This window comes from Diadema antillarum, unplaced genomic scaffold (genome assembly GCF_040938485.1).
Source record: "Diadema antillarum isolate AM-2024a unplaced genomic scaffold, OU_Dant_1.0 scf00000065, whole genome shotgun sequence".
In the NCBI taxonomy this organism is placed as follows: domain Eukaryota; kingdom Metazoa; phylum Echinodermata; class Echinoidea; order Diadematoida; family Diadematidae; genus Diadema; species Diadema antillarum.
In genome coordinates this window covers 1874260-2018438 of record NW_027270954.1, presented here as the reverse complement: position 1 = coordinate 2018438, position 144179 = coordinate 1874260, and the positions used below count along the sequence as shown (strand labels likewise).

Below are 144179 nucleotides of genomic sequence, written 5' to 3'. Positions count from 1 at the left end.
AGCAGACAATATAAGGAGAGGACTTATGTTTTTTGATGAGGCTTGTATTCAAACGGGATGACATGATCACGACAGGATGATTTGGATACCATTTACATTGATATGATATGATATGATAAGATATATAATAAGATATATAAAATGTTATGACATAATGATAAAAAGATAACATATAGCATACTATATACAAATAGTACATGATCTTGAATGAACTATACTGGATTATTAGACACGACCAATGCACAATCAAAAATTGTGCATTTGGAGTACATATTTGCTAGGATAGAGCATGAGAGGGCATGTATTATACAACGCCCAATTAGATCCTTGTAATTTGATTGGAGGATTGTTGGTGACGTGATATTCAATAAGAACTCCATTCAAAGCGCCGTGCAATTTTGGTTCTATTTTTGCGTGCAACTTGGTTCGATTTTTTCGTTCTATTCCACGGTTCGAGAAATTGTACGGTACTGCATGTACTGTGTGTTGCATATTGCAGCTAGCGCGGTGAACGTGTGCGGTACATCCCATGCGCGTATGTAGGCCTACACGACGTAGTGCTAGTGTACGTGTATGAGCGCTAGGCTAAGTTGTGACCTGTTATACACTGATTGCACAAGCCAGAAAGAGAATCGCAGTGGATCCACATGTAAGTATGGCTATATTTTTCCTATTACACATTTAGACTTCTAGGCCTACCTAGACCTACCCAACAATCCTCCAACCAAATAACAGAGATCTACTTGGACGTTGTATAAAACAAATAGTGTATGGTCTTTACTCGTGCAATGGAATGAGATTTCAAGCACCTGGTATAGCTTTACCACAACATAAAATCGTACCACTGCACTCGTGACCATTCACTATTTGTATACTATTTGTTATAGTAAATGAAGTGTGCGTTAACACTTATTCTGTTAGCTCTACAACGGTCTAGGCCAGGGCCCTGTTTCATAAAGTTGTTCGTAAAGTTACGAACGACTTACGAGCGACTGGTGATCAGTTCTTGTGGTGAATTATTGAAATTCTAGCAAGTATAGCACATCGCAACTGATCACCAGTTGCTCGTAAGTTGTTCGTAACTTTACGAACAGCTTTATGAAACACCCCCCAGGACCATTAGTCCCGTAAGGTGGAGCCTTTTGCGAAGGCAGCTCGCAATGGACCAGGGATGCCAAGTTCAAAAAATTTTTATGAGTGAGATTTTCATGACTCGGCATCTAAGCGCGCGAATGTGCACGCGAGCGACGGTGGGAGGGGTTTTCTACCCCTCCCACGGTATTGAGCTTTTTCAATCATTTAGCTCTTATGGTGCGATCAGGTGCATACTTAAGTGACCTTTTTTACTTATTTTGAAAGACAAAAGGGAAATATCCCTTCAATTGCAACTATCACTTTAATCCTTTGGGCTATGCTCATTATAATAGGCCCAAGTTGCAAACTTTGCCCAGTGCGTGAGAAAATTGGATGTCATGCGTGAGATCGTTAAATGCTTGAGTCTCACTCAGAATGCGTGAGACTTGGTAGCTCTGAATGGACTCGCACATATAGCGCTACGCTCGCAGCTCACCGCTAAGGCGCTTTGGGTGTGAGTCCAATGTTCTCTGTGTTCGTGTGCTCAAATCATAGCGAGCTAGCTCTGCCTTTGCGAAAAGGCTACTAGTACGCTTTATATTCTTCACAAACATACCCTGCACTGTCCATGGAGAATCAAGCCTCTGTATATTGTTTTCTTTATTGGTATATGTTGTATTCTTTATTTGGTATGTGTGTGTGTTTTTTTTTTTTGTATGCCATTTTCTTCTTTGTTGACATGTTTGAGCATGTATGATATGCATGTACGTGTAAATGTATCTTTACATTTTTGAAACGCCGTGAGCACTGAAATGTGGACCTGTGCGCTTTACAAGTGGCCACAATTATTATTATTATTATTATTACATGCAAATACACCTGTCTAAATCTAAATAGAGTAGATCAGAAGGTTATAAACGTTCCAGACGATATAGACGCTACCACTGTATGCACGCCATGACTGAGCGCAGGAGTGCAAAATAGTTATATCGTGCACTATAAAATATATGCACGTCACGTAGTATCAATCTGGCCAATCACAAATCTTGTTTTTATAGCACTATTTACAATGATATACTATGACATAACACGATATGATATATGATATATATATATATATATATATTACATACATATATATATATCACATACAAATGTAAATTTGATATGAAGGGTACGTGGAGGGTGATAAACCGAGCGTTGAAACGTAATACTGATAATAACGTGCCTAGTTATATTCAAGAGGATGATGTTCGTATTGATGACCCCATAGATATAGCTGAAGTTTTTAATGATTTTTTTGTAAACATTGGGCCAAATCTGGCTGATAGAATTCCTGAAGCACAGCGAGAATTTCACTCTTTCCTGGGTAGTAGGAATATGGAATCTTTATTTTTTGTCCCAATTGTCGAAGATGAAATAATAAAGATTGTTGATAAGTTAAATAATAAAAAAAGTTCGGGATATGATGGAATCACAAACTTCTTGGTAAAAAATGTGATTCATGAAATAATCTCGCCTCTTACTTATATTTTCAATCAATCTTTGTCTACTGGTAAAGTTCCTCAAAAAATGAAAGTAGCCAGAGTTGTTCCCATTTTTAAAAAAGGGCGAAAAGACCGTGTCAATAATTATCGCCCCATTTCTCTTTTAACTTCTTTTTCAAAGATACTCGAAAGACTTGTGTATAAACGCACCCTTAATTTTTTTCTTCAGGCAAAAATATTTACTGAATCTCAATTTGGATTTCGGAAAAAACATAGTACAACTCACGCATTACTCAAGTTTATTGATAAGATAGCTCATGCTATAGATGATGTTTCTCACACTGTCGGTGTTTTCCTTGACTTCTCCAAGGCATTTGATACAATAGACCATGACATTTTACTTTATAAGTTAAATCATTACGGAATTCGGGGAAGGGCGCTAGAATGGTTCACTGATTATTTAACGAATAGAAAACAATTTGTAAGTATTCACGGTCACGATTCCCAACCAAAACTGATTTCTTGTGGTGTTCCACAGGGTTCCTTGTTAGGCCCACTTCTTTTTATTTTATATATTAATGATATCCAGAACTCCTCTAAGATTCTCTCCTTCGTTTGCTTTGCAGATGATACAAATTTGTTCTTCTCTCATCAAAATCCTGATGCGCTTATAAACATAATAAATAAAGAACTTGTTTCTGTCCAATCTTGGATTTTTGCGAACAAATTATCCTTAAACATTGATAAAACTCAGTATATGTTATTCAGTAATTCGCTACCTGTGTTACCTCTCTCTGTCAAGATAAACAACATTGATCTGTCACAGGTCAACAATACAAAATTTTTGGGTCTTCATATCGATAGTGATTTATCTTGGAGAACCCATGTTAATTATGTAAGCAGAATTATTGCTAGAAATACCGGGGTTCTTAACAAACTTAGCTATTATTTTCCAAGTAATATTCTACAGAGCATATATTCAACTTTGATATCTCCCTATCTCAACTATGGGATTCTGGCGTGGGGAAATGCTTCTAAAAACCTTATCGATTCGTTATTTCTTGTACAAAAACGAGCTGTTAGAATTGTTAACCACACTGGATATTTATCCCACACGAACGAACTTTTTGTAAGTAATAAAATTTTGAAAATTCCCGAGTTATTTTATTACAACGTCGGCCTGTTTATGTTTCAATTTTCAACTGGCCAATTACCAGACGTATTTTCCCAAATGTTTACAAGAAATTATACAGTTCATGATTATCCAACTCGTCAACGTTACGCATATCACCTTCCACGTACCCGAACAATTTTCGCGAAAAAAACCATTATGTTCGCTGGGCCCAAATATTGGAACGAACTCCCTATGGAACTTGTAAGTTGTACCACTGTAACCTCATTCAAACGAAAACTGAAGCAATATCTTCTTAGCAGCTACATTGTACGGCATGCATAGTGTATAGTTCTTGTTGCTCTTTACTGTTACCCCTTGTCTATCCCACCTTATATAGTCCGGCGGGATCCTAACCATGAACACTATTTTTGAACAGTCTGCCTATTGCGCTGTTCATGCACCTATTGTTCCACTCGGTTATCGAAACTCTCGCGCGTGACAGCTGTCGGTTACTATGGTCACACGGAATGCTTGGTTTTAGGACCCATGCTGGAATGTTACTCCTGAGCTTTCGGTATTGTTTACATTCACGACAAATCTCATTATCCCACCTTCTACTTATGTATTAATGACATACAGTTACGCCATTTTCTATACTCTGCAACACACCCCTTGAATCTCTGCAGTTGTTGTTCACTGCTGCAACATGTGACCTTTCAGCTTTCTGTTTTTCTGTATTTTTATTTAGTGATATATATTTAATTGGATTTTTTGTTTTGTTTGTTTTAATCGGTTCCCCAGATATAGTTGGTCTTAAAAAACATCCGTACTTTAAACTTCCCCTAATCTGATTACTCACGGGACCTGCGGCTGTACAAGCTAATGCTTTTACGCAGGCCCCATCATATTTTTTTTTCGCATTATGACCACAGTGTAATTCGCATGCATACAGACCTCGTGTTTATACCAAATCAAACTTCTGTACATTCTGATGAAGTCTCATCTGAATTATGTTTTGTATAATTTTCGTATTTATATACTTTATTGTGATATATGTGAGAAATATGAAAATAAATTGAAATGAAATGAAATATTGCGCCTATGCGTATATGAATATAGGCCTTCATGTGAATACATCATCATGAGAGTGCATGTGAATGTACTGTAATGAATTGTAATGATTAGATATTGTGATTGAACCAATGCTGGGTCATGGAATGCTTGACTAGAAACGCCCTTCCCTCCCCCATCCCCCCCCCCCCCCAGGGGACAGCAACAAACTAACTGAACAAACTAAAATTACAAATATAAATGCATAAAAATGATGCCCGTGGGTGTGACTCTCCCTGTCTGTATCAAATTACTGGAGTGCATTTTTGTGGTAATATTGAAATGAAATATAAATGTGCAAATAGGGAGGTTTGATTCCCCACGCAAATTATGGACAGAAATGAAGGGAAATATGAAGAAAATGACTTCCACGAAGGTCAACCTGATCATGGAACTAAAGGTCAAATAGTTTAAGACATTTGATAGACAACTGATGATTTAACAAGAGACAGTTTTGATGTGTTGTGGGAGTGATTATCACGCCCTGATAGTCATTTCATATGGGTCCATTTTCTGATACGGTCATTTTGAAATCATCGTTATTGTCCCATTGATACAAGACTAAAACAAATGTGTAATGTCAACGTGCAGTGAAACATTCTGCAACTGTTTTCAGGTGTATCGAATAGGGTAAAAGAATTCATGGACGAACAAATCCTGCTATGCCATGCTGGAACGCTCCGGCATATCATCTTACCGCGCTGGTTTTAGCAGTCACACGTTGGAAAATTAGAAGTGTCTGGATTTCAATCCACGTCAGCTAAAAGTTCCCTGACGTTATCTTTCTTATAGGGCTTGCAGGGAAATCGAGTGCCGAATGCTTATTTTTCTCAGACTGTCAAGCCAACATTAAGCCTGTCAAGAGGGCTGAAATCTCTCCGATTCGTGCAATTATGCGACCAACTTCCCTTCCGCACGCTAGCAACAACCTTTGAGTGGCTGTCAAGGCAAGTTTTTGAGACGGATAGGGTGCGAGGAAATAAATCGGGTTGCACTCAGCTGTTTATACAGGAGCCCAACCAAAGGGGTTTCAGCTTCGACGGGGACCTTCGGATTAAAAAAAGCGAAAAGTTGTATGGCAACGAAATAATTTCTCCAGATTTCTTTTCCCCCATCCTAGGCTAAGAAGGCTCTCAAACAGCTTTGCTTCGTTGTTGTTGTTGTTTTCAATTGATAACAGTGGCTCCTTGAGCTTTCATTTTTTTAAATAGAAGTATTGACTAAACATTTTAAACTTTATGATTTACAGATACGATCACACACACATACACACGTAGTGAATAGTGAATGATCATTTAGCGTTAATACATTTACAAAGAGGACCACTCTCATGAATTCTGTAAGATTCAAATATTCCTTACAACACAGGGACGAGAAAGGTTTACCCCCCCCCCCCCCCCGCTCCCCCGCAAGAAATTGCTCCCCTTCTGGGGTGAAATGTTTTTCATAATGCCTATGCAGGATATTAAACGAATATGTCTACATCACTTTGGAATGGGGTGAACAGAGAAAGCGAGAATGGCGATTGTGTTGAGTGCGAACACTGCTTAGGATGCCATCGCAAGCTCGCTGAAGAGGGTGCAAAAGGCAATAACCTAACCATGAATGTCGCTATACATTACTGAGTTGATTGCTTATACAATGAAAATCCGGGAAAGCAATCGAGGGATGTATTAGTTCAACTCGTTTGCGATACAAGTCCATTACTTTTTTTCTCTCTCTTACAGAATAGATGTAGATAAATGACTGTTGAGCAGTGACTGAGATTACTGTGCCACAATTTATTACACCAATTTTGTCAATAGGGATATATCATTTCGTTGTGGCTTGCTATAAGACATACACAGACAGAGACACAATTCACATGATTAAAATGCGCGTAAATGTGTTATGCATCGATTCAAATGGTGAACTGTGATATAGATAATACAATAAATGTTTGATTAAAGATACCATTACATAAAGTGTTGACACCTATGATTTGTACAGTTTGTTTGAATTGAATTGAAGAGCCTCCTCGCTGAACAATCATCTTTCTTTATCTATGTTAGATAGTAAAGTTGTGTGTACAAGAGCGTTTGCAGGCAAGTTGTCAAGTCCTTGGTTTTAAAGAAGCACTTATACCCATTGCAACTTTCTGTTAAAGTTTCTTTCTTTTCTGACTTGTTAGAGTAATATAGACCTTATAAGCTGTGTCATGAGCACAAGCTTTTTTTTTTATCTTCGAGGATTTAAAATCAAGTGGGATGGAGGATGAAGATGAAAGGGGGGGGGGTTCAAATGGAGCCCCAAGGGATCTTTCAATATTTTCCCCAGGGGTTGCGCCTTCTTTTAAATCGAATATACGCTCGGCTTTTCCTGATAGTGACTGCTTTGAGGAACATGAAGTACAGTAACACGGTGCACTTGCTGCGTTTGCAAAGTTCACATTATTTACTATGCTCGAATCGTCTCGTATTTTCTTCTCTATGCCATTAACCATTAGGCAAACGTGTGCAGTGAGTTTTTGATGAAGAAACTAACATAATGGTCTGGTTTTGTTGTTATCGTCTTTTGCAAACGTTTCTATACCATACAAACATTATTTTGATACTCGATGAAAAAGAAGCAGCACTTTAAATTCCAAAAGCGGGTGCGATACTAAAATATTTCGTAAAGGAAATACATACTAGTAATGTATATGTAGAGAGAGGGATAGAGAGAGATAGGGTGTGCGTGTGTGTGTGTGTGTGTGTGTGTGTGTGTGTGTGTGTGTGTGTATGTGTGTGAGTGTGTGCGCGCGCGTGTGCGTGTATGTTTTGGAAACCAAACCTGGGGAGCAGGATTGTTTGACTCAATAATATCACAATATGATTTGGAGAAATGAACATTTTTTTTTCTAGAAGTTTGGCGTCCATTACTTTGATGACATGATGATATCGAAACATGATTTTTGCACTCTCACTTATTTAATAACGGGCATTTATCCTCGAGGAACTTTCATATCAACCAGTAAAATCGGTCAAACAGTGAAAAGCAGACAATTGTCATGTTTTTCGAGAAATCTTTAAAAATTCTTTTTGAGAGTAATTGAGATCTTGAAGAAGGGAAAAAAAGAAAAATAGAAAACAGAACTGGCGCGTTAGGTTGTTCTTTTATCATTCACCTCCAAGTAATGCTCAAACATCCATGCAAGCAGCGACAAACACCTTGCTGAGAAACCGTACTTAACGTGATGAAAAATCTCAAATTATCATCACAAAATGCGTCGGAGAGCATGAAGGAATGGCGCGAAATCACGAAAGGCGCCTAACATATCATGCAATTTAGAGGGCTGCGCGGGTCTCGCTTCGGAAAATATTTGTCGAAGGAGGATCGCCGCTAGTCGGGAAACCAAATGCAGCGGGCGTGACTAGGCAAACGCCTTGGCAATCATCCGGGCTAACTGCAAAAGCAATTATGGGCACAGATAACACGCCGTCGACAGCCGAGTCATGTTTTCCAAGATTCCGCGATACTGAGTTCACATCTATACCAAGAGTTGAGAACAGATGCAAGACGGAAAGTGCAGCGAATATTCAGAGAAATATAAAGAGAGGGAGAGAGAGAAAAGGATGAGAGAGAGAAGGATAAGAGAGAGAGAAGGAGAAAGAGAACAGAAGAAAAAAGTTCTTCAACTTGTACTTTTGTTGGATCAACATGTTGTGTTCGACGAATACTTGACGTACGGTTTATATATTTGCACTTTTTGCTTTATAGTAGAAATCATCACTCATCACTGACCACGTCTTCCAGTACAACGAATGCAATAACCGACCTGCATATTGAAACTCTTCTACGTCGGCAGTATCAAAAGAGTTTGATAAACTCCAAACTTCATAGATTTTCTTACAGATTCATACGACATATAAGCTCTATCTGCAAATAAACCCATGACTTGGAGATGGAATAATTGCAAACGTATACACACGAACGCATCTATCTGTATGTATGCCATTATCTTCGGTGCAGTGGGGCTTAGGCTTGATTCAGATATGCGAAAGACTTTTACTCTACCCTATTAGGGGACTATAAGTGACCACAGTCTACTTGAAATCTTCTGCCTCCAGAAATAGAAACCCTTGAAGGCGACGAATTTCCATATTTCAAGTTGCGGCTTCTACCGTACATCTTCGCCGTGCCCACCTTCTCATGTAGCGACTTAATTGATTTCCAAGCACGCGCCGCGCCCCCTAATTTGTTTGCGTTACCCTTGTTCATGCCGCTGGTAGTTTTCTGAATCACTGACTGGGTGCCTGGGAACCCCCATCATTCTAGATGGTAATTGCAACCCTATGGGAGAAGTACGTGTCGTAATCGCGTTTTTCCTTCCTGCTTCTTGCACCCATGTTGTCTGCTCATAATGATAAGCCGATGGACCCCGGCACAATCAATTAGATAATCATTAGACCGTTTTTTCTGAAAATTGTTCAACTGCATGGAAGTAAAAATCGTATCTTACATTGCGTACGACGTAACTCTGGAAATTGCGACAATCGTTTTGTTTTTAATACACATTTGACTTTTCATCAGTCTTAATTGAATCAAGAGTATTACGATAGACTAAATCTTTCTTCCGTTATACAATTAAAGTAACTGTGAATCGCCTTAATTCATAGCATGTACGGCGACATATTACACTTATAGAACAACTTCAATCAGATGTCAGTAAAATCCCCACAAAAGCGATTTTAATATTATTGGCAAATCCATGTGTACATTGGTGAAAGCGAAACTCATCTTCTCTATTTCAGACATCTGCAGAAATTTTGCTTGATAATGAAAAGTTTGGTTTTGGTCTGTAAACCAATGATTCAAAGGAAGAAAAAGATAAATCTAATAATTTTTAATGGTAATCTCGACAATAATCTAAACAGATAATACTAATAAAAGTTTTTCCCTTTCTTGTGGATTTATCTGTTTTCTTATACAGTTATAATAATGATAATAATAATAATAATAATAATAATAATAATAATAATAATAATAATAATAATAATAAGGTCTTATTTACCCAGGGTAGCCTCTTCAGTGTTGCCACTGCTCTACCAGAGGGCCCTGCTATTATTATTACCCTAGCGTTGCCGGGTACCCATTTATACACCTGGGTTGACAGGGACAAAGTGGGTAAAAACATCTTGTCCAAGGATGTAAGCACTGGGCGGGATTCGAACTCGCGGTCCTCCGTTCGGGAGTCGGGAGTCTTATCCACCATGCCGCAGCGCCCCCACGTTAAACAATATGATTTTAATTGCTTACTTAGTTCTCTTATCGAAATATGAAGACAAACTTAGTCTGATTGTATTATGTATTTTTGAAATGTGTGTGATTTGAAATATTTTTTTTCATGTAAGCATCATGTATATTACCTAGTTACGTTATCTGGAAATGAAATCATCTACATTGAATTGAATTAATGTTACGTCTATCATGCACTTATATACCGTCCCGGACGTTATTTTAGACAGTCATTGTTTTAATTCGTAAGCATGATATTATTGAGATTCATGACGTTTTGCGGAAATTTAAGCATGTAACCAAGAGCATCTTCTTTGTTCAACATGGTGTCTTTGTCCATTCTTTTCCTACCGAGCTAATGACTTGGAAATGAATTCCAAGGAGGGGACAGTGATAAATCTGACTCGACAGAATGCAATGACGTGAACCACGGGCTTGTTTTTGTTCGCGTCAGTCACGATTGATTCTCACCAAAAGGCGATGGTTTGGGAGAGGCATCCGTGGTTTGGCTGGAAGATCGGAAGGAAAACATCACAACGGGCAAAATTGGGAAGTGGATGTTTGGACGCTGCCTGTCTGTCGAGTTGGCGCGTTTTTCGATGAAACCAAGCGCAAAATGGTAATCAAATCACGCCAACCCGCTAGGATCGAAGCCTGCACAGGTCCTACAATTAAACCTCACTATGTATATTCTCTCTTTTGAAGCAAGGCTGTTCAGGTGAACAAAAAATCATTAGTACCTAAAGGAATTTCTCTGATTTAACTCCGCAACCGGAGGTCAAAGGAAGAAAAAAGTCAGACTATTGATAAAAAAAGCATTTCCTGTCTGTGTGAGTAGAAATTATATTCATGTACCCCTAACAGATCGAGATCGATAATATTTCGATTTCATTTCCCTGACAGAGAAAGATACCAAATAGTTTATCATTCGCCTCATGAAAGTATGCATCTCAACCCCATGTCATATTACGTTAGCTATATTTGATAGCCATATATTTACCGATTTTATGGATGAACTGATTATTATTTGATCAATTGATTCATTGATGGATTGATTGATTTTCTATGGTAAGAGTAAATAGAAGATTCCTGTAGTGATTTAATTTCTTATGACATCGTGAAAGCGCTTGCCCGAGCTCCTCAAGATGGCACAAGGAGGACATTTATCCTAAATTTGCTTTTTAACGGATTATGTTTGAATTTGTTCTTATCAGAAATGAATATTTGTAAAGTCTTTCTGACTTTTTTTGTTTCGTTTTGTAGTAATTACTGTTCTGCTATTGTGATGTCATTAAGTGTTGTAGCGCTTCCATGAAGAAGGGATCGAAGCTTATGGAATTAATGAACATAGTAAACCAAATACATAATATTTCTAGACAGATTGTCTATTTCTCCTAAAACATCTAGACTTATGAGTCTAACTAAAACTGCTTTCAATGTTAAGAAAAGCGTCTCCTTTGAGTATACATCAAGATAGTTACATATATATGTATAAATGCCTGATAGTGCAATTGCCAAACTAGGTCAAAGTTTCACTATTGAGTTAAAATTAAAGTTAAAGTTTCATTTATTACCTAATGACAGCTGTATTTTTTTTAATTCTCATGATTATTGAGTTGGTACAGACAGCCTAGTATGAGTAGAATTGGCATGCTGGTGCGACAATGCTACCCTATCAAGTATGTCTGAAATCCCTGTTTTGCGATGAATGTATCACTTTAAACATCGTGTCACCGTGTTAAATGATTCCACTGTATGGCTATACACGTATATCAAACTCGCCAAAATAATGTTTGGTTTGTTTTTACACTCAAAATGAAATGTGGCGAACATGATGTCCTCTACATCACAAAGTAATGATCAATCAAATCAGTTGTCACTGAAAATACATAGGTTTATGAAACGTGCCCTGGACTTCTTTAGATATCACCTGAGAAACAAAGAGTGCAGTTGGAGTAACTATAAGATGCCTGTTAAACCTGATACTTTTTCCCTTACTTTGTTTAACAAGGTATACATCGGATTGAATTCAAACAGGATAGGCTAACGTCATGAATGAGTGAGGTTTTGTTCCCACACACTTGACGGCTCAGCCACTTCCGAACACTCATGCGCATTCTCGATTGGAGAGAATGTTACAGTCCCGTTCAAATTCCCCTCGGTAGAAAGTCATCGAACACATCTCATGGGCAACCAGACTGAGGCATGAAGCAATTAAGACCGGACCCAGTCCCCCTAGGGACGCTCTCACAGCCTCGTTAGACGGAGTCGTCGCAAGCGGAAACTGACAATAACCCTCGGCTATACAGGACTTGCAAAAAACGAGGAATTGAAGTAACGGTGGGATACAAAAGTCTTCACTTAAAAAGACATTTCAATTTAAACCCGGTTAAACCATTGTATTTTACATATCAGACAGATGGCACTTTATTAACAGTCTCAACAAACATTGATATCTCTCTGACGACATAAAAGAATGCTTGATCAGCTCAAATCAAAATACACCAAGATAATTATGATAATATTGTAGCTACGGCGGTCTAAAGGTAAGACTTTATAAATAACAAATCACTCATGTCAGATCAGTCATCGCGGTACTTACAAAAGTTAATGTTCCAATGATATGATAAATACGTGTTATTGTCCAGTCAAATGCTTGGTATATCAGTCACAGTGCGTTAATACAAAGGTTCGTTAATCCAAAGAATCGAAAATGAAGTAAGGTTCGTTATTCCCACGGTTCGATAATTCGAAAATAGGGGGGGGGGGTAGTTAATAGGAAGGTTCGTTAATCCGAAAACGAAATAAGGTTTGTACTTCAGAAGCCTCGCTAGTGCGCACCTTCTTTTCATTTTCGGATTAACGAACCTTGCTTCATTTCGGATTTATGCACCTTCGAAATACAAAAGCTTATTTTCTTTTGTGATTAACGACCCTTCGGAATGATAAACCTCGTTTCATTTTCAGATTAACGAACCTTTGGAAAAAAAGTCACAAATGCTGGAATTAACGAACCCTATTTCATTTTCAGATGAAGAATATCTGGGTTTAGAGAATGTGTGTGTTTTGGGATAACAAATCATCGGAATAAACGCCAGGTATGGTTGGTATACCACGTCAAGAACTCAAGCTAGAGCGCCAAGTGTTGGTCTGTGACGACATTCTTTTGTCCCATGTTTCGCTTGCGCTGTATGGTGTCGATTGCTTCTCCCGTTAAAACGCAATCACTCAGCCCTTATTCAATTACTTTAAGAGCATGCCCGTTCAACGTGTTTAAGGCTATAAAAACAATATTGTCACGAATACATCGAACACAGGCGACCTCCAGAAATCTATACTTTAAACGTCACACCCATGGACTAACTCGATTTGCCTTTTATTTCCCTGCGAAATAGTTATCTCTGGACTGCAGTAAGTGAAATAAAAAACAAAAACAAAAACAAACAAAACTATGTTGTCTTCAGTTGACTAGAGCAATGCTTTGTTAGAAAACCGAAGAGAGGAATCAAGTTAAACATCTCAGTAAATGTGGTATCTTTATTTTTGCCATATTTTCTGTCCCCTACGTTATATCATATCATCGATCGAGCGCAACCGAGACTATCGTGTATCGCTTATAGGGGTTTGATTTCCCACGCTAGCTCTGTCAGGGTGCCTTGCGGCGTTTTCGGAATAGCAACATCGACCGCATTCACCCATCGAGCTTCGCCAACCCATACACGCTCGGTTGCACCTCCACGAATTGATGCACGACTTATCAAAAGCATCGATCGTAGACAGCATTATAGTCTAGTATATGTGAGGCTTGATAAAACTCTCTCTACGTCTTTTCACCTCTTTCTCTTTATTCCTCTCTCCTTTACTCTGTCTGCATCACCCTCTCTCTATTTGTCTGTATATAATTATATCTATCTATCTATCTATCTATCTATCTATCTATCTATCTATCTATCTATCTATTTATGTATATCCAAAACAGAGGAGAACTCAAGAAACGTATCATGCTGTCAACACGAACTGTTTGTATCGAGAACATGCACCCTGTCCTTTGTGAAATTATTTAGTTCAATGATTTTGACAAAATCGTAATTCTGCATTTTCTTGGGTTTCTTGAATGCAATATAATCATATGTAATAACATATATATGTATATCTGTCTTTTGTTCACATTCCTCTAATCTACCACTACTATTTCATGTCAGTTGACATTGGTTTCTTTGATTTTGTGTCATATATTTGTTTGTAGTTTCATGAAGCCATTATTTGCTTTTTATGTATTTCTGAGGGTCCCATATCGTACAAGCTTGGCTTTTTAGTGGGACCCTCCATTTCCATTCCCATCCGTTAATATGCATATGTATATACCTTATAAATGCAATTTGTCGTAACTCATCATCACATGTATCTTGTTGATGTACGTTCGAAATTACTACAAATTTGTTTTCCTCCTGTTTATTTAATGGAAATGAAAATAAAGTTGAACTTGAACTTGAACTACTTACTCGTTAGTTCACTCTGGACGGCTACTTTTACCTTTATTTATCATGATTTCGTTAATCTTCTTTTGGTTTCTTGTTTTCCTCTTTGTCACTTGGTATTCAAGCTGCTTCTTACTATTACATCGAAAATTGCACTTTGCATTCATTAGGCTTTTTCTTCGTTGTTGCCAAAATTGACAGCGAGTGCATTATTGAAGCAGCTAGAGCTATATCAGCAACAAAGACGAAGCCGTCGCCTCTCTTTGATCAAACGTGTTAAGGTTGATGGCGTCCTACTTACATCAGAGCCTTCAAAATCCCAAAATATAATCTTTGATGAGAGCGCTCAGCAGAACAGATGCTCAAGTCAGATATGGGATCACATGATGAAGTTAGCCTCTCTCTAAACCAGCATAAGTTATATGATGTATATAATATTGTCGTAGTGGATTGGAACTCCTTTTTGTTTATTTGTTTGTGTGTTTAATGTTGTTCATTATTTACACATCTCGTGCTCTACCATTTCTGAGTACTTTTCGAGTCCTTTACAAATTTTTGATCAGTACTTTTGAATATGTAATACAAATGTATATCATTTTGTCTTTCGTGTCTAACGCAGGAGGCATTGAAAGCAAACCTGTCAATTGCGACTTTTGAAACGTGTTTTGGATTTCTCTGATAGTGTCATACATTTTAAAGAAAAAGGAGAGTCCTTTGCTTTTGTCATAACTTTCGATGACCTGGTACCGTCGTCAACGTTATTTTGTCCTCATCTTGTGTTCTTAGATTTAACGTGATTACTACAATCATGATGAGTGAACGAATGGCTTGAGATTACTTGAGTTTCTAATTGGATGGTCTTTTGTAAGAGGAGAATACAGGCAAGGTCTATTGGAGACTCGCTGTCGCAAGCTGAAAATATATGATATATAAGAACGTTGTTACTAATAATGCTTTGAAAAAAAAGAAAATGAGAGATAGTGACTAAAATGGGGAAATTGAAGATCACTCCATCTGTATCTAAAAATATTCTGTTTCAATCGTGACAAGGTGAGGGAGAGAGAATATTTATAAAAGGCCAGTAAAACAACAGAACGATAACTACAGAAAGACACACTCAGAACCAAATATTATGAATTGTCTTAATATGGGCACATTTAATCTTATGGGCACATTTAATTTTATTCATTTCATATCTAACAAAGATCATAAACACATAATACCATTAGTATTACATATACATAGTTATGCGAAATCAATGCGGTTCATTTCACATCATTAAGAGAATGAAATACAATCATAAAGCGTGATTTAACTGTATCAAAGATTACACAAACATGTCTACTATTGTTACTTGTAATAATTGCATTTCTACACCAATACTTAAATGGTTACGTCGATTAATCATTTGGAGCCTGCTGCTACATAGCGATTGCAATAAATGCACGTTACTACATTACAATAGATTTCAGCTTCTCTGTCAAAATGCTTGTAGGGAGACGTTTAACATGATGGCGAAGTATTTTTCTCTTCCTCGGGGGTTTCTTCCAATTCTTAATCTGCTCCATCAACAGCGTGAGATCTTCTAAGGGACAGCACGCACTTAGCTGGCGAAATAGTTTAGGAGAGAGAGAGAGTGGTCCAGGTTGATAACTTGGTAGATAGGGAAAAGTGTGTATGTGTGTGTGTGTGTGTGTGTGTGTGTGTGTGTGTGTGTGTGTGTGTGTGATAGAGAGAGATAGAGAGAGAAAGAGAAAGGGAGGCTCTCTGAAATGAATAGGTTTTAATGGCGTTGCTAATTCAACGATTACATTTTATCATATGATGTACATCACATATTGACGTTACTGCGTATATTATGCTGCCCTCGAGGTTTGCAGCTTGTAACTTATCTCTCACATCAACAGTATAAAATCTGGCGGGGAAAATACAAGCACTTTGTTGAAATGAGATGAAAGAGAGGGAGAGATAGGAGATTAGATAAAAAGAGAAAGAGAAGAGAGAGAGAGAGAGAGATAGAAGAGAGGGAGAGAGATACACGAGAGAGAGAGAGAGAGAGAGAGAGATAGAAGAGAGGGAGAGAGATACACGAGAGAGAGGGGGAGAGAGAGAAGGAGACACGGAAGCAGAGGAGATATGATTGGAGAGTGCGGCAGAAAGTGTAGAGCACTCCCAATAGCAAGTGCTATGCTGTCATCGCCTGGCAATATCGATGTTCTCTCACAGTCTGTAGTCCATCTCATACTAATCCCTCTTAAACAGTAGATTACTAGTTATCCCAGTGATGTAAAACGAAGGTTTGAAGAAATAAAGCACACGTTGACCTTAAATTTATGCATTCGAGTGAAGTTACGGGTGTAAATCTTTAACTTTGTAAATGAGGTAGAAATTGTCGCTCTTGTCAAAAAATTAGATATAGTAGGTCATATGCATACCCTGGCTGTTGCTTTGGGTTTTTTTTTTTTTTAGAAAGTACAATAACAGCAGTCAAACATAATGGAAAATACGAAAAGTCTATCCAAATTTGAAACAGAAGATAAGGAAATTGGCAGTACGATGAACCTTAGTTGAGGGCCGATTAACAATTCAAAATTTGACAGTATAATGCCTTTGTAAATAATGTTCAAGTGCAGAAACATTTGTTTGGGAAACACCAGACAATCCTGAATTACAATGGAAACACCCAGGGCACAGCACTGATCACGTCCTCTTAAATTCTTCTGTTCCTCTTACTCGTACCATTTTCTAAGTTAGATGCCTTTCCCCAGAAACTTTAACGCCGGAAACGGTCGTTTGCCGTTTGTCTGTAGCTCTTCTAAAAATGAATTCACTTCCGCGTCAAATCTGGGATCCTTGTTATGACATGCTGTAGCACAGGAGTCAGTCAATCTACTCTCGTAAACTTCACCATGTGTCTTATAAACTAATCGACTCTTTAATCAAAAGAGTCAACATTTGGTCCTTGGTTTGATGACCTGTAGTTTCCGTCGTCAGATTATTATTAAAGTCCGGAATAGAGTGAAGAAAGCGCACACGATGTCCCTATATATCATCAAGCTTGTATCGCAGATGGAAAGAAAGTAAATTTGGGTGTACACTATGGCGTCAAGTGCATAGCAATCAGCATGATTGTGTATTTTCGACTGCACGTATGTGTGTGTGTGTGTGTGTGTGCGCGCGCGTGTGCGTGTGTGCGGTGTGTGTGTGCGTACGTGTGTGTGTGTGTGTGTGTGTGTGTGCGTGCGTGTGTGTGTGCGTGTTCTGGCCAAACAGATTCTGATCTCTTTGGTATCTGTCTGTCTGCGAGGGATGCATTTTGAATGGTTGGAAGTATAGGTATAACAGACATAAGCTGTGATTGCAAATCGACGGCGAAAGAAAAGTACATGGCGAAGTCCCGCGCCTTTCCATCTCATCGCAAATGTGCCATGACGTGTTGATGTACAGGCGAGATTACGTTCAATTGTGAACCATTTGTTGACGCGGATTTGACACAAATCTCAGTGTTTCCAGACCTGATTAGTGACCCAGCCCGCGGGGAGATAGGCTTTCCTCAGAATACATCTGGTCTCCTCTCCTACATAATTCCCTTTCAATCCACTTCTCTCTGTCTTCTTCCAAGTGTGCATGAGCTCGTGAGTTTGTGGAGTGCATTATGTTTGTGTCTGTCTGTCTGTCTGTCTGTGTGTGTGTCCGTGAATGTGTGCTTTAAGTTCAATTCGAGACACCGTCTTATTTTTTTTTCACAGGGATGCATTGAATAGGAGAGTTTTGACAGAAGCTGAAAATGGGATACATAGAAAACAACACCTAGGAGCATTACATTACAAGGCACGAAGTTGATAGGTAATGAGGCGTTTGCATCGCTCAAAAATATCTTAATGTCCCTTCGTCCGCTAGCGGAATATCTACCTTTGTTTCCCTATCCCGCGAGATGCTAGTTCTGTCGCCGTCGATGTCATATCGAGGCGATGACATGATAATGCTGATTAGAACATTTTTGTAAAAACAACGGTACCGATGCATTAGCAGCAAAAACCCCAAGGAACAACCCGAGTGGAATTTTAAGCCCTTAAATAAGACACACTGAGACACATGTACATTCGTCCTGCCTTTGTGGCACAGCTGTAGGTCTAACATGGAGCCACTTGTAGAGCACTCGTCGATTTCTCCTGATTATAACACAGAATGTGGTCAAGAAGACTCTGTAAATATGCATGTACCTCCCAATGTTCATTCCAGGATGGAAAGAAGGAAACAAAATGTAACCCAGCGATGAATTCATCCACGTCCCCTACTGCTTCTAGAAAGAATCTCTGGGCGGAATCTTTGGAAAGTCATGGGAGTTGTTGTTTATTTTCAATCGTTATATTCTTTTTAAAGAAAAAAATACTTTCGACTTTTTTCTGATTTTTTTCTCACTCGTCGTAAAGCTCCGTAAATGTGGGGAAGCTGCGCAGCCCCCTATGCTTTCTCGATACGTTGATACGCAATGCGCGTGTGTATCTGTGGGTGTTCATGATTGCCTGCGTGCACGTAAAGGTAAAGAATACCCATCCATGGGCCGAGTTTCAGATGGAGTCTTTTGGGCGGTGGCGGGGAGAGGGGAATACAGTCTGAGGATCAGACTATATAGGTCGCGTACTTCCAGTTTGTCTAAAAATGACAAAAATTAAAAACGCTTAACACAGACAAAATGAGAGTATCTTATTCCTGCGTTAGGCTGTAATCCATAATCATGCAAGAGACTAATTATCGACAAACAGCAAAACCGTTACATGAAGGATTGCGTCTTCGTGGACCTTTACTATAGAGTTACGCTCATAAAAGATGTCCCGACGCTCTAAAGGGTTGGAGTGGAAACATGTACAGGCCTTGTTTCTACTCAATGCCGTATATGGTGTTAGCAGGGGTCATTGGATATGTTTACTTACAAGTGTTTGTTTGGGAGGACGGGGACGGGGGGGGGGGGGGGGGGTGGGTTGACCTATCGCATTCTTGATCTTGATTCTCCAGTAATGTTACCACACCTTCTTCAACTTACAACTTGAGTAACTGGTTTTTGAGTGAGTGATTCCATTTTATATCTCCATTGGTTTTTTTTTGTTTTTTTGTTTTTTGTTTGTTTTGTTTTGTTTGTTTGTTTGTTTGTTTGTTTGTTTGTTTGTTTGTTTTTTTTTTTTGGGGGGGGGGTCGTAGGCCTAAAAGAATATAACACAAAGTACAAGCGAACAAACCTATGCGAAATATTCAAATATGAATGGGGAAATACTTGGAAACAGGTTAATGACTGACTTTAAAAGCACGGCATTATTTTTCTTGATATTTAAAAATGAAGACCAGCAGGTGTCACTTTAATGCATGTTAAAAGTTTTAGATTTCACGTAATTGTGATTCAAGAGACAACTTAAGCAAATCTGAGTGTACTAGAAACTATTATCATAAACAGATGCTTGACGAGGAGAATGACCTTAGAAATACACATTAGGAACAGCACTAACACTACTGTAAAATATATGAATAATCCAGACACCTCTTGACGAGTGGAGGGAGAAATGCCTAGTGGTACATTGTGCAAGAGCGTGGAGAATATATTGTAATTCCACGGCAAATTTGAATCAGTAGTGATCCCACCTAAAAAAAAAGTAAATTTCTTTTCGACAGTCGGATGTCCATCAACACAAATACTATAATAAGTACAATTAACATTTAAAGAATGATAAGATATAAATTCTATACATCTTATCATGAAATTATGCAGTGGTTATTTCTCACAAACTTACCACTGAGATAACTTAAATTTATCTCAGTTTTGTGTGGTTGTAACAAACCTTTACTGGAATTAAAAAAAAAAATGTCTGTATCGTCTGCAAAATGTATAGATAACTAAGAAGTGGAAATGAACACAATAATATCCTTAAAAGACAAATGTATGAAAAAGAAGGGGTCCCAATTTGGACCCTTGAGGGAAAACCGCTTGTAATATTCGGATTCAGAGGATTCTAATGAGCGGAATACTAAATACTATTTTTCATTAGATAGATAATCAACGATCAAAGACAAAGCATTATTCCGAAAACCACGTTTTTGCTACTTCATATGAACAAGATGATCGGTGGTTATCAGATGCCTGTGATGAAACCATGAAAATTCTTATCAGGTGTTCTTTGCTCGCAAAACATTATGTCACCTTATCAATGAATAATAATATCATAACGTTTTCTTTTCTAAAGGCCAATTGATTGGAAACAAGCGAATCATCGATGTTTAGGAAAACATAATAACAACGAGCTAATAAATATAATTCTCCAGGGTCTCAGAAAAACTAGTAATGTCGATATCGATAGGTAATTTGTAAGGGAACAAGCAAACGCGGGTGGACGAAAGAACAAATTGTAAAAAGCAGAAGAAAAAGAAAGAAAACAAAAGAAATGTGTTGCAGTTTTCGCAACTCTGTTTTTCGCTCCTCGCTGCTTAAATTTGCATTCATCATCCCAAAAGATTGAAAAATGAGGTCATTTCATTCAATGATAATGGCTCATTCCACAGAATTGACTACTCAAAGCGAGAAACCGCCCCATTGGTACTGTCCTCATTCCACGTAGATGACCCGCGGATAAAACTGTACTATTTCTTGTGGTACAATAACCGCTGGTTTGGAGCAGACTAGATGCGTTCTGCCCCTACTTGGCTCCCCGTTGGCGGTCGACTAAACGCTCGAGACCTTACTTTAGCGCAACGAGGTTACTCCGGGTAATTCTTTCCTCGTGGATTTACAATTGTGACACAAATAGATAAAACCCAGCGGGACAGATTATGGTTGACACGTAAGCACCCAGGGAAAAAGGGGGAAAGAAATTACCCTTTTTCCGGAGTGCTTTTGCGTCAGTCCCTTTCATCTCTTCTCAACTCTCCTGTCGTGACTATAATGTGAGTGTGTCAGCCTTTTCTTAAGACGCGATGCACAAGAAAGATTAGTAGTATGCGGCTGTCTCTTATGGGCTACATTTGCGTCAACTTCATGGAGATGTATAATTCAGATAAGGAACAAGAACATTAATATCAGGAAACAACAAAAACAACAACAACAGTGTCTCTGACTGAATGCTACTGTCATACAATATTACAATAGATCTGTTCTTTGCATATCAAACTAGCTGCAGATGTATATGGTTTTCACCATTTATAACAAAACATAATGACATTATATTCCCATTTCATCCTCCTTTTATCGAAGTCCCTAAGTTCACATTCAATTCAGACCAAGGCAGTACTGCTGACTGGTTGTACTGGTTAATATTGCATGATTATGTTAAACTTTAACCACTGATATCCCCGAATCCCATTTCAATTGCCTGAAGTCCTGGACTTCAATAATTTCTTCGTATAAACCAGTCCTGCCAATGTCACATCAGTCACGCACGTGGGAGGTTGATGAGTTCGCGGGAGTGTTATAAAATGGGTTCAAGAATGTAGCCAATTGGAAGCGCTGAAATGAGTCACGTGTGCGTGCATTAATTTTTACTATCATGCACGGCCTTGCAAAAAAGCGTAAAGTCACTGACGTCACAATGTTTACACTAGCAGTGCGCACTTAATCAGTTGTTACAAGTGCGTCGCGCGTTACCATACGCGCTGTCAATCCTGTAAACAACTTCTCGTTCGGGCTGCCAGCCGGCCTTTCTTGTGCACAACAATCATGTGGCGTACGTATACGTTTATACGTACAGTACTTACATGTGCGGGATTTCCGAGTGCGACGTGCGTAAATGTTTGGGACGAACATCCTCGGACGTCTTGACCCACAAAGGTACGTGAAAAAACGCTGACAAATGCTGTTAGTTTTCGAATTTTCGACCCATTTTATAAAACAAATGATGCACAGGATTATTTCGTGGCGTTAGTGGAGGCGTAGCTCACTCGAGGGTATTTACAATTGTGAAACATGCACGAGGCGAATATACGCCTACACTAACGCACTCTATCCTGTGCATCATTTGTATATTATTGTACATGTACAGGAAATTTCCGAAAATTCTTACCCATGCACACACAAAGATATACATATCGTATGCGGTGAATCGTGCTTATGACTGACTCCTCCTCCTCTCCCTCCTTTGAGTATTTAAGCCAAGAGTATCCGAAGAAATTCATCATCATTGTGTCATCGGGATGCCATGAAAATGTTTGAACAGGAGTCCTGAAAGGATACAACCATTCTATGAGGGAAAAAAATATCAACAACTAAACACAGAAACTTTGATTGTGGAAAACGAGAAACAAGATGCCGTCTCATGTATCTCAAGATTTACTTGATCTCTTTTCTCCAAAAACCCCACACATACAAAGCCATAATAAAGAAAGGGGATTACCCTGATATATCCTCATTCCTCCATCTTCCCCCACTGTCGAAATAAAAACACCTGTCCTGTCTTTTTGTCGTATCCTAACCGGATGTCAGACCTTCCTTTGCGACATTACAACGTGTACATTCATCCGCAGTGACGATGTTATTGAGCAAGATTTTTTTTTTCCGCGGTTGTCGGATTGCTTGATCGGTGTGCGTGTGTCTGTTTGTTTGTTTGTTCGTTTGTTTGTGTAAATGTGTGTTAGTTTGTGTCTGTGTCTGTGTCTGTATCTGTATCTGTGACTGTATCTGTGTCAACGTGTAGATAAAAACAAATATGGAAACGTATCCGCTAGAATAATCGTATCTTTTCTGACACAGGTGAACAAGAACGTAAGATGTCCATACTATTAGCCGCACATGATAAAACAAACAAAAATTAGGTAGGCCCTACTAATGTTGCAGAATTTGACTGTACTCAATGAAAGAAAAAAAAAATGTTGATTGGGTTCATATCACTTAAGCAATGTTAAGGGTTGTCCAGTGCTGCAAAAGTTTTCTTGAGTTAAAGACATTTGTATACCTTGTTTTGTTTTCGTAATGTATTATACAAAACAACAAAGAAGAAAAAAACGAGTGGTGGCACTGACTCTCCGCTTGTTTTGTTTTTCTTATCTATATAATTATACAGATAATATATTTTCAAAATCTCTCTCCCTTCTGTTTCAAATTTACAGTCCGTCTGATCACGCTCTTCTCAGCGTACAATGTTGTACCGACGTCAGCTACATGGGAAAGTGAGCAAACGGCATCCCCTACAATGCCAGATGAAATCAACGATATCCGCACTGACCAAGGCCTAATTATGAACTACGACGGTGCATCAATACGAGAGAGACCGGTCGCGTTTGTGGGTACTCTTAGTTGCCTGAGTTGTGGCGCCTATGAAAATAATGAGGACACGGATTACGAGTCCGCCCTCTACAATTGCATGTACAGGGGCCCAGGAAACGGCGACCCCGGTGGAATGCCCAACGTCGATAGAAAATATGACAGTAATACCATATTGTTACGTAAGTTTTACCTTTATTTTACTTCTATGAATGTGACAATGCCCTGGTGAACATTTCATTCGTATTTCATGATACTATTGTGTAATGATACACAAATTTCTCATATCTCCCTTCCATTACACTGCGATGACCAGATCTATCTCCCGACCTCCATCCAGTCATTGAGTATACCAACCAGAGTGTTGGAATGATCCAATGGAACCCACACTGTATTAGACAGCATCCATACCCCCACTTCCCATCTTAATGTAGGCCCAAGTACAATCAACCATGCGCTTCTAAACCAGAAAATCTTATGCTTAGAAGAATATGGCTCACATAATTTCATCTATGGATAGCTGTCAAACCGATTAAGTATGACGAATCAACTTGATCGCAAGGACAAGCCGGCATGTGATTTACGCCACCACGAAAACATTATATATTAGTATGCCTGTTTGTGAAAGTGTGTGTGTCTATAATGTTATACATTCCAGTACAGTAAAATCACTTATGATATGATATGACATGATATGATATGATATGATACAATTATGCACGACAGATGCAGAATCAGCTCAAGTGCTCTTCTGACTTTTCATTTGCCAAGTGTAGAAAATTCAAGCGGTCATACATCACGGTTGAACGATTCACTGCAAATTTCACCTCTGTCACATTGGCACTAGACTTCAATCCTCCCTCCCTCCTCAAAAGGAAAAAAAATGGAAGTCCCCAAACTGACAATCATTCTGCCCCCGGCTATAGATACAACCTCACACAAGATTTGTTACTTCAATAGACCCGAAGCGCATCATACATTATTTTTGGATCAAAGACAGTAGTAGATATTCGTGAATGACACAGTAGAGAGCAAGGCACATTAGAAGGCGGGAAATCTTAAACAAATCTCGGCAGAAAACAAACCCTGCAGGGCAGGTTTACTCTGAAAATTACTCCCCATGCGTATGTCATCATGCCTGCCTGCGTGTTTGATTTGGTCGCAGTAGCCTGTGTTCCCGGCCTGTTATTGGACTCTCGTTCAAAGGTTAGGTAAACCTCGAGTAGACGTCAGTGAGGGATTGCAATATTCTTTCTGCCTCCTCCGCGCTCTGTCAGGTTTTGCAGACATCCTTTCAATGACAAGAGTAACTGAAGAAGAAGATGAGTGATACATTTACATTCAGGTCATCCAAATTTCCTTTCACATGTATAAAGACACATCGTGAATGCTTTCTGCAAAATGATCCATTCGATCAAAGACTACACATTTTACATGATTTGATTCATGTATTTTCTTCACATCTGGAACTGTCAATATCGTCTTGTGAAGATCGGGGGGGGGGGGGGAGGGATGCGTCGTCATGCCATCTCACACATGTTCTCCGAGTGCTTTGTTACATTATAGAACCACATTCAATCTAAGTTTGGAAACTCTCGCTTGGATTTCTTCTCAGCATTGTCATTGTTACGCCTGCAAACTATCCGTAGTTATGGGGGAAACCAATGCACTCGTAACAGTGGCCATTAAGAAGAGTCAGTTTGATGGTTCGTCTTCTTTTTGCTTCTGCATCGCACACGGGTGTGCAGTGTTTTGTATATGTTTCGAATTAGGCACCGATCCAACCATTCATGCGATTTGTTCATGTGTATAAGTAACCATCTGAACATGCAAACCTTTGTTCAGAAAAGGAAATTGATCTACCTTGGTAAAAAAGAATGGAACTTCGTACACGAGGGTTGCCTTTCTTTCAGATTATAACTTGTCAATTGCCTCTCTTATTAATGTGTGTTTTTTCCTAGGTTATTAAGAAAGAGACATAATCTTGAAGATTACGTAGCACATCCATAGCAACTGTGTACAATGGATAGATATTACTTGAAATACTTCAAAAATATTTATATTATTTTCCACGTGTTGACACATAAGAAGGCAGATGTGAAAATATCTCTGGGGCATTTATACAACACACAACCAATTTAGTGAAAGGAAGACTACGGGTAGAACGGTGGAACTTGAAATGACATGACATGCCAGCTTGCTTTGACAAAATGAAAGGAATATATTTGTCTTTTATTCGTCTTACCAGGTTAACAAAATGACTGCGGCCGGCCATATCACCAGCTTCTCTCGGGGATGTTTGGTGTACTATCCGTGTCGTCCCCTTAACGAATGTGAGACCCAAGTCAACCGAACTGGCGCCTGTCAGACGTGTTGTCAGGAAGACTTCTGTAACCGCGCTGGCCGGCGAGTGCCTACCGGGTGTCCACGCCCCCGCGAGTCATTCTCATTGCTCTTCTTGGCTTCTTCATCTTCGTTAGATAGCAAAATGTCGAATGATTTTGGAAACGCGTGGTTGAAGTTAGACCGTCTTTAAACATACAGACCTATGCAGATCTATGAGTGATTTGTTGATGACGAAAGGGTGAAGGCATTGGAAAGTTCTGGAACAAGCCAGTACTCCAGGATATCAAACACAACGAAGCCAAGGATGAAGGAAAACGTTAACACTATGAGACGATAAGTTGAGGCTTACTGCGCATCAGGCTTTAAGCAATGTTTGCACTGTCGTAAAGTGTTTTATAGCGATGTACACGCTAGTCGCATCAAGGTTTCAGGGAAGTGCTTTGTTTGAAGACAAACTGTGAGACACTCATTGTATGATAGGCGCAAACCGTTTTCTGAAACCTTTCCTCAAGAACAAAACTTTTGATGGAATGTTTGTGCAACTGTTGTTGATGAATATGTTGTATATAAATCTAGACAAGATAATCATTTTCTTTTGTTTAATGGAATCATGGTGATCTGTTTCTCCAAAAGAAAAGAAAAAAAGTTGACTGTGATATCAGAAAATAAAAGTGAACTGAATCATTCGAAACCAGAGGATAATATTGAATGACCTTATAGATGAAAAGGGATGCAATGATAACGATCGAGCTGATACAGGGATCGGCTGTACTTAAAAACAAGTTTGACACCTCAAATTTATGTAAAGGCAAAAAAGGTAAAATCTTTGCAGACAGAGGGTTGTGCCAATTTCACTCCTTTAATTACTGTGAGTGAATTGAGACTCAGGTATTTCAAATTATTCAGAACGTGAGAAAACGCGCGGGGGTATATTATTTTGTTTTCAACATCGAGGTTTAGCGAAAGTGAGTTAGATGCTTTAGACAACAGTAATGTTTACAACAAGGCGAGATGTCACAAATAATTGTTGTTTACAACGTCAGTCATATTTTCACGTACCTCGATGTCTTGACATTTAGAGATCGTTTTACCTGATCATCCTGAGGGGAGGTGTTATTAGGGGAGCAGAAAACTCAAACAGTACACAGCATAAAATGCTGCAAAGCCGAGCTTTTGATTCAGTGATATTTCTCCCTTTGAGCTACGGATGTGTTCGTTCCAGGTTTCTGTGACAGCCTAGGGGAAGAAGATCTACAGGATCATAAAAACAACAAATATAACTGTTTAAAGAAATATCTGTATCAGCACAAACAACAAGAATAACAACAACAATAAGGGACGGATCACTCTAAAAGGGTGCTTCTCCATCAAGACAAAGTACTAACCTTTTGCTTCGACTTACTTTTTTTTGTTGTTTTGGTGGAACGCGGCACAAAACTTCATCGCCGATGTTCGTTAAACTGGATTAAATGCAGACAGACAAAAGCTGTGCTCATTGGAGGGGGAAGCAAGTCGTGAGGGCATAAGGGGGATGCGGAAGGATCTTATGCGGGAAGGAGAAGAAGCGTATCCCCCAGACAGACTCTTTTTCTCCGAAGACGTATGCGAGGCGTCGAGGCAAGACCGACGGCGACAAGAGTCAAAGGTTGCACCGCGATTTGCCAACAAAACGCCGTTAGCCTCAATGTCATGTGGAGCCTACATAGGGACAAAATAAAAAAAAAAGGTAAGTCATGTTTTACATCTTTCATACATTATTTCATCTTCTAAAAGGCGATAACTTCCTTTTGCATGCACCCCACCCTCTGTACGTTTTATCACAACTTCCCCTGCGCATGACAGCAGGAACAAGGCCCAAAGTTGCTTCATATTGTATGCATGTCTTTAACAACAAGCTCTTTTTTTTTTGTAGGTAAAGTTGAAAATGATAACCAGGACTTTTTTTTTTGCTTGTGTCACTTGTTTTTGTTTTGACTAAGTGGTGCAAATATCATCTGCTTAGGGTTTTTTTTAAAACATTTTGTACCTTGGGCGTCATAGATTTTTCTGTTTATTTATCATATCTGTAATTTCTCGAAGTGTGCAAGTCGAGCTATGTATGGTTGGCTGAGGGGGAGGATCTCAGGATGTCTGGAGTAGTAGAAAGATGGCGAATGATATCATATATTAGGACTCTCTTTTGAACGAGTTCGATGCAAATTGCATGTTCTCAGATATTTTGTGAAAGTGGGAGACCAAATATCAAAAATTGCACGGCCTCCGGCAGGTTTTACTGATGGGCTACGAGAAGTATTTCCTTATGCACTAATTTGGTCTTCCCTAGTACATGTATACCTTGTTAAAGACTTTACCCGTCAGAGCGAGTCAGTTCCTGTTAAGATTTTTTTTTCTTTGAAGTAAGATTTCCTGTTTATCTGTTTTGTTCACGTGTTTGCCTTCGACTTCTTTGTTTCGGTCTCAGTGGGACTAATGGATATTGTTTTTCTTATGTTTGCCATGTCTATACATTATGTTGCATGACCTATATTCTATGGAACTTTACGGTGCTTCTCATAACAAAACACTCTCATTTGTTTTGCCCTATATAAAAATTCAGGATATGTATTTAAAGGTTACCTACCGCGTATGTGATAATAATTGAAATTGAATCGAACGTAGAGTAGTCTTTATAGAAAGAGGAGGGAGAAAGAGAGAGAGAGAGCAGAGAGAGAGAAAGGGAGAGAGAGAGAGAGAGAGAGAGAGACGTATTGACAGAGACCTAGATAGGCCTACCATAAAACTAGAAATGTTCGCTGCATTTTTATTCTAAACCTCTTGAAGCGAATATTTCTTGCTTTTACAGTATTGGGAAAAAGCTAGCAAAAGAGCTTGAAGAGTGGGAAAGGAGTGAAGATAGAAGAGGGAGACAGAAACACAAGGGCCCGAATTCACGAAGGAGGTACAAATGAAACCATGGTTTAAACCATGGACAAAACCATGGAGCGCCAAGTGTCGCACGGGATATTTCATTACGAAAATGGTAATGCGAAAATGACCGTTTCGTTAACGAAATCATCATTTCGTGGACGAAATGTTCATTTAGTAACGAAATGTTGTCATTTCGTAAAAAAATAATCATTTCATCAACGATATGAATGATTTCGCAACGAAATATTCCATCCGACACTTGGCGCCTCCCTATTTTTGTCCATGGTTTAAACCATGGTTTCATTTGTACCACCTTCGTGAATTCGGGCCATGGAAAAGACAAGGGAGGGAGAGAAAGGAAGAAAGACAGAGAGAGAGGAGAGAGACACGGAGAGAGGGAGGGAGAGGGGAGAAGGAAGAGAGGAAGGAAGAGTCAGAAAGACCTTTAATGACCGCCGGTTGCTTCGCCTTGTGACGTCAAGGGTTGTTGACCATTTTGAACTCTGTTGCTTTCGTGGCAGACAATTGTCATGGTTTTCTGTGACAGCACCTTCATACTGTCGTCAGCTAAACTCGTCATACCATGCACCATGAGATGTGTGTGTGTGTGTGTGTGTGTGTGTGTGTGTGTGTCGAGGCTGCGTATGGATTCATATCTGTGTGGTTGAGTTTAATGCATACATTGAATCGCATATAAATTTACTTTAAAGCATTAAAGAGGAATTCCAGTTATAAGTTAGTCTGATAAGAAAGAGTAAAATCTTACGAGTACTACAGTGAAAATTTGACCAAAATTTGATAAAAACTATATAGGGAAGTTATGAAATAGTGAAGTTACGTTAATTTTTGCAGAGCAGTTCTCGTGCACTTGATATGAATATGCAAATGAGTGAGCTGATCATGTTGTCACCTCACAATTTTCGACTGATTGAATATGTATGAAAAGAAATGACGAAAATTCAATTCCTTGTTATTAAAGTGTAAAACATAATGCTGTTCCCAGATGAATAAATTCAGAATAATGAGCAGTTAGATATATCAGAATATGAGACTGGAGCGTAATTGTGTTTAAACGAAAAACTGGAAATTCTATTAAAATTTCATGTACAAACTAAGTGACAAGTTGTGAGGGCATGACATCACCACTTCACAATTTGCATATTCATAATATCGACTGTTAAAGAACAGTTTCCTGAAAACTTAGCAAAATATCGAAATGTCATAAGTTTTCGTCCGATTTCGATCAAACTTTTCATGGTTGTGCTGAGAAAAGTTTACTCCTTCTTTTCTGACTAACTTTCAACTGCACTGGAATTTCCCTTTAATACTATCTACCCCAAATGTATAAATTCATTGATCGTTGCATATCCAGCGGGGCCTGCGCATACCAGCATCTTGAATGAACGTAACACGAAAACTGTTGCTCATCTAACCCATCAATCATGTGTAGCTGCAACACAAACACGCCGTCCCCATGCGACCACTTTCGCGTTGTCGCCTTAAGGACAGATGCAGTCGAACGAGAAACGCTTTGCAGATTTTGAGCTCATAAATAATATCAAAGATCTGATGTCCTCTTTCTTTTTATTTTTCTTTTTTTTTCATTTCAACCAGCCATTGCAGGCTTAACATGCCATAGCTTGCCTCCTGATATGCTTATAACCATAATCCATTACTTACGGGTCCAGATCGCGAGATGTTACAATCTCTACACGGCATATTTGGAAGGAAACAGAATAAAGTGATGCGGGTTTGGTACTTCGCGTGTCTTCAGTCGCGTCAGTAGATGGAGGAGCAAGAGAAACTAATTTGTATTCTCGGACGAAGACCGATGAATCAGAGAGATAAGCAGGTCATACTTGATTATTTGAGATCATAAATCGATCTCTCACTGTCTTGAAAGATCGATGAGGAACCATCCAGGGATGACAGATGCCTTGTATCCATTACGCTAGGCAATAAGCAGCAGAGGTAGTGTTTTACTATTGTTTTCTGTTTGGTGGTACCTTGATACGATGACCATTGCCGCACGTTATATATATCGCACACGACCTGTCATGTGTGCTATCCTCATTGAAGCTGCTGTAAATCCAGTTCAGCGAAACTTAAGTTTGAAGAGACGGATGTATATAGTCCCATTTCTTGTGGTGGGGGGGGGGGGGGGATACTTAGGCTAATCTGTAAAATATTTCGTTGGTACCCAGAGTAAGTAAAAACAAACCAACAAACCGACGGCCAAATCATCCTTGATTAAAGCACCCGAATATATACTGAAACAACTTTTTAGTGAGTAAAGTTCATAGGATCTAATGGTACTACAGTTTATGAAACGCATTCTACATCCAAAACACGGACACAGACTAAACAATCAATCCCGTCCAAATCACGCTTAGGCAGTTAAAGTAAGCATTGGATAAAATAAAACAGATACAAACCAAAAAGCACCCTCCCCCCTCCCCCCCACCCTCAAAAAAGGAGAAAAAATTATAAAAATTGATGAGTTGCAATGAACAGTGTCCGGGATTTTCCTCTCGTGGCAACAGGTACCTTGGTAGGTGTTGGATCTCATAAGGAAGCTGAATTTCCGGTGTCGTGTAGGCCTATTACCCGTGCCTATTACCCGCCCGTCTTGTCTCACAACTTCTTTCCGAACCCTTAAATCGTGTCTGGACAGCCATAGACCGTTATAGCTTCCCGTGATTAATGGGAGCAATAAGGGAGCGAATCGGAAAAGCAAAAGATGAGAAAACACGCGGCCGCAACATAAATCTTCTATCCCATGTTTTTCCCGTGGACGGGGATTGTTTACGAGAAACAAGGATTCGATCAGTTATCATCTCCTCTCATTGTGAGGGTAAAAATACCTGGTCCCACTGTGGGTATCGGAGAACGCGCAGACCCTGCTTTAAAGGATGTCAAATGCGTTTCACAGTAAAAGACCATACGCCTTAAAAAGAAATGCCAACCTCTTGTCAGCATGAGCAAATGACGATGCAGGCCTTCTAAAGTGTGAAGAGAGAGAAAGAGAGGGGGGGGGGGGGGAGAGGGGCGGGGGGAGGGACTGAGAAGGAGAGATCCCGAGGGATAGAGTGAGAGAGAAGCAAAGAGTGAAGAGTAAGTAAAGGAATTTGCAATGAACGGTTAAAAGGAATTAACTTGCAGTGAAATACTGTTCATTTTATGTGGTTTGATGTATAGTGGTGTTTACGAAGTTTCATAACAGCCGATATTTTCAAGACCCTGGGACGTTTTTAAAAGAAAAGAAAATAATTATATAAGCTTAAAAGAAGTCCACACCCTTCGACAATATTGAAAAGTAACAAAAATTATATTTTTGTCTTTTTTCGTATATCATAAGAAAAAAAGACAATTTAGAAATGAAGATGATACAAGGATTCATGCCGAGGAGAAAGGTAGTTGCTCTGAATACGACTGACAAGTATACTGTATAGACGTATACACGCACCCATTACTGTAAAACGAGGAGTTTCCGCGTGCATTTTAATTTCGCGTATTTCGCGAGCGCCAAGATTTGCGAAATTAAAATGCACGCGAAAGTTCTTGTCTACACTATATGCATTGAATGCCAGTGGCAGTTCGCGAAAATGTCGTGCGGTAAAAAGGCCCTCGGCTCCAATTCGCAAAAAATTCATGCCGCGAATATATCATGTTTTACCACACACTATGCACGCACACATGAGCAATATGGACATTTATTATAAGAGGACTGTGAAAAAACAACCTCATACAAGGTGCTCAAGGGCGTAGATTTAAGACCTATACTTTGTTGTCGGGTTTGTATGAAAGAATACGCTCCAGTAGAATGAACACTGATCCTTTGAAATCTTTTGTGTGCCCTCCTCACGTTTAGATCACAGAGGTGTCTCCTACCCAGTGGAACTGATTTTTACATTTTCGTCTCGATCATCTCATACATTATTCCGCGTCAAACCCTGACAGAGACGCTATAGTGTCCACACATGCCGGTGGATCATTGCCAATGTCACGTACGGGCCAGGGTGATAGAGGAGGGAGAGGTTGATGGAATTTTTCCCCCAACCCTCCATCTTCCAGCTAGGGCTCTTGCCTCCGTAGTAATCAATCGAAACATTGTCCCTCCAGTGTGTCCACACCGTGGGCTCGGAGCTCAAACGGCTCATACTTGAGATGTTGCTCAAACACCCGCTGCGAGCAGTGTCAACATGGCGGTGCAAACACTCTCCCTCTCTCCGGAACTCCTATATATTCACCAATCCAAATTAGTTTCCCTCTCTCAGCCCTTCCTGTGAGGCTATACTTTAATCCGTTGTTCGTGGACCCCACATCATTATCGCGTTAAAGACCTAAACGCAATACGTTCAGAACAAAACAAAACAAAACAAAACAAAACAAAAATCAAATGAATGCAAATCAGCTCTCACAACCCCTAACCAGCAAACATGTACCATGAAGAAAAAAATTGTAATCATGCCCTCAAGCGCATAACATATTTTAATGCATCAATCATGAACTAGATGCGTTTTGGGCCAAAGAAGATCTACAGTCTTGAGAGGAATGAATATGATAATCCCAGCAATGGTGCGTAGCAAAGGTTTAGGTATGTTTTGCAGAATCAACTTCGAATAACATTGAATAGGGTATTTGCCAAGCAGTAAGCATATTACGAGGGATAGTGAAAGATGACATTATTTCATTGTCATTATTTATGTAAAGTCAATAACAAACAAAACTAAACGCGGTATAATATCTATCATATATTCCAGCAAGAGAGAATTGTGTGTTAATTACATCATCGCCTTATGGTTTTGAATACGGGATTGCCACTGGCGTCATTAGACTGTAAGCCTATAACGTAAAATGATATCAAATTTTACAACTGTCATCCACTTTCCATGAAAAGTCTACCATTCTGTTCCTCTGAGATGGTTTCACTGTTTTTATTAAAGGAACTATGCACTGCGAACTACGCACTGCAAGTGCATGTTGACCTGTGTTGATGGATAGATAGTACAGAATGTTGATCATCACCTTATGAGGCCAAAAGAACATCCAATTAAGTGTCATATGTTTTATAATTATCTTTCTAATTTTTCTTCAGATTACTTTTATACGGGCCTCCAAAAAACCCCACAAAAACAACAACAACTACAAAAACCAAACCTCCAAACCAAGATTCTGTCTGTGACATCATCTGTCATTCACTGGCGAAGTACTGATGTATTGAACAAAAGATATTGGAAGGTGCATTCCAATGTCTTTTGTTAATCAAATTATTGTTACTATTCAGATTATTGATAGACAGAATATGTCACTGGCAGAAATTTGGTTTGAAAGCTGTTTTCGTTTGTGGGTGTATCAGAGCAATCTGAAGAAAAATAGTAGAACAATTGTTATAAAACATATAGCACATACTTTGGGCCACATGGTGGTCAGGGTATCATGAACCAAAACAAGTTTACATGCATTTGCATTGCATGATCCCTCTAAGGTCAAATTGACTATGTTGGGGAACGGCACTTCAAGCGTCTGTCAAGTTTGCTTATGTTTTTATCTCAGACGGGATTGAGCGAATATTGTTATCTACGCAAACCTTTCGGACTCCAAATATGCATACTTGTATGGACAAATGACCAAGGTACTACTTCTTGTCAGACAAAATTGCGAGCTTGTGATCAGGTAGCAATCTCATTTCGTGTATTCAAAGATACGCCGAGACTGCCAGCACAGTTCTGACGAATGCGGTGATGAGAAGTTATATTTTACTATAGTCCAACGCGACACAATGCATAAACTGGAAGTCCATTATCAATGAACTCTTCCCGTCCGAATCTAAAAACCAGTCTGTTTGTTTGTAAGGATGTGGCAAAAGAAGAGACAAACAAGGCTGGAAGGAAACGAAAAAAAAGGAAGAATGAGACCACTTTTCAAAGTAGGCAAGGGTCTGTATCCCGAGGCTAATTTCTAACGATCTCAGTCTCGACATGGAGTGGTGTGTGGACAGAACTCACTCCTCTCCTCCTCGCTGCAGTTGATCTGAAATGGTATCCGTGATCATGGCGATGCTGAGACGATGCCCGTGCGCCAGTTTGTCGAACCCATTGATGGGTATGAGAGGAGGTGGAGAAAGGTGAATTCGTCACGTTTCAACTGCGACACGGTACTGGAGGGTAATTTTATCAGCGTTTCGATAGACAGAATGAAGTGAGCGAAAATAATAAAAAATGAATGGCTTTGTCCGGCCACTTCACGTGACGCGGCAAGGTCTCGATGAATGGAAATTGCTTGTGTGTTTATTGGGAAGAAAGAGAATGCAAGGAATCTGCTTATAAGTTTCAGTTTAACGTTACGTACATTTGCCAAAAGGATTTTCCGCATACAGTCAAACCAGGGAGATGGTATCCACCTCCCTCGTCCAACGAGGAAAAGGCAATGAATATTACCCTTTCTTTTTCGCATCCAACCTGTGTGTGTGTGTGTGTGTGTGTGTGTGTGTGTGTGTGTGTGTGTGTGTGTGTGTGTGTGCGTGTGTGTGTGTGTGTGTGTGCGTCATAAGTTCGATAGCGAGTCTGAGTTTCGGGAGGGCTGACTATTCATTGAGGCTCTCGACCACGTCTATACGGTTTCATTCCCAAGAGAGCTTTCTTTTCATTCGTTTTGTGGCAATCAACAGTCATGGACATTTTAATCTCTTACATGTACGTGTGAACGCATCGTTATTTTTCTTCTCAGAAATGATTCTTTAACAGTAGGAAGTACGTTTGCATCTTTTGCTTCGCCCAACACTCGTATCGACATTTAAGGCTGTCCCACTACCACTACAACTACTACTAGAAAAGGCCTAAAGTCATCCATGATACACTAATGATACACAGTGAAAATGATGAACAATAATGTTCGTGATCTTTATGGCTCTGAAAGTAACCGTCGAGCGAGTACAATGTGACGCCTGGCGGGTAGGAGCAATCAAGACGCAATCACATCCCATTTTCTTGTCTGACGCGAAAACGTGACCGTCGCAAAATTGTTTTGTATCCATGGCGAGCTACGATAATGTGAATAATGTATACTCTCCTGCAGATGATCGCGGGTAGACTCGTTCGTGGGGTGCATTAGATTTAATCATTAACACTCCGTGCGAGAAACGATGGATGAATAAGTTGTTGATTTTGTCACATCTGAATATCAAAATTCCGATATTTCTAGGCGTACTTCCAGAGCGGAAAAAACACGCAGAAACACCCCCTCCCCCTAAAAAAATGCTTCAAGATTGATTAAAGCTGGTCTATCATTGACTTCAGAAAGTGAGATTATAGGTCTGACTGGCATCGACACGGATCTCGCCTTATAATGCTCAATGTTTACAAAGCTAACCCGTTCTTTGCAAGCTACTAAAAATCCCCCCAAATTTCGAACAGCTCGCACCGCATTCCCGCAGGAAACTGGTTAATATGGCACCGATCTAGGTTGGTGCATCGATTCCTAGTCCCATTCTCATTACAGAGAGCAAACACGTTCAGGTGTGGACGTTTCGGGTTTCAACGTACGACACGGGGCCTACATCACGAGTACGCCAAGTGCAGCGAAAGATTGGCCACGCGATAACAGCTTCGGGGAGAAAAAAAGGTGTTTTTCAAAGAGCGTCGAACCCCATACCCTCGTTTTCTTTCCAGAAATGGAACACTTAGTTTTCGATGAAACCGGCCAAGATTATGCTAATAATTATGTATTGGGAATTTCCCCAATTCTGTTTATGACTGCACGAATTGGTGTAGCAGCTGCACGTCGTAAACACCCTGTCTGTACTATACGAAAATAGATGAAGAAAAAGTTAAGAATTACATCTACAGGTTTCATTGTGTAAGTCGTGGAGTAACGGACGAACAATTTTCTTGTTTGCTTGTTTGTTTGTTTATTTATTTACCGTAAAATCACAAAAGTAACAATAATACAATACAACTGGGATAAATAACAGAAGGAAAACGGATGGAGTGCCCTGCTCAGCTCGGCCTTCATGGCCGTGCTGGTCTTCCGAGGGGTCCAACTTGACATGAAAAAGTACAATAGTTGAAACTCCATACAATAAAACTACTCATACATACACTTATTTTCATAATATGATACGAACAAAAAATTGATACATCAGTACAAAATCAACTAAAATAACATTACAAACAAAAGTTTATGAAAAAAACACCAACTACCAATATACCCTCTCCCACCCACAGCCCTCCCCATATAACATAATCATTCAGAATTAGCATAAATACAGAAATCCGTTCTCATTATCGTAACATCCGGTGTAAAACATATTATTCATTGCTTTTTCAAAGGAATTACATGATGATGAAGATATTATATCCAAGGGAACAGTATTGTACATGGATGCCCCACGGTACGCGAACATGCGTCTACAAGATTCTGTTCTGGGCTTTAACAGCGTTAATCTTCCAGAAGATCGTAAAGAATATTGATGAGATACAAAATCAAACCGATCCAATAAATAAGGAGCGCTAAAATCATTTAAAGTTTTAAATACCATTAAGAAAGTATGCTTTAAACGGCGTGTTATTGTTGTTACCTAATTGTTGTTATCTAAATGTTGCTTTCTCTTCATTATTGGAGGAAGTAGGAAAATACGTTTCCTAGCTTCACGAAGGTTAATACACATGTCATTCCATTGGTCACATTGTTTGATATGTTTTCCTTGCTGTTGGGTCAAACCACTGCACTCGAAATTTTAGACTACCGACTAGACCGAACCCATTAACAACGTTCGGGGTAACGAGATTAACAACCGACCTTCTTCTTTATCCTTGCAAAAGGAAGCTAATGTCAATTTAAAGGAATCTGTTATGATAAGGACACTGGAGAAATGTCGTAAACATGCCATAATGAGTCCATTAATATTTACGGGGAGGGGGTAGGGGGTATGTACGGAAACTCTCTCTTGTTTGAAGAAGAAAAAAATCTAGAGCCGGATACATTTCAACTCAAACCGACGCAAACAAACAAAAGTAAATGAAGTTAAGAAATAGAAACTGACATGGTGAAGAAGAAAGAGAAACAAAGCACCCGATCTGACTGGTAGTCATACGAGTTAACATTCTCTCTCCTAATGAATACAGATAAAGAAAACTGTGCTTCACACAACTTTGCCTTACAGAAAAAGACATCCTGTTAGCGCATTTCTGGACGACACATGATATTCTGTATCAAATCTTCACGTCGAAGCTTAAAAGCAAGCCCCATTTTACCGTCAGCGAAAAATCTTCCGTTTTTGTCTTTCGGCTAAAACTGACATTTAGTACTAAAATGAAACTTACTTTGAGCTATATTTTTCATCCCAGAGTAATTAATTAAAAATTTCACTCTCTCTCTCATGAATATAGAAAAGATAACCGTGCTCCATACGTCTTTGCCTGATAGACAAAGACATCCTGTTAACGCATTTTGGGAGGACAGATGTATTCTGTGTTATATTTTCACTTTGAAGCTTAAAAGCAACCCTCTTTTGCTGCCAGCAAAACTCTTCCGTTACTGTCTGTCGGGTAAAAGTGACATTTAGTATCAAACGTCGCGTATTCTACGCTACATTCTCGTCTTTCAATATTTTGCACTACTTTCTCATAAGAACAATTTAATGACAAATACCCCCCCCCTCCGAAAAGTCAACTTCCAGGTATGTCATTTCTGTGACTTCGTTAGGCTTCATCCTGTCTAGTAAACTTGATATTTCATTGTTGAACTAAAATAATTTAATGAGTATCTATCTAAACTATATTCTTTAAACAGCAGTGACATTAATATATTAAAAGATATCAACCTGCAACGCGCTTGACTTGTTTTCAATTTCAAATTTGTACTGGGGACTAGGAGGTGCTGTACAAATCTTGAAACACTGCAAGCACCAAATTTGGAGAGATGACCCCTCAGGACCTACCCATTGATATTTGATTAGGAGCCCTCTGTAAAATTTCTATTTTTTTTTTGGTATAAATGCTGAATTTCATTTTGCAGAAAATTTCGCGAGGTAATATTCGCGAAAGCAAAATGCGCGCGATTCTAAATAATGCATTGAATGCCAGTGGCAATTCGGGGAAGTTTCATGCTGAGAAAAAGACCGTCGGCTCAAAGTCACGAAAGCTTTATGTAGCGAAAACAACACCGTATTTATGTATCTGAGGGAGTAAAGTAACAAAAAAGAGGTTCACATTTGTTGTACTTTTTCACTTTTAATAAAACTGGAAAACATGAACCAAATCTTGAATTCCATGATCAACAAAGCATTTGAAACATCGAAGTTGTTGAATTAATTACCGATTTATGAAGAGAAAATGCTATTGAGGTACCACAGTGTGATGTAGCTCCCTACTATTCCCAGTTTAGCTACGTATATAACATCACAGGGGCTTGGAATGTTTTCTAATGTCACGGTTGGGGGGGGGGGGGGAGAGATCACGGACCCTTGATCACCCCCTCAATGGTTCGCAGCCCCCCTCCCCCCAAATTAGAAAACGTTCTGCAGCCCCTTTAATATCGGGGTCTATGTTTCATGTACATATATACATAACTCTGAACTGGCAATAGTACATCACACTGTGACACCTCAACAGCACTTTCTATTCATAAATCGGTAATTAATTCAACCATCTCCATGTTTTAAATGCTTTGTTGATCACGGAATTCAATATTGGGTCAGTGTGTTATAGTTCCATGAAAAATGGAAAAAAATACAACAAATCTAAACCTATTTTTTGTTAATTTACTTCCTCAGATACATAAATACAGTATAATTTTCGCGACATGAAATTTTTTGCGAATTGGAGCAGACGGTCTTCTTCGCAGCATGAAACTTCAGCGAACTGCCACTGGCATTAAATGCATTGTTTAGAATCGCGCTCATTTTGCTTTTGCGAATATTGGCTTCTCGCGACATTTGCGAAAGTTTCATGCTCGCGAAATTTTCTGCAAAATGAAATTCAGCATTTATGCAATGAAAATAAAATTCTTACATAGGGTTCCTACTCAAATATCAATGAGTAGGTCCTGAGGGGTCATCTCTCCAAATTTGGTGCTTTTAATCCGCAGTGTACTAGTAACGGTAATCTAAAAATTTGACGTTAAGCGACTTGACTATAATGGGATCTGCGTGTGTTGCGTTCCAAGAGCAAGGGTGTTGAACATCAAATCATCATTACGAGCAGGTAACTATCTGGGAGTTCTCATTTATTGACTCGGAAATGGCTTTCTGCATGAGCGAATTCACACAAAAGCAATCTCTATTCCGGTTACGAGTTTTACGGCTTTCGAGTTTATAGCCAAAAATTGCCAGCGCCCCGTCGTACGCAATAACGTTTGACCGCATGCCGATGGAAGTACAGAAATCAGGATACCCAACATGCCCAAGGGACCATCTATGGACACCAATCTGTCAGTGACCTTCAGCCAAAGGGCCATTCAATGTCCATGAATATTAAAGCTAGTTTCAACACCTCTTTACTTTGCAAAACACAGTCTTTCCCATGCACAAAGTTACTAGTAACCAGCGCGACAAGAGTAGTCAGGAACACTACGACAAGACTCACTGGGCAAATTATGGTAAAATTTTAAGTCTAATTTTAATGTTTGTTTCTGTTTTTGTTTCTCAATTTTACTCCTTTATAATGATAAGATATCATCTTAGATATTATCTAATATTGATATTTTCATCACTCTTTCATGAATGCAGAAAGATGAGAGTGCTCCATTCATCTTCGCCCGACACACAAAGACCTCCTATAAAGACTGACAAATTCTTGGACACAAAAGTGTTCTGCATTATATTTTCATGTTAAAGCTTAAAACCAGTCCTAATTAGGGCAGCAAAAAAAAAAAATAATAAATGATTAATGTGACACTAACAAAAATCAGTTTTTGTCTAGCGGCTGAAGCTAAATTTACCATTAAAATGATACGTACTGTAAGCTAAATTTTGACCTATTCTATCTTTGTCTTTCTGGTTTATCAAAAAGACCGTGAGGGCGTAATTATGTCACATGACGTTATTGTGTAAGGTTATCTACACCGTCAACTTAGATGACGTTGGTGAAATCACATCCATATAACTCTTAAATGGCGGAAAGGCAAGTGCACAACACCTTTACTCGAGATAGAGCTGGCCAGTCAATATAAACTTGATTTGATTTGATCGAATAACGTCGTCAGCATCTAATTTGGAGAAAAACGATCTTCTCGCTGCGGAGGCAAGCATGCGGCGAGTCCGTTGACATATTCTTCAATTACGCGGTAAACAATAGCTGCAGGAGCGGAAGTCACGTACAAGTTAACGGCGAGAGACACCGGTGGCAGTGAGTCTCGGCTTGCAAGCCGTAATGCATGGTACGATGGCAGAAGGAATAGGCGATAAATGACCTCCAGCTTTTGCGATCTATGGCAAGCCGGTCTGCAAGAGAACATTAAGTCTGTCTCTAATAAGCATTGTAGATCATTACCCGGGATCATTACACGACTTTTAGAACGTGATCTGACTTAGATATGAAACGACTGAACATGATAACCGTAGGACCTACTCATCTTTTATATACAATATGTACAACTAAAAAGATACTGCTGCAGTGAAAATGAAAATACAACAAAGAAAAAACAACAACAAATGCCACATGTGACACGAACGGCTTTGTGTTAATGCCGTCTTATCTGTCTCATATCGCATTTCTCACCAAAAGCCTCTGCTGCATACCGAGACATTTCACCGAACGATCCGACCTAAGCAGAGTGTTATAAATAACCGCAAATCCGTATCCCGTGCTCGTATTACCGTTTCATTTATCTCCTTTCCCCGCACCATGTTTTATTCATGAGCGGAGTTGCCTTCAGCTATGTTGAGCATGACATTGATTCATTAGATGGAATACCGTTTATTTTGTTTGGGCACTTACACCCCCATCCTTCCTGCATCTGCTATAGTGACAGAGAAACTGGGTCTCTCTTTTCTCCCCTTTCCTCTTTTTTTTTTGTTTAATAAACATCTCTCCGACTTTCCCTTTTAAGCAGCGTTGATACTAAAAAAAAAGACGTTATGTTACCATGTGTGTTACGGGATTTTATTATTTTTATTTTTTTATTTCAACATATTTTGACAGGATAACAAGATCAGCAAGTGAATGCTGTTTTACATCAAGGTCCTGTACAATCCAACTATATGAAAACAAAAATCATGTTACATAAATATAAGCATAAAAACCACTACAATTAAACAAGCAATCAGAGCTGAAAGGAGCAATACGTTAAATTGAAATCAGTAGTAACCAGTCTAAGTATAATATAATGAAACAATATGATGCAAAAGAATATATTAAAACAGTGAATAAAATGATGCAAGATTATATACACAATCATACCATTTGGTGTACAAAAGGAATGTAAAAACTCTGCCAGAAAGGACTTGAATCAACAAGCCCACGATCATAAAAAGCAGATAGAAATTCTATGTAAAAATCTACACTAATAAATAAATTACATGCAATCTGGCAGTCATGCCCGTTTAACCTAATCAGTCGAATGCATGTATACCCATAACACACATTCATGGATTCATGCACACATAATTTGCACCAGGCAAGTGTGGGTAACACAGTGTGACAAAAAATAATATGGTACATATTATGTAAAAACAGGGCGTTTGATAAAATCAGTGAAAATACATTTTCTTATATAACAACTTAAAAGCTGACAATGACTTTGATTTCTTTAAAACATTTGGTAGTGAGTTCCATATCTTTCCTCCTGCATATCTAAAACAGCTTTTAAAACACTCTACATTCGGTTTAGGTGGTACCACATTCAAAGAATCAGCTGCTCTTGTGTTAAACCCATGCCTGTCAAAAATCATCTCAATATTATTGCACATTCGTGTGGGGGCAAGTCCATGGATGCATTTATACATGAGCGTTGACAAAAAATAATTCCTTCTATTTTCAAATGCTTGCAAATTCAAAACCTTGATTATGTCATTCCCATTTGCAGTTTCGTAATCAAAATTTGATGTGATAATTCGTGCTGCCCTCTTTTGTAATCGATATAGAATATTTTTATTTTTAGCAGAGCAATTTCCCCAAACGGAGCATGAATAATCAATACACGGTTGAACAACTGCAGTATACAAAAGTTTAAGTGAATCTTTATCCAAAAATTTATTCATTTTTCGTAACATAAATAATTTCATAGAAATAGATTTGGCTAAATTTTGTACGTGTGCATCCCAATGAAGATGGTCGTCTATTATAACACCCAAATACCTAAAATCATGAACCTGTTCAATCCTTTTTCCATCAAGAAAAATGTTCAAACTTTTGGAGCACCGTGGACTTAATAACATTACCTTAGTCTTATCTAAATTAATACTTAATCTGTTTCTCTTGTACCATCTATATATCGAGTTCAGATCATTTTGCAACATTGATGTAACTCTATCAGTATCTTTGTGCGAACAATAAATTACTACATCATCTGCGAATACATTACAGGAACATGAATATACAGATTCGGAAATATCATTAATAAATATGAGGAAAAGTATAGGCCCAAGTACACTCCCTTGTGGTACCCCTGTCGTGATACTTTCAGATGTTGAGAGATGACCATGACAAAAAACATTTTGACTCCTACCAGTTAAATAATCAGAAAACCATTTCAATTGTTTGCCCTTGATGCCATAACATTCCAACTTATGCAATAATAACGTATGATCAATTGAATCGAAACACTTAGAAATATCAAGAAAACATGCTGCAACTACTTCACGATCGTTAAAAGACTCCAACCAATCATCAACAGCTCGATGGAGACAAGTGTTAGTTGAGTGATGGGGCAAGAATGCAGCTTGATCTATGTTAATCAAATCATTTTGCTGAAGATATGCCAATAACTGATCTTTAATCTGCTTTTCAAAAATTTTTGATACATGACAAGCGACAGAAATTGGTCTATAATTTGAAGGATCATTTTTACTTCCTTTGCCCTTGTATATAGGCGTCGTTTTAGCCCTTTTCCATTCAGTGGGAACAATTCCATCAGTCAAACTCTTATTATATATAATACAAAGTGTTTCAGAAATGACAGGAGCAGCTATACATAACAACTTAGAATCAAAACTCAGAATGTCAAGGTTGCTATCTTTACCAAGATTTATGAGAGAATTACGAATGCTATCGACAGAGACACAATCAAAAATAAACTCATAAATACATTCAGAATGATTCCATTGAAAAGTACTTTTACCACCTTCTACTATTTGTTTACCGACATTAACAAAATATTCATTCAATTTATCGGCAGTCAATTCCATCGGAACGTTATCTTCTTTACGTTTTCTACCCGTGACTCTATTCAGTTCTCTCCACACTCTCTTACTGTCATTTTTACATTTATCTAACATAACATTCATATACTTCTTTTTACTACTGCGTCTAAGTTTTGTAATACTGTTTCTGACTCTTTGATATTCCTTCTTAAAAAGAGGTTGGGATTCACATTTTTTCTTTAAATAGTCTCTTTTATAAATCAGCTTTACAATATCTTTTGTGATCCATGGACAACATCTCTGTTTAACTCTTACCCTTTTTAAAGGGGCGTGCATATCACATACTTGTAAAAATATAGTTTTCCATTTTACCCATTTTTCATTAACTCCTTCTGCCTCATCCGTGAAATCATTCATTGAAAAAACTCTCTTAAGATCATCCAAGAACCTAAACTCATCAAACGCATTAAAATCACGGAAAACAATTTCTTTATGTTTCCTATCAGTACTTATCCTCATGTCAACACATGTATATATGAGATAGTGATCGCTGATTGAAATCTTAGCTACATTACAGACAGTATGTTTATGAGGGAAACTGGTAAGTATATGATCTAAACACTTTGATGATTTATCTGTTACCCTCGTCGGCTTGTGAACGATTTGTGTTAACAAAAACAAATTTTCAATCAAATTGATAGGATTATTACACAAATTTTCATCAAACTTATAATCATAATTCAAATCTCCCAAAATCACATTCTCTTTATTTTCATCTGTTATTTTCTCAAGAATATCCAAAAAACAATCAAAATACAACCTATCTGCATTAGGTGGTCTATATACACAACCAACGATTAAATTTTCCATCCTAGTTTGTAACAATTCAATCCATACAGCTTCCAGAGAGTCTGAAAAAAGGTCCTGTCTTATAATAAAAGATAGCGTTTTATGAATGTATATACAAACTCCTCCACCACGTCTTTTTTCTACTCTATCTTTGCGTACAAGTACATAATCATCAATTGATATCAAATCATCACTAATCAATTCGTGAAGCCATGTTTCAGATAAGCATAATAAATCAAAGTGAATCCTGTTCAGTAATAATCGAATTTCATCAATCTTATCAATAAGGCTCCTGACATTAAGATGAGCGATTTTTAAACCTTTAACACGTGATAATATAGAAGAACATTTCGAATACTCATTTCTTGGCAAAACATTAGCAGGAGGGTTTACTGAGCTTACTTCTGTGTCTTTGGCACACTCTTCGTGGCCAGCTACCTAATAGGGGCAAACTTTTGCTTTGTGACCGTATTGAGAGCAACGTCTGCACTGAAGTTGGATACCATGACGGCATGATCGCGCCCGATGATTAGGCTCACCACACAGTTCGCAGACGTTGGGATAGGGGGACGAGGGGGATGAGGATCGATCGAACAAAACAGATAAATTGCAACAAAACTATAGCTACATCCACTCCGTGGATATGATGAATATTCTAACTGGCATCATGACCAATGCCTTGCAGGTCTTTGGTTGTTTCCTCACTGGTGTCCCGTACAGGTAAATAGTGAATAGGCCTAAGCCATGAAATGCCTAGGTATCTCGGACGGGAAAGTTTAAGCACATTCAGATTGGATGAGATTCCAGTCACATCGAGTTTCCTTTGGTGTAACTCGTTTATTACGGTCAATAAAATGGAGTACACAGAAGCCGTCTGCATGGTTAAAACAGTGACCTTCAGAATCAGATATGTGAGAAGTTTTAAGGCTCGTATATACGATTTTTAACTTACACCCAGGCTTACACCAAGTCTTGCACGACTTAACATATCTTTTCTTCTAGCAGGAATCGTTGAGCATAGCTATAGAACAGACCGTAACAAAAACCGGCCTGTTAAGAGAAACTTGATACGCTGACAAATATCACGCAGAAATTACTGGAAGGGCTGCGAGAAGTGTTACAGGCCTCTTTGAAAAGCGAGAATGGTGTCGAAGGTAAGAGCCATCAATAAAAGACGCAGCTACGTTAGAGGGTAGAAGCAAATAAGTGCACGAATTTATCACCTTCCCGATGGGGAATGGTGCGTGGGTAAATATTCATGTTAGGAGTTTTGTCGCAGAAAGATTAAGGGCGGCTGAATAAGAATTTTGCTATTCACCAATGTGAATTGCCTTATACTGTTTAGGATTGAGTGAAGATCTAGAGCTTAATTTCAGACATGACAGACAGACTCACTCCTCAAAAGCTTGTCCATATTTATGCCCCTTTTCCACATAGGCCTATATTGTGATAAACATTTTACACAGCATACGAGGTAGACACGTGACCGCTTGGACCATCACAAAATAAAGACTCTAATGCTATTCACGGTGACTGATTTAGATAATAGAACATTTTGGACCATGACAGTACAAATTTAGCTTGTACGCAACGCTGTGGCAACAGTTTTGACATTATGTATCGCTGAAAGTAATTCCTATAGCTTTGGTTTCAGGGACAGGGGACCTAAGAGGTCGATGCTGTTCAATGACATTTCGAAATCGTTTGAAATTGGACCTGCCAAAACGCAAACACTTCGTGTTTTGTTTCTAACTGGGATAAATGCAATATGAAAATAATACATATAGTAGAATATAAAAACAAGTGAAATGAACATTAACTAGATGGAATCATATCTTGACGTACCTAGACTGAAATACTTGAATTACAAATCAACGATCATATTTACACACCCTATTATTGACAACGGCCCTGGGTGCTTCTATCAACATCTGACGACGTTCTGAATTGCTGTGCGTTACCCCCCCCCCCCCCTACGTACAGCTTACCTATTAACACTGAATGACTGTCATGTTATCAATACTTGTAGATAGTTTTATTCCAGTTTTCCAAAAATGACGCTATTTGAAATCTTTGGAAAAATACATTGATATTCAAAATGCCAACACTGTTTTTTTTAGATGTATAAGGATGATAAATTGTACCAAATAATGAATTGGAACTTATAGTTGCCTTGGGTTTCTCAAAAACAAATATCTTAACAATCACATGTTTAAGTACATTAACAACAAAGAAAGACAAGGAGAATCTCTTTGGGAAACATGGCTTGTAATGAAGGTCTCTCTCTCTCTCTCTCCAAAACAAACAAACAAACAAACAACAACAACAACATACGAGCAAGAAATATCTACTCACTTTAATTACTGCACGAATACCTAACACACAGATCTAAAGGCGAGGTATTAAGTAAGACAGAGGTATGAAGTCATCGAACTTTTTCAGACCGTCCCGGTTTCCCAGCCTTGCCGAAGAAAGGAGAGCTTCCCGCCACTGTACCTATAGAGCGCTATACTCCCAGGAGAAATTTGACTTTGCCTTCAAACATCGTCACAATGAACCGTCTACATGCAAAGACTAAAATGCAGCCTGATGGGCGGTTTGTGATGTATAAGGTGACGTAGGACCCTTTTTTTTTTCTCGGATAGGTGGACGCAGAATGCATTGCCCTGTGAAGGAGGAAATGTGCGACTGAACATGCAAGTGGCAGAAAGTGGTTGAGATGCGCCACTTCCCGTGACGAGGCCCGCCACCGGAAGGAGAGGAGCTTTCAGTAGGCCCTCTTGGGTAGCCTACTTATATTTTTTTTAATGTTTCTGATCTCCAACAAAAACAACAAATAAACGACTTAGTAGTGACGTTCGACCGTATTATTGTATAGTTCTCCCAAAACATGAAACATTTTAATAATACTTTTGCCTGGAGGGGGGGGGGGGGGGGGGTTACACAGCAATGTTTTTACAGGGCAGTGGTTGTAAGGAGATAAGGAAAATGTAGTTTATGAAGTGTGTAATAAAGAGTGAGTATTCTCTGCTTCATGAAAGTTTGTATGTGGCCGGCCAATGACTGCATTTATGGCAGTGAAAGTAAAGCTTGCCGCAATATAGGAAATAGTTATGCATAGTATGTATACGTGACGTATTATTACATATGTATTCAAATGTGTATGTGTCTACGGGTCTATGTATGTGTGTGTGTGTGTGTGTGTGTGTGTACGTGCGTATGTGTAATGTGTTCATGATGATGGATAATAAAATAACTTTTATGCTTTGTTTTGGCTTTCATTGCTTTGAACTAATCGTCTGATAACACATACATACATGTATGTATACATACATGCTATACATACATACATGTACATGCATACGTGAACATGCATTTACACAACCATATATTATATAAATATAAATGATATGTGATTATATATACATAAAATTATATATATGTATATATTATAATGCGTGTTTATGTGTATGTGTGTGTATGTGTGTGTGTGCGTGTGATGGTGTTTGTCCATACGTACGGGATGTATGTCATTTTCACCGTTTTTAGGTTGGAGATGATTAACCAAATGCATTGCGTTTAGTACAAGGAGAGTTCTTTAGAAACGGGTTATCACGAAAACAATTCTCCGAGCTTTGGCAGAATTTTGAGGGGTTTTCCCGGAGCATTCTTTTTCTATCATTTTTTCTTCCTCATTTTGAAATCACCAGAAATAAGTGCGAAAATCAAAGTCAGAGAGCAAAATTTCGCAGAAAGATGTCTATGAGAAGAAATGAGATGTTCTTGATTTATATTCACCTTTGATATTTCACAGAAATGCATAAGGCCGGTTACTGAAAACAGTTCAACATTTTGAACCAAGGAACAGAACATTGGATTTTACAGACATAATTTCATGTGATGTCGGTATACTTTTATGTATGTCATTTTCACCGTTTTTAGGTTGGAGATGATTAACCAAATGCATTGCGTTTAGTACAAGGAGAGTTCTTTAGAAACGGGTTATCACGAAAACAATTCTCCGAGCTTTGGCAGAATTTTGAGGGGTTTTCCCGGAGCATTCTTTTTCTATCATTTTTTCTTCCTCATTTTGATATCACCAGAAATAAGTGCGAAAATCAAAGTCAGAGAGCAAAATTTCGCAGAAAGATGTCTATGAGAAGAAATGAGATGTTCTTGATTTATATTCACCTTTGATATTTCACAGAAATGCATAAGGCCGGTTACTGAAAACAGTTCAAAATTTTGAACCAAGGAACAGAACATTGGATTTTACAGACATAATTTCATGTGATGTCGGTATACTTTTATGTATGTCATTTTCACCGTTTTTAGGTTGGAGATGATTAACCAAATGCATTGCGTTTAGTACAAGGAGAGTTCTTTAGAAACGGGTTATCACGAAAACAATTCTCCGAGCTTTGGCAGAATTTTGAGGGGTTTTCCCGGAGCATTCTTTTTCTATCATTTTTTCTTCCTCATTTTGATATCACCAGAAATAAGTGCGAAAATCAAAGTCAGAGAGCAAAATTTCGCAGAAAGATGTCTATGAGAAGAAATGAGATGTTCTTGATTTATATTCACCTTTGATATTTCACAGAAATGCATAAGGCCGGTTACTGAAAACAGTTCAAAATTTTGAACCAAGGAACAGAACATTGGATTTTACAGACATAATTTCATGTGATGTCGGTATACTTTTTCCTCCATAGCGTTTTTAGATAAGTTATGTATCTCCCTTTAAATATCAGCTCGAAAAAAAAAATCGCCACTGATGAGATTATAAATATTGCAAAGAGAGAAGTATGCCGGGTCTATAGAATCGCTGGGCCATTACCATGATTGTAGATAATATATGACCATAAACCGTGCAAACCATACTTTGAGTGAGATTCAGACAGTGTTAAAGGTATGTATGTGGCAGTGTTATGCATGTTGCTGAACAAAACGAAAATGAATGAAAGAATATATATTTTCCCTTCTAAAAATGATGCATTAGGCACATTTCTTTATTTGACGCATCGAAGGCAGAGCCACTCAATGTTAGTGTTTTCTCTTTTGACAGGTCATTATTGATGAGGCAATCGCCGTATTGCTTGCAAGTCTCTCGTAAATCTTGGCAAACTTTTCATTCAGAAGGGGCCAGGGCAACCTCTTGACATAAAAGGCTAAAAGAGTGAGGGCGATCTGAAAGTGGCCCAGAAACCTGAATATGTATACGTTTGCTTGTGTGAGTGCGTGTGTTTTGTGTGTGTGTGTGTGTGTGTGTGTGTGCGCGCTCGCATGTGTGTATGTGTGTCTGTATTCGTATGTGAATCTTTCAGCCTGTATATTCTTAATGAAAACAAAAAATGCCAAGAATTATCAAGATGAAAACTAGTTAAGATGTATTTTCGAGCTAAGGTGTATTTTCAGTTGATAACGTCACGACCACAAAGCCAAACTAATATATTATTCCAACCTCAAAGAAAACATTATCTGGTGACAAGCTCCAACCTGGGAGATTTTATGACCGTAAGATCAGACCATGAATATTTCGAACTAAAGGACAAGTTTGGCACACAGACCGGATTGAAAACAAAATGTTTCCTTTTTAATAACATAGAGTATTCCCTGTTTTGGGAAATACTACCTGACTACTTTGGCATACTGGGGACTTGTTGTGTCGAAATCTATATTATGTGGAAGTGTCATGATTGTGCCCTCAGGTCAGTTCAGCATATGAAAATATTGCAAAGTACGGGTTCGATGAGGATTATTCATATCAGCCTTCTTAAAGAGTTTTATTTTTGATTTAAATTGATTTGTTTTACGAAACCGCCAAGGAAGAAATAAAACCTTACCAGCAAGCAACCACAGAGACGGCGGCTTTTTACTCCCTTGAGAAGGACTAGGCAATGGTATAATGTGCCTTGCCTAGAGGCACAACCGCTGTACCGCCAGAGAGACTCGTGATTAGTAGCATTATTCACCCGGTCTCTTCGGCTCCTCAAATTGTCAATTTTAGTCAGAAGGGCTTAAATCCACAAGATATTATAAACGATATGATTTTCGCAGCTTTCAAATTATTATTAGCGTGGAAACAACAAACATCTCTGAGACTAAATCACTATGACACTATCTTAACGCTGTAGAGCATTGCAGTTCAAGTATGCAAAATGGAATGGTGTTTTGCTTATTACAGTTCGTTTTCCGGAGATTCGTTAATCAGAAGAATGAAATAAGGATCGTTATTCCAAAGGCTCGCTGGTCCGAAATGTAAATCAGGTTTGTTAATCCGAAAATGAAATGAGGTCCGTCAGGACAGAAATGATAAAATAATGTACAAAGTTTGCTAGTCCAGAAATGACAGGTTTGTTAGTCCGAATTTGAAATAAGGTTCCTTATTCCGGAAATAGAATCAACTTCTCGAAAATGACAACATGCGTGTTGCCATTCAAACATGCTAAAGATATCACGCAAGGGTAATTTTGGTAAAATATCAGGGAGAATGATACGCGTACGTTTTAATGATGGTAATATTACAATGATAACAATAATGATAATTCCAGTTCTAATCATTGCAAATTGATATTGTTAATGATTACAAGTTCCAGTATTTCATTATCCTGATAATCATAGTGCGAGATTTAAATTGATTTCACGGAACAGTATATATATATATATATATATATATATATATATATATATGTGTGTGTGTGTGTGTGTGTGTGTGTGTGTGTGCGCGCGCGCGCGCGTGTATGTCTATGGTGTGTTGAAGCAAGTGGTTAGGATGCACGTGGAATCCTTGAAATTAGAGATAGAAAGACTCACGTTTAATCTGAACCTTAGCATCAGATTTCCTAACATTTCAAGGTAGACAAATTTACTATTGACAGGTGGATACCTAAATGCTTGTAATAGTATACCCTTTAAACAAACAAACATGCGTACACACACATCGAAACGCAGGCGCATGAATAATTTATGCACACCCACGATACACACACTTATACTCGAAGTGGAATATTTTGTATAGTAATTTGTAATTCTATTAAAGATGAAAAATAAGTGTCTTCCCTCTTCCTCAGCATCGTAGTCAGGATGAGCCATTCATGACGTAGAAATATTTGTTATAATGAGGCCCTGAATGACCACAAATAAAGAAAATATAAAGATCACATCTGCGTTTAGGTCTACTAACATTAAAACAATAAAATGCACTAACCAGCAGATTTCAGCTGTGATATCTCTCTGAACGGGTGCTGTTCGTTATTCCGAAGGTTCGTTATTCCGAAGGTTCGTTAATCCGAAACACACAAATTCTCTATACCTAGAGGTTCGTTAATCCGGAAATGAAAAAGGGTTCGTTAATCCGAACATTTGTGGCGTTATTCCGAAGGTTCGTTATTCCGAAGGTTCGTTAATCCGAAAATGAAATAGGGTTCGCTATTCCGAAGGCTCGTTTATCCGAATATGAAAAAGGGTTCGTTATTCCGAAGGTTCGTTAATCCGAAAATGAAATAGGGTTCGCTATTCCGAAGGTTTGTTGATCCGAAATGATATAGGGTCCGTAACAAACCTTCGGAAAAACGAGCTTTGTTTCATTTTCGGATTAACGAACCTTCGGAATAACGAACCTTATTTCATTTTCGGATTAATGAACCTTCGGAATAACAAACCTCATCACATTTTCGGATTAACGAACCTTCGGAATAACGAATCTTCGGAATAACGAACCTTCGGAATAACGAACCTTCGGAATAACGAGCTGTAACCCTCTGAACAGGCTTTGCAAAAAGTGGAACACATTGATATCTTATAATAATCATCACCACCCCCTTGAAAAAGTCTTGTACACACCTGGTCATGATAGATCAAGACCTTCCTTCGTTCATAACAACTCAGTAGAGACGATGCCCCCCCCCCCCCCAACCCCGCCCGTTCGGCCCTCGGGTCTCCGACAGAGATTGTGTGTGTGTGTGTGTGTGTGTGTGTGTGTGTGAGTGTGTGTGTGTGTGTGTGTGTGTGTGTGTGTGTTTGTTTGTTTGTTTTGCATTTTCGAACAAACGATCTTATTGTCATTTTCTGACTTCCAAAATACCGAACCCTATATCAGTTATGTCATTTTCGGCCTATTTCATTTTCGGATTTACGAACCTTCGAAATAACGAACCTCATTTCATTGTGGTATCAAAGAACCTTCGGGATAGCGAACCTTACTTTATTTTTCGACTAACGAACCTCTTTTTTTTCCATTTCAGGACTATCACACATAGTTGTACTTCCATTTTCTAACTTACAAATTCTTCAGAATAACAAACATTAAATCATTTTCAGGACTAACGAACCTTATTCTATTTTCTTTCTTGTTTTTTTTTTTTGGGGGGGGGGGGCGGGATTTACAAACGTTTGGAATAAAGAACCCTAATTTTAGAACCTGATTTTCATTTTTTTTTTCAGTTTAAGATCAAAGAACCTTCGGAACAAGGAACCTTCAGAATAACAGAACTTCTCCCATCTTCGGAGTAACAATCATCTAGGCACACGAAATTTGTCTGTTTTGGAATAAAGAATCTATGGAACAGCAAATTTTCTTAATAACGAACGTCGTCGGTTTTGCTTTTGAATAAAGAGTGAGAATTCTGGTTGCCTTTGAAGTTGGTATATTAAAAAGGGTTCCTGTCTTATTATGAAAATTGCGATAACAAAGGCATTCATGCACAGTCAATCAAACAATGAAGAGAGTAAGGTGCATTTAATTTGTCTGATTATTATATGCTCTAAGGGCTTATTTTCAAGATTCTTTTTTTTTATCTGAAAGCCTTAATGGGTACAGACATACTTGCAACGAGTCTCCAAGGATCCAATTAGATTAAACGTTCTATTCACTATACACGGGCTGAAATGAATTGACAATAATTCTAATGAGATATGGCGTGCTGAAAGTCTGATTACGTAATGATCGGGGGGGGGGAGGTTGAGACATTTAAAATGACCATGGCTTTATCTGCTGCAAGTTCCATCTGAAACAATTCGTTTTACTTATCAATCATGTCACATCTATTCGGGATCATTTTACGTACGCAGCGACACCATGCCATGCCATTATACAGGTGCATGGTATATATTACTCCCGGCGGGTTTTAGTCTGGTCTACACCGTACATGGTCCATCACAAACCTTTCCCGCGTTGCAACCGTGTTTAATTTTCGACTCTTAGCATAAACCGACGTGATGTTTATGTGCATAAAAGCAAGCGCACGGCAGCAGAGCAAATGACGAAGAAAGTAGATGTTGCACTGTGTTGATACATGTAGAGGGTTTACGTCGAAACGAAAAAGCGTTGCTTATCTACGTTTACATAATGACTTTCGATCTCACAACTGAACAGCGACGAAAACTATGGCTTAGACTAAAATACAAAAAAGCGAAATCATCATAGCTAAATTTGAATGTTTTTTTTTTATTTTCCCCAAAGTGAATGTTACAAAGGTAGTTAAATGGAAAATGTCTTCATTCTTCATAAGGGAAATTTCTGGATGAAAGCATTTGTGTGTGTGTGTGTGTGTGTGTGTGTGTGTGTGTGTGTGTGTGTGCTTGATATCTACTGTAAAACTTCTAGCATTTTGAATAATACAATAAATTCTTTTTTTTTCCTGTAAAAGCTTAGTGATGCCCTATCTAGAGCACATCTCCAGGTCTATAATCCTACAACAGATGTCCAATGTCTTTACACTTTCATGGGTTTTTTGTTGTTGTTGTTGTTGTTTGTTTTTTTTGGGGGGGGGATGTTAGCAGATAAACCAACGTTATTCATTATAGAGTCGCGGTTCTGATACACCTAAATTTGTTAGTTACACAGCCCTGCGGTATCATTGGGGGAAAAATACTTGTTTGTTTTTACACGGACACCAGTGTTTGGATAAACCACGCCAACCTGCTGTGTGATTTTTTTTCTGTCTATTAACAATGCAAGCTGCATAAAAGAGTTTATGAATATTTACGGCGGGATGTCAACAAATTTTGTTTATATTACGTCTGTACAATGAGATTTGGTTTTCTCCTTATGTCCCTTCATTAAATGAAGGGACGAATAATTTGATGTCCCTCGAAGTGCAGTGAACTCTGGGTGATTACACTAGTAAAGTCGTATCGCGTGGCTCCATTTTTGTTTTCAGATAGGTAGCAACATTCGTGTCAAGGTAAGAGCATACTTTGTACATCTACACCAAATCCCAAATGTCTAAACGAATTCCTCACCGCAATATCAATGAATGAATGTTATGCATTTTTCTCACGTATCGTAGGAGATATCAGTAGGGAGCACTTTGCAGGAGTGAGGCAAAATGTCAAATACTTTTATCCCTGCAAATCCTGTTTGATAATTAATGGCGAGTTTCTGACGCATGTTGTATCTTAAAGAAGAGCAAGGTGGTCGTTCCGGATTTTTTTTTTTTTTTTTTTTTGGGGGGGGGGGGGCGTTTGATGGTGTATGTTGATGAACCTCATCAATACGTAAAATGAAATCCATAAAATGTATCTGCAATTACCTACCCTTTGGTTATTCATTGATATTTTGTATTACCAAGTTCGATCAGGGATCTAATAGCCCCCAAAGCGTGTGCTGACTGGCTAATTAGGATTGAAATATAAGTTTTGTGCTCCCCAAGGACTGGTTAATCATTGAGCCAGAATGGAAATGGCTTAATCAAAGTAGGTGGTAAGATGGCCCGCTATCTCTTTTCTACCTGATGTTTTGGTGCGTTTCACCGGCTGCTCAGGGGGAATTACATGTAGGCTCGTATTCTACGGATCTCAAGGCCTCTTCAACACGATGGTATAGGGATGAAAGTGGTGACGTCGAATACACATGAGACGACGAGCTAATCACGGCCTTATGCAATTATCATAAAATGATGTGTTTTTAATCAAACCAAGAAAATATTTTAGGAAATAGATGTAATCTACTGTATGTGACGATTATGTAGTAACGTCGGATTTCATTGTTATGGCAAGACTATTCCTTCATGTGATTGATTTTTTTTAAAATTACAATATCTAGAAACAGACCATTCTATACACTCAGAGATAACGTTCATGTATATCCAGTGGATGCTCTGATAATTTGACTTAGTTGATTGCAAAAGGGAAAAAAGGATCTTCTAATCGAAAGGCTGCCCGAGTCAAAGTGGGCAATTCATCCTATGCGCCTGGTTTCCCCAGCCCATATTACGCGGTTGGTTGGGTTTATGGTGCCCCAAAACGATGCGAGAAAAGCGAGCCGGACATCCCTCATTCCCCCGGGAGCCAGAAAGTTAATGTGTGACCCGGCTGATTACCTTTTCCAATCTACTTTTCCACGTATTACTCCCCACGTGGGGAGTTTCCGATTCATCCGATGTGTTTGAACTTGCTCTTCAACGGAGCGAATCCGCCCAGTCTCCAACGAGAAACCGTTGTCATATTGTTCACTTGTAGTGAAGCATTCAACAACAGTCGCTCTATACAGGGAAAGGGTGAAAGATCCATTAAAAAAAGAAAAAAAAAAAGAAAATTGACCTCGTTCAAAGTACTCATCCACCTCGAGCATTTAGATGTGTGGTTTTTGCATTTTGTTTTCACTTTTAATAATGACTTGGTTTGGTTGCAAAATTAATTCAGGTGCCTGGGATGGTGTAGCTGCTATTCTTTCATCCCCGTTAAGAGCGTTTAACCTCTTTCAACAGTACGGATTAACGGATAAAACACACACACACACACACACACACACACACACACACACACACACACACACACATTTAAAATGAGAGTTGCCATAAAAAGTAGTGTCATTCAAAGTAAAGCTGGCTAACAATTTCTTGCAAAATCCGTAGCGATTTTCCTTTTCTGTCTGTTGACGATCTTACATGACGCTACTTTAGAAATTAAGTGGGTTTTTTTTCTCGGAGGTAGCATGACGCCACTCATTTAGCGCGACCCTCATTTAAGTGGGCAAATACTTAATTGTATGGTTTCTTTTTTTCTTTTCATGAACCATTACAGAATCTATCAATCCGATCAAGTTCTCACACCCCCACCCAAGGGATACAATGTATCAGAATATAACTAGAAGCACTTGAAGAGTACCATTAACCTCCTCCAAGCTTTAGGGTCACGACAGTTTAATAGAAGCAACGCATAGATTTTTGTTGATGTTGTTGTTGGTTGATGTTAAGTCTGGATTGGGATCATGATGCACACCAACACAAAAGATTATCCTGAAAATTCCTTTGAAATCAGCCCATAATGTGTAACCATTCAACTTTGTCAACCTATGTCATTGCAAATTGCCATGTTGCATTCTTTTGAGTTTATCTCTCATAAAACACTTATTTGGGATTTTTGTGGTCGTTTTAACGCGATGAACAATAACAAGTTCGTAACATCTGCTGATTTCATAGTCTTGATATTCATACATTCATTATTTCATTTCCAACAAAAATAGAAATTATAGTTTAACATTTCAACATATATTTATATGTCATATATATATACGAAATGAATGCAGCTCATTTCATATAGATATTGTGTAAGGAAATACGATCAGATACTGTGAACAGGAACGGCTTAAATAGATTCTATATTGGCTTAACCGGTGCTTAATGGCCGTCCATACATGCCCGGAGTGACGTATGTAGGCCTACTAGATCTTACAATGAATTAAATGTAACGTGGTTAGTTCGGGTAAAACCGTGTGCGGATGGGACCGTTTTATTCTACGAACGATTTGACCAACTCTTCTTTTTTTAAGCTTTCGGTAGGACAGCGCATTAGCGAAAAAAGGATCGCTAAGTATTTCCTATTTAGACAACCCTCATGATCTCTGCGAACAAATTGGCATCCAAGCTATTTGAGTGTTCTGTTCCTCTGTCGGTTTTGCCTTTGTCCATTACCCAGAGAGAAGAGGCATGTTAAACTTTCAGACGAATCAATCTATATTTGATAAGAGTTCAATCTCTTGAACTAAAGGATGGATGTTGGCAACTTGGAGAATGGAGCAGGGTGAAGTTGCTCATGAAAGGGAAATCTATCTACCTCAACTCAACGCTTAGAGTCCATTTGTTGACGCCAATACCTTCCCAAGCACTGGTCTAGGGTCTATGTTGATATTCTCTTTAAGAATGTATCAAAAGCGTCACATACCATGATGTTTTGATTGGCAGATTTTGCTTTTTTTTTTAAGCAAAGACGTTCATTTCAGCTGAAATACCGACCAATGGTTAACAAACAAACTTCCTCCGCAAGTTTCGATTGAGTTTTCAGTAGATTCCCATGTACATATTTTCTTCATATTTTATACCACATCTCTCTCATCTAACACTGTACATACTCCGATTGAAATTCATTTAGATATACAGTCCCATTTCAATACATATATATATATATATATATATATATATATATATATATATATGTGTGTGTGTGTGTGTGTGTGTGTGTGTGTGTGTGTGTGTGTGTACAAGATGTTTTTTTCGAGCGTCTTGCCGCCCTTTCTCAAGTGTTGTATCAACACTTGAGAAAGGGCGGCGAGACGCTCGAAAATTGGTGTGAAGAAATAAACCGTTGGTGAATACAGCATGAACTTTGTTGCAGTTTTGTTACTTATCTATATATCTATCTATCTATATATATATATATATATATATATATATATATATATATATATATATATATATATTATATATATATATATATATATATATATATATATATATATATATATATATATATATATATATATATATATATATATATTATATAAGTTACTGACAACGCCGAGGAGTCTGCTGAAAAGCAAAATTCTAAAAGTTCAACAAACTATTGCCGTACACTGACATATAGACACAATTCTTTATTCTATTCCGTGGCAAACCTTTATATTGATATCTAGATCTTTTTAAGGCAAAATGTTAGCGCTGGACCCAAAAGGAATGTTCAATATTTGTGTTGGCAAAGCCGAGACTGAGATGATATTGAATATCGCTGTGGCACAGTGGATAAGACTCCGGACTCTCGATCGGAGGACCCGAGTTTGAATCCCGCCCAGTGCTTACGTCCTTGCACAAGATGTTTTTACCCACTATGTCCCTCTCGACCCAGGTGTATGAATGGATATTTGGTATCAACGCCAGGGTAATAATAATAGCAGGGCCCTCTGGCAGAGCAGTGGCAACACTAAAGAGGCTACCCTGGGTAAATTCATTATCATTATCATTATTATTATTATTATTATTATTATTATTATTATTATTACTATTATTATTATTATCATTATTGTTATTATTGTTATCATCATTATTGTTATTATTATTATTATTATTTTTATTGTCATTATCATTATTATCAATATCAAATATCGAACTCAAGATGTTACTCTCTTTGTGATCCTTCACCACGTCATTGCACTTAGATCATATGACGTAAGCCAGTTTAGAACGTAATTTTGCTAACAATTTGATCTATGATATCATTTCAAAATTCTTAGAATTGTAAATCTGAACAACATCCTGAGCGAATTCTAAGGCAAAAACAAACAAACAAACAAAACAACAACAACAACAACAACAACAACAACACAGTTTTGAAAGTGTGCAGTCGATTGTTTCTGACGCGTTTTACTTGGAGTTCTCCTGCATGAGTGACCAGAAGTGAACTACAAAGCCTATTTTCTCAAAACCGAATTTATTCAATTTGTTTACATGAACAAATTTCGGACTTAATATCACATGACGATTTGCCTATCTTGTGCGCTATATAGTTAACTTGCCTACATAGATAACTTGCCTATATATTTTACTGTTTAACGTTTCTGTTAAAGAAGACGCGTATAATTTGATGATTTGATATCAAATTTAGCTGTATAAGATGCTATAAGTGTTGGGCAGTCTCTTAAGGGGGCTACTGAGAAATCGTAAGGCAAGAACAGTAGTTGAACAGATCTACAGTAGACGAGTGAAGAAGAACAAGAAACAAACATGTGGAGGGAGTGGGAGATCAGGAGGGGGGGGGGGTCAAATACGCGGATAATTGTCGAGAGCTAGCGGACAAGACAACTGCCAATTTACTTCTGATGGAAGAAAATACCACCGCAGGACATGGGAGGTCATTTGAAAAGTCAAAATGCAAATGTCTAAAACGCCAGGCCACTGAGCAAGTCGGCGATGAGATAGAACCTGTAATTCGAAGTGAACAATATCAAAGGACTGGGGTTATTTTGACGTGTTTTTGCTTTTATCCCTGGTGTGTGTAAGTGTGTGTGTATGTTAAACATCTAGCAATGCTAACCGACGACTATAAACATGTACCTAACCTCTTTCTGACCCTTAATGTGACGTGTTCTTTCCCCATCTCTCTCGGAGTGCCTCCTTTAAGCTTTCGGCCACCCAATAGAGTGTTTTCATAAATTCTCCACACACTCAATGTCCATACCTCCTGATATTCGTGGAATGAATTGTCTGCATGACTGATTTACATTTTTGTTTATCATCCATCTTTTTTTTTTCTGTGTTAGTTCTGTGCCTGTAATTGTGACCGTACATCACAAAACCAATAAAAAGTCGCGTACCCTGATTTTGCGTAAGTCTAAAAATTAGTTAAAGTGGGTAGACCTGGTCCATTCATTCCCATTTATTTCCATGATTTAGACAGGTTAGAAAGTCCACTAGTATTGAATTATACTGTTATAAATCATTTGAAGCTTAGAGTTTGCTCTTTTAGAATATGCCTTAATAAAACAAAATTCCAAGTCTGACGACTGTTGGTTTTGCGATGCAGGGTCACAAATGAGTTTAAATTTGGAGGGGTTAGATACCAGGCTTGCCAAACACTGCATGATACGTAGAAGTACTGAAATAAACGTGCAAACTGTCGTTTTAGCACTTTGATATTCGGCTGATTGTGTGAGTGTGTGCACATGAAATCTAAAAGCACAGTAGATTTCCTGTAAATGTTATGTAGGAGTTCGTTGTGATTGTTATCGATATCACCCGTTCACCATACTGCTTGTATGTCCGAAAGCAAGTTGTTGATTTGTGAAGTACTGCATACCAAACATGCCTCATCTGTAGAAAATTGGATGAGAATGTATAGAGAAAACAAGACCAGAAACGTAAAATGATATCAGCGGAGTGGTTTTAAAAGGTACATGATCCCATTCCTGGCTACTGCGGTACATAGGTTGGCATCAGTGTATATCTTTAACCATGCAAATGAACTTTGCACTCTGATTCTTTGTTTCTGACCTATACTTTGAATTTACAACTCCCCCCCCCTCCCCCCCCCCCCCCAAAAAAAAAAAAAAAAATGTTATGGCGACATAGGAAGCAGACACAGCGAGGTGTCTGGAAAATAAATGTATATCTGTAAAAAGTCCTGAGTATTCATAGTCAAAACTGGTGCACAAAAAACAATATGGATTTAGCCATGACTGCACTGCTGTTTAGGAATCAATTCGTATTCGTTTTGTCCCTCGTTGAAAGTATGTGATGAGCGAGTGCAGTCTTCATCTATATTCATGTATAGGTTCAGGCACTGCAGAATGTCAAAACGTGATCTGACTGACAATCTAACAAGATGTCAAATCTACGTTTTATTCGTCTCTTCTTAAAGGATAAATTGTCTTAAAGAGAACAGCACTGTGTGAAAGGACGCAGTGAATCCATATGCTGTTTAGTTTCTTTTCGCTATACCATATTAGTATAGTCGTTGGGAATCTAAACTCGTCGTAGTGAGCGGTTGACGAATAGTGATACACAAATACGAAATAATGATAGAAAAAAATGCCCATTTCAGCAGCCCTTCTGTTTTAAGAATGTACATAAAAAAGGTAATGATGTGGACAAAATGGTGCAAGCTTATAGGTTGAGAGAGAAAAAGATAATGACCCTGATTGTAACAAAATGAGAGAGAAATAAATGGAGGAAGTAAGGGAGAGGGAGAGAAGTAGAGAGTTCGGAAGGAAGATCTGTGTATCACAAAGTGACTATCACGTACAATGCAAAACTTCGGGAATCTCTCACGTTCTAAATCACCTTGCACGTCATTTCGCCTCTGCGGGACCGTTTGTCATGATCAAGAATCGATTCGATTCGCATGGCCACGAGAGGCGTGCAAGTTTTTTGATCTTCTTTGTTTCTCTTACAATTTAACATGTCATATCCTTCTCTTCCCTCTCTCATTCTCTCTCTTTGCTCATTTCTTCTCATCCATTTGTAGGACGGATTGTCATTGCGAGGTCTTCACGCGGACGACGTACTGAGAAAAAAAATGATAAGCAGGACGCATCCACCATGCTTGCAGGTCGGATGACAAGCCGAGGAGAAACTGAACTCTAAGGGCGTGCTGTCGCCGAAGTGTATCTGCCCAGTTTAGTCTCTGTCTTCATCAATTTGGTGTCATTAAGCTCCTGCCACTATGGCGAAATCATCGTAGCTATCACAGAATCCAAGAAGACAATTTCCTTTAAAAAGAAAAGAAAAGAGGAAATACCAAATCCTTTAACGTCGTCCTGTGTGATGGGAAGGAATTTTGGTAAGATTTTTTTTCTTCATATTTCTACATATGATGGAATGTCGTGATACATGAATCAGATGAATAAGTAACAGCTGTACCAGTAGCCTAATATTGAACATGTCAGTTTTTTAGCCAAGAAGAATATCATTTATGTGTCAGCCACAGCGACGGGCTGTATATGTTTTCTGCCCGTTTTATGGTATGTGTTTCACTCTTCAGGTGTCAAGCACTCATTCATCAAGCTTCCTCCAGCCTCTTCGTTTTAGATTTTAGGTGTAGTTTTAATATCATGAGATGAAGTTTAGCAGATGACGCTATGTAGAAGAGACATCATCAGTCATCTATCACTCTCATTATCATTAAATTATCATTGTCAATTTTTGCTGGTAAATAAAACGTGAGTAAACTAATTTCACCTCCTCCTCATCATCATCATTATCACTTCGCGGTAAAAGGAATGCTATTTCTTGGCAAAATACTATCTGGGGAAATCATCTTCCCTGCACGATAAGACACGAAAACACAATGCTGAAACCTGGTAATTTGTACCATTAAAAAAACAAGGAGAATCAGATTACCCCCCCCCCCCCCATACACAAACAAACCTGTACAACAACATAGAGGTTTACATTACTCGTGATCCTTTGAGTTTTACAGTTAGTTGGTGGTACAAAAGTAGAAGATCAAAATAGGGAGAACAGGCACCGTACGTGTTCCGGATTTTTTTTTTTCAAGTTGCATAATATGTGATGTAAGTTGGATATGAATCTGCGAGGAGATTTAGACGATGCTACTTTGACCTTTGGGTAATTTCTAGCACTTTGGCACTGTAATCTCTCCGAGATCTTATCCTCAGACGGATTGCCGTTAAAATAGAACGCGACTTCTTTAATTTCAGCTCAAACATTTGGCTAATACACAATCATTTCTTCTTTCTCCTGGGCATTGTTAATACATCATACACTCCGATCTACAAATTAGCTCCGTAAGGTTTTCATAGGAACTTGTGCGTCAATACAGTAATTTGAATGTTACGATACGTGCATAACAAATTTGGAGCAAATAATTTCAGAATCCATTGAGCGCGAGCTTGTTATACATTAACATCTAATAACATATCCGTCAAAAATAGGATAGAGTCCCTTTTAAACGCAGCTATTATTGGAAGATAATTTATAGATGATAAAAAAAGCGCAACGGCTATGGATGTTAATGAAAATGGTGCCAAAAGACACGACGTGAACACACAGAAACACCTTTGCAAATTCTCAGAACACAGTGCGCTCTAGGGCTGCTGACACGATTTATTTTTCAAACAACTTACTTGTATAATCATTAGCATTCATTAATGAGATACAGTGCATCAGTCATTTGAGAGCCAAAACTGTTTTTCTTCCTTCTGTAATCGATCATTGTCAGGGTTTACCTAGATACCCAGATACCATGCTTTTCCCCCCAAAGCTTTGCCACAGCAAGCGGAAGCCTTTCGCACTCCCAAACTACGCTGAACTGCGACGTCTACATAATTTGTACAGCAATGCTGACGACTGTTACCAAGGCAGTTTGTGAACGATATCATGTTTGCGCGGTAACACCACACTGCTTGGAGACAACTCGCTCTCCTGCCTCGCGCTTCATGAGACCTGACTCGGCAGCAACAGCAAAAAAAAAAAAAAAGAAGATATCCATTAACTCTTCAAAAATGATAAGGGTAGAATGATGTAACTGAAGCCTCTTCTAATGCATCGTCGGGATGTGGGCAAACAAAAACACCCCGGGGGCATCGCACCTTGTGATGGGAGGTTGAGCGAGACTTCTCGGCTGAGGTGGAACCCAACAATCGCAGCTTCACCTCTACAAATGCGGCCATCCTAACCGTTAATGGTGCAACTGATTACGGGCGATTGAGTTTGTACATTGTGCGCGCCATATTATGTAGCAGCACAATTGTCATATTTTTTTCTTTTAGAATAACTTGCAATTGTTACGAAGCATATAAGATCAATCGAGAAAAGGTTGATACTAACCACTGAATTAAAAAAAAATGGTATAACATCGAGATGAAACATGAATCTTATATCCAACAGCTTATTTACATAGTGTAGTCATCTGATAAATTCTTTACAGCCATGAGAGCCGAGTCCTTTCCACCTACTGTTTAAGACTTATTATCTTCCGTGTATTTGTCTTGATTACACAGCACGTTTACTTACATAACCGTGCAGATAATATCGCTATGTGTTAAACATCGCAGCAGACCATGTGCACGTATAGTGCCATATAAATGTAATGTGCATTAAAAGTTAACTGACGCCAATTTGAATAATGAGTTCATTCGATATTATCAAAAGGAAGTTGTATAAATTGTCGTGTGAGATGGAGCATTTGGTCGCAGAATTTCGTCGATACAATCAGGAATGTTGGTCAAGTATTGACGTTCTTTTGTTGTTGGTGCGGGCTCATTGTTAGAATTAAAAACTTCAAACTCAGACCTGAAAAGATATTTCCCAAAGTGAAATTTTCAGGTAAGACAGTACATTTTGCAGTTGATTTCACCAACTTTTAAAGTTTGTACTTTTACTGTGATTAGGAGCAGTATATACGATTATTTTGAACCATAGACTTGTAAGATCTTCTGTAAATAAAACCTGCATTTTGTCAACTACCAATCAAGATTCCTTGTATGCGATTTGTGTTGTTTGCTTGGAAATACCATGATAATCTTTTCACTTCTCCTTGAAAATATTCTACATGTACTTTGACATTATGTAAAATTGCATGTTAGATTCATAACTATGATAAGGAAGTCTTATGTGAAGAGAAGATTTAGAGAATAGGGCCCAATAATGCGAATGGAACATTAGATAGATGCTGTGTTTCTGACGAAACCCAAATTGGGAATTTGTAAAAACATTAAAATAATTAAGAAATTTAATCGTTCTTGTGAATATCAATTTTTCTAAAACCTTAGATAGGGATGAAAATAAAGAAATTGGTCTATAATTACTTATATCAAAACTGTCTCCTTTTTTAAATAAAGGAAAAACCTTAGCAATTTTCATACAATCAGGAAAAATACCATGTAATATGGATTTGTTAACGTAATAATTAATGTAATATGGATTTATTAATGTCCATGTAATATGGATTTATTAACGTCCGACAAGCGCGTCGGACGTTATAAATCACTTATTTCTCTGTTAAGAAACCACAAACAAACAAAACATGTAGTTCATGCCTTGTGCATGTGTAGGAGTGCAGTGTTTGCCGAGTGTTTGGAAGGAGCGTCTTCGGACCTGTTCGCTATTGAGCAAGTTTTACATGTGTAGTTGTCTGGTGTTCACCAATAAAAAGGTACATAAAAAGCTGTTAATTCTAGACTAAGGCATAACAAAAATAATGCACAGGTTTAACTTTATTACGTTTAAATAGTGGAGATGCAGCGTACTCGAAGGTATTTGCAATGGTGAAACATGCATAAGGTGCAACCGAGTGCATGTTGCACGACATTTTGAAAACTCGAGTGCTAATGCACTCTAACCTTTGCATTATTGTCATACGCACCATCACGATTTAATAGACTGGCATATATCAATTTCAATTTTAGTTTCAAACCATTTTCACATTTCTAAAAAAAAATCATATAAAACAATCAAATTGTACAATACAAAAATTACAAAAATTACAGAAACATTCATCTCAGTGTACAGTACCAAATGAGAATCTTTTCGAAAATATAAAGAACCTTAAACATATGTATATTCTATCTAAAGTCGTATCAACTTATGAATAACTAAATAACAGTTAAGGACAAAGCGTACAATGATCACAATTATGGCAAGATCATCATTTTGGCAAAACTATAGCAAAGCTATATAATGCCGACTGTTTGTATTAGATATCTGAAAGATTTTCACGCACACTTCAACAAACGTCATTGTTGCAAATTGGAGAAAAGCACTTCTGACCGAAAAGAAAATTTGTCTATTAAAATCGTTCTCGCTTTCAAAATTCAGATTTTAAAACAAAGTTTCCATTAGAGTCGCCTAAACTTTAATTTTCAGGAGCTCTGAAAAATCAAACACTGCTATATTTTTTAGGTCTTTTGAGATACAGGGTCACTTACACATTTATACCACATTATAGTTGCGGTAATCCAAGGCGGATATTGGCTTAAGTCATTGTAGTGAATGTGTTTCTATGAACATACACGTTTAATCAGAAGTCTTTAAAATATATAGGTACATGTATTACTTGTGCTGATATTGAATTTTGCATTAGAACATGCAAAGACAGTTAAGGACCCTAGATTAAATAAGTTTGAATTGAAATGAATTGAATTATCAACCTATCTAGCTTTTCCCCCATGTATTGAAATGGAAACGCCAACACACGAGTTGCAACCATTGGAAAATGATTGAAAATAACCCGTTGAATGTCTTCAAACTCTTATCGATCATGAGCAAAAAGAATATGCTAAATCATTTGATACACAAACCTGTGTCATTTGTTAGAACACGATGCTCTTTTTCTTCACATGTCTTCATTACAACAGTCCTTGAATATGCAGCACATGCTTAATGTGCTCTAATGATTACATTTTGATAGAATTTTACGTGATATGCATCATATCTTGGAACCGGTATTATCACGGGTTGTGTGTGTGGAATAGCTTGTTCAACAACAGGTTTTACACACGAATATTTCCCTTCCACTTCGACTGTCATCGGCGAATGGTAGCAACCCAACACACCCACGGACAAGCTCGGCCTGTAGTACATCCCCATGCAATCGATTTCGTTACCAACACTTCATTAAACATTGAAATTAATGAGCAATTTTTGAAATGAGGCGGAATCGCTTTCGATATTCGCCATGAATGACCTTGGGTCACGATGTCCCAGGTTCACGCTACACTTCATCGAGATATGCCGGGAACGGTTAGATTTATGTCCCTGTATAAGTGGTGCGTGAAACCGATTTTGCTTGGTTTTTCTTTTTCTAGTTTTACCTGTATTCGTAGATGGGCATTTGTGTGTGTGTGTGTATGCATCAGTCAACAACTTCCATTAAGAACATTACCGACAAGTAAACTTATCTTATTCGCTTGTTTGCTTCTTTGCTCTTACAACCTTTATCGTGAAGTCTAGCTGCATCTGGCTGAAACACTTCTTTGACTGTTTTCATGTTGTTGTGAGATTGAGGATACCCTAATAAACAACGATTACTTTTGTCGTGGAGGAAGCGACCTCAAGGTTGAGGTTAAATGTTGCAATGCCTCCACAGACACGTAACATACACATGCATACCAGAAGTTGAATTACAAATTTCGGACTGAAATGGTTCAACCAAGTCAATCCTTAGTTTTTCATATTTTCTGAAAGAGCTATTCTTCTTCTACGTTATTCTTAAGTGTGTGTTTCATAAAACGAATGGGAATGTGTGTTTTCAGCAGTTTTTCTACACCCCTTGATTTGATTTGATAATGGTTTTTTGAAACAAACATGTAAAGTAGCAGCCCGAAGGCTTATTATAGTACATCACATGGAAAAACATATCAATTATATCAAACAACTATACATCGTATGAGCATTTCAACAATGACAAATACGGATTACATTAACATAACAAATATAATACAGCATCATATCAAAACGATAAATAGTTCATACCAATTATTATACAAAATATATTACTTTCACATGATAACCATAGCTATCAACGTACACGTAAGCACGCATATGCACACACACACACACACACACACACACACGCACACAAACACACACACACACACGTACGCATGCACATCACATCCATACTGTATACTCATCTCATGCAGCCATTCAACTCTTGTACACATAAGTCACACATCAAACCACTTGATTGTATACGTGTCGTGTAGAGTAGTGTTATTTTGTAGTGTTATTAGATGTAGACGACCCCTTTCATTTCTTACAAATCTTTTGCACACTCTTCACTTTTAACTTTACTAACTTATGAAAAGATAACGCTACTGCTTTGAAAGTTGGCATTAATCATGGACATGTGTTAAAAGAGCATCCTCAATTTCTCAATTTCAATCTGATAATCCCTTCATTGTTGTTGATATGGTGGTACACATCCTGGGTTGGTTGTTGTTGTTTCTTTGTCCCATTCATCGCGCAACGAGCACGACTTGGTCAAGATTAAAGGGATCGTATAGTTTTGGTTGAGACCTAATTTCAGGTTTCTAACATTTTTTTGGTTAGATAATCAGAAACCTCTTATGAAATATGAAGGAGCATGTAATTCTATGAGGAATTCAACGTTTATTTGATGAAAATTGGTTTTGAAATGTCTGAGATATCAAAAAAGAGCGATTCTACTAGAGTGTGGGACCCACACTTTATCACGATCGCTTTGTTTTACTTTGTTTTTGGATTTTTCAGTCATTCCAAACCCGATTTTCATCAAATAAACTTTGAATTCCTCTTAAAATGGTATGTTCTGAACTATATAATAAGTGTTTTCTTGGTATCTCGCAAAAATTTTAAAGCCCAATTCTCATCTCCACCAATACTGTACTATCCCTTTAAGCGCTTGAATAGACCTTTTACTTCAGAGCTTCTTTTCTCAGTTCACACTTTTCCAGAGTGTGTGTTTCCTTTCCAATATTTAAATAGGTTAGAAGAGTCCATCTGAATTGAGCTATACATCATGTTAAAGCATGCTCTTTCAGAGTCATCCCTTAACTAAAAACCCCTCTCTGGCGACCTTCTTTGTTTGTTTTGTGATGCATGGTCGCAACTGCAACATGGACAAGAAGAATTCATAATGAAATGATTGGTTTTAATCGTTTTTGTTTTTGTTTTGCATCATCAGACAGCAGTGAACTGTTATCTACTTGTCAGCAAGTGAAACTTCAATCGCCGTGAACAAGTAATAGTCGAAGCATGAAACTATTTCTTTATGGTGGCTCTTGTTTTACTTTATACCGTGCTTTTAATCTGTGTGACAGTCCCATACGCCAATCACATATCATTACCCCAAGAATTTGTCGTCATACATCGTGATAGTGCCTGTTGCACTGACATAATCAATGATTCACGAAACAAATTACTGTCGACTATGCCGTCTGTTCTTATAAGTTGCTATTAAACATTGCAGATCTGTTCAGCAGATTACCGTGAAGATGAGCTCAGATTACCAATTATTACAAAGAACGACAATTATACCTACATATTGGTCTCTAGATAATTGACTTTTGCAATTTAAAATGTATACAATAGATTAACAGAAGCCTTGAACTGTCAGGTGCATTTTGTTCAGTACTTCATTCGCTTCTCTCCCTGATATTGCTCGTAATGTTCTTCTTTTTTTTCTCTCTCTCTGAGTTCCTTATTTAGTATTCCCCTCCCATACCCAAGGGTCCGGCACAGTACAAGGAGCGGAAAATGATGTTTGCATTTGAAAATCAATTTCTGCCCTGTTCGTCTTTGTCATTTTCCATCAAGTTTCTTCCGTCAAATATCTCCAGTTTCTTCCCTAAGGATTTCTTCTGAATGATCTTCCCATGCCTCCCTAATTCGTTGACCTGTTTTCCAATTCAATTGAGTCTCTACTCTCTGGAAATGAGATTCTTACGAAATTGCATAGAATCACCAATATGCCTCAACAAGATTCAAATGATCCCCGCCCCCCCCCCCCCAAAAAAAAAAAGAAGAAATACAACATAAGCATGACAAGGGGCAGATATTAAAACTACATCTGAAAACTTATCTGTGCGATTCCATGGAGAACACGTATAATGGTCTTGAGGCACCTCTTTAGTGTGAGAATAGGTTACCTAAGAAATAATCATAATTGAAAAAAAAATGACAGCGATAAATAAACACTGAATTTCAGGTGGTCACTGATATGCGTGTGGGTATTAGTACAATATAAAAAAAGCATCATACAGTTGATTTCAGTGCGCAAAATTATCGCAATTCTTATTGCACAATTTAGATTGTTGTTTTTCTTTGAATGTGCTCATTCAACCGTGAAATTACGTGAATTGTGTGTAAAAACTGTTCAACACATGAATTCAATCTCAATTGACAGAAATTATCACGAGAAACATGTGAAATCGGCCATTTGGTAATTTTCACCCCGTGTTCGCTCAACCGTGAAATTTTGTGCACAAGTCACATGGTACGATAAGAAGCACATAAATCATACGTTGCATGCCTTTTTATCCTGGAAAATTGAATTTTGTTCCGATATCACCAAATCAAAGTTGCAAAATTGGGCTTGTGAACTTCAAAAAGTGCCATTATGAATTTAAATTTGAAGTCAGGCTCACTCAAGCGTGACCAAGTGATATCCACTGAATTTCACATGAAAGGTAGCCGAGAAATACAGCTTCATGATCCCGTACTCAGATTTCCTCAAAGGTTCCTTATTCATAAATTACAGAGGTTTGTTTTAGGGGGAATTTACTTTTTGTTTAGTGTTTAGATTGTAATTTAATGATAAAACTAATGTTACTCACAACAAAAGGCAAATGTAAAATACATTTGTCTTTTACTTATCCATTCTTCACTTAACTGACCTAACTCACCCCCAGAAGAATAACAAATATAGATCTTTAGAACTGTTTATGTTATGCCTGACAGAATTCTAATTTATAAAATACAATCTTGACAATGATGAGATTTTGGAGATAAAAAAAATCGTTTTGTGTCCTTTTTTTTCAACATTACAATTTAATGTAAACAGTAATATTTGAGCTAGGCAGGTTCGTCAAAATAACATTGAGCTCTGCACTTGCGTTCGTTCTTTCGAATCTCCCTTATACCCCCTCGCATTCCCTCCATACCTCAGGTTAATAATTAGAAAGACAGTACTCCGGTTAGCCTGTCAAATTTGGTCAATTAAATGAAGGCACTGGGCGAACAGGGTTCAAAATACTCTCTCGGATCAACTAGTGAAATCAGATAATGGAAAGACGTGATAGACATGCTCAATGATGCTGATTATGAAGTGAAATGAAGAAAAATAAAGGCATAATGACTCGGATTATAGAGGCTATGAAACAGTGATGAATTAGGTCATCGTTGAAATTACAAGCTAACGGGGAGATCAGTAACAATAATTACGTAAAAGGAGAAAAATACATTTAATCAGAACGTACATAAATAAAAGGACAGGGGAGAGAAAGAGAGAGGAGGAAAGGATGGAAAAAATACAAAAAAAAAAATACATGTATCGATGTAGCAGATTTGTAACAATCATAATACCACAATGCATTGTTTAATGAATAAAAGACAAAAAAGGAGGGTTAAGATTTAGATTATTTGTTGATTTTTTTTCAAATGACAGGGCTCATTTCAGGATGTATCGATCTTCTTCAAACACTGGAACTGTTGCCCCTTACAACTGTGTTCACCAGGAGCAATAGTCGCTAAAAACCTTCAATCTATAGTGTCCCATGCTTTACTTTAACAGAAACAGGAAACGAAATAAGTAAAATGACACTAATCTTTTGATGTAATATGTTGAGACCCAAAATAAAAGCAAAAAAGTATTCATATATCGTCATAATGAATTCATATATCATTGAAGGAGTGGGAGGGACCGTCAAACATTACAAAACTTGTTCATGTATTCTTGTAGCGTACCGCTCTTTATGCGCGCTAGCGACGATCTTAGCTATAGACTGAAACAAAAATACAAGGCAGGCTCAATTTTTCTTTCATTAAATACGTCCTGTGGAATAGGTCTTAACACTTTGTGGAGCACAATCAAAGTTGGCACTGGGGTAGGCACTGAGCGACGCCTTGCGAATAGCTGAAACCAATATCATGGTTGTTCGTTCAATCGTATATGACCGGCACCTATACAGGCGCCCATCATACAGGCTTGCCATCATATTCGACACGCTTGCCCACGTTCCAACCTCCATTATTCGAGATGTGTCGTTGTACTTACGACCAAAGTGCTTAGTGCTTCCTTCTTACGACACACTTGCAAGTCGCACTTGACAGGGCGGACGACAATCTGCCTATGCGCTTTCATGTACCTTTATCAAAATTGCTGATATCTCACCCCTGTTTTTTTGTTTTGTTTTTTGTTTTGTTTTTGAGGGGGGGGGGTCCAAAATTTGAGTTTCACATGAGCGTTTGCTAGCTGCTAGTTGAGCTTATTCTAGGGCATACATGAACAGCGATGAGTTTTTCAATGTCTGACTATAATATTGCCCCTGGCAAAAGCATTTTTTTTTTACTAGTGTGTGTTTCTTTTCTCTTTTCTTTTGGCTTTTTGTCCTTCCCGGCTCACTTAATCGTTGATGGAGGTCTTTCAACTCACACGGTTTTTATCGTAATTGCTTGCTCGCTGTTTGAGGCAGGGAGAAGAGAATCGCCAATATCCCATTGTTCATTGGAGTCATCAACAACTACGTGAAGACGCAAAAAGAGAGGATAAAACAAAACATACTGGCGAGGACACAATTTTCGAACAGCCTCGTAGATTGCTTGAGGCGTTTTCAAAGTGTCAGCCCCAATAGGACAGAGACGTCTTGGGTGTATTGAAGGCATGTCTTTGGTTACACGAATGCAACCGCACAATTCACCTAGTTCTCTGTACACTGCATTTTTGACACAAAGCAGAAGCTTCTAGAACCAAACAAGTGTTTTCTTCGAGTCCAATTTCTTGTCATAATTTAGAAACGCGTTTTCATCTTGTCACGTGCAAGATGAAGGTATTAGCATATAAGTCTCGCGGGATGAAACAAAAAAAAGAAGAAAAGTTGGATTGAACGAAAACCCTCAGAAAAGAGCACTATTCCTAGAGGAAAAACCTAAAGCACCCTTCCCTTTTCCACACAAATTATTTCTTTTTCTTAGAGGTAAGTGCTTTTTTTTTTTACGGTTGCTGCCTAAAGATCAAATACTCCTTCACTTTAGATGTAGCCTACTGATTGATACCAAGGGTTATCTTTTCTCTACTTATTCTTAAAAGCAAAATATGCTGGGAGAAAAAATGTGTTCAAACACTGTGAATATTATTTTATTTCATTTCAATTCACTTTATTACATTTTATTTCATTACATATATTTTCCATTAATAATAAAAGTCACACACAATCGTAAGCACAACGTAAATGCATGAACATTTTTTTTTTTTGGTCAAATATTTACATCAGCTCGTGAATTGTCACATGATAATACAGTATATGTAAACCAAATTTGGACAAAGACATATAGAATCTATAAACGTTTTATGAAATAATCAGTCAAATAATGGTGAATTTAGTGGACTTTTGGAAATGGAGGGAATTTCTAAATAAGCACAGCTTGTATATTGAAGTCCCTTCAGAGATAGATAGATAGAGAGAGAGACACACACACATGTAAGCTGCTGATAAAGAAAAAAGAAAGTGAAAACAAAAACTGAATGTGCCGCATTCAGGAAACAGGAAACCCTCCCCCCCAAAAAAAATAAAGGGGGGAGGGGGTGAACACTTCAAAAGCATTATGAAAAAAAGGAAACACAAAGCATTACAGGAGGTGACAAAGCAGAAGTATGAGATACATTATCTTCACTGCGCAGAAATACCTAGGGCCAGCCAGGAAGAGGCAATTCATGCCTGAGTTGGAAAATGTATGCATAAATATACGAATGTCAACCGGTATCAGCAGTGATGGGCCTCGGATTAGACTTGGTAATGGTTTAAAAGAGTTTTCTTCAATTTCAATTCGAAGATATTAAAAGTGAGTGCAAATTTTGAAATTTAATGTTATTGTCCAGGGGATTACAGAACAGTAGGGCCGCTAGAGACCTCAACTGATTTTGTAATAAATATGAGTGCAAGGCAAGGGCGTCAACTCGTTTTCCTCAGGGGGTGGGGGAAACTTGGAAGATCTGTGCAAGGGAGTGGAGCGACCGAGCGGGGGAAGGGTGTGGGAGGGGGATATTCCCCTCTCCCACACGAGGGACATTCTACATTTTCATGTAAAATTCAGCGATATGATGCCAAATTTGGGTGAAATATTAAATTTGATTTTTCTTTTGTTTCTATCAAAAAAGAAAGAAAACCAAATATTCAGGGAAAATATGAGTGTCTAAATTGCCGTATCATAGCTTTTGTTTTTTCTGCGTGTGCGTCATCATAGTTAAGTGTATTTAGTTTATGGAGGAAGAGGGATAGTCTCTCCCACACGACGGAGCTGTTGCATTTATAGGTTTTCAGGTCCACACTATCGGTGGAATGTCTGGAAAATTGTCAGTAATCCCCAAAATGTAGTCAGAGTTTATGTATCCCCTTCCTAAGTGGGGAAATTTTGCGTTTTTGTCAGAATTGAAATTCAACGATCTCGTGGTGCACACTTTGAGTGAAATATCAAGCACTTGGACAATTTTTAATCAATTAAGCAGGAGAATTTTCCACATCTCTGAAATCATGGGGGGGGGGGATATCGAGGCAAAAATTTAAAAAAATACATGTTTGCCCCAAACATTTTCATGGGGGGGGGGGGGGGATTGTCCCCCTTGCCCCACGCTATGCTCACCCCTCCAGGATTGACGCCCCTGGTATAGATGTCAAAGGTAATGATATTTATTCGATTGACGTGTTGGGTATATAGGTATGGATATGTTTTCGTATTGCTGTTGTTTTTGTTTTTGTTTTTGTTTTTGTTTTCAGTGTAAAAATAATGCTTTGCCCATATCTCCATGTCATCATGAAATTGCACATTAAAACAACAACAGCAATAATCTGGATAGGAAAATATGAACAACACCCCCCCCCACCCCCCCCACCCCACACACACACACACACACACGAAGAAGGCCTACATAATACCATACCACGTGCACGTCACACCGATGACGTCGCGGAAGTTAAAACCCAGAAAGTGAAATATATGAATACAATAGGAAATCGAAATTTTAATATTTCGACCACCTGTCCATATACATAGGCACGTAATACTGTACTAGTAAAGGTTCAATCAATAATTATATAATTAAAGGGGTGCATATTGCTTTTCAATTTTGAGTCCCTCGATGCTGTACGAAAATTCTTACACAATTTCAACGTGAACTGCCGAATCTGAGAAGTTTGCTTTACTTCATTTGTTATACCCGAGTATTATAATTCTGCTTCATTTTGCTGCCGGTGTCTGAAATATTCTAATGATTGCTAACGCTCAACTACCTTCATGTCCATCCATCTTTCTGATACCCGAGCAGAGGCTTACATATCAGAACGGGTAACCCTTAAGAAGTTCATATCTGCATAGTTGCCTTTAGCCTTTTAGGGAACGCAAATAAATTGTAATACTGAATAATGCAAGGTAATGGCGGATGGTTAGAAATATACCTTAAAGGCTGTCCTGATAATGAAATGATTGAAGCCGAAATATATGCGATCACTCTGTGTGAATTCATACCTGAAGCGATGGCAAGGCACTGTAGAAGATCGGTGAACGTTTGCTCTTTGCATTCAACCCATCTTTCTTCAATTATATCTTTGTTGTTGCTGTTTTTGTGAGTAGGCATAAAGTGATAGGGCCAAGGGGGTTTTCATCACAGTTCCATCTACATCTCATAGGCTCAGCGTTTGTCGAAGGTTTTCCTCATAATTACATCCTTCCCTAAGACGTTTGAAGGACAGTGAGGTTTCTTAGGCCACTTCAGTATTAAAGGTACATGTACTGTTTACCACTGGGAGCAGTGATTTAAAAAATGTTCGAGATATCACATTTGATGCATATGTGTAAGTCAGTTGTATCACAAAACATCCTACCATATGACAATTTCGTAATAAAGGCTAAAATATAAGGAGATGTCACCATTTTTCCGACTAAACCATAACTGTAGACGGTTTAGTCTAAAAACATTCTTATTACAACTATCGTTCACATTTGTATATTTAACAATACTTACATTGATAATAGTGATTCAAATTTTTACACTATAGTTTTTCTGCCCCTAACTATTTTGAAGTACTAAAGCTGGGTTTTGTTTCATCTGCAAATGGTAAATAATGCCTTTAATTCAGACCCCCACCCAAAAAAAGACACACACACACACATACACATTTTTCCAGTAATATGAAAGCTATTGTTGGTCGAATGTACCAGATGATTCAAAATCATGATTATGCAAAGCAAACATTTATAAATTTGTGATATTGTAACTTGCAGACTCTTTCGTTGTTGTGCCTTAATGTGCCTTCACATAAGCGTTCATTCTATCCACGTGCTACAGTGAAACAATTAATGTGACCCTATTCCTTCCATCACGCTCTGTATATTACCTAGTGATTAGAAATGTAACCTTTCCATCACAAAATCGTGAAAATCACTGCGTCCAGGGCCTCTAGAGTACAGAGGTATTAATTTCATGAGACACGATGCCATGACTTCAAAGGCTTGAAAGCCGCTCCATGAAAGAAAAAAGTTTTCATCTCCTGAAATTTCAAAGACTGAAGGCGTTTCCTCCGAGCTATACGTGCGACATTCAATATGGAAATCAGATCGTGAGGCTCTTTGCTCCTAAATGTAAGCGACTTGGCATGCAGTGCGTTGACTCTCTACATCAAAGCCACACCACTCGGAATGAAAATTGAGGAATAGCATTCTGTTCCGCCAAGTTTGGTGTTGAATTAGGATGCCTTATCGCAAGGAGATACCTCCTTGGTTATCCTGTCACTGTGGCATATTGACTCTTGATGGCTTTATAAGCCTGAAATATTTTAAGTGCATGTATTTCAAAATTTTGTGTGGCAGTAAATGTACGCTGAGAGAACAATCCTCATTACCTGTGCCGGGCGGATCTGTTGACTACTATACTCACCCGGAGCAAACCACAACGGGTTGGTATTAAAGTGAAGAATCACAACATCGGCTTTGCATCCTATTGTACGGTCGAGTTACCTGTTATACGTGCGATAGTTGAGTCAGGACGATTCAATCATTGGCTTCTTACCTTGCAAACAAACTTGATATTCACATGTAAGCCCATGGTACGAAATTCGGATGCACAAGCATCCAATCATTTGTCTGCAGTTGGTAATTCGCAGTACTTTAAATGGATGTGCTTTCTATGCTCTACTTCCAGCCATGTGGGCTGGATATCCGAGACCAGTATGAGATGTTTGTTGGCTTTTGTGGGTCGTCTGATTTCTTACCCAACTCTAGTGTAAAGCAACAGCATCTTGTCATCTGTTCAAACCACAGTGTTCATGAATCCTTTATAGTCTGGTTACTGCGGTGGGGTATTATGCATGCATACGCACATATCATACATTCTTAGTATATCATTCATTTGGACCGAAGTTTTGCGGAAAAATAACATGGATTCGCGTACCCTTCCGTTCTCTTTTAATACCTAGTTAACATTAGCACACCTGTTGAGCTGCGATGGTGTGGATTCATGTCTCTTGCATTGCTAGGGTAGTTGTGTAATCGTACAGACATACATGTACGTTAAAGTCACTGACGTTCACTTTTCCGGGGGTTTGTTATAGTGTACAATGGTGTAAGTTTAAGGTGGCTGTCATGTTGCAAACAAGAGAACCCACCACCTGCATAAGTATTAAGATGAAACAATCTACAAGTTGGCAGTGGACAACAAATAATCATATCACAATCGTTCTTGGAATCCATACATCATAAGTAGTTAATACAGTGTATACATTGTTAAGTGGTCGTGTAGTGACGACGCAAAAAAAAAATATTCAAAGATAAAAACAAAAATCAGGCGCCAACTAATAGCAATAGAGCGTGACTGTCATCAAACACAACTGACACTGGAAATAAAATTCTGCAATTCTGCAAAGTCGTTTCAGTACTGATAAGAGACAAAACGGCAGGACACCTCAAGAGATCAGAGAGGACAATCTGCTTGAGGTGAAAAATATCACCTTCATCTTCCACTCAAAAAGGAGCTAACGCTTCTAATAGTGCTTTCTTTATCCACCACAGGCCTCTTTCTATCTCGTTATTTTTCTGTCAGGTTTCGGGTACAATCGTTACTGTAGAGATTAGACAGGCAGCGAATATGCTTGATTGGAAACACTTCCTTTGCACGCACACAAAGACACACAGACACAGACAGACAGACACACATACACACCTACACACAGTGACCAATGGCATCAAAGTTCATATGAGTCGAGTGGACATGGAGAAAAAGATGACCTGGAAAGGGATGGGATGGAGAAAAGGAAAAGGGAGAGAAAACCCGGCGTGGAGAAAAGGAAAAGAGAGAGAAAACCCAAAGGGAAAAAAGGAATAAATGGCTAGAGAGAGAGGGAAAAACATTGAGAAAGATAGAAAGATGGAGAGAAAAAGAAGGAGAGGGAAGAAAGAGAGAGGAGAGAGTAAATTGGGAGTTGGCCTGATACGGAGCCACCGTGGGATGGAGACGGCTGATATCTACCGGAGATTGCATTCCCCATGACATTATTTCGCCATTTGAGACGAGAACTTTGTCATTGGTAAGTCATTTCCTCTTAACGTGTTACTTAGAAACGACTACACTCCTACATTCTTATATAACATCAATTATCCACTTCGTGAGGAAAAAGTCGAGACCATGTCCCTTTCAAAGGTGAGTTTGCCCTTTTACTGTCGCTGATCATACTGTTGTTTTTCTTTGCATCTACAGTCACGTTTGTTCGATTAATGTCTAAATCATCGTAATTAGGCGCAACATTCGAGGTCGGAGCTGTTGCGACTCAATGGATTTGGTCACGGACTATCAATCACGAATGGCAGGGCCCGCTCTGGTAGAGCAGCGGCAACACTGATGAGGCTACCCTGGATAAATAAGACAGACCTTATTGTTATTATTATTATTATTATTATTATTATTATTATTATTATTATTATTATTATTTTCATTATTATTATTATTATTATCATTATTATTATTATTATTATTATTATTATTATTATTATTATTATCATCATCATCATCATCATCATCATCACGGGTGCACGTCACGAGTTCGACACCCACGAATCATACAGCCCATGAGTCATAGACCCCGCGAGTAATAAAGCCCACAAGTCATACAACCAATTAGTTAGACACTACAGGAGACAAGGCCTACTAGACCGACATTAAGCCCCACGTTGTACTGTCAAACTCGTGGTCTGTTTTTGCCTAGAGACGTTTCCGTGACCTGCAGGAGAATGGAAAAACGTCTCCAAATACAAATTGAACATGTTTGAGACCTAGTCTCGCCATAACTAGTCCCCAAACCACTGAGCGTTGACGAAAAAAAAATAGAAGTCAGTTCAAATCAAAATTAATTCAAATTTATCACTAATTTAACTGTTAGTGTGGAATCTCCAAGGATTCCCCTTCACTAAACAAAGATACAAATTACAATACCAGTAATATGTAAACTTATTGGATAGTAAAAACAGTTGTTTTTTTTTTGCATTGACATGAATTTGCTTGCATATGTTTGTATGAGAAAGAGAGAAGAGAGAGATGTGTTTGGTTCTGACATTTATTACATTTTGAACTAGTCAAGGTTCTCCCGGCTGTCACCTTTCACCGACATGTTTACATGGGTACGTGACAAGGATAAACCATTTGAAATAAATTTTGTAGAATTCTGTTATAACTTCTTTATTACTGAAAGAAAGATATTATTCAGAGGGGTGAAGGCTCAGGTTTGAGTTTCTTCAGTTTGTCTCCCTCTATTGTTCTGTACTAACGTCACGTTTAAGTCTTTTCATCCAGCAATAGCGGCACTAAAATGACCTGAAGAAAAAACATAATAATGAAAAGAATTCCAGAAAATTTTCAGTTTTTATGAAATGTACACATTCCTTTGACCTGTTATTGACATGTTATAACAATGCTAAGGGTGATGTTATTCCATCTACTTTCAGAAAGAGGTGAATCAATGGTTCCTTTTTAATGCTAAAAAGAATAGCATTTTGCAGAACAACCTTTATATTTCTGTTTTTATATCGCTCCGCTGTAAGGTTACGAACTATTTTAGTATTTTCAACAAAATTGTAAAATTCATTCCCTTTGAATGAATTGTCCAGTTTTCCTGAAATTTTCCCTAATGTGTTTCACTTTAAAATATTGCTGCATTCTCTCATCCCGTGTATACTGTGACCCTGCATTTGCTTTTGTGTGTGTGATCGGTATAACTGCACCTTTCGTGATGTTAAATCTAAAGTCTTCTATGTACCGCCGGCCCCTCCCTCTTGCGTGAAATGAAGATATTTACAACAAGGACCACTGTCATCGCATTCCATCGACAAGCGAAGATGTTCGGTAGTTACCTCGACACAGCGCACAATACCGACTGTAAGCTTTCTCGTTAAACCTGAGATGCCGAGGGATTGTGGGATTTCCACGTGGATTGCTGCAGCAGAAATTGGATTGCAACCCCTTGTGTGAAACAAAAATAAAAAGTCTGGGGAAAAAGTTGTGGGAACATGTGCAGGTCCTTCAACTCAGCTTCTACGACTTTAACGGCAGGTCTCGAAAGAAAAAAGTAAGCAAAGAAAACAAAGAAAAATCGTCCATAAAGTTATCACCCAATATTATGACCACAAAGAATCATTGACCGAATATTGTCATTTCTCATGGTAACATATTAATATAGTAGGAATTATACCCCCGTATCTTAAACGGAATTTAGACATGTTCACTTGTAGTAGACGTGAAGTTTCTGGCCTTCGTTTTTGTTCATGTAAAAAAAAAAAAGAATACACCGGTAATACTCGTGAAAAAGCCCTCCTGTATTTTGGTTTGTGCAGGGGTTTTTTTCTTTTTCTTTTTTTTTATACTAGATATACTAAAATAAAAATAAGAAAGATAGATAAAGTAAGGCATAAGTCCATACTTGGCGCAATATTTGCAATTACAGGAGCTTAAGATCAACATGTAGATCAAAACTTCGTGGACATTCTAAGTCCACACGTCTTGATTTCAGTCTTGTGAGTCTCGACGTAATAATGACATGTCATAAGGAATTACAAATCGTGCGTGACGGTTGCCACAAATTTCAGGCTTATTTGAATTGAAATTGGAAATTTATATATATATATATATATATATATATATATATATATATATATATAAAAACATTATGTATTTCTATATACTTATGAGCGATCTACACTAACTTTTAATGAATAAATGAATCGACGCGAGTCTACGTGCTCGCATTGTAGACTGTTTATTTGTATATATATATATATATATATAATATCCTGACATCGGTGAACGAGTGCTAAGCCAGTGGTAATAAATCCGCGGTATTCCCAGTGGATTAATCATGACTCCATTCGCTTTCATTTTCATGCCGCATCAAACGTTAATCTGCGCTATTACCGAGCTGAGGTTAATTCGCATCAGAATGACATTTACCCTGCCTCTGTCGCGGAAAAAAAAAACCCGCTTTGGGTGACATGTCATCCTAGGATGATGTATTTTATCTTTAGAGACATTATTTACCATTTGCAGATGAAACAAAAATCCATTTTCAGTGCTTCAAAATAGTTCTGAAATGTGAGTTTGGGATAGAAACAACCGACTGAAAGGTGTTAATAGTATAATCAATGTTAAGTATTGTAAAATATACAAAATGTGAACGATAATTATAATAACATTGTTTCTAAAATAGACCGTCTGCAGGTATGGTTTGTTTAGAAAAATATGATACACTGTATCTCCTTATATTTAAGGCTTCATTACAATTTTTTTTTTATTTGGTAGGATGTTTTGTGACACAACAGACCCACACATATGCATCAAGTGTGATAACTCGGACATTTTTTTTTCTTAAATCACTGCTCCCAATGGGTAACAATACCTTTAAAGTGTACTGATGCGCCAGTGAATCCATACCCGTGTGGCAATTAAGGCTTTTGGCCTCATTTTGATGTTTCTCTCATACTAGAATTGTTGCAGTTGCAACTGCTGTACGATTTAAATGGAACACAAGAAATTCGCTCAAACTTCTACTGCTACTTTTGATACAAGCCCTAATGTAAATCGCATATATACACTAGAGATAACTGTAGTAAATGCATTAAGTTTGAGTGTAATTCAAGAAAAAAAAAAAGACGACAACGGCCGTATGATCGTTAAGGACACATAAAGACATAGACCTACACAAATGGAGAGAGAGAGGGAGATATTGTTGGTTATGTTGCTATGTTGATGATGATCTTTTCGTAAAGACTCTGGCATAATTTTAGAATCGCCTATTTATGATAAATAATCAAGCACTGGAAAATGTTTTAATAGATCTGTCATTAGCCCAAACATGCATAAACAGTTCCATTAATCTTGGTACACAATCACACGTATTATTGTGCTCACACATATACCACTCCATTACTTCTCTCTCTCTCTGCACACATATATATATATCGTACATGAGATTAAAACCTAAAATGGCATTAAAACGCTTTATCCTGGCGAGGAAATTAAGCGCATGTTTTAGAACAAGACACCAAATATATATATATATATATATATATATATATATATATATATATATATATATATATATGTGTGTGTGTGTGTGTGCGTGTGTGTGTGTGTGTGTGTGTGTGTGTATGTATCTATCTATATATAGTGGTGTACATATTAATGCTACACAGGTTTTTTTTTTTTTGTTTTTTTTTGTTTTTTTTTTTTTTTTTTAAGACCTGAATACAAAACCACTCCTCAATCGCGATGTTTCATGATACTGAGTTACCATCAATAATGCGCACCATTTGAGATAATGGGCTTATCATCGATTTGAACTTTGCACGTACTTGGATTTCCACACTTAATGTGTCGCATCGTGCAAGTCCGCCAGATTTCAGACGGCTGCTGATTGGGAAAATGCATGCGCCAGCTGAGGAAATTCCCGAGTCGTGAATCAATTGCAGCCCAAACCACCTTACCCCGCGTCGTCTACTCGCCTGCCATCAAAGGCGTCGGTACGTTTGGGTTTCCCGCATCCTATGAGGTTACCATGGAAACGCAAACTCTACTCTTCGACGGTGTCATTAGGGCTAATTGAAGGATCGCGCAGACGGCATCGTTACTAATCACGGTCGAGTCCCTCATCATTTCTCTGTGTGCGACCCGAATTTAGTTTGCCTCTTTTCAATCACAGGGTTCGTTTACCCACTTTATTCTTTTTCCACATATTTTCTATGAACTTACAACAGTTCAAACCCCAAATCATTTTCAGTAAAGGTGTGTTCTTTTTCTTGCTAGGAGGAGAAGAGTTTAAGAGAGGGTCCCTGAAGGTCGCGGTTCGTACTTCTCATGGCAGTTATCCGTTATAACAAACCGAAACCTACCCCAAATATGTGACTTGTCGAAAACAATCACTCTTTTGGACGGCGTTGAAAGAATTCCCAGTATATTTGCCCACTACCTTCAATCTTCCATATATACTTCACGGCGATCGGGGCATGAAAAGAAAGCAAATGTGTCACAGGAGTCTGGAAAATTATCCTCAGGGGTCTAGAAGATCTCTTGGCACCATGATGGAAGACGGCATCCGTAGAGGAGCGTTACACAAGGTTATTGCCCCCAAGTTGAATGTCCATGGATATCTCATTCAGTTAATTGCCTTTTAGATTAGTAGCCCGAGGATCTGAAAGACAATTGTCTGTTTTCGTAGGTTTTATTTTGGAAGGTCACTGTGAAATGAAATTTGACTCCGAAAATCTCGTGACAGGAGCGATTGTATGCCGTGTGTACCCTGCAGTGGTTACTGGTATACGGTCTCTGTCAATACAGCCAACACATACAACTCTGTCTGGAAATATGGCTGACGCCTCAGTGGAGAATAATACCTAAGGGGTTCTGACTTTGACTATGATACCTTCCCCATCAATGTTATCTAGTTGGCTGGTGATGAGTACATGACGTAACTTTTAATTGTTGTTTGTTTCTGTTCTAACAAGAATACTTGAACAGTTGCAGTACTTTGCGTTATCTCTAAGAATGGGAAAATAAATTGCAAGCGCTTTCCAATGAACAGATTTTTTTTTTTTTGATAAATGTATGACGCCCATATAATACAATCTTTTCTTATCAATAAAACAATATGTAAGAATTATAATTGCATAATCTATATGGCGTACAATGAGTAATCTTTTGTATGATATTGGATGATGGCCGTTTCCTTGACAACACTAGACATGACGTAGTCATGGAATCGTTGCTGTTTGTGTTTTTGTCTTCCCATATTTTGGAGGTGACGCTACATTAGATATACTTACTATGTTCGACGCAATTTATCTTTATAGTTTGTGATCATCATATGTTTTGTTCTTTATTCACCTTCTTGTTTCTTGAAAATATCCTCTGATCTATGTAGCCTCTTTTCTCAAGAAATATTTTTTTCCAAAATGTGTGCCTTTTTTCTGATATTGAGCATTAGATAGGTTATTAAGATTCCATTTGTACGATTTATACATCTTTTTAAAGTTTAGAGAGTGCTCTTTTAGAATCTGCTTCTAACCAAAAATCCATACTTTGCGAGTTTTTTTTTTTTTTTTTTTTTTGGTTTTGTGATGAACGATCACATTTAAAAAGACAAGAAATAACACTAACAATCGATGAGATGTTATTAAAACAGAAAGTGTCTTGGCAGTGAGCAGCAATAAGAAACCATTTTTGCTACTTGCATGTGTGTACTTTCTAACCATCGAGTTCTAATGCTCGAAGTTTATTCGTTTCTCCTCTGTTCATCTATTTTTGTTTGTGTATTTGTGAAAACATAATGTGTATTTGGCATCTATCATATATTTTTTTTTCATCTGCGACATCAAGAGAGAAAGAGAGAGAGAGAGAAAGAGAGGGAGAAAGATTCACAATAACAGGTCAATGGCTGAGAGCATAACTTGAATAACAAAAGTTGATATAACGTTCCTTGAAATCTAGTTCAGCAATAACAGCACGCACTGGCTTTGCAATAACATACACAGATTGCATTACATAGATTAATGATAACAATTCCATTGAACCATGTCAAACCAGCTGATACCATCCTAAATGCATAACACAGTTAACGCTCTTAAGGACACTGAAAAATCGTACACATTCCTTCAGCTAACACATTGGTCAAAGTTGGTGCTTCACTGTGACGCATACAGCATAGATGCATTGCTAACGTACCACAACTTCATGCGAACTTTTCTATACTTTTGTTTTCGTACCTTGTAAAGTACGGTTGAACATTTCCCGATAACGTAAATGAGAAACTCAGGACCTATAATTCTTTCACAGGTATACATTACTCTCTTTGACAAGATAGTGACCTCAAAATCCCTATTTTCATTGGCAACAGTATCACTTCTGGCCACCCACCGATGTGTATCGAATCACGGTCCGAAGAATCCAACATGTGTTGGTCGACTATCGGGACAATGTCAGACATGTCGGGCGGTGATCCGATGGGGCAAGATGGTCCGGTGAATATCACGCGCCACACGTCTGACACTCACCTAATAGTTGACCAGCCAAGTCGGATTCATCAGACTGTAATCCGATACACTTCGATGGGTGGTCAGAAGCGATTAACTTTGCTTCCGATGAGGGACCGATGAGAGAAAGTCTCTGTGGAATGGGGGTATTATTTGGAGACAACCGAGCATCCGATAACCTCCGTTCTAGGAATCGAGCGTAATGACTAGCAATCGTGTGATGGCGCTATCTAAAATTTCCAATTGCGCACATTAAGATTTTTAATATAATGTAGCTTTCGACGAGGTACTCTATAGGGGAGGAGCAGACAAGCACCAAAAAAAAAAAAAAAAAAAAGAAAGAAAAAAGGAGGGGGGGGGGGGGCCAGATGGATCGCAGGGTGACGTCGAGGTCCAATCGAGTCCCTGAAATGATGATGGTAATAATAATAATAATAATAATATAATGATATAATAATAATAATAATAATAATAATAATAATGACAATAATGATAATAACAATAATAATAGTTTTTAGAGTAATCATAGTAACATCAACAACAAGAACAATAATAATAATGATAATTAGAACCAGCATTTAGACAAAAGAGTTAACTGTAGAGGATGATAACATATTTATGTATGTATAACATGTGTTACTTTTATCTTTCATAATTATCATATTACATAATGTCAATTCCGGAGATCCATCAAACCATGACACGTTATGCACGTTACAGGATCCTCGCAGCTGTAACAGATACCCACAAGTCATAAAGTTTTTGATTTATATTGACGGTGGTTTAGGAGTAAAAAGTGAAATAAAATCGAGGACTTTATTTCATTAAGCACCTGCAATCATGGCAATGCTGACACTATCATTTCGCATCATCAAGCCAGCTTATCCTTTTACACAATTAAGATTAAGGCGCGTGGAATCCTTTAAAACAGAATCATGGTGATATCACTTTGTATTAGAATTAGTGACTAGTTAATGCTTGTCTGAACGATAGACGTCTATTAATCCCTTTGTAGTAGTAAGATTGAAAACAATTTTCATATTTTTCACGTTCCCTTTTCATTATAGACATTACTGTTTGCACATTTTTTTTAAACCATACAATAGATTAAATGGTCATAGCAACACTTTCAAGATATGTGAGCACATGAGATCGTCATGACATGCGTTTCATCACCCATTTTGCCCAAAAGTTAAACGAGTATAATATTCACTATCTTCATCTTTGTCAGACTTACATAACCCAATTTGAGTTTCATTTTCACGTGAGGTCATTTCAGACAAATCGACGTAATGGGACACACATATGAAATTGACATTGCCGTGCGGGGCGCCTGAATTGTTTCTCTACACTGTAGTGAAAGAACTTAAAGGGACATTCCAGACGATTTGCATAATTTCACATCATGTAGTACATAAATCGACAACTCCATGTTTAGATCTGTGGAATTTATTAATGTTCTTGAGCAGGGAAACAATACTTTGAAAAACCTTGAACAAATTACACTGAACAAGGATGATGACATAGCAGGTTCACATATTTCAGAAATGTAGCAGTGTAATTTCATCACAATACTGCTTGCTTGCGTGCTTGCGAGTTCACATGTGTACAATCTATGCATGTCTTCTTCTTTTGTTCTGCTTCCTTGAGCCCCAACTCATGCATTGTTATGGTGACTCTGCCATGTCATCATCCTTTTTCATTGCAATTCGTTCTAAATTTTGAAAGTATTCTCATTATTTATCCCAGTTATCTCAAATTCTGAAACTCTGTACTCAGTATAACTAATTTACAGTTGTTCAAATGTAAAAATCTGAAAATCATCCGGAGGACACTCTTTTAATTTCCTAAACATTCGGAGAAGCTTTGTTAGCGCAAAAAAACCCAAAATAATTTTTTTTAAACATAATAGTCGCATGACTTTTACGTGATATTGTATTACACGTCACGTTGTTGTTTGCTGGTACTCTACACCATGAAGGGGATTTTCTGCACAATTCTTTCGAAGAATCACGAAAGCTGAAAGTTATGCATTCGACAAACTACTATACGGCTAGGTTACCAAAAGATCGGCATGGCTTATGAAAAAAAGGCCCTCTTCTGCGTCTGTTTGCAAGTAGGCCTCCACGTCAACCCACCTGTATGGTAAGCGATTACGTAATGATCACACAAATGTCAAACCAGAAGGCATGCACAAGGTGATACGTTGTTGTACTGGGAACCTTGTATAGGTAGTTGTGATCACGTGTAGCATTCGAGTCTTGTTTAACACACGCGTCACGTCCATAAAATGTTCTTGCTGGTATAGTGGACTAACGTCATTCTTCACATGATAAGCTGTTCCTTGATCCTGAGAGGATCATTGTCCAGTTATTTCTGTTTCAAGTTAGAGGACTGACTGACTGGAGCATGTCAACGTCAACGTATTCAGGTAACTTTTAAGATGCAGGTCGAGTGACGAGTACTGTTGAAGTACATATCGTGTTTTCCAGCGTTGAACTTAGATTGTGAATTCTTTACCCGTACAAAGCAATTTCCAACAACCTGCCGATCTAAATAATTGATTTATTCAGGTTTAATTTAGTTAAGATTTTGCTACCTTAGTTACATGTAAATGCAAATTTACTTGCAGTTGTATAAGTATTTGAATTATTCACATTCATTTATAATCATGTTCTGGTTGTGCTGTGTTGTGACTGCATGATAATGACTTTGTTGGAAATGAAAATGAATAAAATGAAGTGAAATGAAATGATTCTAACAACTTTTTTTTCCAATGTAGTGTGCGTGCGCGTGTCTGTCATGTTTCTGCATAAGAGGATTTCGATTTTCATTCCAACGCAGATCACCAAAATGATGGCACGTCTGAATTTTCAAGCGAGGTCCCCGAATGTGTCCGAAAGACGTGCTACGAATACAGAGGGGTCATCATGCCCAACTTTATGCCTACACGTTGCATGAGGAAACTAGAGCATTTCGAAACGAGACCGGACGATCTATTTGTGATTTCATACCCAAAGTCAGGTAGGCACGATGCTATTCAATGATTCCAATCATTACTGAAAGCGCAATCAATTTTAGATCCTTCTTTTTAAAGGCGGAGTACTAAGTTCTTACATTTCCTTTACCAATCACAGTAAAGAACAAACGTCACTCACGATGAAAAGGTTAAAAGTATCAGATATTGAGCTTCGGAAAGGAAACGTAGAATTGTATCCCAACCCATATCATGAAATTGCTTATATTGTGATTGTATATTCACCAGTGTTTTATAAGTATGACTTAAAAAAAAGAAGATGGAATCATCAGCCGCACGAAAATACATAATAATCATATATCATTGTACTATAATTATGACGCCTTAAGATTCGAGTGACCCTGTTTTAATAACTGAAAACAAACATACATGATTTCGATCTGACTGTTAATCAGTCCGAGCTAATTCTAGCTAATCCTTTGGACTATAAACGTGCGTGGATGTATCTGTATTATTGTGGCCACATCAACATCATTTCTAAACAGGTACCACGTGGATTCAACAGCTGGCGCTCCTCATACGTTTTGATGGTAACTTGTCCCTCCTGGCTGACCAACATATCATGACGCTGGTTCCGTTTTTAGACAGCGTGGATTTCCTCAACCTTACCAATGTAAGCCTGTATGCGCTCAAGATGCTATTGAAAAACGTTTCCCTCTTACAAATTGTGGTGTTCATTACACTCATAAGAGGCTATAATAATGCAGATTTGATGAGGCCACGATTCGTGCTCTTGCATCTCTCCTATCGGCCGAGGGTTAACAGATAAACAATCAAGATCATGAACGTCGATGATTCATCTGCTCTAACCCCCATTATCTAAAGGGATGATATAGTCTTTGTTGAGATGGGGATTCAGGTGTCCAAGTCTTTGTGTCAGATAATGAGAAACCTCTTATGAAATATGAAAGGGCATATAATTCTAAGTAAGGAAGTAAGGAATTCAAAGTTTATTGAGTGAAACTTAGTTTTGAAATGGCTGAGATATCCAATACAAAGCGATCTTAATAAACGGTGGGAGAATTAAGCTTTTAACTTTTTAAGAGATATCAAGAAACCACTTATGAAATGTTATATGGCATACAATTCTAAAAGGAATTCAGGATTTATTTGATAAAAATTGGTTTTGAAATGACTGAGATATCCATAAACAAAGTGAAGCAAAGTAATCCTAATAAACGGTGGGAGGATTGAGCTTTTAACTTTTTAAGAGATATCAAGAAATCACTTATGAAATGTTATATGGCATGTAATTCTAAAAGGAATTCAGGGCTTATTTGATGAAAATTGGTTTTGAAATGGCCGAGATATCCATAAACAAAGTGAACAAAGCGATCCTAATAAAAGTTGGGTCCCACTTTTTATTAGGATCCATTTGTTTTGGATATCTCAGCCATTTCAAAACCAATTTCATTAGATAAACTTGAATCCCTCTCAGAATTAAACGCTCTTTCATATTTCATAAGAGGTTTCTCAATATCTCACAAAAAAAGTAAGTTTGAATCCTGAAACCTCATCTCAACCAAAACTATTTGTATTAGAAAACATTCTAGCTTCCAGTCTACAATCTTTATGTGAAGCCTTGGGCTCAGCTGAACTTGCGATGCTGGTCAATTCAAGATTCTGACATCTGTCCATATCAATAACGAAAGTTATATTGACAGCTAGATACTCCCTATTCCCTCCAAAGTTTAAGATCCTCAATTTGTGACCTGACTCACCAACAACTTGAACTTTGTTATACTTTTTAGCATTTCGAACCTTTTGAGAACGTAAATACCAACGTTTACATTACTTTCTTTCCTGTTTGTATTATCACTTACCATCTATACACATAAATCAGGTGGACACTGCTGCCACGTACATAGACATGGCTGCCTCCATGCCTTCCCCGAGAATTATGAAGTCACACAGCCTGCTCAACTGGCTGCCACCTGACATCCGGTCACATGATCCGAAGGTCAAGGTCATCTATGTGGCGCGAAATCCGAAAGATGTCGCTGTCTCGTACTTTCACTTCTGTCACTATTCACCACTGTTGCCGTCCTATGATTCCTGGGATACTTTCTTCGAAGAATACATCGAGGGGCGAGGTAGGCCTGTTCAGATCCGTGATATGACATCACAGCTTTGCTTTATACACTGAAGCTTTAAAAAGAGAGAAAAAAAGACGAAAAACGAAGACAAACTGTGCTATGTAAATAATTATTCTTTTTATTGAGCATGAAAAAGAGTTCCAGGAAATTCAGAATCACATTTGAACGCCATGAACTACCAACAAAAAATATAGGCCTACAAATCAATTTGTTTTCACGTTAAAACAGATGAATAATGGACACAGCCGAATAAATGGAAAAAAAAATAAACTAAAGAAATGCGAATATCTATAATAAGTATTTGATTCGGACCGTTTCATTCATTCATGATTAAAGACTAATGTGTGATAAAGCATGTATATTCGACTGAAAACATTGATTAGTGGAGGGGTAGTAAATGGGGTGAGCAGCATCTGAAGCTATTTTTTTTTTCTCATGTACTTTTTTATGTAGTCTGAAATAAAAGACCTAGCGTTTGCTCTTGTGTAAATTTAAGTGTCTAGATGGTACCTGTATTTGGATAACTCTATCACATTCCACGGTGACAAAAAGTGAATAACTACCATTCCTCACTTCCTACGCAATAATTTTCTATTACCACACACCCGCCACCCAACCATACACACACACACAAACACACACAAGCACAACAAGAAGAAATATGTTCTGTTGTATATGAACGGCAATAGGTAATCAAGGAGATTAAATCAACCCAGCATATCCGAAAAAAGTGACAAACATGTAAAAAAGAATAAATCTATATCGACATGATATACGGACAAGTAATATCTTTTCAAACTACACACTGACACAATATGCATATCGGATGACGGGGATATTAATTATTATGTAAGTAGCATAAACACCCATGATGACTGACCACATTTCAATTTCATTTAGTTTTGTTTTTCCGATTTAATTCTAACTGACATATATTTGCAACGTGAAGTATTTCTCTACTTTATGGAAAATATACTACAGGTTGTATTAACAATCATTAATTATAACGTTCACTCTTGCAGCCCCGCAAGGGTCTTGGTTCGAAAACGTGCTCCCTTGGTGGAAGAGACGAAACCATCCCAACGTGCTTTTCCTGAAGTACGAGGACATGAAGAAGGTATTACATTAGCTAACATCTTAAATTAAGGACTGTAAGTTTGGTCATTGCTCTCTTACCCTCTTGCTCTGTCATGTTTGTCTCTGATTATTGTGATTCTGTTCGCATACTTCTACCAAAAAAAGAAAGACGATAACATTTTTTAACACAAATTTTACAGGTTATGTAGTAATGTCAAAACTCCCCAAACCCCATCTTCTTTGTTACCTTATGATTTCATATAAGAGTTGACTCTTCTTCTTGTTTTTCTCATTTTATTGGGATTTAGTTTAGGCAATCACTGCTTGGATTTTCACTGATTTTCCGCCTCGTTAACGTCCATTATGTGCTACATCAGGGATCTCATTCCATTAACACGTATACATTTGGGGTAGAATTATGCCCGTCATGCCTGTCCGACGTGTGGATACCTTCAAGTTTGGTTTGATAATTTTGATTTTCCAAGACTTTCTTCAGGTGCGGCTTAATGATATTGGATGATTGGCTGCTGAGGGTTTGTGGACTGAGATGTATGTTTGTTACTTTGCATACTTGATTGTCTGTTGTATTATGAACCTTTTAATACCCTTATCATATTCTCTGACTTTTTAAGGATCTACACACAGCCGTGGTGCAAATTATGCAATTCATGGGGAAGTCCCTACCATCTGACGTGATTGATCAAATCGTCGCCGCATCCACGTTTGACGCCATGAAGAAGAGTCCGAGCTCAAACCCGGACTTGCAGGCTGGCAGAACAATTGAACGTGGATCGTTTATGCGGAAAGGTAAATTGAGACTCTTGTCATTAGACCTACCTCCTTGAGACTTCTACACTGTACTTAAAAGCCAACAACTTTTATGCATTTTGCCTTGCCTTATGATGCTAATCCAACCATAAAATCGAAGGCAGGAAACATGGAACATGTCTTAGAAGAGGAAATTGAACGATTTGCTTTACATCATATTGAACTTATTGATTGAATTTGTTTGTAAAACTTGATTTAAGGAAAATAAGCTAACTTTATGTTTTAAAAATTGTTGTATTATAATTTTTATATTCTATTGTATTGTATTGTATTGTATTGTACTGTATTGTATTGAGGAAATAAGTTAATAATACGTAAAAATCAAAATTTAAGTCACCGAATAGAAGTTCTATAGAGTCAGGCAAACAGGAAAAAATGTTGAGATTCATATTTTTCTTTTCATTACTGCCTCGGGAAACTTTCCCTCTGTCTAGTACGTAAGATTCAAATTTATCAAACGTGTAATTTTTGTTTATGTCTCGAACCTTAATTCTATGTACTCTCTTTTCTTGTTCTTGTTACGTCGCATCCCCTCTCAACCTTGAGCTTGCCCCAATGCATAATATCTCTGTTAGATTAACTGAAATCATCTCAATAATTTATAGTCAAAATTTGGGGCTCAGACTATTTTTGATGTTCCTTTTTTACTGGTTTGTTTTATTTCTTTCTTTGTATTTAGTTTACTGGCGAAACTATAAACTACAATAATCACCTTTCCGTTCTCACTTACCAGGTGCTGTTGCAGATTGGAAAAACTACTTCAGCGACGAGCAGAGTTGCCGTTTTGATGAACTTTACAAAAAGGAACTTGCCGAATCCGGTCTCGACTTTGACTTTAGTTTATAAGCATTCCATAAGCGCCGTGAAGTCTTTATGCGTCACGATATAAACCTCCTGTGTGCCACATTATGAGGCTACATCTATAATTATACCTAAGGCATGCTTTGGGGAAAACATTCTGTCTTTCACATGCATGTAACTTTGTAAAGATGTTTGTTACGCTGGACATGCAGTTAGTAAAGTTGTACAGAAAATGCTGAGATTTGCCATGTTGTAAATTTCATTACAAATGTATAATCATTTTTCGTTCAAATGATCACTTGCTAGTATATTTTCCAGGCATGACTTTTGCGCATTAAGCAGTGACAGAAACTGAGAATGTATTCTCAAATCCAATAGGGATCACAGGTTGTTAAGAAGTTTTCATTGTACTGCGGCATTTTGCGATTTATCGATCTTTTTGGGCGGGTTTGTACGTTTCAGCAAAATATTGCGAACTTTACACTCCGTCGATTGAGTCAGGCGAGCGAACGTGGCACATAACCAGTTAATAACCTGTTGGCAACTCTTTATCTCTACTGTGAAATTCTCGCATTTGATTTTCTTCACAGAAACGGAGTGCTACATTTGCCTAGACTAGCAGGTACAATATACACATCAGTTATCCATTTTGGAACCACATCGTCATGATACCATACACATTTATTTTTCAAACCTTTGTACTTCTTATAGTATGATATTACAATAGATGTGACTTATTACAGTGTTTCAAAAGAAGGATCTGTGTATACAAAAATGAGAAAGAGAACAAGTTGTGAGTTAACGAACGCGATTTCATGTAAGTTAAAGCACATGGCCTACAATAACCAGATACTCTGTGTGATCTTACACCAGTGAGTACCAGCAGGAATTACATAAAATATGTCATTGTCCCATATCCTTTCATCGTTTCATATTATCTATAAACAATGTATTCCACTGAAGGATTATTGCAGAGCTATCATGTTTAATATTTCCCAAATTTGAACATTCGTGTCATCTGTTAAAGGGTGTGTACAGTTCTGGTCGAGGTGAGGATTTAGCTTTTAACGTTTTGCGAGATATTCAGAAACCACTCTATGAGATGTCAAAGAGCATGCAATTCTAAGGGGTATCAAAAGTTTATTTGATAAAAATCGGTCCACATAAAATCTAGCAGGCAGACACTGCGTTTAATTTCCATTTCTTTCGCAATGTGAAGCAATGATTGATTGGTACAAATCATTGCCTTTACCTGTGGAAATGTAGCGACTGCTGAGTGAAATTAACCATCCAGCTTTGTTTATAGGCCTATCCGGTTTTTATACACTATCTTATGTCGGCCATACGTGTGTTTGTGGGGGGGGGGGGGGGGGGGGGGACTTCCATTAAAAATAGAAGAAAATGGGCAGTGAGTTAGATGCATTGCTGTATCAGTGTATACTGAAAACCCGTCCCCAGTTGCGGCGGGAATAGAAATTAACAAACCGAACAGGTCTAGGCCTGTAGTCAACACGGATCAAATAGATTATGAAATGAGAGCATCTAGTACGATGTAAATAATAAGGAACGATTTGCCACGTCATTAAACACTACTGTGTCACGTCGTCAAAATGCTAATCAATGTTTTTACTCTAATGTACAGGTTTTACATTAATAATGCCTGCGTCGAGTTTCTTGTTTTTTCAGTATCAAGCTAATACTACGTTCACATTATCGACTGCTTTTTTTCCCTTTTGTCTGAACCCCTTCTGGCGTCGGTCAGGATAAAAGGAAACCAGACAGCTAATAGTGTGAGTTCAAATTTGCACGCTTTGTATACTCGGGAGTACATATATTCGTTAATGAGTTCCAAATCATCGACGTAATCAGGTATTTCATTTTGAAGGCTCCCCCACCTCTACAAGGGAAAGGCTCTAATGAAATCTTATACTCTTGTTATCAAAGACGAGGGAAAATCAATTAAACCGTGTTACACCGTACAGCTGCCAAAGTAATGCTATACGCTGTCAACAGATCCTAATCAATCTTTGGCTAGACGCGCAGGTACACTGCATGTGATTACCTACATGAATTAAAATAAACTTATAGCTATTAATCGTCAAATTTTAAGATGGACATTTCATTTTCTAACATAATTATGCACTTCTTCCATTGATCTTGGGCTACTCCATGTAGGTACTGGTGTCAGAATAATGATCAATGAGCTCTGCTTCAAGCTTGATAGCCTTTTGTTTGTGTGTGTGTAACCGTGCCTCGTTTCAGTGAGTCTTGAATACTATATAGATATTTAAGAGTAATCTCAAGAAGTATAATTTGTGTTTAATTTGTCTTACAATAATTGATTATCATTATTTCATATATTTCCTGCATGTACTAGCTCGTTCACTTTTTTTCTTTTATGTACCTGTAAGTAATTCCTATTTTGCACATTGTTGCGCCTAGAACATGTAATTATTAGATTGATTTAGCGCCTTATAAGTCCATATATTATTATTACTATTTTTATTAGCATTATCATTATTATTATTATTATAATCATTATCATTATTATTATTATTATTATTATTATTATTGTAGCTAAGGCTTCAATCTCTGGAGAGTCTGTTTCACAATGATTTAGGCCTATACATTTCTTCCTGAAACGAAATATTTGTATGTCTGATTTAATTTCAGAGTAGAATTGAGAATGATCCGTGTATGAGAAATGTTTTTTTTTTGTCATTCACTCATTTTTTCACTCCAAGAGACTGCTAATTTGTTCAACCATTATGTTCGTAACAAATTCCTATGGTTTCATATAAAAACAAAAAAAAAATCTGCCAATTACATAATCCTAAAGAAATGTGCATAAAGAAAAGAAAATCCATTATTCTCATTTTTGTCGTAACTCTCACAACTTCACTGAATGAATGAAATATGTGACAACATCTGCATAATCATGAATATGCATAACATATTCACCGACATGTTCACAGATATCCATTGTATTATTTATTTCGGTGCGTTAAGAACATCCGATTTCAATGAGTTTTACTGAGGCACAGTTCCATCAACATGTTATTATGTTCATCTCATTGTTGTACTGAATTATACGCGAACATTTCATTGTTTCCGTAATTTGTTGGAGATGAAATAAAATCACAACTCGGCATAATCAACAACTTTAATCTCTTGAAACAATTATGGGTTGATGTGGATATGTGAATTTTGCAGCATTTCTGGCGTCATTCACGACTCTAATTATGAACTTTTGAAATAGTCTAGATTGACGTGTATTCCAGTAGCACACGGCACGTCAAGTTACTGCGTTTGCCTTCCCAGAAATATGATATTGTTTGATTGATTTTTTTCTGAAATTAACAGTTGTTCTATGATTGTCTTTTGACTTTATTTACACGCATTGCACGTGTTGAATCATTGATTTCAACAAAAAATGATGTAATTGTTCCACCAAGATTAGAAAATGGAAAAAAGCGGGTGCCACCTATTAACAAGTTAGATGAAATATTGATAAGAAAAGTTAAGCCTTTATTATTGTTTAATGGTTCTTTACTTTGTACGAGTTATCCATTGTCCATGTCGTGGTTAATCATTATTAGATAGCGTGAGATTTTGAGGAAAACAGTCTTTACGTATAAAAGTGAAAACCAGAAAGGAATACCAGCATTTGCAGCAGATCTTGTTGGAAAGGAGCGCTTTCAACATGATGTTGGCAGCAGTTGTTTTCGGTTTGTTCTTTGGAACATGTGCAGCATCCTGCTCATCATGTAAGTATTCACCGAGTTTCAATATATTATGTGCCTGTTTGAAGCCAACAAAGTGTTTTTGAGAAACACAGTGTATTATTAATCTTTTCAGCAATATTAGACAGTAAAGAAATGAGCAAACGTATTACCATTTCCCCTGAAATTTCTCGATGCAATTTCTTTGGTTATTATGGCAGATGAACTGTGTAGGTAGAGAAACGATTATTCAGGTAAAACAAACTAACACAAATTGAGTCAGTTAACCCAAATGACATTACGATTACTAAGAATCCTAAGTAGTAACCTTTTGTGGGTTTTCGAGCCTGGTAGTCACATTATATTACAGTTTCTTCGAGTGAAAGTGTCATTCCTTTTTTGAGCTTATTCCCATTACTCTTATCACACTGTCACCAGTCCTATACCGAGAGTAAAAGTAGTCACATCTAAGTGCACACTCTGACATACGTGATGGAATGATAAGTAAAAATTTGGGCAAAGTGGTACAGAACTGTTAACGTACCTAAATGCATTGCTCTGTTAAATTCATTAACCGTTAACGTTCTTGCATTAATAAAATATTCTTTGAGGTTGCTCAACTTAAAATGAGCATATAAATTACATTTGACTGTGATTGGCACTCGATAGTAATTTTGATGTGCAGTATAACCCACATATCAGAATCATCAATCAACATTGTTTCCATTATTTTTCATAGTTTCATTTTATGCACCTTCATTTTGACTTACAATTGCGAAGCTAAACTTATCGAGTCTGAAGAGAAGTAATCTATTTTCATCTGAATAAGTGTACACACTTGCGAGTTATTCAAATGCAAAAAATGCTGAATGATTGAAAATAATATAGGCTCGGTCAGTGTGAACACATTTGAACCGATAATCGATAGTGCAGCTTGCGCTCACTGAACTCCAACTAATTGTGACACTAACATTCCAGACAAGCCTCCACTGCACATCGCGAAGACACGCTAAATTAATTTCGCTACCCATAAATACATCATTTCTAATTGGATACATCCGAAGCTCTGTTTTGATGTTTGAATACACACTTATTGAACCCTTAACTGTGTGCACTTTGCTGCAGGTGATTTTCAAGTTGACTGGCAGAGTGAATTCAATCGCCTAGCACCAGAACTTCAGAGTTTCACATATCCCCTGGAAGAGAATGGCAAACTCTTCCCCGGTCTCACAACGCAGGGGCTCATTACCACCGCTGGCAAAGTCTGGGGAGCGAAGAACGTCCTCGTCTCCTTCAACATGATCTGCCGCGATGTAGGCCCAAGCCTGACGCTGTTGCTGGGCCCGGATGCCGTGGGCGACTTGTGTGATCCCGTCATCGAGGCTTTGAAAAACGATGCTCCTGTAGACGGTATCGGTATCTGCAATGCTGCTTTTAGCCTGGTAACAAACGGACATGCCGCACGTATGAAGAGGCAGGCGTATTATGACTATAACCAGTATTACACGGACCCTCTTGCAGGAATCTACGCCTTGAGGCCGCTCGACCCACTTCTCCTCCTCGATCAAGTAGCACGAGACATGTTTGGTCTCACCAGTTACGACCAGGCCTCCGTGTGCAATGCGTTCAATCATATCCTGAACAGCGATGATAGAGTACCCACTATAATCGAGAAATTCGCCGAGGAGTTCCTGGTGCTGGCTTCACCTCGTGGGGCCGAAATCTGTAATAGCTGGAGTGACATTTACAATGCTCTGTTTCAGAGCGATGTTGGATACTATTCCTTCTATCGTGACTACTTCTACTTCTTCTCTGACTTGATCGATCTGATTGCTGACACGATTGGTCTATTCGATGCACATTTTCTCTGTCAAGAGCTCACGGATGCTGTGGCCAAATCTAACGATTATCAGCTTCGTGATCTTGTGAGCGCTCTCGTTGATGGCGCCCTTGACACTGCAACCACTGAGAGCAAGTGTTCGCCATTCTTCAACAACCTCGCCAAACTCTTGGTCAAGTACTTCGGCTATGACGCGAACGCAGACCTTATCAGTCCCAATGTCCAGTATATCTTCGACGTTGGGTCCATTGATGATGTCTGCCAGTTGGTAGATGATGCATTTCCACCACGCGGTATGCAACTTTCACCCAACATTCCCCTCAAACGTTTTCTATGATCGAATTAACGGAAATTGTTTGTAATCATTCCGTAGTTGTTATTATCAGTGTTCAATTGCCATCTAGAGTATCCTTATCTCGCACACTATACAGTGACAGGCAATATTATAATCCTACACAATGATGCCATTGATTGTCATGTTGAATAATGATACATCATTTTCGAAACTGTGTTGCCGTTTTCCGACTCAATTGAATTGAATTGAATTGAATTAAATTAAATTAAATTCAAATAATTCTCATGCCTTCCTTATAAGGCGTTATAATGATAAACATTCATTTCTCTCACGCAATGATTCACGCTCTGATTTACGTTCATTATTTTTTTTCATCAACAACAAATGAAAATAATTCCACTGAACCGTCGTTGCACCGCATTAGGTACCACTCAGAACTTCAATGATCTTGCCGAAAATTCAAAGGTAAGCGTATGAGATCCTTGGCACTGAAACCATAAAGTACGTTGTACATGATTACAGCCTATACAGAACCATGAAAGTTGTCGTATGTGCTAACAACTGCAGTCAGTCAGACCCAGGTCATTATGGAAACAAGAATAATCATGTAGTATAGTTATCAAAGCGGATCGTACAGAACTGACTGCTGAACTCCTAGATTGTAATGAATGGGGTAAACCTGGCTGCATACAATTGCAGAAATGATCTTGATAAGCACACTAAAGTTCATAACAAATGTAACGTTATACATGTAGGGTGACCATTAATTTGTTCGAAAATTTGGTAATTAGGTAGACTTGAAAGCTTGCTGGGACTCATCTTCTGCTGCTATGGTTTGATTTTCAATTCTAAAAACATGTCATGATATCTGCAGTAATTATTAAAAAGTTAGTTCATTTCTAGAAGTTTTTTTTTTTTTGGTATCATTAATTTGCTTTGTTTATTAAGTATTCAAAGGAGAAAAGGGAACCTGTTCGTTTGCTATTGAATTAAAGCAAATGTGACGGGTTGCGAATATAACTAGACCTATCGGTGTGTAGTGTGCCGGTATCTTCCCGAATAACTCTACTAATCCGATACACAAATGTATGCGAAGCATCCCATACGTCACGAACTTAAGGGACGTTGTCACTTAAAAAAAGTACTGCCAATGAATGTCTACCACTGGGAGCAGTGATTCAAAAAATGTTCGAGATACCACATTTGATGCATATGTGAAGGTCAGTTGTATCACAAAACATCACAGCACAATAAGATTTCGCAATAAAGCCTCCAAGAAAAGGAGATATCGCAATTTTCTCAATAAACCATAACTGTAGACGGTTTAATCTAGAAACATCTTTATGATAACTATTGTTCACATTTTGTAAATGTAACAATATTAAACATGGACTATACTGATTCAAATTCGATACCTTGGCTGTTTTTATCCTTAACTCACATTTTAGAACTATTTTGAAGCACTAAAGCTTTTTTTTTTATATTTTATCTGCAATGGCACATAATGCCTTTGCTATATCACTGTGTGATGATAGGTTTTATTTTTGATTCCTTGAAATCAGTTTTATAAATTATTTTCTGAATTTTCATTTATACATAGGCCAAACGACGCCGCCGTGCACCACGGGAAGATCAGCCACGGCTTGAGAGAAAGGGCGGCCGCCAGGTCTCCAAGGATTTTTCAGGTCGAAAGAGAAGGCAGACGCCAAGGCAGCAAAAAACTGAGAAGTGATATGTCTACATGGGTCTTTCTCTAACAAGGAACGAATGGCTAAATACAATGATAAGTTGACACTTTCCTGTCAATCTTAGTAGCAATGCATGACCTTGCTTTATTGCACAGTTCTTTCAACCGTAAATCATAATGATTCATTCGCTTGATTATCAATATAGTTTTCCATTTTTCGGTACACTTATTATCAAGTGTATAGATCGTCAACGCTAATATTATTTCGTCTTTCTACTCCTTCTGACGACTCACGTCGTGAAATATTTAACCTGACTTCTTTAACTTCTTTTTGAGTTAATAGTAACAGCACAAACTGTCGCCATATTAACTGTCTGCGGTCCTGGAAATGCCAATACCTGTCAAGTTGAATTCCTCCTTTCCATAAATTTCCGTCAAATTTACAAATGATGGCAGTCGTGCCTCATGGCAGTGTCATAAGACGAAGTGTTTTCGGATCGTGCTGCTTATATATGAATATAACTATACAAATATATGTATAAATTATTCATATAGATAATATGTTGCGGAATACTTGCAAATGACATGTACCATTATGATTTGATATTCGGATATTTCGTTTAATTGTGGTGTGTTTCACTTTCACGTCTCTAATCGAAGCAATGGTTTAGCGTCTCTCTTAACACTGATTACGAATTACACAGTGAATGAAGCAGAATAAATGTTCTATTCAACGCACTTGAATCGTATTTGAAAGGTCTTTGAAGTCATTGCAGTCATACATCTAATTTTCCTCTTCAAGGATGGGAGGACATATTTCACACAAAACGTGAAGCTGGCGATTCCAATAGTGTACAAATAATGAATGTTAATGAGTGCAATGGACAGAATATTTCATGAGGTGAAAGTTAGTAATGATCTATTCCACTCAGCTGCTCCTTGTTGAATGGATCAAACATTTCATCTTTCACCGAATGAAAATGTTCTGTCCATCGCACAAATGAAAAACATTTATTATTTGTTTTATGTAACGCCTAAAATAGATACTTGTCATTTGATGCTTTATTAATTTCGAAACAAGAGAGAATTGAGATCGTCAGAGTGCTCACTAAGCGCTTTACGCTAGCGCGCAGTCTCATACTCAATACACACATTGCAAACTCAAGCGTTTTACATGCTTAGTGTGCCGGACGGGCTGTCAGCGAGCGTGCAATGGAGCAAATCGTATGGATCCAAAATTGCACGGTAAATGGAACTACAATTGCACGGATGATGACGTCATAGTGACATGGGCCGAATGATCAATGTCGAACAACCAATCAACTGACAAGGATCTCTTCATGCGTTATATTAATTTGGATAACGTCGCGTGATGTGCCTTGCATGTACACCACATGGCAAAATATACACTGCAGAAATATACTCTTGAGTAAAAACCATAAAAGACACACTCAACTTTATAATAATGACAGGAAAGACATCATCCATTATTAAAAAAAGATGTTCACTAGTAATATATCTTATGTACTGAATGTTATTCTAAAGACCAGGAAGTCTGTTGAATTAATCTTTTCGAATCTTTCTAAAAGATTTTTCTTTTCAAAAAAAAAAGTAATGCATTATGAACATATCACTTCTTTATACAAGACCAAGCTCCACAATATATTCACAAAAGGAATGTGATGCAAACATTACCAGTTTTGTCATGTTGCAATGGATTCACAATGAAGAAAACGAATAAGACAATGACAGCTCTATGAAATTCATAACGTATAGCGACACATCAGGTATTGTCGGTAAATTTACATTTCCAAGAGGAATATTTCAATCATTACATGAGCAATACGTCTCCGGTCTTAACGTTTTCTGTATTCAAAGTTAACTTGTTTCTGTTGTTTTGTTTTTCTTACAGAGACAAGTCCACGCGTTACTTAAATAATATTTTGAACCTATAACAGAATTTGTTTAAATGAGAAATTGTGGATATTAATCCTCCGTGCTGGCTGCAATTTCATCACATCAAATTCATTTTAAAGCTTATGGAGCAATGTGTGTTTGCTGACTAATGCTAGTCAGCTGGGGCAAACCATGAGGGGTTGGCATCATTCGCCCGTTATCTTGTGTGGGTATGGGTAGGGGGATCACTTCACCGGGTTATAGCATCCTGCTCTTAGCGATGAACGAATGAAGTGGGATCTTTTACGTGCGCGAGTTGTGGCTAATTCTCACATGGGACCTCCATTCAAATGTCTTGCCCGAGGGAAAGAGTGTTTTGCCTCTTTACCAGAGGGAGCGGAATGCTTAAACACAACATCAAACCAAACATTGGCAGCTGATTGGTAACAGCGTTAGTAACATATTTATGACATTTTGAGAAGAAAAGGAATACATGCCATTGTGGGGACAAGAATTTACATCGACTTTGTCTTCTTGGCCCAAATCATTGATTCCACTGTGTTTTTTAATGTTTTGATCAGTATATAATTATCAGGGTTGTTAATATCATCATGATTATTAATTATATCTATCATAATTATTCAAACTGGAGTTCAAGTCCTGATCCTGCCATCTCCTTCGCATAAAGTTCGTCAAATCGGCGGTTCTGCTCTGCACTAAAATAGTTCTTCCAGTCGCCAATGGCTCCTAGAGAGAGAGAGAGAGAGTAAAAAAGGCTAAGGAAAATTCGAATCATTACTTTATGATGATCATAGAATCATGAAGTAAACAAAAGAAAAGAGAGAGAGAGATGCAGTGTGTGCAGTGTGGTTAGTGACGCATATTCTTGCATCTCCAAGGAAGGAAACACCTGTAATCTAACTTCTTTCCAATTCCACCATTTCACAAACGTCAGATGCTTCCACTACATATGAAATATTTGTATAACGGTAGAAAATAAGGGGCAGCTGATCCCTTTCTTGTAATATATTTCCCTCCCGCACTCGACATTAACCTACTTAATGCCCTTAACATCCACAACACTTGCCCGGCCTAACAACTGATTTAATTCAAGCCTATTATGGAACTTAACGGGAGGGAGCAAGTGGATAAGGCTTCTTTACTATAGTGAAGGAAAGAAACATCCATTTTTCTAATACATTCCAGAAACGGTCTATTACACTGAACAAGAATGTATAGTGTAGATACTTTGTGGAAGGTATGCATGTTTTCTTCTCTTGTTTTGCTTCTCTGAGCACACAATCTTGCATTCTTATGTGATGCCCTAATTCATCATCTTTGTTCGGTGGCATTTTTGTTATGAACTTTGAAATTTTTCCTGTTCCTAACATCTCAGTCACTTCAAATCTTGTAACTCTCTACCCAGTATAACCGATCTATGGATGCAAATGCAAATGAAATTGAAAAAATCTGAAAATAATTCGGAGTTCTTTAAGCTCTTTATAGGGGAGTGCATATGAGCTACGTAAGTGAGAAATTTGAGCCTTCTGAACGTGACGTGACGTGTGAAGTGCGCGACATTTCCTCAGGACAATCTCATATTTTTCGCAGTTACATTCTCCTTCCTATCGTTTTATATTGGAGACTCACATTCTAACATGACCATGGATTGATTGCTGAGTTGGAAATGTTTTAACATCTTGCATATATCGAGATATAGACGTCTTCTTATCCACGTCACGGTGTGCATTTACTGAACTCATTTTTACCTAGTCCCATACATACATTGTTCATCTGTGCGTTTAATTACCTCTTTGCATGGGACATCTATGCCTTCTGCCTTTTAATACTGGAACCGAGGATCACTGCTCTGTGACATTCACCATCAAGTTTTGCTCTGTAAGTTTACAGTGAATATACTGTGCATATATTTTGAACTTATCTATACACTTGTTTCTGTGCAAAATGGCGCAATGGTGAAATTCAAACCACTACGGACGAATAAGTGCCGGGGACAACCAGGCACCCCATCTTTCAAATTCAAATTCCCAAAAGGAATCACAACAGACAGTGTATCCTATTCTATAGATCTAATTTCGAAAGTGCATAACACTGTGCCTGAAGAACTTTCTGCCACAGACTTCTACGCAGGAGAATTGGCACAGATATACCCCGATTTAAACTCTGAGATCTGCCGCCATTTTGCCTTGCAAATAACCTCATCGGATAGTGCCAATGACTCGCTTCACTCTTCACAGAACAGTTCAATTGTGAATCACATACCATCTGACAATGAAGAACAAAACACCTGCGAAATCTGTGCTCTTAAATGTAAGGGCATGGAACGCATTTGTATGAGGTGTAAAAGCCTACACTTTCGTGTCGACCAGCTGTGTATGGATGTGAAAAGAATTCAACATGCTGTCGATGCGCTACTAGACGCTCCCTCTAATGCCAGATGCCCCACACCACCAAAGTCGAATCAAACATCTTCAAGAATGCACATACCTCCTGACAATGAACCCACACCTCCCGGTACAGCGAGAAGTCCGCGCCCAAACTCATCACCTCCTACCCAACAATCTACTCGACCCCCTCCACAACAATCTCGTCTAGCTACGCAACCACCCACATACTCCAACGCTCCACCCCCTCCTCCACAGCGACCACCTCCGCGTCATCAATACTGGCCTGTATACCGTCCTGACCCAACAAATGTGAGTCAACCTCACCTTGATACCCAACAACCCATGTCTGGTTTTGCAATGTTCAATGTACCCCCTCCCAACTTCGCAGCCCCTCCTGCACGACAACGCCCAACTTTTCAAGAACCTGCAGCAACGACCCATTCATTCAATACGCGAGTCCGCCCTCCCCGATATATCCAGTTCACTCATCCGTCACACTATGGAATACCCCCCACCATCACGCCTCAATCCATGTTACGTCCATCCTTTGCTTCAGTAGTTCGCGGAACAAATACTAGTAATGCTATGTCCCCCTATCCCAACGTCTGCGAACTGTGTGGTGAGCCTAATCATCGGGCGCGATCATGCCGTCATGGTATCCAACTTCAGTGCAGACGTTGCTCTCAATACGGTCACAAAGCAAAAGTTTGCCCCTATTAGGTAGCTGGCCACGAAGAGTGTGCCAAAGACACAGAAGTAAGCTCAGTAAACCCTCCTGCTAATGTTTTGCCAAGAAATGAGTATTCGAAATGTTCTTCTATATTATCACGTGTTAAAGGTTTAAAAATCGCTCATCTTAATGTCAGGAGCCTTATTGATAAGATTGATGAAATTCGATTATTACTGAACAGGATTCACTTTGATTTATTATGCTTATCTGAAACATGGCTTCACGAATTGATTAGTGATGATTTGATATCAATTGATGATTATGTACTTGTACGCAAAGATAGAGTAGAAAAAAGACGTGGTGGAGGAGTTTGTATATACATTCATAAAACGCTATCTTTTATTATAAGACAGGACCTTTTTTCAGACTCTCTGGAAGCTGTATGGATTGAATTGTTACAAACTAGGATGGAAAATTTAATCGTTGGTTGTGTATATAGACCACCTAATGCAGATAGGTTGTATTTTGATTGTTTTTTGGATATTCTTGAGAAAATAACAGATGAAAATAAAGAGAATGTGATTTTGGGAGATTTGAATTATGATTATAAGTTTGATGAAAATTTGTGTAATAATCCTATCAATTTGATTGAAAATTTGTTTTTATTAACACAAATCGTTCACAAGCCGACGAGGGTAACAGATAAATCATCAAAGTGTTTAGATCATATACTTACCAGTTTCCCTCATAAACATACTGTCTGTAATGTAGCTAAGATTTCAATCAGCGATCACTATCTCATATATACATGTGTTGACATGAGGATAAGTACTGATAGGAAACATAAAGAAATTGTTTTCCGTGATTTTAATGCGTTTGATGAGTTTAGGTTCTTGGATGATCTTAAGAGAGTTTTTTCAATGAATGATTTCACGGATGAGGCAGAAGGAGTTAATGACAAATGGATAAAATGGAAAACTATATTTTTACAAGTATGTGATATGCACGCCCCTTTAAAAAGGGTAAGAGTTAAACAGAGATGTTGTCCATGGATCACAAAAGATATTGTAAAGCTGATTTATAAAAGAGACTATTTAAAGAAAAAATGTGAATCCCAACCTCTTTTTAAGAAGGAATATCAAAGAGTCAGAAACAGTATTACAAAACTTAGACGCAGTAGTAAAAAGAAGTATATGAATGTTATGTTAGATAAATGTAAAAATGACAGTAAGAGAGTGTGGAGAGAACTGAATAGAGTCACGGGTAGAAAACGTAAAGAAGATAACGTTCCGATGGAATTGACTGCCGATAAATTGAATGAATATTTTGTTAATGTCGGTAAACAAATAGTAGAAGGTGGTAAAAGTACTTTTCAATGGAATCATTCTGAATGTATTTATGAGTTTATTTTTGATTGTGTCTCTGTTGATAGCATTCGTAATTCTCTCATAAATCTTGGTAAAGATAGCAACCTTGACATTCTGAGTTTTGATTCTAAGTTGTTATGTATAACTGCTCCTGTCATTTCTGAAACACTTTGTATTATATATAATAAGAGTTTGACTGATGGAATTGTTCCCACTGAATGGAAAAGGGCTAAAACGACGCCTATATACAAGGGCAAAGGAAGTAAAAATGATCCTTCAAATTATAGACCAATTTCTGTCGCTTGTCATGTATCAAAAATTTTTGAAAAGCAGATTAAAGATCAGTTATTGGCATATCTTCAGCAAAATGATTTGATTAACATAGATCAAGCTGCATTCTTGCCCCATCACTCAACTAACACTTGTCTCCATCGAGCTGTTGATGATTGGTTGGAGTCTTTTAACGATCGTGAAGTAGTTGCAGCATGTTTTCTTGATATTTCTAAGTGTTTCGATTCAATTGATCATACGTTATTATTGCATAAGTTGGAATGTTATGGCATCAAGGGCAAACAATTGAAATGGTTTTCTGATTATTTAACTGGTAGGAGTCAAAATGTTTTTTGTCATGGTCATCTCTCAACATCTGAAAGTATCACGACAGGGGTACCACAAGGGAGTGTACTTGGGCCTATACTTTTCCTCATATTTATTAATGATATTTCCGAATCTGTATATTCATGTTCCTGTAATGTATTCGCAGATGATGTAGTAATTTATTGTTCGCACAAAGATACTGATAGAGTTACATCAATGTTGCAAAATGATCTGAACTCGATATATAGATGGTACAAGAGAAACAGATTAAGTATTAATTTAGATAAGACTAAGGTAATGTTATTAAGTCTACGGTGCTCCAAAAGTTTGAACATTTTTCTTGATGGAAAAAAGATTGAACAGGTTCATGATTTTAGGTATTTGGGTGTTATAATAGACGACCATCTTCATTGGGATGCACACGTACAAAATTTAGCCAAATCTATTTCTATGAAATTATTTATGTTACGAAAAATGAACCAATTTTTGGATAAAGATTCACTTAAACTTTTGTATACTGCAGTTGTTCAACCGTGTATTGATTATTCATGCTCCGTTTGGGGAAATTGCTCTGCTAAAAATAAAAATATTCTATATCGATTACAAAAGAGGGCAGCACGAATTATCACATCAAATTTTGATTACGAAACTGCAAATGGGAATGACATAATCAAGGTTTTGAATTTGCAAGCATTTGAAAATAGAAGGAATTATTTTTTGTCAACGCTCATGTATAAATGCATCCATGGACTTGCCCCCACACGAATGTGCAATAATATTGAGATGATTTTTGACAGGCATGGGTTTAACACAAGAGCAGCTGATTCTTTGAATGTGGTACCACCTACACCGAATGTAGAGTGTTTTAAAAGCTGTTTTAGATATGCAGGAGGAAAGGTATGGAACTCACTACCAAATGTTTTAAAGAAATCAAAGTCATTGTCAACTTTTAAGTTGTTATATAAGAAAATGTATTTTCACTGATTTTATCAAACGCCCTGTTTTTACATAATATGTACCATATTATTTTTTGTCATACTGTGTTACCCACACTTGCCTGGTGCAAATTATGTGTGCATGAATCCATGAATGTGTGTTATGGGTATACATGCATTCGACTGATTAGGTTAAACGGGCATGACTGCCAGATTGCATGTAATTTATTTATTAGTGTAGATTTTTACATAGAATTTCTATCTGCTTTTTATGATCGTGGGCTTGTTGATTCAAGTCCTTTCTGGCAGAGTTTTTACATTCCTTTTGTACACCAAATGGTATGATTGTGTATATAATCTTGCATCATTTTATTCACTGTTTTAATATATTCTTTTGCATCATATTGTTTCATTATATTATACTTAGACTGGTTACTACTGATTTCAATTTAACGTATTGCTCCTTTCAGCTCTGATTGCTTGTTTAATTGTAGTGGTTTTTATGCTTATATTTATGTACCATGATTTTTGTATTCATATAGTTGGATTGTACAGGACCTTGATGTAAAACAGCATTCACTTGCTGATCTTGTTATCCTGTCAAAATATGTTGAAATAAATAAATAAAAATAAATAAATAAATAAATCTAATGTTGCCATGTCATTAAATACACATAGTAGGCCAATATTATTTACTTTTAAACGGAGGACAAGACCACGATCCTGGTTTGTTTGAAAGTATCAGACAATTAGCGGAACAAACATGATGTGTGTACACAGACATATTCATATGTTTGTGTGAGCTTGTGTGTGTGTGTGTGTGTGTGTGTGTGTCTTAACCATCTGTGACGTTGGCAAAATATAATTAAAACAAAATAAATTGTGGAGCAAAAACATGAAATCCTGCAGTTGGCTGACATATACAGTGTTTCTATGTATTATAAAATACTCTTCCGTGAAGGAGTATAGACACAGTGCCGTCACCAATTGTGTCACTTCTACCTCCCCCCCCCCCCCCCCGCCACCATTGGCGGATCGTGCTTTTTGCTAAGCAGGTGGGGGTTGACCCAGTGCAAAACAATGCAAAAAAAAAAACTAAAACAAAACACACGAAACAATACGGAAGGCCTTTACATTTTTGTTGCCACTCTTCTCTCCCAAAATCGGCTGAAAAGAAAAGAAAAGAAAAGAAAGAAAAGAAAAGAAAAGAAAAGAAAGGAAAAGAAAAGAAAAAGTCTTCAAAATATGTTGCTGCCACTTCTCTCCGTAAATCCACTGACAATCCATCCCTCCCTCCCTGCTCAAGTACAATACCTTTCCTCATGAAAGAGCCTTCCGACTTCTTCATTTCCGATTTCTTCGTTTCCTCTTTCTTCGTAACGTTCTTCACACTCGCTATGACCGAGTCTGGATTGGCACTTTTACTCTTCTTCATCGCACTAAAGGTGGAGGCCTCAACGATGCGGTCTATGACGTCATCAGAGAAGGATTTGCCCATGAACTGAGCTATCTGTTTTACTGCTGCACCCAGATCCTGCAACAGGAGTAAGTCGTCAAGGGCGGAGTTAAAGATACTATTTTTTTTTCAGCCCGATATGCACTCACAAAGTTCCCGCACAGCCTTATAGGGATTTAGCCATCATTTTATTTGTTTGTTTTGTTATGCAGTTGCTTTTCTCTGCAATGACCATTAACATTAATTGTTACGTCAGAGTGGATTAAATATCAGCCTACACAAAGATGCGCGAACATTTTCACGCTAGGAGTTTTTATAGCATGCTATATTTTATAGCATCTTTAATGGGTAAAATGTGACAATTTTCGAAATTCATTATCACATTCATCGTCTTCAGAGATGGGATAACTGACAGTGAAAAAAAAAAAGATGATTACACATAATGCAAAAAAAAAAAAGAAGGAAGAATTGTTATTGTCTACAGAATTCAAAAGCGGTCTATAAAGTCTGGTCCTAGCTGTGCTATCGCCGCAGCCTCTGTTTGAAAAGGTGATGCTATCTTCTTTTACAAGTTGTAATTCTAATGTAGAAAAGGATTTGAAACCATACTCAGTACCTTTAAAACGAGAGTAAAAGTTGATTAAGGTTAGTCATACCTTCTTCATGTCTTCATACTTGAGAAAGAGAACATTGGGATGATTACGTCTCCTCCACCATGGCAAGACGTTTTCAAACCAAGATCCCTGGGGTGCTGAAACGTATAGAAGTTGTTATCATAGTACTAAAGTATAACAGCATAATATATCCCTTCACGAGAAGGTTTCAAAACATTAAAAGAATATTGAAACAACAGAAAAAAAACCTCACCCTTTGAGGAAAGGTTTAAATCCTTATTAATTCATTAGTGGAAATGTTCGCTATTGAAGTGTATTTGTGAATCCGATCGTATTACCATAAGCCATGTGACAATTGTACGACACAACAGTATCAGTTTAGGATGGAAACAACGGAAGAAGGTACCTATGGGACACATGAATAGCGCGTGTACTGGTTCATGTGACGTGTTGCGGGCATGACCTAACGCACAACAAAGAAAACCACAAATAATATTTAAGACATAATAATTGCAACATGTCTAATGTTTCACCCTCCCCTTGCACACACGCACACACTTTGTATATAACCATGTATTGCTACATTAATACATTCAAAAAATGTATTACTCGCTCGCTCGCTGCACGGTCCACATTACAAAGGTCTGACGCAGACTATTCCCGAACGTGTTAACCCGCTGTCTCCGAGGTATATGATGATAAACCCCCTGTGGACTATCCATGACATCTCGGTACGTACGTCGTCGTACGTAATAATCAGCAGAATCTAACCTCGCCCTGCGAGAAATTCCTCGAAGAAGACATCCCACGACTCGTAGGAAGGCAGCGGCCCAATGAACTGACAGAAGTTGTAGTAGGACGCAGCGGTGTCTTTGGGATTCCGCACCACGTAGATGACTTTCACTTTGGGGTCGTCCGTTCTGATTTCTGCGGGGAGCCAGTTGGTCAGGCAGTGGCTCTTCAGAATCCGTGGAGACGGTAGCTCTTTGGCTTGATCAGCCACTAAAGGAGCCTCATCAATCTAAGTAATGATCAGGGAAGACATAGTAGTGTGAGAGGGGTTAATGAATATAAGGCTGTGCTTATAAGGATGCAGACAAATACAGTACGAATAAAAATATACTTCTTTATTAAATATTTGCTGGATACATCAAAAGTCACAACAAAGAAGGGTTTGACCATTGAAAAAAAGGTTATACGTACCTTTCAACGGCTGCGTTTTCGAAAACATAAAAAGGTGTTATTGTCATATAGTATAAAATCATTCTTTTGTTGATAGAAATCTGGAAAATTCTTTGGGGACAAAGTGGTCTATAGCGTCAGTTGTTATCATGAGGATAAAAAGAGCTCATTTAGGTCTACATGGATCTAAAAACTTTTGTCTCTCAAGAACAATCTACTGCAGTGCAAATGAAAGTGGACAAAGTTGTTAAAGACACGAATAACAATCGTCAATCGTATTGTATAATGTACACATAAACTAGTATTACACAAACATGGCATATTCGCACGCATGATATGTTGTTGTGTTTTAAAGAAAGAAGAGAGAGAGAGAGAGAGAAAATGGGGCCCTATACAACACATAATTTGCCCCAGACAATACTAACATAAAACAAACAATGAATTTTAGAGATACTTCTTCTTTATTGAGTCATTTCTTTATTCAAGAAAATGTTTATACATAACCAGGTCAATTATCCCTTTAGATAATTGCAGGTATACATCGAAAGTTACAAATCACAATTCTAAGAACATGCAATACAAATAGCATCCGTGAGATTAATGCGCCAATATCAACAATAGTATTTAACACTAACAATCGTTATAACATTTACATCAGTTCTATAAACCAAAACTATCGGACATTTATGAAAACTTCATACTCCGGATGGACCAATAATCAGTCGATGTTCTACTTTTTTTTTCTGATTTCGTTTTATACAAAATCGAAAAACTTCACTAACTTTCCAACTGAGAAAATATCCGTGGTCCTAAACCTGAATTGCCTCTCTTGCAGTGTAATCTACTTCCCGAATGCATATACAAATATGGTATATTACACTAATACACTACCACTTGACAAACTTTAACATTTTGCAGGCTTTAGGGAAAGACCCGTGGACTGACAGTGGGAGTTGAATTCTGATGTTTAACAAGAATATATATATATATATATATATATATATATATATATATATATATATAAGAAAACTAAATATACCATGATTTTCGTGAAACTTCCTTGACCATGTACTTGAGCGCTATATCTTTTCGTATGATTGCGACGCGGGAAGGAATTAGGTTGGCAGTTGGATGTACAAAGCGTGATCGTGAGATAGCCAAGCACGCAACAGACACAGCTACACAATACTACACAACCCAAGTCAACTTCTTCCCAACTCAATAATCCGCAAATAATCAAGCCTGAAGTATTTCGAATGAGGTTGAATATATATTGCATCATTCATTTTCGTTCTCTTCTTGTATGTTCCTCACTTTATTGAAACAGCATCAAACAGATGCACTGCCATTCGGTATCGTTTTAATATGAACTTTGTCCGTTTCTTCAAATGAACTTTCAAAATGATAACATCGACACTCTGTTTGATAATAGCAAAGTGCCTGTTTGAGCCTGCAGTCCAATTAAGGTGAGGGATGTAAGCAAACACTTCAGGCGGGAAACCACAAGTACAAAGCCCCTTGACAAATAAATCATTAATGTGGATTTAAAGGTCAAGTGCAGAGCAGTTGGATCTTGTGCAAGAATTAGTGTTTATGCTTCGTCACTCTCTGTGCTATAGTATACTGATACTACTGGGTAAGGCCTATGTCGATAAGAATTGGTACGTGTTTTTTTTTTTTAACAAAGTGAGTTGAAGCGTGCAAGTTAAGTATATTCCAGTGTTCGAATACGCACAAATCCTCAATGCCTCAGAGTGAAATGATCTAAGGTTTTAAGACTGCTAATATTTTTAATTTATTGATTGTTTTTATTTCTTATATATATATATTTCATTTAAGTCCTTCCAGGAAATTATTTGAATAATCCTGCTTGAACATTTTACACTTTGCATTCAGGTTCCTTTCCTTGAATCACCACTTGGGCAAATCTTGGTCAGCTGTACAGACACTACTTCCACATGGAATGCTGACTGAAAATTGCATAAAGATTAATTCATTCGTGCAAATGTATGGCACAATGTGCCTGATTGATACAGTTTGCTTTGTGACCGTGCATCACAAAACCGACAAAAAGTCGCACGCACCGATTTTGTGTTAGGACTGGAAATAGGTAAAATGGATTAACCCAACCAATGTTGAGTTTTTCATATTTTCCAAATGAGCAAGTCTTCTAGATTATACTAAAGATTAGGATCATGAAACGAACAGGAGCTTTTAGCAGTTTTTCTCGAACACTTTTTGGTGGAATAGTATGATTAGGTGTTTCTCATAGAGTCCTCTTTTTCATTTAAGAGCCCCGTCTATACACTGCACTTTCGACTCCAATAACTTTGGAAAGAATGATGCTACTGTTTTGAAATTAAAAATAATTATCGACAAAATGTGTTAATAACATATATTGAATTTCAACTCAATTTTATAATCGCTTCAGTGTTGTTGCTCCTGTGGTTAATATTTCGTTTTTTGTTTCATTCATCGCCAGCTAGCACGGCTTGGTAAAGATTAAGCGCTTGAATAGACCCTATACTTCAGAGCCTCTTTTTTCAGTTCACACTTTCCAGAGTGTGTGCTCACTTTCAATATCTGATAGATTAGAAGAGTCAATTTGCATTGAGTTGTGTATCATTTTACAGCTTAAAGCCTGCTCTTTTAGAATCTGCTCTTTAACAAGAAATCCTCATCTAGCGACTTTTGTTGGTTTGTGAAGCAGCTAACAATTGCTAGTCACCGTTAAAACTATTGTTGGTAGCTTGTGTGGCATATCTACTAGATCACCCGAACGATTACAAATTCAGCCAAGTAAAAGGTTTCTCTGGCAGTTGACATCAACTTATTATGGATTTTATTCTTTTGTTAACCACAGACTGATAGGAAAGCCACATTTATATTGATAAAATTTATGGATGTAAACCAGTGGTCGCCCCATGTGTATGATAGTATTCAAAAGAAAAGCATAGTTGATTCGCTATTTGTTTGATATAGTACACTATGAAAGATACTCACGTCCAAAGATGTGAACAAATCGACCTCGTCCAGGAAGGGGGAGAGTTGCGTTATGTGTTTGCCTTCCATCTGCGATGCGTCTCCGTCAAAGTTAACCAGCAGCGTTATTTGTTGCAACCATGTGGTACCTTTAGAGGGATGGTATAGATTGTGTTGAAATGGATATTCAAGTTTTAAGTTTTCGGAAATAATTACAAACAATTCATGTGAAATATTAAGAAGAATACAATTCTAGAAGAATTGAAAGTTTATTTGATGAAAATCGGCTTTGAAATGGCTCAGATATTGAAAAACACAATTGTCCGAACAAAAGGTGTGGGTACCACCATTTATCAGGACCACATAGTCGACTATGTGAACACATTGTGAACACGCTGTGGGAAATGTATTCTTTCCAGCAGGGATGTTACACAATACCGCACTATCTTTTCTCGAAAGAGTAAGTTCAAACGCATGAAACAAGATACAAGAAACATGCACAACTACATTTTACATGCAACTTAGTAATTCCATTAAAGTAATGCAAATGGTTGTCAGTCAATATCATTACAGTATCCTTACAACAAATAAACCTTGCTTTATGAGACCATGTGACACACTTTAATGATCCTTGACATCGTTTTTTCTGCGAAAATCATAATGATTACTCCATTCATCTAAACCAAATTGTAAATTTGGTAGAATTGCATTATGGAAGAGAATTTTCATTCACTGCGTCAAAATTCTGAATCAGATGGTCGCAGGTGGATACACAATGTTTCCCCCCCCCCCCACCCTCTCTCTCTCTCTCTCCAAAAGATGAACTATTTACAGACAATGGAACTATCTTGGAAAAAAAAATATATAACTAAATCAGTGAAGTGTCCGATTAGAAGATCAGGTGATAATCAGATTCAAATCTACATCACACACGAAGACATTTAATTCTTAACGAACACATGTTATCAATGGTGCTATTGTAGTCATTAACTGCAACTTCATTGTTGTATGAATATAGATATTGTTTTGCAACAGAATTGCCAATCATTAAACTATCTTCCTTAATATCTGCACAATCTGCTGCGGTGTTTCTCATCTTTTGAACATACAATATACATGAGATGTGTTTGATCAATGATATCCGTTTGACTATTAGGATGGTAGCAAAAATACACCTTCTTCACCTGATTTTGGATACGTAATGATGAACGTATCGTCTGGTCTGACCTCAAAATTTTCCAAGGCTTTCATACAGCGTAAAGACATGAAATTTGGCATGACGACACCTCGGTACTCGTAACATGAGTCTCTCACGCTTTTGGGAACGTCGCAAGAAAAGGCAGATCCGCTGTTCTCCTGCGTTTTCCCTGACAGTAAAAAAAAAGAAGAAGTATGAATGACGGACGTACTAATAAGTAATGTAATTTGAATAAAAGACACATTATTGCACTGTTACGGGAGGCGACAAACGTAGAACGCTTCACATTTCTTCATTTCTCCAGTAGGAAACTACCTTTTGTATAGCACAACTTGCTAACGTCCATAATGTGGACCATGTCGAACTTAATTATAACAAATGTTTGTGTCCAAACTGAGTCCAAGGAAAGGTGTTGTTTTTTTTTTTAAAGAGAACTTTTACATTCTATACCGAAAGAAGGTCAGCATTACTTGAATATTCTGTCAAAGGATGGAAGTACGGAAATGGTACTGAGCTCAGGATCTCTTGTTTAGAAGTCATTACCCTGTTCGCTTTTCTGCAGATAATCTATCCAATGGACCGAGCAGTAAACTAGTTTTCGTTATTTCCTAAAATTATCTCAGATGTAAAATGTATACAGTATGACACTAATAATCCCTTAAAAATCATTTGTTGTAACGCATATGTTTTAGACTCAAGCATATTCCCCCCCCCCCCAAAAAAAAGGACTACTAATAATCGTTAAGATTGCAATTATCTCTATAGGGTGAATTGATTCTATTAGCTTTTATTCCAATTTTTCCTCTAATTCAGAGTACCCGTTGTCACAGATCTCTGTGGACATTTAGGTATATAGCTGGTTCCACATACTTATTCTTGTCTTTGGTTTTCATAAACGACTGCGTTTCACAATGAATAGCATTAAGCTTTGATTGCCGAGAGTCAAATCCGCTGGCGTACCTTCCTCAAATCGCACATTTCTGAGATTTTCTATTAAATCATAAGATTTTACCACAATACATATTAAGGCCTATATATGTATATGTACATACATTTTTTTAATGTAAAACTTTTTTTATATGACAGAGGCTTGTAGTTTGCATGTTGAAAACACGAATTCCGAGGATTCAATGAATGCCGGTGTCGATCTGTCACTTAACTGCTGTTTACATAGTTCTTTTTATGTACTTTTGAACTGGGCTTAAACGGTAGGTCTACCCAGAGAGTATATAGATCACACAATGTCATGCATACTCTACAGCTAAACAGCAACACATTCGAGTAATCTGATTCAGGACTTTATTCATGTTGGTTTTTATTTACTACTGCGAGCAATTTAAAGCAATTCAAGAATCTTCTCGACACATTATCAGAGTACAACAAAAGATATGTGCTTAAAGATTTAGATTTTACTTTGTGTATTAGGCATACCTTGCGAACCGCTTGAAGCCATGTTGATGATTCTCTATGGAACTGGTGTGCTCTCTACTCTCCGCCGAGTTTGAGTATTGAAGACGAAAAATAGTGTAAATATCATTTACCATCGACGCATAATGTGTTTCCTTGACCTTTGGACGAGGTTTAAAGCCAATAAACAAACGTGGTGGAGTGTAATATGGTTCATGGAGTGATGATACAAGTTAGTTCTGAGGTTTGCAATCTTCTTTATGCACCTCAGTGGAACAATCTCCTTTGAATAATTTTGTTTCTTGCGGTAGATGTCTTTATCGATTATTAGCATCATCATGGCATATCATGCTCGCTTTCAAACTTGCCAACCAACAATGATGCGATTATAACAACGTCAGTGTTTTTGCTATGACATATTAAAACTGTTTGTTTGTCTGTGACTACGTGATCAAGGGATCTACGAACTAATCAAGTTATCAATGAGACAGACAAAAAGAAAAGAAAAGAAATATTCCACATTCACAACACACGACCTTCTCTCTCCCTTTTTTGTTTCCTTCGCATTCCCCATGTTCTGAGGACGATTTGGATTGATGGTGCTATAATTATTATTAACAGCCCGTCTTATGTACTTTTTAACGATTTCTCCCCTAAAATTATGTTGGTAAGTCAACATTGTCGTGTCAATGACTCATGAAGAAATAGATCTTTATCAATCCAACAAACGTTTCCTTGCATACAATACAGAGGAAGAGGCTTTTATAGTTGACAGCCCTACCGGTTTGTCAGCCCGCTTAACTGTACGTAGGTCATCCTTGTTGTCTATTGATAGAATTATCCTTGCAAGCCGTAGGCCCCTTTACTTAAGTTATCTCAGTACGGCTTTCTGTACGCGCCTAAGAAGATTCCTATTCCACCTACATCATCAATTCCCCCTTTTTTATACCTCAGTCTCCTCTTCTTAATTTTTGTTCCAATAAATTAGTGAGTGGATTTCCAATTATAGGCTTGCCCCCCCCCCCTCCACTTCCTGTGAACTATAATACTTGCCACCGCGACATGATACACAACTTCCCCTGGAGTCTTTTAAGCATTTTTATAAACATCGCCACCGATGCTAAAATACATTCATCGAAAATGTTACAAATTATGATTGATATGGTAACAATTAGTGCTGAATGAAAAAAAAAATCTGTCAACAGGTATATTGATGGAATGAGAACTTATCAATGATAACGAATTGATTAAATAGTATCGATAAAAAGTCATCAGTCAGTCCGCAGCGTGTGCGATAATGAGGCACGAACGACAATTTTATTCAGAATCACGTTTACGCAGTTTGTGCCCTTGAGACTGACGAGATTTCGCGATACTTTGCGAGAGTTTTTGCAGAGGTTGCAACAACAGCTTTCATAGCTTTCGCAGTGCATTGTTTGACCCAGGATGGTTAAGTAAGTTATAGAGCTGATTATGCTTATTAATTTGATACCTAATTTCCCTATTTTTGATGTCAATATAGTAGTCCATTTTAGCATCAAAGTAAACGATTATTTTGCCAATGTTCAAGAAGCTTTTAGATCATAGTTTGATTTTTTGCTAGTTCCTGACTGGTATTGAAAATAGATCTCCGTAATTTCTTCGATTTCACAATCGTGAAACTTGAGCGAGTATGATCAATTAAAAAACGAAGAGGGGCACCATTTTTAAGGTTGTGAATTTTCCTGTTGAAAACAAGGCAAATTATGTTTTCTTACTGGAAGTGGTGTAGTGAATGAACACGCGTGGAATGTGTTGTTGATACCCAGACAATGGTCGTGGACAATGGCCAGGATTGGAATGTTTCATGAGGAATTCCACTATCGCAGCTAGTCTTTGTTCATTCTGAAATGTGGTGTGTGCCAGCACATGGAAACATGTGCTTACTTCTTTCATGTGCATGCATTTCACCCTGTGTCAAGAATTCAGACTAGCAGTGCTCGGGGCCATCCACATGAATAATTGATTAAGCATTCATGTGCTTTGCAGCAGAGCTCGGGACAGGTGGCAGCCAGGTTCATTGTTCAGGGTCATTGTAAGTGCACACTCACATACACATCATTGGTTCCTGTGTAAAGTTCAAGTTTTGTATAGAGAGTGAAAATGCGATCACAATCTGGAACCTAACATTTAAAACTCACAGCATTGAGTCAGCAGCCAATGGATACTACGCAATGCGACACGCCACGTCTTGCGACAGATTTCGACCAATCACAGACCCGGAATTCCGGTGCGAATGCGAGGATAATCTTTTTAAACTCGACGCTAGACATGTCTCTGAATTTTGCTAGTTCCTGACCCGTATTGAAATGAAGATGGGAAAACGTGCCCTTATTGTGATACTATATACTTTAGCGGACATAGTCTTCAACATATTTTAGAGGGGCATGAAAGATTTCAGGTTAGTTTTTTGGCGTCAAACGTGAAGGAATATTTCTGAATACAATACCGAACTTCGAGAGGGATTTTGATATTCTATATTCTTCTTTTCCGTTTATTTTGATCATGAGCATATTTCCTTATGTTTTCTCTTTCAGTCGATACTAAAAGTGTCGAAAACTGACGAGAAATACTCGTTCTACACGGATTTATTCATGACCATGTATCTGCTCATTACGTATGCAAGCACCGCTCAGCCGTGCATACGACTTGAATAAATACGTGCGTTTTCGCTCGCGCTGCGGACTGACTGTCATCTTTAAACCAAGACAAACACACACACACACACACACACACACACACACATGGTAAATAGTGTTATTTATAATTTGTTATTGGTCATGTTGATACCACGTGACGTTTATACGTTTTGTTATAATGCACGATAAATATAACTTTATTGTCTACATTTGTGCACTACTGCACAGGTATGGAGTGCAGTGACATCACCATGCTGTTACATATATTCTGCGCATACTTGACTTTTTTACTTTATTTCAAGTTGTGACAAACAAAGCAAATCAAGGTATTAAAATGAAATAATCTCGAAAAATGCATTCCTTAATCGTATGTTATGTACTTCGTTGTATTTTTGTTTTAGAGTAATTTCCATATCACGTTAGACCACATTACACAAATGATCGGGTTTTTTTTCTATATCTCTCTACTACACAAATGTAAGAAGATTATGGTAGTAACAATTTGTAAATGCGCATAACAAAGCATGGTTAAATAATTGTGTCTAGCCATTGTCAAACATGAAGTCATTTTCACGAATCTTACATCGTGTACAAGATAAGTGGACGTAAATAGAGATTTTAACAAGGCACGAAGATTTACTTCTGTTATCCCACATTGAATCATGTATAACAACTATACTAGAGGTATGTCTGATGAAATCGAAACTAAACACGGAAGCAAAAATGAAACATAAGAAACATACATGTTTCCAGTCTGTAGGGTGTGTGATACACAATTGTATCATCTTTTCCCCCTTAAGTTTATCTCAGTGTTTTCCACAAAAACAAACAAACAAAAAAATCATATATCTATTTATATGGTGTACACATAATTGTGAAAAGAAAGCTATTGTACAGTCTAATTATACGAACTGGCTACCTCACTTTTTTAAAGAGCAATATATGAATGTCGGATTTTCCGATATTTATTTCATGATAGGAAGAGTTCCTTCCAAAAAGGTGCGAAATAAACTTTCATGGTACATGTATGAGGGGAAAAACAATCGCATGCTTCTTATTGTTTTCATGCAATAACTTTACATTCCGTAGGAGTACCTTATAATGGAAAATGGAAAATGTAGTTTGGAAAACTTTGAGAATTTATAATCTTCTTGGGGAAAAAATCTTCACGGTAATGTATGTATGTTATTTTAGTGGCTATTATTTTTCTCTGACTCTTGTGCCTTTCTGGGGAAAACACGTTATCCCAAAAGTAGTTTTATATTCCAATAAAAAAGAAAACATTTAAAAAAAATCATTCGAGGTAGAATCATCATATTTTTTTCACAAAAAAAAATGAGTCCCGATTTTCTTCCTCTCACAAGAATTTCAGTACAAGTGTAACTGCATGGGACTACTTAAAACGTATACTTTTTTGCTTCATTTTGTATAAAAGGAATAACATGACGAAATATGGATTATACTCCGTTTGGAAAAGTACTCATCATACGTATCAAAGGAACATCAAATGACTTCTATGCATCATTTTAAAGCTAAAACTCTGTTCAAAATCTCTTTCAAAACTATAGATACATTGTATTGACTTAAAAAAAGAAATTTTTCAGTATATGGCGATCATTCGTTGGTTTTTGTGATGCAAAGACACATCACTACACACCAGTGAGACAGGACAGAGCACGACGTGTGACATAGATTAATGTTTGTCTATCAATGACTTTTGAGAATTAATGGTCACAGTATATAAATGTTTTCCCTAATTAAAACTTTGAAAACATTATTTCCAGGTATGTTCCAGCAACCAGAAATTATATTCTGAGTTTAAGTATTAATCCTTATTCATGTTAACGATATTTATATACTTCCATAAAAAGAACTTCATAATTTGTGACTACAGTATATGATTATGTAGATAGTTTGTTTGCTAAGATTATACTGATGCTTCCGCGGAGTACTATTCAAACTGAAACTCTAGTCCAGAGCCGGCCATTTCCTTCGTGTAGAGTTCATCAAAACGACGGTTCTGATCTTCAGAAAAGTAATTTTTCCAGTCTCCAATTGCGCCTAACGAACGGTGGAAAGATGTAAATAAAAAGTAGATACGAGGAATGTTCGAATGACATAAAAAACACTTCATGTTGAACGATGGGATATGATTCGAAATCAGGTACTAAAGTAGGCATGAAGGTGAGTTTTGTCTATAAATAGAAAATGTTACCCTGTATTACAAACTACCAAACAGTCGAATGGGTTGATCTGCAGAAGTCCCGAATATATTTGTTTATTAACTTCAGGTTATTTTTGGTTTCGGGAGTTTCCAAACGAAATTACCGCTTATCCATTCAATTTCATAAAATACAAGAATTCATAGACAAGGTGTCATTGCAATGTCTGGATAATGCTGAATATGTGTCATTAAGTTTCCAACGTCCTCTATGTGTCATTCATTTCAAGTCATTTACGGTATTTTTTGTAGTCATCAGCATAAATCCACTCACTGCCCGACCTTTTCTCATAAATGAAGTGCCTTGTTTTTTCGCATCTTCGCTCAATATCAGAATGGAGTCAGGGTTCGAACTCTTGCTTTTCTTCATCGCGCTGAAAGTGGAGCCCTCAACAATGCGATTGATGACGTCATCAGAGAGGGAATTTCCCATGAATCGGGCTACCTGCTTTACTGTATCAGTCGGATCCTACAAGTGAGAACAGCAAATACGAATGGGATTCGTCAAACACATGTGTTTTATTGACTGAGAATAGCTTCAAGAAACAATAAGATAGCAGATTAATTAAAAAAAAAACGACTTTTGATAATTATTATTATTATTTTTTTTTTGGGGGGGGGGGGGGGAGGGTCATACATGACGCTAAAACACTGTTGAGTAGAAAATTATGTCATTCCAAGACAAGAAGTGCAATAAAGAATGACACGAAATATTTCAATTTACAAATGACAATCTCTACAAATATTCTCTCTCCCTACAGAAAGTATACTCTCCCTTATTATAAATTGTCCATGACGTCAACAAATATCTAAACATTCTTTGTACCCATAAATTTTCAGTCACACCAAATGCCTTTGGGCGCCAGGATGACCATGTTGGCGTAAAGTTTGGAAGTGCAGAAGTAATTGCTTGAATATGGAGGAACAATGACAGCTGATCTTGTCAGCAGGGCTTAAGTATGGGCCAATTAAACCTTTTTGGAACTCACTGCCAGCGCCTATGTGCTGATGATGTTACAATTGATATTCCTGTTTAGTAAAAACACATTGAAATCCCCAAATCTTGTCCTGTTTCAGAGAAACTTGATCCGTTTGTTTGACACCACTGTCTTCATCAAGGCAATTTGGCTACAGAGAGGAGGCTTATTTTTTCTTCTCTCAAAATTTCGGAAGAATTGGTTCACGGAGTCAAATATTGATTAAGGGGGTCGAAATGCAATCATGAATCATAAAAAGTATAAAAACCAGACCTTCTTCATGTCCTCATACTTAAGGAAGAGTACGTTGGGATGGTTCCGCCTTCTCCACCAAGGCAGGACGTTCTCAAACCATGATCCTTGTGGCGCTGAAAATTTTAAGGAACGTCAAAATCAACTGATATTGCTGTTTTCACGTAATGATGCATGTTGTAATACATAAAACTATATCCTATCCAGAAGATACAAAAGATAACACTGTACGTCTTTGACTGCGCAATCTATGCACCCGAAGGCGACGAAAACTTTCTTAAAAACCTGGTACAAAATCTTCACTCTCACCTAGGTGTATCGTAGAGTCTCCATTTTTGTTTAAACTGGTTCACACTCTTCACTTTCAACTTTTTGAATGAATAATGCTACTGCTTTGAACGTTTGTATTAACCATAGCTAGAATGTGCTTATAGAGCATGGTCAATTACAACCTAGTCTAATAATTTCTTCATAGTTTATGCTGAGGAGTGTCACATCTTGTTTTTGTCCCTTTCATTGCACAACTAGTACGGCTTGGTAAGATTGAATGCTTGAAGAGACCCTATACTTTTGAGCCTCTTTTCTCAGCCACTTTTCCAGAGTTGCGTTTTCTTTTTGATATTTAGATTAGGAACGTCCAATTGTATTGAGTTATACATCATTTTAAAGCATGAAGTCTGCTCTTTCAGAATTTGTTCTTAACTGAAAATCCATGTCTGGCGACTTTTTGTTAGTTTTGTGGTGCAGGGTCACATTTATTATTTGCATTAACAGACCAGATGCCTCACGTACCTCTTCCAGCGATAAACTCCTCAAAGAAGATATCCCACGACTCGTATGAAGGCAGATCCAAGACATGAAGGCAGAAATGGTAATACGACACCGCGGTATCCTTGGGATTGCGTCCTATGTAGATGACCTTTGCCTCGGGATCATCTGTTCTGATACCCAGGGGCAGCCAGTCCGAAAGGCAGTGGGTCTTTAACACTCGTGGGGATGGCATGTCTTTCGCATAGTCAGCCATCGGTGGCGCTGTGTTAAACTTGGTAAAGATATGAACATTTCGGTTTGAGAGATGCATTTAGACATGCAAACCCAAGCTTGTAAATCTCTAATCCTGATAATAACTCACCAATATTTCAGTTATACGAGTTTTTTGCCTTTTTCTCCAATACATTCTTCAATGAAAAAAAAAAGAATTTTAACAGGAGGCACACATTTAAAACTTCTTTCAAGTACAATAACTATAAGGAACACGTTGCATTTTGTAAGAGTAGTTTAAATTATAATCAAAATTAACATTAGAATTGTTTAAGTGCATTTGATAAGAATTGGAGTAAATCTTACACAATTACAATGAATGGATTTCGCGAGAAGGTGGCTCATACTCTATTCATTTCATTTCATTTCATTTCATTTCAATTCAATTCAATTCAATTCAATTCAGTTATTTTCATTCTTCTTTTTCCCCCCAACAAAACATAACACAGAGTAAATCAACATACAGCCTTAATATATCTACGTTAAAAAGTCTTACACCGTTTGTTTTAAAGTGTCTGTGTATTTGTTTGTTTCTTTGCGGTTTTTTTTTTGTCTTTTATAGTAACGTTATTCAAAAGTATTTCATGTATGCTTATAGGTCTTACATAAATATTGGAATAAAGCAGTTCAATTACAATGCCCTAACGAGAAAAAAAAGCACATTTTAATGCGTTTATTGTGGAGTCGTCAGCATCAATAAGACAGTTCGCAGTTCCACTTTGTGCATGAGCAAAAAAAAAAAAAAAAAAAAAAAAAAGGGTCATTTGTACCAGAGAGATGTTGCTTTGTACTTTGGTTAGCATCTGGTATGCATAACATTATTCATGTAATCCTTAGAAATGCTGATTGCCAGCACATCAATCTGACAGCAGAAGTAGTATTTGGCAATATCTATAGAAAGAGATTGTTAATACGTGATACCTTCAATGCAAAATAACGAAATGTTTGCTTAATACGACGGAACATTCTGGTCATCTGGTCTATGCAAGTTTATTCTTTGTTTGAACAGGATTGATGAATCACATAAATTGGTACGTAAAGCTTATGGTTATGTCGCTCTAAAAACGAGTGAAGTGCCCCTTACCGACTGAGAATAAAAATGAAGGTCATTCGTACCAGGGTGCCCATGAGCTAACTTCGCACTGGTCTATTGTGTACTCACGTCTTTGGTGCTAAAAAAGTCCACTACGTCCAGAAATGGGATCAACAGCATCACATGCTGCCCCTCAAGTTTGGACGCGTCCCCATCAAATTTGATGAGCAGCATTATCTGCTGCATCCATGTAGTACCTTAGAATGACATTGAAAAGAAATTGGAGAGATTCCTTACAATGAGGGAAATCCACTCATGTTTATAGGCAACGCCTTAACACTGAGTAGACATTAAGTTTGTAAAAGACACAAATGTCATTGCAAATTCCTCAAATAAGTTTATAACGCCATCCATACCATGCAGCAGTCAATGGTGCTGCGTGCTGTTGTTTTTCTTGTTCTAAAGCGCCAAGTCACTGTTTTTCTTTTCTGCTTTTTTTTTCTGTAGCAAAATGTGTTTTGTGTATTAAGATTAAGAGTTTTATGAGTACATATATTTGGTAATGTATTACATTGGTATCACATATTCAGATATGGCCTCATCCACGTCAAGCTCTGCTTATGATGACGGTCCCCTGTATTGATTTCTCCTTTGTTATTAGATACAGTAAGCCTTAATATGTTATTTTGATTCATAATTATGCCACTTCAGACTGAATGTTGTTACGCAAATGATTTTTTTTTGTATTGATTTGTATGTATCTGTATCATTTTGTTTTCATTTGCAATTGTATTCGGAGAAAGAAAATGCAGAAATAAACCAAACAAACAAACAAACAAACATTTTTATTTCCTGTGAATTTCCATTAAGCTCACATTTATATCCACTAGTTCGACTACAGATAGCATGACCTCAATGACGACTAATATGACTTTAGGACGCCGACTGGTCTATTATTATGGTACACTATTTTTTATTCTTATTGATTAGTTTCGGATAACGGAAAGGGAAATCATGTCAACTAATCTTACTTTTATTTATACTATAACAGCTTATTTGTTAACGTAAAAACAAAAACGCAGGATCAATATGTCTGTATGTCTTTTTAGAAAGGTGAAATGTCAGACATTGCTGCCATTCACTGAAAATAAGTTTATTCTATTCCTCACGCTCCTTTTAGAAAGGGTATTGATTCAAATCCTTGTATTGTCACAAACGTATACAATATATATAAATATATTCCACCTGATTTTGGGTATGTGATGATAAAGATGTCGTCTGGACGAAGCGGAAAGTTTTCCAAAGCCTTCATACACTGTGGCGGCATTCCATCTGGCATGACCACGCCTCGATATTCGTAACACGACTCTGCGACACACGAGGGTACCTCGAACGAAAAGGGCGCTTTATCTGAGAATGATAATAAAAGGAATTCAAAGTGTATCCTTGTTTTTTCAGGGCCGGTGTACAACGGGGGACTGGGGGCCCCACTCTTTTTACCCCGGAAGTGGAGCCAGAAAAAGCGCTCTGAAGGCCTGGTTGGGGGGGGGGGGGTGGGCTTTTTAGCCGATGAAACCCGGAAGTGGCATCAGAATTATAAACTTACCCTTCCCCCCCCCCCCAAAAAAAAAGCAGCAACAACAAGAACCAAAAAAAAATGAATAAACTGAAAATTTTATTTATTTGCGTCACTGGCCCAGTGGTTTCTGGGTGGTAGTGAATTGAAAATGGAATGTAGAAATAAACTGAACTGAGCTGAACTGAACAGAACTAAAAATATGAAATAAGGCTTACTATTTCGAAGGTTCGTTGTTCCGAAACACATAAATTATGAACCTAGATGTTGCTAATCCAAAAATGAAATAGTTTGTAAATCCGAATGTTTGAGGCGTTATTCAAAGTTCGCTATTTCGAATCTCCGTCTGTACGAAATTGAAATGAGTTCTCAAAAAAAAAAGAACTTTTTTTCGGAAGGTCTGTTTATCTGAAAATGGAATAAAGTTCGTTAATCATAATGTTTGTTACTCCAAAAGTAAAACAAGGTTCTTAATCCGAAAATGAAAAGAAAGCGACGTACTAGCAAATCACAAAACTGACAAATTTTCATCTCGGATTGACGAACCGTCGAAACAATGAATGACTGTTCGGGAAAACAAACCATATTGTTTCATATGTGGTATACAGGTATAACGGACGTTTGGAACTTTGAGACTTGGAAAAACGAACCGGCGAAATAACGAACTGTATATACCGTATTACATAATATGTGCAGTAACGCGTACAGTAGCATATTTGTACGCGCCGAGGTCCTATGTGTGATCTTGTGACTTTGTGTATGTTGTCCACCATTAAATACACATGTTCATCCTTCCTTTCAGCTGTTCCTTTCACTCTCGACGTTTCACGTACACACAGTCACAGACGGTAGGGGGGTATTCGCCGTACTAAACAGCCACACGCCTACAGGCACCTTACACGCTCCCATATACTGACATCGATGTTTCTTCCGTGCTATGTAACAGCATCCTAAACCTCCTAATAGCTGTACTGCGCACCAACACACTGTTCATCGTGCACCACACCGTTGATTGTCGTACTCACATGCGACACACGCAGTGATAGTAATCACAGATTTGGATCTCATCTGGCGGTCAAATGAACAATTCCCTTCCTTTTATTTTGATCCAAACCAAGTGGCAAATATCACACAATATGAGCAAAGAAAACAACGTAAGCAATGAGAGGTTAAAGGAAACTTGTAGGTTTCCACCCCTACCTCTGGTTCTCTACCTTCTGCTCTTCATGACCCTTTTCCTGCCTATCTCTAACAGCAGTCTTCACTTCACCTCTGAAGCTCTTTTCTTACCCTGGCGCCTCACCTCTCCTCTCTCCCTAACAACCAACATACATGTGACTTTTCCTATGTTCAACACTAGATGGCGCAAATGAAACAAATGCATGGAACGGCTCCTACATACCGGCCCCTTAATTTTCAAAAGAGGGTAACCCCTTTTAAAATTACCAAAACCTACCACCATCATTAATCACATTAATGTTCCTTCTTGCCACCCAACAATCTATTGACCACAATAAACAACGCTAACTCGAAAATATGCTACATACTATCAAACTACAACAACCCCTTACACATACAACCTTGTGCTACACATGTAAGCCTATAAAACATGTCTTTGATGCAGAAATACATGTAGTCACCTTTCACTGGCAACAATGGCAAGGACAAAATTGAATATTGTTATGTTTACAGAAGAACATCACATATTCATAAAGTGTCTAAACACCCTGACATTCATTATGTAACCTCTGTGTAGCCTAATGTATGCATGTGCCTCAAGTGTCAGCATGCATTCCAACAATCCACTTGTTGAAACTGTTCTTATATATCTATGAGTGCATGTCTGGAGACAGACAGTTCTGTAATAAACACTAAAACGTTAACTGCCACGCCTCTTCTGTTCCTTCCTTATTTGCAACCATGAGTTTGCTAATTGTAACCCATGATACAACAAATATACATCATACCTGCAGTCCACTTATACCTTTAACATGTACATAAACAAACTACATCAAATATATTCCCATACTTCTGCAACACAACTGTTGACCACTTCAAGATTTAGCCAAATCCAAAGCCAGCTGTTTACAAAACATATTGTACACTCGATACTATACCCAGCTTGCATAAATGTGTCAAATATGTATGCATCCCGGCATAGCAAACAGAACGAAACATATAACATCTTCAAATGTACAATGACCAACTAAACCTGCCAAATCTATTAGCTTGAATTTGACCTACACTGTACCCTTAATCTACAATGTAATCCAAACATAAATGTATTTACAGCATGGAATTCAACCATACACACATACAGTTTTGTACCACTTCTGGATGATACTGCATACCTGTGCACCAATGCATATCAAGTATCAACATAAAATATAAAATCTTATTCATACATTTCTCATGAACTCTGTTGATATGCTTATTACAGATACCCCTATTTCTTTCAAAAAAAAATATGCATCCTTCCAGTGTTGCATTTCTAAACAATACTGTTTTGAGCAATACTGTATATCACCAAATTTTTTGCACAAAAAAGGAACAACAAAACAAAACGTAATTAAAGTGGGTTAAACATGAACAATAAAACGTGTTTCAATGACTATTGTCCATCAAACCATGTATCAACATAACCCAGCCCGAACAACATCAGTGTACTGTGTAAGTAACCAAACACTGTGGTAGAAGTGCACTGACCTTCTCTGTCATTTCTGCACAAAATTATTGAATCTCTTGAGATCTAACAAACATAATCTACTTTATCTACAGCCTTGTGAATGCCACAGCCATCTTAATTCACTGACTCACTCTGGATGGTCTCTTGGCCTAGAGAGTGAAGTTGCTTTGCACTGCAGTATACCTGAATACCGGTATACAATTGTACATACAAAACAGCATTAAAAAACCTGTATCACCTTTCCACTGATTGCCAATACAAATACAACATAACGAAACAACATAATGAAAGCAAACTCATGCTACTTACTTTACAATATGGCACTTGTGGTAAGAAAATTTGCTTGCCACTGAATAAAAATGACATATGTCACCATGACACACATAAGATACATTTTCATGTATATGCGTTTCTCATGTCTTCTTATAACTCAAATGCATACATATGTATACCTATGCGGGTATATAACATCATACTATGTACTGACCTTTAACACACTATTTGTGTATACAGCTGTACTAAAATCAATACCATCTTTCTTTATATGTGCTTTGCCAAAAATCAAAATCTCTTCCCTTGCTTATAACTTATCTTGAATTTGACAATATTTCCACTTGAACAACAAGCCTAAATTTAGAATGTCTCCCTTTTGGCATATTTGGAATTTGTAATGTTCTAAAATAGGCTGAATACACAATATACTACTCATTACATTACTGGTTAAAGGAGAATACAACCAAACAAATAAGCAAATTCTGCTAAGCATTTGTCTGTCTCCATCACATATCACATGGCAAAATGCACTATATATGACTACACAATACCATCTGTGCATAATCATACAATTATAAAAACTACCGCATACAAATCACATCAATGCTTTATCAAAACACATAATGATGTATACCAGGTAACGAAACTGTACTTGCATACAAAATTCAACTCTTGCATCTGACGAATTGTTCATGTGACTAATTGGCTCCTCATTTGTTCTATCAAATCCCATGGAGTCCAAGTCACATCATAATATCTGTTCGCACAGTCCGTCCAGGCTTGACACAAAATTGTTCACGGTCCAATCACAAACCAAGCTTTACGATCAGTTCCCCTTCAGCTGGTTGACTTGATTTGTGACGAAACGCAATGTGAATTCCTGTCGGTTCGCGACACAAATTTTGTTCCATGTAAAAATACAAAAAAGGAATTACTCATTATCAAAACACACTCTATACTAACCAGAATTTGTTATCACAATATCTGATCACCTTTACTTGCGTATATGTATCCGGATCTCCAATTTTTACACACATATGATCACTGAGAGTATCGCGAAATTCCAGCAAAATGTTCCATCGCGATCGAATGTGTAGATCTGCAAAAACAGTCATGAATCTCCCTCTAAAAGGAGACACAGCTTGCTGATTGGTCGCAGATAAACACCAGTCTTGGTCTTCACCTCAACGCGACGGACAAGGCCTTCTCTGTCAGGTATGGTTCGCTGAATTCGTCCCATCGGCCAAACGTTTCGTGGTACGTGTCATCGACGACGAGCACAACATCTCCGACCTGAATGTTTCTGTTGCGGCACACCCATCTTTGCCTCTCCTGCAGTTGCGGCAGGTACTCCTTCAGCCATCTCCTCCAAAAGATGTCCGCCATATATTGTACCTGTCGCCATCGACGTCTCGCATAGATATCGGTCTGCCTAGTGACCGATGGGGGCAGCAGGGGGGTAGACTTCAACTGCAACAGATGATTCGGTGTTAGAGCTTCCAGATCGTTTGGGTCGTCAGAAACTCTAGTGATGGGTCGACTATTGATGATACTCTCCACTTCACAGAATAGCGTCTGCAAGCTCTCGTCACTCATGACTTGCTGCTTCGTCAGGGAGAAAAGAAGCTGCCTAACCGTCCTAATCTGTCTCTCCCAGACTCCCCCATGATGAGATCCACCAGGTGGATTGAAGGTCCATTGGATGTTTCTCTGTAACAGCGCATTATTAAGCTGGTCCAAGTTCCAGCTCTCGATTGCCTGCCTGAGTTCTCTCTCAGCGCCGACAAAATTGGTCCCATTGTCAGATCTCATCTCCTTGATCGCTCCTCTGCGTGCCTGGAAACGTCTTATGGCAGCAATACATGAGTCTGTGTCTAACGAGTCTGCCTTTTCAATGTGTACAGCACGTATGGTAAGGCAAGTAAACATCACTCCATATCTCTTTACCATACTGCGTCCCCTCTTCACCTCCACTGGTCCGAAATAGTCCACACCAACATGTGTAAACGGTGGTTTGTCTGGCATCACTCTGTCTTTTGGAAGATCTGCCATTTTTTGCTGCATCAGCTGCCCTCTGCGTCGTCTGCACATGACACATCTTCGCAACATTTTCCTCACAGCTGAATTGGCACCAGGCATGTAGTACCTCTGCTGCAAATTGGAGAGAATGTAATTCCTCCCACAATGTCCAGAGTTCACATGAATGTTTCTCAGGATGAGTTCCGACACATGGTGACCCTTTGGCAGAATCAATGGGTGTTTTGCCTCCATAGGCAAGGCTGCCTTACTCAATCTTCCTCCGACTCTGAGCAGGCCATTGTCAAGTGTAGGATCAAGCTTGTAAATGGAGCTTGACTTCTTTACTCCATTTCTTTTCCCATTGACCTTTGACTCTTCTCCTCTCAGTGTTGCAATTTCTGGAGCAAATGCTTGCCCTTGGACGTAGCGGAAAATAGCCTCCTCAGCATTTTCCATATCCTTCGTAGTCAGCTTTGTAGCTTCACCCGTGTCATCCCTCTGACCCCTCTTTTTCATTTTCAGCATTTCTTTCAATTTCAGCATCCATGCCACTGCCTTCCTCATACTCGTCCAGTCTGAGTAGTGAGACAACAGCCTTCCAACAGGGTCAAGTGTTTCATCACGTTCCTTTGCATTTGTCACAAAGGTACTCTTTGTCTCCCTCAGGCATGGCTCGTCACATTCAACATCACAAGCCAAAATCTTCCTTTTCAGCTCTGGGTCGTCTGTACTTGCCATGACCAAGTTCTCTGGTTGCGCTGGCCACATGCTTTCATCTGCATGAAGAAAGTCTGGACCTTCCTTCCACAGTTTCATGTTGAGGAATGGTGCAACTCTGCATCCTCTAGAGCACAGATCAGCTGGATTGAGTGCAGATTCGACATGTCGCCATTGGTTCACTCGCGATCCATCTTTAATTACGGCGATCCTGTTTGCCACAAAGGTTTTGAACCGTGCTGTCTCACTTCTGATGTACCTGAGCACTGTCATGCTATCAGTCCAAAAATATGTGTCATCCACAGGTACATGTACACCAAGCTCCTCCTTTACCAGCCGATTGATTCGCACTGCTACTGTCGCAGCTGTTAGCTCCATTCGAGGGATGGAAATCTGCTTCAAAGGGGCTACTCTTGCCTTGCTCATCAGGAAGCTGCATTTCACTTCGCCCTGGTCGTTCACTGTCCTGATGTATGATACAGTGCCATAACCTTTCTCGCTGGCGTCGGCAAAGTGGTGGAGGGTGATTGACTTCGCTGCCCTGAAAGGCCCCGGCATTAGACATCTAGGCATCTTGAATTCTGACAGATGTGGGAGTTCCCGTTGCCATGTTTGCCATTTCCTCAGCAACTCTGATGGGATAGGTTCATCCCACCCTAGTCCCAGCCGACACAATGTCTGTAGAAGCTGCTTTGCTTGCAATGTGACTGGAGACACACATCCAATGGGGTCAAACAGAGCACAAACTGTGGAGAGAATTCCTCTTCTAGTAGGTGGTCGTTCTTTCATCTGGATTTTGAATCCAAAAGCATCATCTTCTGTGTGCCATAACATGCCAAGTGCTCTCTCGGTTGGCATTCCTCCTTCCTCAAAATTGAAATCCTTGACAACCTTCGCTCTCTCCTCAGCTGGGATCTGCTCCAGGACTTCTCTCTTGTTGCTGTTCCACTTTGTTAAGTGAAATCCCCCCTTTTGACACGTCTTTGTCAGCTCTTCTGTCGTCTCAATTGCCTTTTCCACTGAATCGGTAGAATACAAGCAATCATCGACGTAGAAATTACGGTGAATGATTTCTACTACATCCCTAAATGATGACTTCACATGCTCATCCGCCGTTCTCTGCAATGCGTAGTTTGCGCATGATGGAGAAGAAATAGCGCCAAACACATGTACGCACATACGATACTCGATCAGCGGCTGTTGAAAGTCCCCATCCTTCCACCACAAAAATCTCAGGAAATCTCTATCTACCCTGGGCACTAGGACCTGAGAAAACATTGCCTCTATGTCAGCCATGATGGCTACCTCTCCCAGTCTGAATCTTGTCAGCACTCCGAATAGACTGTTGGTCAAATCCGGCCCCTTTAGGAGTTCGTGGTTTAGGGACGCTCCATGATATTGCGCTGAGCAGTCGTACACTACCCTCAGTTTGCCTTTCTGTGGGTGCAGGACTCCGTGATGTGGCAGGTACCAGACTTTTCCCTTTGTCCCTGTCAACTCCTGCTCTCCTATCTTTTCAGCGTATCTGCTCTGAATTGTTGTCTCCATGCACTCCTTGTATTTCTGATGGAAATCAGGCTGTCTTTGGAACTTCCTTTTCAGATGTTCAAGTCTCTGTTCGGCGAGAGGCCTGTTATTTGGCAAGTCTATCTCCCTTCTGAATGGGAGTCCTATCTCATAGTGCTGATCACGAAGCCTGATCGTCTTTCCTACATCTCTCAGAAATTTCTCGTCCTCTACGGAAATCTCCTCCTTGTCATTCGACAGCAGCTCTGTAAAATCTGTGTTGTATAGACTGCTCAACTTCTCTTGAATGTCATCCAAGCCTTTAACCTGAGCTCTATGCGAGGTGATCCACTGTCGCTTCCTATTGTCATGCCTCTGACATCCATACACCATCCATCCTAATCTTGATTGACACGCGAATGGCCCACCATCTTGGCTGCTGATGACTCGCAAGGGCTCAAATGCCTTTGGCACATTGTTTCCTATCAATATGTCCACTTCAGCGTCTATCTCTGGCATTTCTACTTCCTGTAGATACGACCACTTCTCCAAATCGACCTTTCTCGGGATATCGTCCTTGGATACGGGTATAGATGCCCTAGTATAGACCTCAGGAAGGGAAAAGTCATCTTTCCCGTTGATGTTGCATATTTCCAGATCATGTAATACGTGTGTTCGTACCACCTTCTCATCAGTCATGGTTTGCAGATGTATCATCCTTGACTTTCCTTTAACCTGCAACCTTTCCTTCAGTGCTTCAGTGCAGAATGTCCCATTGCTGCCACTGTCAATGAAGGCATATGTGTTTACTTCTCTGCCAGTTGCCCTTGATCGCACCACCACAGGAATAATGGCTGGCTGTGCATCCATTGTTACTCCACGATTCGTCATCGAGCAAGTATGGTTCTCCACAACTCGTGTTCCTTCTCCATTCCTTGTTGACTGCACTCCAGTGTCAGATTCCCTTTCTTTCCTTTGAGTTGTTTCAGATTCAGCGTTCTCTACCTGGCTCTGAGCTTCAGACTTCCTCTCATCTGAGTGTGCAGGATTCCTATGTAGCACTGTAGGGTGATTATTCTGACACAGCTCACATTTCAACCTTTCTTTACAGTCCTTGGAGAAATGAGATCCTCGGAGACAAGCAAAGCATAAACCCTTCATGCGACAAAATTGCACCTTCTGATCATGGGGCTTCTTGGTGAAAATTCGGCAGTCTGTCAGGTGATGATTGTCCTTGTTACAATACAAGCACTTCTTCCTTTCATCATTCTTTAGAACAGTGCTGAAACTCTGCCTTGGTTTTGAAGGAGTAGCCTTGGATGGGTTAGCACGTCCCTCGCCTGACTTTGGTGTTCCTGTTATATCACCATACAATGGGTTGTTTACAATTCGTGATTGCCTACTCACGAAACGCACCACATCAGCAAATGTCAGGGGTTCTTCATGTACTTCCTGTATGGTGTCGACAGTGTACCTCCATTTGTCTCGAAGCTTGAATGGCAGCTTAGATATCACCATCTTAATGTGCTGTGTGTGATTGATTTCTTGTTCAAGCTGCAAGTCCTTGGCCAAATTGCTCAGCTCGGTCACAAATAGTGTGTAGCTCTGTAATCCTTCAGCATCCTCATTCTTCACGTTTGGCCAAGCTTCAGCTTTCTTCATCATTCTGTCGAGGACCTGATGCTTATTACCAAACTTCTTCCCCAACAATGCCTTTGCCTTGATGAAAGCCTGCTGATGGTTGTCACCATACATACAGCTCCTCACAACTTCATTAGCCTCACCTCTTGTGTACTGTTCCAAGAAGTACAGCCTGTCTGAGTTATCGGTAGTCTTGGATTCAATTACATGTTCAAATGCCCTCATGAAACTGTGGAAATACATGGGATTTCCATCAAAGGGTTGCACATTCCTCTGTGGTAACGATGACTTCATATGACACTCCAACAGAAGCTGTGTGAGTTGATTTTGCTGCATCTGTACCTCTGTCAAGTGACTGGCCGCATTTACATCTGCTCTTGAATCTCCTTCTGCAGGACTGCCTGTGATTGGGTTTGGTGTCTGGCTATGAACTTGCACTGGTGTTGCTGGAATGGGATTAAAGGCTCGAGGGAATGGTCCTTCAAACTGCTTCATGGCGTCTGCCTTTGCAGTAGCTGCAGCAAGTTCTATTTCAACTTCCATTTGTTCCTTTCTCCTTAGCAGTTCTTGTTCCTCCCTTTCGAGGGCCTGTCTCCTCTTCAATCCTTCCAACTTCACCATCAGTTCTGCCTTCCTCCCAGCAGCCTCCATGAGCACACTGGTCACGCTGGTCTTTGAATTACCTGATGCTTGTGACACACTATCCATAGCATGTACCTCATCACACTTCGTTGGGGGCGGCATTGCTCCGTGTGACTCCTCAGTCTCTAAATTTGTCCCAGGGAAATCTGAATCTACTGGCATCCATGGATCCATGCTCTGCAGAACAACACTTGGTTGCAGTGAACCATCTAATAACTTCGAACTTGGAATTGGTTCCTCCATTTGTGTATCTCCAACAAAGCTTACCAGTGTGTGAAGATCAAATAGGTTCTAGACGAGAGAGCCTCTCACGTCCTTCCTACTATTTACTAGTGATCCTGCCTCTGAATGTGGACCTGATGTGCGAGATGCTTATCCTTCATCTGCTACCTCTCCCATCTGTATTGCAAAATTCTCAATTTACTTTCACAACTACTGGTAGAACCTTCTTCTGATCTTGCTTTATATCATAGATGGTCCTCCTCCTTCCTATTTGTTTGAAGTCTGATCCTGTCTTCTACCTACTTCCTGTGCAACCCAGTAGCTGTTCCTCATTGCGCAGCCTTGCCTCTATGACTACGATCCTCTTTCAAGGCTAATTCTGTTCCATATTTATGTGCCTTGGTTTGCATTTCTCTAATCATCTTTCTCATTTGTTCATTTAGGTTCTATTGTTGTTGATGTGCAATCCATTCCACAATATGCTGTAGGTCTACGTCTGACTAGAGTGTACAGTTCTTGGGTCTTGTAGTCAAATACCAGATAGTAGATCCAAAATACCATATCCAGACATAAGTCCTGTCTCATATCCTTCTCCTTGGTATCATTGACATTAGACTTTTAGAGTCATAGACTTGGTCCCACATTTCAGTCTCTGGACAGAATGCTTTGTTCACTCAATATGTTTTCTACTGCTTATTTCATCTTTTATGAACTCATCTTATTAGGTAGGTTCTACCATGTGTATGTAGGGCTGTACCTGTACCTAATTCTATAGAGTACGATAATATTTCACAAGACGTATGCCTGCCTTTATCCAGCAGGGCAAAATGTACACTGCACTGTATTCTAACATTGTTAGTGCCTGTACAAATACTCACAGTCACACTCGCAATTCACCTAGCAAATCCAAACACTGAAACCATTGCCATTGTCATTCCATTTGTTGCATCTGACTCTGTGTTGGCTCCAGTTGAACTCGCCTCAATGTAACGTTACTCTGTTAGACCGTCGAGGGTGGGTAGTGACCAACGTTATGCTGTCATCATAAATGCCTTGACTCGTTGAGAGTTGAAATGTAGATTTCTAGCAGTTCTGATCCTCAATATCCAACTCAAAATCGTAATAACTGCTACTGCTAGACCTGTCCCTTTAACTCATCGAGTCATGAACTGTGCAGCTGAACAGCTAACCAAAGTTTCCTTTAACTAAGAATGTACGCGCCGAGGTCCTATGTGTGATCTTGTGACTTTGTGTATGTTGTCCACCATTAAATACACATGTTCATCCTTCCTTTCAGCTGTTCCTTTCACTCTCGACGTTTCACGTACACACAGTCACAGACGGTAGGGGGGTATTCGCCGTACTAAACAGCCACACGCCTACAGGCACCTTACACGCTCCCATATACTGACATCGATGTTTCTTCCGTGCTATGTAACAGCATCCTAAACCTCCTAATAGCTGTACTGCGCACCAACACACTGTTCATCGTGCACCACACCGTTGATTGTCGTACTCACATGCGACACACGCAGTGATAGTAATCACAGATTTGGATCTCATCTGGCGGTCAAATGAACAATTCCCTTCCTTTTATTTTGATCCAAACCAAGTGGCAAATATCACACAATATGAGCAAAGAAAACAACGTAAGCAATGAGAGGTTAAAGGAAACTTGTAGGTTTCCACCCCTACCTCTGGTTCTCTACCTTCTGCTCTTCATGACCCTTTTCCTGCCTATCTCTAACAGCAGTCTTCACTTCACCTCTGAAGCTCTTTTCTTACCCTGGCGCCTCACCTCTCCTCTCTCCCTAACAACCAACATACATGTGACTTTTCCTATGTTCAACACTAGATGGCGCAAATGAAACAAATGCATGGAACGGCTCCTACAATATTATATGATTAATGTAAGCAGTCAGTCCGCAGCGCGAGCGAAAACGCACGAATTTATTCAAGTCGTATGCACGGCTGAGCGGTGCTTGCATACGTAATGAGCAGATACATGGTCATGAATAAATCCGTGTAGAACAAGTATTTCTTGTCAGTTTTCGACACTTTTAATATCGACTGAAAGAGAAAACATTAGCAAATATGCTCATGGTCAAAATAGAACGGAAAAGATGAATTTGAATATCAAAATCTCTCTCGAAGTTCGGTATTGTATTCAAAAATATTCCTTCACGTTTGACGCCAAAAAAACCCTGAAATCTTTCATGCCCATCTAAAATATGGTAAAGGCTATGTCCGCTAAAGTATATAGTATCACAATAAGGGCACGTTTTCTCATCTTCATTTCAGTACGGGTCAGGAACTAGCAAAATTCAGAAAACATGTCTTAGCGTCGAGTTTAAAAAGATTATCCTCGCGTTCGCACCGGAATTCCGGGTCTGTGATTGGTCGAAATCTGTCGCAAGACGCGGCATGTCGCATTGCGTAGTATCCATTGGCTGCTGACTCAATGCTGTGAGTTTAAAAACTATGTAGGCTATCAGATAAAAGTGTCATTGATATGAGTAATAGCTGAATAGTGTACAATTGAGTTGAAGGTAATTTGAAAATGAAAGCCTATATTAGTTTCATGAAATCCATGATTTTTTTAAATGTTAGGTTCCAGATTATGATCGAATTTTCACTCTCTATACAAAACTTGAACTTTACACAGGAACCAATGATGTGTAATCAACGTTATGTGAGTGTGCACTTACAATGACCCTGAACAACGGACCTGGCTACCACCTGTCCCGAACTCTGCTGCAAGTCACATGAATGCTTTATCAATTATTCATGTGGATTGCCCTGAGCACTGCTAGTCTGAATTCTTGACAAAGGGTGAAATGCATGCACATGAAAGAAGTAAGCACATGTTTCCATGTGCTTGCACACACCACATTTCAGAGTGAACAAAGACTAGCTGCAATAGTGGAATTCCTCATGAAGCATTCCAATCCTGGTCATTGTCCACGACCATTGTCTGGGTATCAACAACACACTCCACGCGTGTTCATTCACTACCCCACTTCCGGTAAGAAAACATAATTTGCCTTGTTTTCAACAGGAAAATTCACAACCTTAAGGCCGTGTCACACCAGCCTTGCGTGCGACTAGCAAAGAACAATTTTGACTACCCGGAGGTCCCCGTAGATATCCGCACATGACAGTACCTAGCATGTACTAGGTGTTTCAAAAAACATTTCCCACTTTTGATCATAAATATTTCAAAAACTATTCATTCGATAAAACTGTCATTGATATGAGTAATAGCTGGATAGTGTACAATTTGGTTGAAGGTGATTTGCACGTGAAAGCATAAATCAGTTTCATTAAATATAATATTGATTTTGAAGTAAGGTTTCAGATTTTGGTCAAATTTTAACCCTCTGTACAAAAATTGAACTTGGCACAGGAACCAATGATGTGTATGTGAGTGTGTGCTGACAATGGCCCTGAACAATGGACATGCCTGAACCACCTGTTGACTAGGCGTCAGTCTGGGGCTCCCTGGCACATGAATGCTTAATCAATAATTCATGTGGATTGCCCTGGGCACTGCTAGTCTGAATTCATGCACGGTAAAATGCTTGCAAACACCACATTTCATTCCAGCTGGCAATTGTTTTCAAAGTTTGCTTCACATATCACTAAATTTGGGATATAAATAAGCATAAATGATCTAAAGTTCCTCATTTTAATACAACTGTCTACTAATTAAATAGTCTGACAAATTTTTCGCTTTTTCGATAGAAAGAGATCATTTTTGATAAAGAGTTCAGCAGCATTTATCATTTGGGCGATTTGTTTCAGAGTAGATTTATTTAAGGCTCCATATACTCTAATCGATTTTCTTTACTTCCTGTCACCACGTTTACGATAGAACAGAAGGTATTCATTGTAATTTTGTTTTTCAGAAGTAGGGAGAGCACTGACGCGACTCAACGACAGTATCGACAGGCGTTTGACTTTACACAGATACTGCCAGAGGCTGAATAAAGACTAGCTGTGATAGTGGAATTTCTCACGAATGAATAATGAAGCATTCAAACTCTGGCCATTGTTCAGGACCATTGTCAGGGTGTTAACCACACACTCCCATACACACCCATTGACCCCTGTGCAAAGTGAAATTTTGTACAGAGGGTTGAAAATAGAGCAAAGTCTGGAACCTAACTGTGAAATTAATCATGAATTTCATGAAACTTATTTATGCTTTCATATTCAAACCACCGTCAACCAAATTGTACACTATTCAGCTATCACTCATATCAATGACAGTGTTATCTGATATATAGTTTTTGAATTATTAAGAATCAAAAGTGGGAAATGTTTTTTGAAACACCTAGTATCTCAAAAGTAGTCGCCCGGAGGTGCGCACGCATATTTTTTTACCCGCAACCGTGTTTAGGCCCTGTCACACCTTTCCGGGCAAGCTACTCGGGCTTGTTACGTGTAGGGATTTTCTAGCATACCGGACATTCCTGAGGGCGGAAAAGGATTTGTTCGAGTCAGCGCATGTGTCTTACTTGCGGGGTATGGACGCGTTATACTTGCGAGTATACTTTGTGACCTTTGTACCAGTCGCGTGGGGGCTGACAACTTAGTGAAGGAATTCCTCTAATGGAATGGCTGAAATCTCACAGAATTTCATTATCTTGGCTGCATACGGGACTGCGAAGTACCTGCGTGGGAATTGCCTGGGAAGTACTGCCGCTAAGGGTCTCCTACTGGCGTTCTGCGTGGATCTCTACGGGCATTCCCGCGACTCACCCGGAACAAGTTTTGGTCATGCTCAAAACTTGGCTGCGGTTAAATCGGACTTGCGTGAGCACCTCCGGGCAACTACGCGCTAGATACTGTCAGGTGCGGACCAACTGCGGAGAGCTCCTTGGAGTAAATTTGTTTCCCCGCAAGTCAAGCCGCAGAAGTTCCCCCTTACGGTATGACAAGGCATGAATGAAAATTGCAAACATTCTTGTTCGCCCGCTGAAAATCTTCTACGTGCTGGAAACTACCTCCTCGCCACAAGCCCGCGTTATGGTGTGACACGGCCTTTAAAAATGGTGCCCCTCTTCGTTTTTTACTTGATCATACTCGCTCAAGTTTCACGATTGTGAAATCGAAGAAATTACGGAGATCTACTTTCAATACCAGTTAGGAACTAGCAAAACATCAAACTATGATCTAAAAGCTTCTTGGACACTGGCAATATAATCGTTTACTTTGATGCTAAAATGGACTACTATATTGAGATCAAAAATAGGGAAATTAGGTATCAAATTAATGAGCATAATCAGCTCTATAACCTATAGTCCATGGGCCAAGACCCGAAAAATGGGTTGTTGGTACCATCTGAGGTGGCACAACCTTTTTGGTGTCAGTTTGTTTGTCGGGCATAGATATGCTTATCAAGCTATGATAGCATTTCCAAATGAGTAGCTTAGTCATAATAAATGAATTTTTAACCAATTTGGTCTCGTTTTTATATCCCTATACTTCTGAATCGAAACTAAACCGCTATACAAAGAAGAGCACTGCCTTCTGTAAGTCCACAGGTGTTCTGTTGTAAACGCGGTGCGCTTAGTCTTTATTCAAGGCAGCGAAGGGAATATCCAAAGGGTTATGATGTCCACAGCTGTCACGCGGTGCGCCTAGTCTTTATTTAGACCAATGTACCGTTATCATATCTAAAGTTCCTCGTAAAAGGGATTATCTATACTGTTTTTATACTACCCTATCAACAAATACATCAGTTTTAAACAAAAATCACTTTGTTCATTTACAATATCATTCATTATAATGTATCGTAGTGTACCGGTACATTGTTTTTGCATTATCTTATATTGTTGGAGGGAAATAAAGCGACATTGGCGTGGTATCAGCGTTTTCACCGTAGCGTTTTCGCCGGAAAATGATAAATAATTGAAAGATACGGTAAAATTCACGAAGAATTGCTTTTGTTGTTGTTGTTGTTTTTAGATAAAAGGATATACACTGTATCATACGCTTTTGATATTCCCTTCGCCGTCTAGAATAAAGACTAAGCGCTGTGGACATCATAACCTTTGGATATTCCCTTCGCTGCCTTGAATAAAGACTAAGCGCACCGCGTTTACAATAGAACACCTGTGAACATACCATAGAGCTGCATTTTACAGCTCTATGGAACATACAGAAGACAGCGCTCTTCTTTATGTAGCGGTTAGTTTCGATTCAGAAGTATAGGGATATAACAACGAGACCAAATTGGTTAAAAATTCATTTACGATGACTAAGCTACCCATTTGGAAATGCTATCATAGCTTGATAAGCATATCTATGCCCGACAAACAAAATGACACCAAAAAGGTTGTGCCACCTCAGATGGTACCAATATCTGGCCTGGCCCATGGACTACTACCCAACCATCCTGGGTCAAACAATGCACTGCGAAAGCTATGAAAGCTGCTGTTGCGACCTCT

At 38.3% G+C, this 144179-nt stretch overlaps 5 protein-coding genes and 1 pseudogene across 5 annotated transcripts; 3 read left to right on the top strand and 3 right to left on the bottom strand.

The window, feature by feature from the left end:
• Nucleotides 1-26237, top strand: part of LOC139716439 (uncharacterized) — a 76943-nt pseudogene extending 50706 nt beyond the window's left edge.
• Nucleotides 26238-35080: 8843 nt separating this feature from the next.
• Nucleotides 35081-94029, top strand: LOC139716438 (sulfotransferase 1C2-like). The gene is made up of 7 exons (XM_071627985.1): nt 35081-35177; nt 88990-89169; nt 89668-89795; nt 91026-91275; nt 92301-92395; nt 92988-93162; nt 93917-94029. The coding sequence occupies exons 1-7, from the start codon at nt 35081-35083 to the stop codon at nt 94027-94029; spliced, it is 1038 nt and encodes a 345-aa protein (XP_071484086.1).
• A 3631-nt stretch (nt 94030-97660) lies between these two features.
• On the top strand, nt 97661-102266 carry LOC139716472 (uncharacterized). The gene is made up of 4 exons (XM_071628019.1): nt 97661-97751; nt 98832-99839; nt 100266-100306; nt 101442-102266. The coding sequence occupies exons 1-4, from the start codon at nt 97688-97690 to the stop codon at nt 101571-101573; spliced, it is 1245 nt and encodes a 414-aa protein (XP_071484120.1). The 5' UTR covers nt 97661-97687; the 3' UTR covers nt 101574-102266.
• On the bottom strand, nt 101129-118320 carry LOC139716473 (sulfotransferase 1C2-like). Its single transcript, XM_071628020.1, has 7 exons — nt 118265-118320; nt 116820-117002; nt 115657-115784; nt 112243-112492; nt 111514-111608; nt 110716-110935; nt 101129-104171 (listed from the first exon to the last, which is right to left on the bottom strand). Exons 1-7 carry the CDS (start codon nt 118284-118286, stop codon nt 104062-104064), a joined length of 1008 nt encoding a protein of 335 aa, XP_071484121.1. The 5' UTR covers nt 118287-118320; the 3' UTR covers nt 101129-104061.
• Nucleotides 118321-121173: 2853 nt separating this feature from the next.
• LOC139716437 (sulfotransferase 1A1-like) lies at nt 121174-128549 on the bottom strand. Its single transcript, XM_071627984.1, has 7 exons — nt 128540-128549; nt 127688-127852; nt 126572-126699; nt 125161-125410; nt 124390-124484; nt 123422-123608; nt 121174-122979 (listed from the first exon to the last, which is right to left on the bottom strand). Exons 1-7 carry the CDS (start codon nt 128547-128549, stop codon nt 122870-122872), a joined length of 945 nt encoding a protein of 314 aa, XP_071484085.1. The 3' UTR covers nt 121174-122869.
• A 3607-nt stretch (nt 128550-132156) lies between these two features.
• Nucleotides 132157-137604, bottom strand: LOC139716436 (uncharacterized). Its single transcript, XM_071627982.1, has one exon. The coding sequence runs from the start codon at nt 137602-137604 to the stop codon at nt 132157-132159; it is 5448 nt and encodes a 1815-aa protein (XP_071484083.1).
• Nucleotides 137605-144179: the final 6575 nt, after the last annotated feature.

Excerpts from the sequence above, each read along its gene's own strand:
- LOC139716438 (XM_071627985.1), top strand. The coding sequence starts at position 35,081 with ATGCCCGTGCGCCAGTTTGTCGAACCCATTGATGGGTATGAGAGGAGG. Across the intron at positions 35,178-88,989 it reads CTGCGACACGGTACTGGAGG|ATCACCAAAATGATGGCACG; the intron begins GTAATTTTATCA and ends ATTCCAACGCAG. Across the intron at positions 91,276-92,300 it reads AGAATACATCGAGGGGCGAG|CCCCGCAAGGGTCTTGGTTC; the intron begins GTAGGCCTGTTC and ends TCACTCTTGCAG.
- LOC139716472 (XM_071628019.1), top strand. The coding sequence starts at position 97,688 with ATGATGTTGGCAGCAGTTGTTTTCGGTTTGTTCTTTGGAACATGTGCA. Across the intron at positions 97,752-98,831 it reads TGCAGCATCCTGCTCATCAT|GTGATTTTCAAGTTGACTGG; the intron begins GTAAGTATTCAC and ends ACTTTGCTGCAG. Across the intron at positions 100,307-101,441 it reads ATCTTGCCGAAAATTCAAAG|GCCAAACGACGCCGCCGTGC; the intron begins GTAAGCGTATGA and ends ATTTATACATAG.
- LOC139716473 (XM_071628020.1), bottom strand. The coding sequence starts at position 118,286 with ATGGCTTCAAGCGGTTCGCAAG. Across the intron at positions 110,936-111,513 it reads AGTATGAAGACATGAAGAAG|GATCTGGGTGCAGCAGTAAA; the intron begins GTATGACTAACC and ends CTCCTGTTGCAG. Across the intron at positions 104,172-110,715 it reads AGGCTCTTTCATGAGGAAAG|GAGCCATTGGCGACTGGAAG; the intron begins GTATTGTACTTG and ends CTCTCTCTCTAG.
- LOC139716437 (XM_071627984.1), bottom strand. Across the intron at positions 126,700-127,687 it reads CATCACATACCCAAAATCAG|GTACTACATGGATGCAGCAG; the intron begins GTGGAATATATT and ends TGTCATTCTAAG. Across the intron at positions 123,609-124,389 it reads AGTATGAGGACATGAAGAAG|GATCCGACTGATACAGTAAA; the intron begins GTCTGGTTTTTA and ends TCTCACTTGTAG.
- LOC139716436 (XM_071627982.1), bottom strand. The coding sequence starts at position 137,604 with ATGCCGCCCCCAACGAAGTGTGATGAGGTACATGCTATGGATAGTGTG.